Source organism: Ambystoma mexicanum, chromosome 2p (genome assembly GCF_040938575.1).
Source record: "Ambystoma mexicanum isolate Mex_15411 chromosome 2p, UKY_AmexF1_1, whole genome shotgun sequence".
NCBI classification, from domain to species: Eukaryota; Metazoa; Chordata; class Amphibia; order Caudata; family Ambystomatidae; genus Ambystoma; species Ambystoma mexicanum.
This window is the reverse complement of record NC_090923.1, coordinates 35222500-35366678: the sequence shown is the minus strand read 5'-3', so window position 1 is coordinate 35366678 and position 144179 is coordinate 35222500. Positions and strand designations below refer to the sequence as shown.

The 144179-nt window shown below is 48.8% G+C and overlaps 1 protein-coding gene across 1 annotated transcript; it reads left to right on the top strand.

The window, feature by feature from the left end:
- Nucleotides 1-49523: 49523 nt before the first annotated feature.
- On the top strand, nt 49524-97758 carry DUSP7 (dual specificity phosphatase 7). The gene is made up of 3 exons (XM_069643194.1): nt 49524-50812; nt 70930-71358; nt 95770-97758. The coding sequence occupies exons 1-3, from the start codon at nt 50398-50400 to the stop codon at nt 96075-96077; spliced, it is 1152 nt and encodes a 383-aa protein (XP_069499295.1). The 5' UTR covers nt 49524-50397; the 3' UTR covers nt 96078-97758.
- The last annotated feature ends 46421 nt before the right edge of the window (nt 97759-144179 follow it).

Below are 144179 nucleotides of genomic sequence, written 5' to 3'. Positions count from 1 at the left end.
GCGGTGGTGACGGGAACGCGGATGCGGCACGGCACCTGCGGCGGTGTCGGGAGCGGGTTTGAACAAAAAACAGTGTAAACGACTTTAACGTGCTTATTAAATGACCCTATACGCGTACATTTGACGTAGCTTTCAAAGGAGTATGCAAAAACACCTTTCAGTAATTCATCGCATGAAACCCGGGATGGGCTCTCTTTTCGTAAGCCATATGCGCTGTCCCACTGGCATGTTGTTGCTTCAGCAATTCGAAGCACAATATATTTGCAGAAGCGAAACAGTTGTGAAAATAAACAGCTCTCGTAGCCACGCATGCAACTTAAAGTGCGTCTCTGCCTTATAACGAGCGTAGGAGATGAAGGGGCTGACCTCCCTCACCCCTGCACGGACTCCCACGATGCCCTCGCCCCAGGGTCCCCGAAGTGTAGATCCATGGCCAGTACAAAGTACCCCGCGCGCGCTATCTAGTGTTCCACAACACAGCACCGCGGGTGGCATAGTCCAGTGCAGTCCACTACGTGGTGGCATGTATGCAAATGCGGGTTGCTTTCTGTTTATGCCACTCGATATTTTACCAAAGTAATTATACGAAGTATCAATACAAAGCACACAGGTACTGCTGAGGCAGAATGTATTTAGGCACATTAGGCTTATTAGGATCGCTACTTTCCCCAAACCTGCCACCCCTTCTGCGCCTCGAAACACTTGTGTAGAGGCGCATTATAAAAGACCAATAAATAAATAAAATGTTTAATGATAGGTTATAGATAGAACGCATCATCAGCTAGATACATACTTCATGTATTATTTCACACCTGCAAACGGTTGAAGTGCATCATACTCAAATGGAAAGAATAGTAATAATCATGCCAGACTCTCCCCCTACTGCCTGTTTACAAACTCAGTGTATACTACCTAGGAACAAAGAGGGGCTCTTCATTTTGTATTTGATCTTTTGGAATGTTCTTCTGTCTTTTTGGCAGGCCGTCCCACTTATACAATAGCCCATACACCTAACTCGACAGTGCAGGCGTCGTAGTCCAAAACCGAACTTATTTCCAAGGTGAATCCTGCATTTTACTCGACAGTAGTGATTCCTGTACAGTGTCCAAAAGACCACAAAGTGCATGTCATAGTAGGGATAGAAATAAGGACTTGTTCAGCAGGAGCTGATAGTAGCTAACTTCCACATGGAAGGCATACTACATGGCCATTATGGTATACATTTCGTGTAGATGTGTCCTAGTGCTCATTTGGACTCTGTGCCAAAGACCCAGGGTTAATGTGACATAGGTGTGGGGAGTCAAACGTGGCTTCTGGTAACTGTTGGTGTCAATCTAGCCAGGCTCTTCTTGGCTACAAGCAGCAGCGTAATAGCTTCCAGCAATTTCAAACCCTGCACAGACTTTCAATGTCACCAAGGGGCATGATTGGGTTGCAAATGGTATTAAGAGCCTCTCACTTTTCTGGATTCTTGCGATGTCAGGGCGTGCGCTCTACTCTCTGTGCTATCGGACCGGCATGAGTCTGAGGAGAAGGAACCAACGGCTTTTCTGCTTTCACGTGAGTCTGGCCGTCTTGCGGGGAGTTCGTGGGCCCGTGAGAAACTTAGACCAAACTCCCTGCTATCTTCCGGCTCTGCGGGCAATGGAGCGGGCATTGTTGAGGCAGATGGTGTTGGTGTGAGGTGCTTTGCGACAATGACGGAGTGTTTTCGGGCAGGTGTTTTTGGCTGGGGTAGTTTGTCTCTCATTGCCCTGTGCATTGGCGAGATGCACTGCAGGGACTGGTGGAGCGGAGTCTCGGGGCCCATGTTTCATGTTGTGGTGGTTTTTGGAGGGATGCATACATTTGTTCGTGGCCGCTGCGCGGCATGTTTGTTGCTGGGGTAGGAGAGAGGGGTTCGAGGGGTGTAGTTTGGTGCCTACAAATAGGTTAATTTAGTTCCATTTGGCTGCGGCGCGCAATGATGTTGAACACTGGGGTTTCTCGACTCGGCATAGGGCGTTCTGCCATGGGTGCCATGAGGGGCGCGATTGGTGGGTCGGCGCGATTTCCGCTGTTTGCGATGCTACGGTAGTGTTGGGTGTGCTTTTGTTGTACCTTGGTGTGCTTGGGGGGTGTTTCCTGCGGGGCGGTTGGACATGCGCAGTGCAGGGATGTTTTCACTCCGGCTTCCGGGGGGCTGCATTCTCTCGTGTCATGTTTGTTCACAGAATGGATGAAGCCGTGAGACGACTAATGTGTTTCTATTTGGGGTTGTCACTGCTTTGCCAGCTTGTCGGGTGCATATGTGGCGGGGGCAATTTCCACGCACTGTGGCAGCCTTTGGCAGGGCAACCGCCCCCGGGTCCCTGAAGGACAACCCGGTTTGTTGGTGCGTTGACATTCCTCATGCTCAAGGGGTTCTTTGGCCGTGGTGTGCCTGGGTTTTGCCACGTGCAGGGTGGTGGTGGTATTGCGGTTTGCGTTTCGCGTCCGTTGAGGGTAGTTTTTGCAAGCCCTGGGTTGCCCACGCCCAGGAAGGGGAGACGGTCGGGCACAAGGGCAGGGGGCCCGCGATGCCACAATGAGCTGCGTTTGACAGAGGTGCGGGGTGTTTCGTCGGGGACGGGGCAACGGGAAACGGTACAGACGTGCATGTTGGTTACCCTGGGATGGCCAGCGTGTCGCATGGGCCCACCATTGTGGCGTGGGTTGTGCAGGTAAAGCATGCACCTTGGGACAGTTCATGGCTCCCGTGCACCAACTTCCACCCGTATTATCTGGTTTGGGGGCAGTTGTTTCGACCCAGGATATGTTGTATTACTTACAATGCTCCTGTTACTATTGATTGCACGGGAAAGGGTGGCTTTGCATTGCTGAGGATACGTTTAACCCAGACGGCCGCGGGTGCCGAATTGTTTTCCAGCCGGGGTCATTTGTGGAAATGGAATTTAAACGTGTGGGAGGATGGCCAAGTGGGTTTCAATATTAAAAATCTAAAGGCATACGTTAGTGCTGTTAAAGGGTTTATAACGATGTGCGCTGTAGGTAACGTGTCCATTTAATACATAGGATGTGTGCAAGGAAATGTTTTCAAACCACGTGGCTGTACAACAGGCCGCTTGGAAGCACTAGCATGGGTGCCTGGTAGCGGCGCTGCCGCATGTCCGAAATGGGACGCAATTGGTGTAGCCCACGAAAACACTAGCCAGTACTAGGTGTATGGATCGTTCGACCACAGCGCGGGGCGAGAGAACGGGGTGCACCCGGCAGAGAAATGCCCAGGGACGGCGGGGGCCCTTTGTTACATAGCGAATTACTTGTCTCGAAGGGTGCAACGAGAGATGCACATTTTGGTACTGTTAGGAAATCACGGCGCAGGGATCGGGAGCAAGAGAGTAATTTTGCATAGGGTTTGGGCTTGTGAACAGTTTGAACAGCGGTGCGGGGACGATGTATATTAAATCAACGGGAGAAAAAATTAGAATGCATCGTATAGTTTTGCAGGGCGGTGCAGGATATGTTTCCAAATGAGGTAATTTAAACGCTACTTGTGTGTTTTGGGATGGTTGGGCATTGTACATCGGGCTGGAATAGGGGTTCTTTCCACGAGGATTGCACCCCCGGGTGACTACAAATACCAGAATGCAATAGGGCAAACTGGAAGCGGCCCTTAGTTAGGATGGGGGAAGTACATGGATAAGATTTACGTTACAGCTTTACAAGATGCTAACATGCTTCATGTTATGTATGGGGTAGCTGGCTACCTATACACAGGTGGGTTTCGGGCAAGCAGAGTAGTCCCAAAAGGGGACAGTAGAACACCCATGACCTGCCGGGTGGTTATTACAAACTGATGTATGTTCAAACACAGGTTCACGGATGCATAAGGGGGAAAGGATTGTTAGCCAAACCAGGCACGGTACAGGTAATGAGTTCAATCTGCCGCGTTTAAAAATGTTATGTATGGGGTAGCTGGCTACCTATCCACAGGTGGGTTTCGGGCAAGCAGAGTAGTCCCAAAAGGGGACAGTAGAACACCCATGACCTGCTGGGCGGTTATTACAAACTGATGTATGTTCAAACACAGGTTCACGGATGCATAAGTGGGAAAGGATCGTTAGCCAAACATAGATGAGCACAGTTGTAGCAACATTACTCATGGCGATTGGGTGAAACGGGCAATTTCGAGTGAGCATTCTGGGACGGGTAATAGTGGAGGTGAATAGCGACCAAGGACAGAGGCATGGCTTGGTGCCACATTTGTGTTATGGCAGACGAGACGTTTCTTGTAACATTTCCAGGGGACCGCTATGGGTTATGACATGGGCCGGTAAGTATCAGCAATTGATATAGCCCCCACTATATTGGATTATACGGATCCTCTCATCCAGGCAAGCAGTATGGATGTAACTGGGGGTGTGACAGTGAATTTTAAAATAAAGGGGCAGTCTGCTTGGGGCAACGATTAAACGGATGTTTGGATACTGCTTTTAAGAATCCCGGTGGGGCTAGTGTGGGAACGGAACCCCCACTGGAGCAGGGTAATTAAGTGCATGATTACTATGATGGCGGCAGGTAATTTTCGCTGCTGGGCGCCCCGCACACCTTAGTATGCCTCGTGGGTAATGGCGCCTGCCGGAAGGGGCCATTTATGGCAGGGTGCCCCGATTGGCCCTGCACAACTCGGCGATGGAAATGTTTAGGTAACATGTTCATAGTTATGGGGCCTTCGCGGGTAAAGGGGTAAAGCGCCCAAGCGAAAAAGACACGAGGTGCGCAGGCATAAATGATGAATAATGGAAACAGTCACAGCAGCATGCAGGTTGGTTAATGTCGTACCAATTGCAGTTGGGGGATATGGAACGTAATATGCGCTCTGTAAAGCACTGTTACTACTTCTTTTCGTACACTTTAACCACCGGAGGGGATATAAAAAGGGCAGCATCCACCCTCGTTAAAGGGGTCAAGCACCAGCGTGGGGCCAGTCAATGTTTCAGGTGGATATTACGTTGGAGTTTAAGGGTAAAAGCGCAATGCGGAGGAGGGATTTCAACAAGGGGATTGTCCACAAGGGGGGGTGGGGGGTTAAGGGGGGCCGATTCCTCACTTTGCGTCCCCCCTCCAACAAACAATGTCATGCTAGGGTATGTGTAACTTTCTCCTTCCTACTAATCGGTCTCCTCTATACATACTCAAACATGTCTGCATTCGGCGAGTACTGGCCACAATGGCACGGGTGAGGGTATGAGATGCAGGAAGGAGAAAAAAAAAAAAAAAAAAAAAAAAAAAAGGAAAAAAAAAAAAAAAAATGGGGGAACTCTCTGCCGCCGGCAGCCCGCAGAGAGTCTTGGAGGAGTTACATTGCGATCCCTGTAGCAAAGCGCTGTCAGGCCCATAGGGGAATGCACAGCCAACAGATTAGACCTTACGGTGCCCCAGGAGTACTAGACTCAGGGGAGGCCCTGGGAAAAGGGGAGGGAGATAGGGGTCTTGGAAACCATTCCAAACCCAAAAGAGAGGGCCGGGGGGGGATCAAAAGAACAAAGGTCAAAATACAACAAAGGTATACAAGGGGAAGCCCCCCGGGGGGGCGAAGGAATTGGGGGATGAGGGTCTCGAGTAGAGGCTGTGTTAGAGAAGAAGTTGGGACTGTGAGTCTAAGTAGTATGGGACACTAGTACATATGGACATCGCAGGACGATGACATTTTTAGGCAGGGAGAAAGTGGTGGTGGGTCGGCACCGGAGGTCGGGGCCGGCCCGGTGTATGTATGTGATGTTGGGACACTGTCGGTGGTGTCTGTATAGGAACTTGCCAGTCGCAAGGCGCCAAGGGGCGGCCTGCGTTAGATAGAAGGGGACCTGGGGGACCCAGAGAGGGGAGGGGGCGGGCAGAGCTGCATTTTGGGTCAATGGACCAAAGTTAAGAGGAGAACGAAACGATATGGATGGGGCAAGTGGCAATCAACGACAGATGAACGCGGGGTAGAGAGAAGATAGACAGGGCCGGGCTACCCCAGAGGCGTCCGCACGACGCCGACGGGGAGGGGGGGGGCGACCCTAGGTAACCTCACACGGAGTAGAAGAACCTGTGGTGTGGTGAATTACGGATCGTATGTAAGATAACTCCAAGACTTTATGCAAAATAAAGCTGCTGTGGCATTAACACTTCCAATCGTACAACTTGTCTCTGCCTATTATTGCATACACAGGGAATGTGGAGGAGGGAAGGCTGGCACGGGAGAGAGGGTGGGGGGGGGGAGCGGCTGGGGGGAGGTGCCGGCCTACACGATACCGGGGCTACAGGTTGGTTGGGTGGTGGGCGTGCAGTGGGGGGGGAGGTGAATGGCGTTAGGATGCCCCCGCTACGGCGGGCGAATGCGCCGCGGGACGTGGCATGGCAGGCGCCGCCCCTTAGTGGGGGCTGCCGGGCCAGAGACTCGCCCTCCCCTCCCCCTGAGCCTCAGCTTCCTGGCGGCACACGGGGGCACGGGGGGGAAGGGTCAACCCACGTCCGCGGGGAGGGGGGGGGCCAAGGGGGAGGGGGCCGCCCCGGAAGTGGCTGGGGGTACCTGGGATTGTTTGGGGGGGGACAGGAAGCCGGGGGGGGAAGACCCTACAAAAGGGTAGGATCGTCGCAGGAACGATCTCTTCCTCCGGCTTCCTGACCCCCTCCCACGTGTGGTGTGGCACAAGAAGAAGCATTTTCCCACCCGCCCTCCCTTTATGAAGAAATGTGTTGTAATGAATTTGCTTCCTTTTCAGGTCGCCCGGCGGAGTTACATTGCGATCCCTGTAGCAAAGCGCTGTCAGGCCCATAGGGGAATGCACAGCCAACAGATTAGACCTTACGGTGCCCCAGGAGTACTAGACTCAGGGGAGGCCCTGGGAAAAGGGGAGGGAGATAGGGGTCTTGGAAACCATTCCAAACCCAAAAGAGAGGGCCGGGGGGGGATCAAAAGAACAAAGGTCAAAATACAACAAAGGTATACAAGGGGAAGCCCCCCGGGGGGGCGAAGGAATTGGGGGATGAGGGTCTCGAGTAGAGGCTGTGTTAGAGAAGAAGTTGGGACTGTGAGTCTAAGTAGTATGGGACACTAGTACATATGGACATCGCAGGACAATGACATTTTTAGGCAGGGAGAAAGTGGTGGTGGGTCGGCACCGGAGGTCGGGGCCGGCCCGGTGTATGTATGTGATGTTGGGACACTGTCGGTGGTGTCTGTATAGGAACTTGCCAGTCGCAAGGCGCCAAGGGGCGGCCTGCGTTAGATAGAAGGGGACCTGGGGGACCCAGAGAGGGGAGGGGGCGGGCAGAGCTGCATTTTGGGTCAATGGACCAAAGTTAAGAGGAGAACGAAACGATATGGATGGGGGCAAGTGGCAATCAACGACAGATGAACGCGGGGTAGAGAGAAGATAGACAGGGCCGGGCTACCCCAGAGGCGTCCGCACGACGCCGACGGGGAGGGGGGGGGCGACCCTAGGTAACCTCACACGGAGTAGAAGAACCTGTGGTGTGGTGAATTACGGATCGTATGTAAGATAACTCCAAGACTTTATGCAAAATAAAGCTGCTGTGGCATTAACACTTCCAATCGTACAACTTGTCTCCGCCTATTATTGCATACACAGGGAATGTGGAGGAGGGAAGGCTGGCACGGGAGAGAGGGTGGGGGGGGGGGGAGCGGCTGGGGGGAGGTGCCGGCCTACACGATACCGGGGCTACAGGTTGGTTGGGTGGTGGGCGTGCAGTGGGGGGGAGGTGAATGGCGTTAGGATGCCCCCGCTAAGTGTATTCCAACCGTTCGAGCAGCTTCTGAGTCAGTGAGGAGATAATGGCTTCTGATGGGTCGAATCGGCATTCATAAGGGAGTGTTTGATGGCTTTCAGGAGGTCAAGCCAGCGCTTGCATCAGTTGCTCCATGAAGGTCGAGCATGCAATCAGGTTACTTGGGATTGTCTGCGGCAACGGGTCGAGCTGGCGTCTGGATGTCTCGAGATGCAGCAAGCAGCAATTTGGGTCCCACAGTGAACTAAAGGCGTTGAGTGCAATCAATCTGGCAAAACAGGATTCCCGCTGCTTCTCGGTTGTTGGAAGTCTCACTCCAAGGCTTCATGTCAAGGTGAGTGTTTCTGTTTTGAATTCCCATGCCAGGAATCTTACTTATGAAACTCCAGAGATGAATCAAAGGATTAGCGATGGCCCTCTCCTTTTAATAGCAAAATGTCACAGGGGATTCGCCCCAAAGCAGGGATCCAATCCAAGTGCTTGTAGTAAGTGCCCTTTGCCTTATGACATTACACCATGAATACCTTGCCTGCAGAACACTCTACCTCTCTGGCCACTTTAACGTTGCCAGATAACATGCTTGCTTACTTCAAAGGGACTCAAGTGGTCAGCACCCTTGTGTGAGAGTGACTATCTTATTTCAGTGCTGCCTAGAGAGCATCGGCTGCTAGGAGACCTCTTGGGAGAAGTAAGGTGTTGCTTCCATACATGTGGATTAAAGAGCAGCATCCTGGCCATTGACTTACATAGAAGCTGTGGCCACAGGCCAGACCTCAATATACGTGAGTCCCATCCCAGATGAGCGTTGCTCACAGAGCTGGCACTGGTGGAGTGTCAAGTTGTTGTGGCTCTATAGGTGTGTGCACTTAACAGTTACCATGCCACAATCAGACATGGCTCATAGTTACAGATTTTCATGCTACTAGACTGAATAAGGCATTCTATTATTATAATTTAGATCAGAGGTGCAGAAGATTAGAAAGCCAACTCTGCCCACAAGAATATTGTTTTCCAGCCACAATCAGGAATGCACATGTGATCTTTAAACCTGCTCTGTGCCAATGCAGAGCTGGGGCTCTAGATATCAGCAGACTGGTTACAGCAAAGGCACATGTGTGCTCTATAGTTTTGGCATGGAACACCTATGAAAGGGTGGTCTGATTAGCAGACTTCCATTTCAGAAACAGAATTACCTCCATAATTTAATGTTAATAAAAATCAGGTTGGGCTATCCCACTGTTGCAGGCAGCCATCTGTCACAGACTGGGCAGACTTGTTTTGGTTGACTAAGCTGTACGCACAATCTGCAACAGATCACACCCGCAAGCCCCTGGCCTAAAGAAATGACTGCTGCACTGCAGGATGGCAGGGATGAGTGTTGACTAAATTGACTATTCAGCCCCACACTACTACTAAACCGACAGAGATGCCAATCATAATTGTAAAGAAGGAGCAACGCGCCAGAATACCACCTCCACCTCTTTTGATTACATGGTCTGAGGGCAGGCTAGCAGTAGCAGGGCAAAAAGCATTAGTGCAATGAATACAAAATAAACAAATGTCAGAAAGATCTTTAAAAATAAGATCGTTAATCAAACTAAAAATGCAAACAACTAATTAACACCACCACACATATGCCCAGTTGGTGAAAGCCCAGAGAACACCCACGTTATAGTGAAAAGGGCACTCTAAGTCTTGTAGGCAGGGCCAGCATCAATATTTCAGCACCAATGTTATTAAAAAGAAAATGTCTTTGGAAAACGGTAGAGAGTCTGGTTCATGAGCTGGGCCACTGGGTCCAACACACAGTGCAGTTCACAAGCAGCAACAGCATGTGGCATGATGAAGCAGGGGGCATTCAGGCAATGCCCAGTGTCTTTTAGCTCACAAGTGGTTCAATGGAGGGATCAGGACCAAAAGCAGGTCCTTGACTTCTGGGTTTCTGAGAAGCAGTCTTTAGGCCATGTGAGCCTTTTCTTTCTGCATCTCCCGGCCAGGAGGGTATAGAGTGCACTTGCAGGGTTCTGCCACTTCCAGTGAGTAATTTCCTGGGTATCAGTGTCTCATTTGTTGGAGAAAGAAGTTAGGATGCCTACAGATTCATCACATACCCTTCCCATATGCAGGCTGGATCTGGATATTTCGAGAAAGGAAGTCGTAATTTAGCAATACGTTATTTTAGCAAGCTGATTAGGTGCTCTACCACACTGTTTGCCTGGAGATGATAGACACAGCACAATTTATGCTTTGTGCCCAATAAAGAGGTGATCTCTTTAAACAAATAATTTGCAAAGTGTTGCACATTATCCGACTGCAACACTTCACACACTCCCCACTGGAGGAATACCTTGAAGTGGGAGAATGGAAGACCAGGCTCCCGTCCTTCACCTCTCGCGCTTGGCCTAAAGGGTCACGACCCAGACACCCGCCACGAGAAGAGTTTGCCCATCTACCAGACGACCAAATACCCTGGTACAGGAACATACGGATGTGTCCATCTGCCTGCCCAGCAGCCCGCCCTGGCCATGCCGACACCTGCGGCGCGGATCAACTAGACTAAAACCTACACGTCGTTAGAGATGCCATGCCGACCTAGCCAACGGTCAGCACACCTGTACAAATATACACACTGGACACTCCCGCACCAATCTACACGAAGAATATACTCAGTGCTATGACGTAGGCGACAGACATACTCACGGACGTGCATCTTTATTATTTTCCACGTAGGCTTTCAAAATGCAGAAACGCAAGACGCATCATGAACTCATCTAAAAGAGCTTGCTTACGCTTTTCCTAAAAACCAGGTGCCACAATGAGAAATATAATGAAGACACGATACTGGTCATAAGACAATATGGTACTGTAACCTAAAGCGCCTGTGCACCAAACGGTTCCACCTACACACCAGGCCTAAGTAGGCCGCAAGCAAGAGCTTCCATGGACGTTAAAAGAACAAGAGTCAGGTTGCTGATCCTGCAGAATAAGTCAGGCGAAAGCAAACAGCCAAGGTCGCAATGTTGCAAACCCACATTCCGAAAGCAGACCATCAAGGGCACGATGTTGCAACCTCGCACGCCGCACACCAACGTTAAAGTCACACCTGCAAATTAAACCAGGCACACAGTGGAAAAACAATATTAATTGTGCAGAATTCTGCCTCAAACACGGTCCCACCTCACGTGACCAAGCCGAACCTGACAGGATGCCAAGCCCAGGAGGAAGAAGGCGTCTAGATCCCTCGTTACAAGACATAGGCAGATACAATTAAGAGGCTCAATGGACATCTGCGACAGTGGGAGTAGTCGGTCTTCCAGCTATGAATAAGTCCTCACATTGTCTGCACGTACCCATAGTGAAACATTGTTGCAAATGACAGGTACACCGAGAGCTGGGAACAGCGATGGTCCCAGGCTGGGAAGCTCGCGGGCGCACCAATCAGAACATGGGGCTCCTATCACTGACGCCATTAATATTAACCAATCATCAGGGGTCTTCATGTAACAATTCTCATGTATCTAATTGTAGGGACAACCCAGATATATCACCTGACTAACCCTTGTCCACTAATATTGTTCTCTATATGTATGCTATACTAACTCTACCACTCGAGTAACCAATTAAGAGTGGCGATAGGTTTTTTGCTAACTTTCCAAGGTGACGCAAGTAGCGCGTCATACTAAAGTAAAAAGGGCCTGCGAGCCCTACGATTGTGTGTGTGTCAGGACGGACGCGTACGCTCCTTGACCCATCCCTGCCGTTTTTGTCTAATAAACAGCAGAGTCACCTTGCTTCTTGCGTGTGTCTCATACTCTATCTCATCTGGGATATACGGGAGGAGTTGGGGCCTCCCTGCCCGGAGGTCTGCGGACAGCCCGGCCGACCCCGGCAGAATTTCCCCCCGACAAGTTGGAGGCACTGCTGAGATCTGTTTAAGATCCGCCTTTTTATTTTTACTTTTTCCAGGCACTCCCGCTGCGAGGAGGCCCGGTGGCGCGGCCCCCTCTGCCGTTGCCCCCTTCTGAGGACTACAGGACCATCGCGGAGCTGCGAGAAGACCGGACAGCGCAATCCGGATATTGGCCCTCGGGAGCCGGTTGAGAAGTATCCCGCCCGCGGTTGGCGAGTGTCCAGACGTGGTCCAGACGAGGGGAGGTGACGAGCCGCTTGGAGGGGTGCACGCAGTCGAGCGGCCCCGCATCAAGAGAACTTGGTGAGCATGACACGCACAACAAGCAATGCGAAATTGTGAGGGAGGGGGGAGGAATTAAATAAGGGAGGTGGGAGGTGTTGCGCAGGTGCGCGGCGGAGGTTTGGCAATTTAATATTGGCAATGGAATGAATGGTAGTCGAACGAGTGCGAGAGCAGTCGGCTACGTCACGCGAGAGAGGGGGGCGGAGCATGAAAACATCACGTGCGGCCGCTCGTAGACACTGATTGGCCTAGGTAGCGACTACGTGTAAGGGTGGGTGTGTGTGGTTTCCTACGATTTGGCATTTATTGATCAATGAGTAGATGAGGATCCCTATTGTTCGAGCAAGAAACTCGATAGGTAGATGACGTTTCCCTGTAGGCGGTAGCTAGTTAGTTGCCCAATACGGAAGATAATTGGCTGGTTAAGCCCTCCGGTTGAGGGGCGTATCACACGCGAGGCGACGCAGCGTGTGCAGTCCGATTATATTATTGATTTGATTACCTTGTTCCAGGAGTGATAGGAAGACAGCTGTAGGGTTAACGGGGGTAGATTGCAAGTGTATTTTGACCTTAAAGAATATATGAAGAACTTACCAGTAGCTCGAAGAGATCGGTGACGTCACCAGTAGGGCTTTCATAGGATATCGCGAGCACAAGGCATCTTCGTTTTGAGAGTGGTGGGGAAAAGAACTGTGGTAAGGGAGTGGAAATGGAGATAAACGGTAAATGAGTTGATCGGGAAAAGGAGAAAGGGGGACGTGGCTGCGCACGGAGAACGCCGGCCACGGCAAGTGTAAAAGGGGGAAGAGCACGTGAAAATAGGACGACTGTATAAGAGCGTCATAAGGGGTACGCAGCCGCAGGGGGCTACATGCGCCTCGGCCGCAGGGGGCCGTAAGGGTGTGTATAAAGAAAGAAAGACAGACAAAAATATACAAATGTAAAATACCATATTTTTTATAATTTTCCTTAGCGGACTATCGTAAGTCCCCAAACTTACGGGGCAAGGTAAACGATATAAGGTTGTATATTGTAAACTGCTAGTGAGATAAACTGCTACCAGATAGGGGAAGGGTAACAAGTGGAGTGCTACTATGTCATACGGGACAGGAACGGGAGGGTGGGGGAACACCCTCACTACCCCACTACAACACATATGCACAACACTGCCACCCCATAGGGAGAAACTGATTAAGTATAGCATAGAATGGACCCAGGGGACGGATAACAAAATGCTAACACCGTGGCCGCCTAATGGTAGCTTCGATCCATATGCCCAACATTCACTGCTAAACCATCTGCACAATACATACAAGGGGAAGAAGTTGGCAAACCATGTGGAGGTGTTTAACTTATGGAGGATGTTCCAAGGGTCCCGACCAGGACCAAATGGAATGTTCACTATGGGGGAAACACCGGAAGAGAAAGAGATTAAGGAGGAAGGAGAGGATGGGAAAAAGGGGAGTGAAGACCCAAAGAACACGGGGAATGGACGAGAGGGAGGAGAAAAGAATAATACATCGGATGACATAAAAAAGGAACCGAGCAACGAGATACCCATAGCAAAGGGAGTGAAAACAGAGGGAGGGGGGTTGTACCCTTTAAGAGAATTAGGAGAAATAGAAAGAGGACAGTTAAGGGCGGCTGAGGGATACTCGAACGCGGCATACAGCCCTCCACCATATGTGGCTCATAGGAAGATGCCAGCAGGGGAGGGGAGGACTGGAGAAGACCAGACTGTGGAAATAGGAAATGATGAGTGGGTAGCTGCACAGATATTATTAAAGTTACGAGGTTCATTAACAGGAGAAGAGAAGGAGGTAGTAAAGAAAACAGACGAGGATAATGCCAGGGAGAGTGAAATGAGGGGGGAAGAGCTATTGCGACAAAAGGAAGAGATTTTGGAGGAACGACTAGCAAAGCTAAGGGATGAGCAGAATGAATTGATCAAACAGCTCGAGAGGGAGGAGAGAGAGAGAGCGAGGAAAAGGAAAGAAGGCAAGAACGAATTGGAAAAATTAAGGGAACGGAATGAGGAGCAAAGGAGAGAAGCTGAAAGGGTAAAAGCAGCAGCAGAAAGGGTATCAAGAGTAGTGCTGCGAGAGAAAAAAAGGGAAGAAGAAGAAAAGGAAAAAGAAATGGCAATGTGGAAGAGGAGATTACTATCAGAAACAACTAAGAAATATGAAGAAAGGAGGGTGATAGAGAGTATAGTAGAAAGAGAAAGGGTGAAATGGGAAAGGAAGAAAGAGGATGAAAGAATATTGGAACAGATGAGCAGTGAAGTGATGGAGGAATTAAAAAGGAAAAGGGAGGAAAATAGTAGGGAGATGGAGGAGAGAAATGAAGGAGAAAGAGAAGATAGGAGAAGGGAGAGTGGAGCATGGGGGGATGTATATAGAAACACAGAAGTAGCAACAACATCAGCACCAAGGGGAGCGGTTGATAAAGGAGAAAAAGGAGAACTGGACCTGGTAGACTTACAAACAGTAACAATCAAGGGGAAAAAGACAGAGTGGGGGGTGCCGTTTATAGCTGACTTTTGTAGTGAGGAAGAAGAAGGAGTGGAGAAGGAAGGAAGAAACAGTGAAAGGGAAAGCCTAGATAAACTATACATCACCCGGACAAACATAGACTAACCATTGATCAGTAGATGAAAGGATGAGCTGGAGAGAAGTGAGGAGGGAGAGCAAGGAATAGCGGAAAGACAGACACATGAGGCCGCACCATCCCCATCCCCATCACGCCCTCCCCCATTGCACCCTACATGCTCAACCACCTCATGCTCGTTACGCAAGATAAAACTCGCGCCCTTCACAGACGAACTGACACCCTATGCATGTCGGCTTAGAGACCTCCCTAGTCGCAGGCAGGACAGACGAATACACATGCCCACATTAAATACAGGAAATGATGGAAGAAGGGGAAAAGATGGAGAAGAAAGAGTTACGAGCAGGGGTAATAAGGACGAAATTGAAGATGTAGAAGAAAGGGAAGAGGAGGAAGGGTGTGAGGACTCAATATTATGGAACACAAAGGGTGAAACGATACATAACTTAATGCCACTTTTGGAGAGAGGAGGGGTTAGACCACAGTATGTCCCTTGGAAGCATACAGATAAAGAAAATATAAAATGCAGGCTCCCATCATTAAGTGGAGGTGCGGGTAAGTGGATATATGAAATGGAAAAACACACCGCAGGACAGAAACTGGCAGTAGGAGATGTAAAGGGCCTTTTAATATCAATATTAGGGGATAGAGCGGATGACATTTGGAAGAGAGCGGGATTCCATGGGGTAACAATAACAAACACATCGCATGATGGGGCACCATTCGCAAACTGTAGACATGCACTATGGCAGGCCCTGAGGGTACAGTACCCAGACACATCAGACATAGGAGCAATTACCTCCCGCAAGATGCGTGAGAATGAAGATCCTGTTGATTATATCCAGGAGATCCAAGAGAAGTGGCGCATGGAAACTAGAGAGCAATGGGATAAAACACCAGCAATATTCTATCATATACTAGTACAAGGGCTCCCAGAAGGAGTTCAGAAACAACTAAAGAAAGTAGTGGGAATGGAAGCAAAACCATGGCCAGAAATACAACTGACTATAGTGCATCATTGCAGGACATGGCAAGGAAAAATGAAACAAAAGGAAGAGGACAGGAAAATGGAAGAGGCTAAACTAGTACAGAAAAAACTTACTAAATACACAATGGAAGGGGCACTAATAACTACGCCCACAACAATGACCCAAAGCCCCACACAAGTAGTGGCTGCACAAGATTCTGCCCAAATACCACCTTCACAGACTGTAACACAACAGGCGCCGCCACTGCAACCATACACAACCAACATGGGAGGAGGACACCCAATGCAAGGAGCTGGGTATTATAATTATAACAGGGGGAGAGGAGGATTTATGAGAGGGAGAGGATACGGATATAACACCCAACAGCAGGTGGGAGGACTTAGAAATTCCTACCCCACAGGGCAACCAGTACACCAGGACAACACAGGGAGCTTCCCATGGCAGAGTAGGGAACCACCGGTGTGTTGGAGTTGTGGACTTTTAGGGCACATGTCACGCACGTGTAGAGTTAGACCAGGGACACCATCATGGAGTGAACAGGGACAACCAAGGCCCTCACAGGAACAGCAGGGCCTACAGCAACAGCAGCCGTTGCAACAGGGAAATGAACAACAACAACAAATAACACAACAACAGCCACAGACATATTCACTGCCACAACAACAGGTGGCGATGACACAACAACCCCAAGCACAACAAACACAACTGGGTAGGGTGACGGTCTTGGGACACAACCCCTACACGGGAAATGGCCAATCATTATACCCTCAATAGGACAGCCCACAGACGGCCTTGGTGTGTCCCATCCTGTCAGTAACACCTAATAGTGCGGAGGAGCCACGCATAGAGGTAACGATAGGTGACAAAAAATTATCATTCCTTGTTGACACCGGGGCGACCCGGTCTTGCATAAGGGAAGGTAAATTTAAGATGTCAGGCGAAGCCATGAACACCCAAGGATTCTCTGGGGCTAGAGGGTTGGTTCCCTTTACTGATAACATTCCCTTATCTATTGGAGATTATGATCTGTCAGTTCCACTTCTATATTATAGTGCCTCACCAGTAAATATACTGGGGAGAGACATAATGAACAGGTTGAATATGACGATCTGCTTTACTGAGGACGGCATAATTTGCTCTACTCCAGGGATTAACATGCTCACAGCACGACAGATTATGCAAGCATACTGCGGACAGACAGCGATTAGGGCGGAGCCAGTAGATGGCGAACTATTCCAGTATGGAACAGATATGGCATTTGCATGGATGCCAGGGATAGAAGGGAAAATATGGAGGAGGCCAGCAGCCTATCTGTTCAGACCAGAAACACCTGTTAATGAACCAGAAGGAAAGGTGGTTCTAATGGACATTGAGAGCATTATTGCAACAGCTGATTACATTGCTGTACATGCCCAGGACAGAGAAGGAAGAGCATGGAGGGCCGTGATAGCATTAGCAGAAGGATGTAGGCTCACCCAGGTGTCAGATGAGGAGCTGTTCTCAGATGAAAAGGAGGAAGGTGAAATGGTGTTCATGATGAGTGTAGAAATATGGCTAAGAGTGGCTTACAAACAAGTAGCACAGAAAATTGCAATGGCACTTGAGGCACCCGCATGCACCCCAGTCCCCTTCTTTAAGGAGGATATGTCAAAGGTACCCAAATCATTGTGGACTACTAGCCCCTATGACGTGGGGTGCATAAAAAGCATAGGGGGAGTAAGGATAAAATTGAAAAAAGGTGCAATACTCCCCAGAGTAAAGCAGTACCCACTATCAAAAGAGGCAGATGAGGGCATATATGAAACCATAACGGCCCTTATAAATAATGGCATATTGGTCCCCTCAGAATCACCATGCAACACGGCTGTGTACCCAGTGCGCAAGGCTAAAGGGGGGTCTTGGCGCTTCATAAAGGATCTCAGGCCCTTGAACAACATAGTAGAAGCAGAATATCCCGTAGCAGCAAACCCGGCCACAATATTGTGTGGCATTCCAGCAGAAGCATCACGATTTACAGTGATCGACCTTAAAAATGCTTTTTTCTCAGTACCATTGCACCCAGACTCACAAGATCTGACGAGCTTCACTTACAGAAACACAAAGTGGAAGCATACCAGATTGCCACAAGGGTATTGCGAATCACCCTCAATTTTCAATAGAGTAATACAGATGGATTTGGGTAACATTGAAGTGGAAAGCACAGTGTTGCAGTATGTGGATGACATAATAATTTGCAGTACAAACGAAAGAAAATGCAGAGAGGACTCCTTAAAGATGTTGACAATATTGGCTGAAAAAGGTTACAAGGTAGACATGGAAAAGATACAGTACTGTCAAGAACAGGTACTTTACATTGGTCAACTTATATCCCAACATGGAAGAAAGATTGCACCACAAAGAGCACAGGCCATTTCAAGCACTCCAATGCCACAAACTGTGAGGGAACTGCAGCAATTCCTGGGGCTGTGCAACTACTGTAGAGCATGGGTATTTGATTACAGTTCATACATACGACCCCTGCTTGAGGCGTTAAGGGAAGCTAATAAAGGGGAGAAAAAGCTGGGGTGGACGATGGAAATGAAAGAGGCTTTTGATGAATTGAAAGATGCGATATCAACTGCTCCAGTACTGGCATCCCCAGACTATGAGCGACAATTTTTTATATTTTCACATTGTGACTCAGCAGTAATGAAAGCAGTGTTGGCTCAAAAAACAAGCATGGGCTACAAACCAGTAGCATTTTACAGCGGTCACTTAGATCCTGTGATGTTAGGTCACTTCCCTTGCGAACAAGGTCTCGCTGCAGCTGCTTTTGCGGTGGAAAAAGCATCAGCAATCACCATGGGGTGCCCAACTACACTGTTTGTGGAACATGCACTATTTGCCATATTGAATAAACCTAAGTCCACCCTAACAACGCAGAGGGCATCAGGTTATGAGATCATTTTATCAAGAGCTGAACTATCAATTGTTAGATGTAGCACGGTCAACCCTGCAAGGTTCCTAGCAGAAGTAATTGAGGAGGGAGATTATGCCCATGACTGTACGCAAATAACTGAAATGTACGCATGTACTAGAAAGGTTGAAGAAAATGCACTAGAGGGAGGTGAGCTTTTGTTTATTGATGGGTCATCAACTATCGATCAAAGGGATGGGATAAGGAGAACTGGGGCAGCAGTGGTAAAAATGATGGAGGTACCGGTGTGTGTGGCTTTGAAATGTGTACAATTACCACAGCATTACTCCGCTCAAGCAGCGGAATTAGTTGCACTGATCTTGGCGTTGAAGGAAAGCTTTGACAAACGAGTGACCATATACTCTGACAGCGCATATGTTACATCCACTGTCCACTCAGGGCTGTCGAAATGGAGAAGAAGAGGGTTTAGGAGAGCTGATGGCACTACAGTGCAACATGCCCTCTTATTGGCTGAACTAATTGAAGTAATAAATGACCCCCAGGAATTAGCCCTAGTAAAATGCACCGCACACACCAATGGTGAAGACCACGTCTCAAAGGGGAATGCAGCAGCAGACGCACATGATATGGAACCCCCCAGAGTCACAGAGAGGGAGAGGGAGAGGAATGGCTAAGGAGATGTTGATAAGAGAAGGGTACACCCATCTCCCAGCCACGCAGATTATGGAGCTACAAGCGGCTGCACCAATGGCCGAAAAAGAAATATGGGTAAAAAGAGGATGCACAATGTCACCAACCGACGCACTATGGCGCCAGGGTGGCACTGGAAAGGTTGTAATACCATTGGCACTTTTGAATACCGCCCTGAGCCAACTACATCATCCAGCCCACACAGGCAAGGAAGTAATTGCAGCACGAATTAGAGAAGATTAATTCTGCCCCGAGTTAAATTCTCATGTGTCAAATTTTATCAGCAATTGTCTCACATGTCAACAGTTTACGGCCGGCCATACCCTAAAAGTGATAAGAGGTACTATACCCCGGCCAGAGGGACCTTTCCGGCATCTCCATATTGACTATGTTGATATGATCAACATATGTCAAGGAAATAGGTATATGATTGTAGTAGTATGCCCATTCTCTAGGTAGATTGAAGCAGGGCCCTGTTCGCACCCAGATGCATTTAGAGCAGCTAAATTCCTAGTGAGGGAGGTCTTCCCCAGGTGGGGAGTGTGCGAGGTGTTAAGGTCAGACAATGGCCCACATTTCGCAAACGAAATGTTCCAGCACATCACATCCTTGCTGAACATAAAGCATAAATTTGCATGTGCATACCACCCACAGGCCAACGGTGTATGTGAACGCCTGAATGGCCTATTAAAGGAGGCAATTGCAAAGATACAGCAAACAACAAAGAAGAGTTGGTTATATTGCCTTCCATTAGCCCTATTTGAGCTAAGAAATAGACCAGGGTCCGACCACCACCTCACCCCACACGAGGTGGTTACCGGACGTCAAATGCGCCTTCCCCTAACGCCAACATCAAGAGCATTTACCGACCACGAAAGCACAGCGAGTGTTCTTGGTGATGAAATGTACCAATATGTGTCTTCTTTGATTACTAGTGTAGTGTTTGTGTCTCAACAGCTCGAGCGCACACGGGGCGGGTCTAACAGCAATCAACAAGAAGACGCGGATAAAGAATTGGAAAAGGAAAGACTGTGTAAAATCGCTAAAGGTGACCACGTACTACTTCGCAATTTCAACAGGAAATGGAATAGTCCACGATTTACTGGCCCCCATCTGGTAGAGGAAGTATCAACAAGAGCAGTAAAGCTACAGGACAAGCGTGCCTGGAACCACCTACACGATGTAAAGATCTACAAACTCCAGACCCGCCCCAGCGCCACCGACAGGTCCATTGGGAGAACAGCAACAACATCACCAACGGAAGAAGAGAGTTCTCCCACAGCCAACGACCCAAGTGTTCCCATACCCTGTCACTCCCCAGATTCCCCAGAGACAATAACTGAAGAAGAAAGGGGTGATCCCCATACTGCCCACCCCATGGTCACACGCTCAAAGAGTAAAAATACTTCCGCCAGTTGAGCCCAAACCCCCTGCCCATTGGCCCCTACCCCCACAGCAATAATAACTGAACTGAAGGACATTGCCTTGCACACGTACACATGTAAACACGTGAATGTTTTCTTTTCTTTTCTCTCGCACATGCAGGAACTGCGTATTATTGTATTGCTAAGAAAATAGATGACTAACAAATTCACTGCCCAGGAGTAGATGGTACCCTCAGACGATAACTACCCGGAAGAATTGTCACACCAATTTGTATATGAAATAAAAAGGCCAACGTACCTGAAAAGGAGAAGGGTACGTGTCTACTACACAGCATTTCTCTTGGCCATAGAATATTCAATGCCCCACCTCCACCCATACTTGCCTGTCCTAAGAGATAGATCGCTTAGAGTAGCGTGGGAACAGCTCTTCGCCTGGGCACTGAATGACTATTTGATAGGGAGAGCTTAAAGAAAAAACAACAACTAACATTTAATAACCAGCATTTTGAGAATTTTCAGGCGGGAAACTTTAACGTCGCAAGAATACGCTGCCAGGACTGCAGCAAGGTAAGAGCAAAATGTCGGTGAAATTAGCATATGTAATAAAAATAATAGGGATTTTGATGGTCGTCGGGTTCTTGGCTGCCTCTGTATGGCAGTACAGATATGCTATTCATCTTATTGCTGCACCCAAACCTAATACACCCCCATCCCCAGCTGCAAAAGGTGTTATGTCAGGTGATACTAGTAAAATTGCACAAAAGCAAAATAGAATTAAACGCAGCACATACTCAGATAATAAAGGTATTGATAATTATATACAAGATTCAGCACACGTCTCAAACAACATATGGTACCAACACATGACCCGCATTGGTGAGCAGACAACAGAGGACAGCTGCTACGTTTGCTCATTAATACCATACGCCATGAGCGCTTCTCGAACATTTGTTGCCACAGAAATAGATGAAAAGACAGCACGATGCATAATATACTTGCCACTGTTCCAAACGAAGGGAAGGTTCCAAGGGACAGTGGTGCATATGGTGTGGAAAACACGAGACTCATACCCATATGAAAACAACTTCCTCAAGACTTATTTGAGTTACCACAAGAGCAGTCTACATGCTGAAGCATTCAAATACATAACAAGTGGTCCTGCAAAATGGGAAACAAAGAAAGTAACACTGCAGTATTTACCATGTGATTGGTACGCCACTGAAGTTCCTGGTAAACCAGGATGTTGGGAGAGGCCACTGGTGACGATAACAGGGAAGGTGTACCTGGACAACAATTGGGAGATAGGAGTGATTGGCAGCAACATGGTAACAAAAGAAACTATCTCAACTATCGAGGCACACAACCACAGATGTTGGACGACTTGGATCAAGTACGTACCCATGCTCACGTGGATAGAAACGGATGAAGACCCAATAACGATACTGCCGCTGACTGCGCCTAAGGTATGCTACCAACATAAAGGAGTGGTGGACGTAGGATACAACACCAACTGTGCAAGCGTGATGGAGTTACCTGAGGGGGGAGCAGGAACAGCAGTAATAATGGACCATTATTGGGCCTGTGGAGAAAAGGCATACCATACACTGCCTCCCCTGTGGAATGGTGTGTGCACAATGGTGCACGTCAATGTACCATCACTAGTGGTACCCAAGAAGCATGTGAATGTGGCGAACTTTCCCAAAATGGATGAAGGAGACAAGAGAAAGAAGAGATCTGCACCACCTCAGGAGGAGCAAGGGAACAGGACCAACGGCAATGATACTGTCCTAAATAGAAGGAAAAGACAAGGAGAACCTCTGACAGGAAATTACCTATGGGGAAGGTCGGAAACGGCACTCACTTCAATTCCGCCAGAACACAGACTATTCAGCAGAGCAGCAATGTTCTTCTCCTCAATAATCCATCCGGGACTGCAGGCTTACGCAAACGCAAAATGGCTCCAGATAACTAGATGGGAACTAATGATGACCATCAATTCTACAGTAAATGGATTCAACGCAATAAAAGAGGAGCTGCGAGCTGTAAGGATGGTAGCACTCCAGAACAGATATGTATTGGACCTCCTCACTGCCATGGAAGGAGGAGTTTGCGCAAAGATAGGACAATCATGCTGCACGTTCATTCCTGCCAACGATGCTGACAATGGTACACTGACAGAAGCAGTTTCACAATTGGCCCAGATGCACTCCAAAATGATGGATGAAAGTAACGGTGTGAACAAGGATGAGAGCTGGTTTTCACTATTATGGTCATGGATGCCATCTTGGCTGTCAGATGGACTGAAAGTTATAGTTGGTTGTACTATTTTGGCTGGAGCTACACTGATCATAATAAGATTTTGGAAGGCCCGGAAGGCACACACCACTGACGAGTTGCTTGAAATGGTCGGTATGCACCCCTTGATGCCAGCAGACGACGGCCAACACACAGGCATAATCATACAAGAGAGAGAGAAGTTGCGCAACCAGATCATCACCAACCATCTGGACCCACCATCGGTGAAGATCGAGAACCCAAGAAACCCCAGGAGCTACATAGGGAAATGGGTATACTGTACTCCTGGAGGAACCTGTGAATATATGTATTGGTCATTTGAAGATCATGTGAACCACTATGGACATTTAGGAGGAATAACTAAGATATGGCGAGTAAGAGGAGATAATGAAAAGGATATGTTTGTGGTCGACAAGTCGACCAGAGGGGGGACTGAAGTGGGAGAATGGAAGACCAGGCTCCCGTCCTTCACCTCTCGCGCTTGGCCTAAAGGGTCACGACCCAGACACCCGCCACGAGAAGAGTTTGCCCATCTACCAGACGACCAAATACCCTGGTACAGGAACATACGGATGTGTCCATCTGCCTGCCCAGCAGCCCGCCCTGGCCATGCCGACACCTGCGGCGCGGATCAACTAGACTAAAACCTACACGTCGTTAGAGATGCCATGACGACCTAGCCAACGGTCAGCACACCTGTACAAATATACACACTGGACACTCCCGCACCAATCTACACGAAGAATATACTCAGTGCTATGACGTAGGCGACAGACATACTCACGGACGTGCATCTTTATTATTTTCCACGTAGGCTTTCAAAATGCAGAAACGCAAGACGCATCATGAACTCATCTAAAAGAGCTTGCTTACGCTTTTCCTAAAAACCAGGTGCCACAATGAGAAATATAATGAAGACACGATACTGGTCATAAGACAATATGGTACTGTAACCTAAAGCGCCTGTGCACCAAACGGTTCCACCTACACACCAGGCCTAAGTAGGCCGCAAGCAAGAGCTTCCATGGACGTTAAAAGAACAAGAGTCAGGTTGCTGATCCTGCAGAATAAGTCAGGCGAAAGCAAACAGCCAAGGTCGCAATGTTGCAAACCCACATTCCGAAAGCAGACCATCAAGGGCACGATGTTGCAACCTTGCACGCCGCACACCAACGTTAAAGTCACACCTGCAAATTAAACCAGGCACACAGTGGAAAAACAATATTAATTGTGCAGAATTCTGCCTCAAACACGGTCCCACCTCACGTGACCAAGCCGAACCTGACAGGATGCCAAGCCCAGGAGGAAGAAGGCGTCTAGATCCCTCGTTACAAGACATAGGCAGATACAATTAAGAGGCTCAATGGACATCTGCGACAGTGGGAGTAGTCGGTCTTCCAGCTATGAATAAGTCCTCACATTGTCTGCACGTACCCATAGTGAAACATTGTTGCAAATGACAGGTACACCGAGAGCTGGGAACAGCGATGGTCCCAGGCTGGGAAGCTCGCGGGCGCACCAATCAGAACATGGGGCTCCTATCACTGACGCCATTAATATTAACCAATCATCAGGGGTCTTCATGTAACAATTCTCATGTATCTAATTGTAGGGACAACCCAGATATATCACCTGACTAACCCTTGTCCACTAATATTGTTCTCTATACGTATGCTATACTAACTCTACCACTCAAGCAACCAATTAAGAGTGGCGATAGGTTTTTTGCTAACTTTCCAAGGTGACGCAAGTAGCGCGTCATACTAAAGTAAAAAGGGCCTGCGAGCCCTACGATTGTGTGTGTGTCAGGACGGACGCGTACGCTCCTTGACCCATCCCTGCCGTTTTTGTCTAATAAACAGCAGAGTCACCTTGCTTTTTGGGTGTGTCTCATACTCTATCTCATCTGGGATATACGGGAGGAGTTGGGGCCTCCCTGCCCGGAGGTCTGCGGACGGCCCGGCCGACCCCGGCAGAATTTCCCCCCGACAACCTCCTGTATGAGGAATTTGGCTGGTGATTTTGCATCTGGATGAGCACAAGGGCCTGCCTGTATCCAGCATGAACAGGGACAGACCATGACGATTATAAAATGATTGCCATCACAAGTTTGTATCATATCAACATAATCAATATGAAGATGCCGAAAATGGCCCAGAAGGGTGGGGTAATATTGCTTTCACAGTCCCCAATGTATGACCCGCAGTAAATTGCTGGAACACTGCACAATTCACAATAGAATTTTGAACATGCTCATGCAAATTAGGGAGGAACAATTTCTTATTCAACTCTGCTGCAACATACTCTCTAGACGCATGTACAGGATAATGTAGCTGATCTAATGCTATTGTCAACAATTCTAAAGGAATGACAGGCTTTCCTGTCATGTTAGGCCTCCATACTAAGTTGATGGGGGACAATGAGCAGCCCCTCCTTGTCCAATGTTCCTGCTCTTGCTGTGTTATGTGTCCCTGTAACTCTATTATCTGTGTTAGGGGCAATGCATTATAGAGGTCAGTTATTAGTGTCTCTTTTACCCTTTCATCACTCGATAATGCTTCTACCTCTAGTGTGTTTATCAAACATGACACTTCTTTTGCTGTGGCCAAATCAGTGCCATTTGAGTGGGCAGTGTATTTCACAATTGCCACTGTAGTAGCAGAGACAGCGCATCTATCAGTATTGACAACAATTTGGCATGCTCCACTAGTATGCTGTCAGATTTCTGAAACCCTCTCTGTTTCCAGTGAGACAGTCCTGAATGTACTGCTGCTATTACATACACTAAATCAGAGCAGATCATCACCTCTCTGCCAACATAAATTTCTAATGCAGATATCAATGCTTGCACAGAGTAATGCTGAGGTAATCTTTTTCTTGCCCCTACCTCACGGTCTCCACCTTCACTGTGTACAGCTGATGCTCCCGTGTGTCTTCATCCAGTACGCTGATTGATCGTCGAGGAACTGTCCATTAACTCAATTTTCCCCCTTTAAGTTTATTCTCCTTAACTTGGGGGTATGTCATCATATATGTCTGTATATGTGGAGCAGTCATGAACATAATCACCTTATTCTACTGCTTCAACAATGAAGGTTGCCGGATTGACTGTGCAGCACCTTACAACCTTAATTGCGGGGTTGGATATTATCACTTTGTATCCAAACACTTTCTGTGTCGTGCGTGTGGATTTCGGCTTTTGCAAAATTGCAAATAGTATGTGCTCTACGTACAATATCACAGCAGAACCCATCGTTATCGTTGCTGATTTCTCCATAGCAAAGGATGCCGCAGCCAATGCATGTTCACAGAGAAAATGTCCCATCATTGCTGGATATAAAGGACCACTGTAATATGCTAGGGGTTTTTATCCCAATTAAGTTTTCTATGTGAGGACAGCCGTCATCACATACCCAGTTGAATGTGAAAATAAAAATAACTCTTCTTCATAATTTGGTATTGCTAAAACTGGGGCAGCACGGATCACATCATTTTTCAACTCATGAAATGCTTCTATCATTTTGCATGCCTACTTAAGGGTACCTTCCTCTTTCTGTGCTTCTTTTAGTGCTTACAACAGGGCTCTGATGTATGTGGTATAATTGAAGACCCATGATTGGTAATAATTGCACAATCCCAAAAACGGTTGCATTTCATTTACTGTGGTTGGTCGGGGCGTGTTGTGAATTGCTTGTGCTCCTTCTAGTGTCACCTTCCTCCCTTCTGACGATATTATTTGTCCCAAATAAATTACTTCTTTCTGGCAATACTGCACTTTCTCCTTTTCCACTTTGTATCCCTTTTCTTTTTCTGCAGATAATGTTAGAGGTAATACTGTATCTTGCGTGCACTGCTCCTCTGTGGTACTGCACAAAAATAGGTCATCAACATACTGTATGACCGTGCTTTGTATCTGTATGTGTGCCAAATCCATGTTTAATACTCTGTTAAACACACTGGATGATTCAACCTAGCCCTGAAATGAACTTTTGTGGTGGAATCTTTGCCTGCGATACATAAGCGCTGTGAGATATTGTGAGTATGCATGCAATGCAATAGAAAATAAAGCATTCTTAAAATCAATCATTGTCAAATATGTGGTGGTAGTGGTTATGCTACACAAAGTCATTGCTGGCTTAGGAACCAATGGAATCTCTGCTTGCACAATATTATTCACAGGACATACATCTTGAATTAATCTCCACGATCCCCCCCTTTGATTTTTTCACTGGTTACACAGCCGTGTTACAAGGGGATTCTGATGGTACTATGATACCCTACTGCAATAGCCCGGCAATGGTTTCATATACTCCTTTGTCTGCTTCTCTTGACATTGGGTATCGTCTCACTTGGGGTAATATCACCCCTTTCTTCAGTGTAATTTTGACCGCTCCTATACTTTTTATGAGCCCTACCTCATGGAGATTGCTAGTGCATAGCTCTTTGATACTTTCTGAAAATCTTGCTGAAAAAACGGTGACAATTTCTTTGTCCAATAATATCCTCTGAGGGACCGCTCTGTGTTCTTCTTTTTATTGACATGAAATACATATTTAAAACACTAATTCATCGCTTTCATCCTCATCCTGAAATAGTTGTTTGTCAGTCATGTCTGTCAATGGCAGTGCTGGATCAATGGCTAAAATTGCACGCCAGTCAATTCCATCTTCAGCTGTCCCATGCAGTATTACTCTACCCTCCCTTACCACTACTGCTTAATCACTGTCCCATTTACAATGTATGTTGGTACTTTGGGCCTAAACAAAAACTCTGTTAGCAATCGTAAATGTGTGTGTTGTTTTCCTAATAACACCTGTACTCCATAGGAAAACAAATCTGCATTGAGCGACACTCTACTAAAAAGTATTTGGCCACCAAATGCCTGTATGAGTGTATTGGCATGCATATAGTTAATACAAGTGTGGAAAACACTATACTCTTTTCCATGAACAAAATGGTCATGTTCAATTTGCTCATCAAATCTCTGCCTAATATGTTCACTGGTGTATTTCGTGAATATAACAAGAGTGCGAGTATTGTGTGTGTTCTTACTGTGACAGGTAATCCTTCTGTGAAAAGATCCGCTCTCATAGCCCCAGAAAATCCCTCTGTCTCCATGATCATGTCTGAGAATGGAACCCTCCGACACAAGATCGATTCGTCTCTGTCTCTACTAAGGAAGACAATGCCCTGTTTCCTATTCTCACTCGGGTCCTCTTCCGAGTCTGTAGTTACTGATAGTGTGGGACATGTCAGAGCCTTGTGTGGGCAACCCTATTGTGGGTATATACTTGTACCTGTAGATAGAAAGTGGTTCCCTTCAGTAACGGTAACCCCATCATAATGCGGTATGAAGCCCATTGGTATTAAATTCTTGTCCCATTGTTGTGCTGTTTGCTATGCTTGTATCTACAAGACATTTGGTTGATGTGGCTGAATTTAGGACTGCATTTGGAAATGTCTGTCTCTGTGTACAATCAGTAGTATTTGTCAGGCATATAGTGTCTGCTGTGTGAGGCTACTGTGTCTGATATTGCGGAGGACACATGGGTGCAGAATGTGCTACCCTACCTCTGTGGCCATGAGGTGCTAATCCATATGGTATCATTCCTCTATTCCTACATCCTCTCGCATAATGTCCTGTCTTTTCACGTGTCCAACATTGTTCTCCAAAATTCCCAAAACTAGTCTGCCTCTGTCAAAACCTCCTCTAAATCCCCTTCCCCTATGTGAGTTCCCCCTTCCTCTCGGGTAATACAGTTGTTCTCCCCTTCCTACATTAGATCCCATTGGTCTTGTTAGCTAGTAACTTTGCTTGCATTGTTTTTTCTTCCACATTTGTAATCACTGCCCCTTCTACCACAATTTTTGCCAATTTCTTTTGCACCAATTTAGCTTCTTCTCTCTCCCTCTCCTCTACTTTCTTCCTTTACTTATCTTGTTTCAACCGACAAGAATTGACAATGTGCGATTGTATTTTGGGGCTCTGTTTCATCTCAATCCCTGCCACATTTCATAATTGTGCCTCTACGTCTTCGGGAAGACCCTGGCATATAATATGGTAAAACAATGTGATATTCTTGTATCATGCTTCTCTTATTTCTAAACGCCACTATTCCTTCATCTCCTGAATGTATTGTGCGGGTCCTCATCTATTTGTATTTTCTGCGTCATAATGGTGCTCATGTTTGATGTGTCTGGGTACATCGCCCTTAAAGCCTTCCACATATTCGCCCTACAGTTGTTAAATGGTGATCTATCATGATGGTTCCGATTTGCTGTTACTCCTGCTCTCCTCCAAAGATAATCTGCCTACTCTCTCAATTTTGAAGCAAATAGACGTTCCATGTCACCTACAGCTAAAGTAATCCCTGCAGTTCTTGGCTTCTAATTCATGAACCCACTTGCCCATGCCTGCTGTGAGGGGAGGTAATTTATATATTAAAATAGCATTATTGGTCTGGGGCCACGGGATGTAGTGAGAAAATCCCATACCTTTCTGTAATAAGGGAAACTGCGTAGCCTGCTTTATGCTAATGGACACATTCCCTGTTCTTTTTCCCATTACCACGGCCTACGGCTTGGTAGCCACCGAAGTCCATCTCTATATAATGATTCACTCTTCGCATTTGCTGGGGGCGTTGGGAAAGGGGGCCCTGGTAACTCCTCCTCGTGCATTTGCAGTTTACGTTCCTCAGGGTCATCAAATTCCTCCTGCCATTCATTTTGGTCATCCCTATGTACTGAATCATGAGCAATGCTGGTAGGCCATCCCACACTCGGGACATCCTCCCTCCTCTCAGTTTGTTGCCTCTGGTAATATAACTTGAGGGTCCTCGACAGCTCTCTTGTCTATTTTAAACATAATTTGTCAGGCTCTCCATTTATCTGGAGCTTACTCTGTGCCTTGTCTGTTTCCCCTCCTCATTCTCGCTCTCCTTGCATCTCTCACAATTGCGCATCTAAACTTTGCTGCACCTCGCTCTTTTGCTGTAGCGCGAGTGCACTTTTTGTGTCTTCCTTTACCTGTCCTGTTATTCTGTCATTGTCTTCGTGAGAGGGTATAAACTGGGGATTGGTATATCCTGCAGCTGGCAATAAAGGGTTCTGTCCTGGTTGCGGTCTATACGGTATACGGAAGAGAACTGTGGAGGGGGTGAGGCCGTAGCGGCACACACATTTCATTGCATGTCTTTTCACTGCTATCACACTTGCTTTCCTCCTCTTACTCAAACATTTCCTGCGTTCGAGAATGCTTCACATATTTTTCAATGTTTTCCCTTTACATGTGGTGGTCAAATGCATATACATGTGCTGTATCACCTCCTTTGTGTGTGTTCCCTTTATGGGCCATGGCCTACACATCTTACCCGCTGTCTCACCTACCCATTCTGTGTTGTATTTTACTATTTTCTCCCTATATTGGGGGAGTGACTTACACATGTCTTCTAGTGGCGAGTCCATAATGTAACACAATATTTTTGCTTACCAATTATAATGGACACTGTTCCGGCAGCGTCTTCCAACATATCCCTTTTTCCCCTAAATCAAATCACCCCTCCCACTTTTTATTATATACCCAAAACACTCATACAACAAATTAAACTCTCACCCTTCCATACTCATCATCACACCCTCACAAAACCTCAATCACCTTCTTAATCACAACACAAAGTCCTACCCTACCATACTCCAAAATATTCTTCTAACACTACTACATCTCACTACTCAACTACCTTAGGATTATAACACTATTTCTAAAACCACTAAGCACTATTATTCACAGCAACAACCGTGCACCAGCCCTTACACTGGACCAACACAATATCAACACAATCAATAAAATAATACCTCTTAAAACCAAAAACCAGGTCCTTTTCTGGCCCCTATTGTACACAGAATGCCTTCCCAATGTGGGGAGTATCCTTGTTTTGAAATTATGTATTTACATTTTATACAAGAATACACATATCAAATGCAAAATCATAGAATAAGACAAAAAATTCATAAGAGCAATAAATCCTTCTAAGGTACAGCACAAAACTATATACAAATGCGTTAGAATATATACATTGTCAAGAACCACCCACCCCCCTAACCACCCACCAAATGTCATAACAATGCATAGTACAAATCCCAAAACTTCCCCCAGATTTTATCAAAAAGAATCACTTTCTTTCCCTCGTGTAGATTATCCTTTCCATGTCCGCATGTTTATTCATTTCGTCAACTCAGTCATCTATAGACGGAGAGAACTTGCATTCCCACCCACATAAGATAATTTGCATACCAATTATAGCAACTTTAAGAAGCCATTTCTTTTGAGAAATTGTCAAATCTTCCAGCAACTCATCCCCACCTATGATCATCATTTTAAAATCAAAATCAATACCCTCACCAAGCACCTCCACACATATTGTACGAACTTGCAGCCAAAAATCATGTACTCTTATGCAGTTCCACAGCATATGATCCAGAGTACCAACTTGGTGCACGCAGCCCCAAAATTCACCACATTCAGAAAGCGCTCTCTTCTGCAAACGTTCAGGATTTAGTAAACCCTGTTTAAAAATGTTTATTTGCCTGGATCTTTAACCCAGATTAATTGAGCAAAGATTGACATTCTTACACACTCTCTGCCAGAGTTCAGTAGTAATATCACAGCCCAATCTCTTACACCACTCTACCCGTAAATGGTCATTCTCTTTGTATCTTGCAACAATCAGTTTGTAAACCCTGCTGGCCAAACCTCCTTCTCCTTGTTTGGATTTGGCAGTAAAAAGATCCAGACCAAGGTCATTTGCCCAATCCACCTTTCCAACAGACTTTTTCAACCGTCTGTAAACTGTGTTCGAAAAACCTTGGACGTACCATTTCACCTTTACTTCCTTAGCTGAGAGCCATTTTCCTTCTTTATCAAAGGTCCCCAATCCAACTCACCTCTGCAAGGAACTATTCTGACCAAAACAGTGTTCTCCTGTTTTCTTTAATCCCAGCATTGAACCAAATAGCGGCATCCAGCGATTTCAAGGCATCAACTCCCAGTAGGCCAGGTACATTTTTTTAAGTATCTCACAAAAATTCAGTAGTAGGAACTTATTTACCTCCCGGAATTGTCGTCATAGATAAGATCGATCTAGGGGGCAGTGGACCAGCAAGGCCCTTCTCTGTGATTGTCCAATCATCTGGATTGTTTTTGAGAAATGGAACAAGGAACTGAGCTGAAAACACCAGATGATATACATGAAAATTAGGGACCCCAAACCCACCTTTATCTAGAGGTAATTGAAGCTTCCAAAGTTTAAGTCTAGGAGGTTTGCAATCCCAGATAAAGTTCTGTATCAATCTATCTAGTTCCTTCCAGTAATGTAGGCTGATCCTCAGTGGTAACATACCAAGTATATAATTCACTTTTGGAGCTGAGGTCATCTTAAGGGCATTTACTTTCTCCCATAGTGTCAAGTTTAGTAACACCCACCTCTGCAAAGCCATTTTTAAATCCCTGCAATGCTCCTTTAGGCTTTCATCCACCATGTCATCAATCATAGGGGTTAACCAAATGCCAAGGTATCGTCATTTTTTCTCACACCACCTAAAACCCAAAGCCGAAGATTTATTACACATGTAAGTTAAAGGCATAACTTGAGATTTTGCCCAATTAATTTTATATCCAGATACTTCATTGAATTCGGACAAAAGATCCATCATGATGGGCAATGATTTCCCTAGATCCTGCAGGACTAACATCAGATCATCTGCATAAAACCAGATCCTCTGTTCAACTCCCCAACACTTTCTCTGCTCAATCTGGCTCATATCTGAGAGCGATGGCCAAAGTTTCTATTGCAATGATGAACAACAGCGGCGAAAGAGGGCAACCCTGTCTGGTACCCCTCTCCAATTTGAAAGACTCCAATCTTAATCCATTGCTTTTAACATCTGCTGTTGGATTATCATATAAGAAAGTGATCCACGAGATATGAATCTCACTCAGGCTCATTTTGCGCAAAACAGAGTATGGGTATTCCCAATTTACACGGTCAAAAGTCTTTTCGGCATCTAGGGATAACACTGCAATATCATAATCAGATTCCATGGCCTGAGATATTGTTTGGAATAGCTTACGTATATTGCTTGAGGTTCATCTGTTTTTTTATAAATCCGGACTGGTTTAAATGGATTAGTGTCAGAAGTAATTTTTCAAGTCTCATGGCCAGGACCTTGGACAAAACTTTGTTGTCAGTGTTAATTAGACTAATAGGGCGGTAGCTTGAGGGCAGGTTTCCATCATTCCCTTTCTTAAGAAACACCGAAATCATCTCTTTGCGAAGTCACAAACATATCTTTCATTAACTCGAGGGCAGACTCCGGGAGTATTTTATAGAATCCCGGAGACCTACCCGTGTTCAATTTATTTATTGCTCTCCTTCAGTCGTCAACTGTCAATTCTTTGTCAAGCGATATTCGGTCTGTATTAGAAATTTTATGAATTTCTAGGTCCTGAAAGAAATCTTCCCCATGCCGGTTATTCCAGTTTCGTTGCAGTACACATTCATGTAATAATTTCTAAAAATCTCATTAATCTCTTTCAAATTGAATGTGGTCGAATCATTTGGGTCTATGATCAAGGTTATGGCCCCGTCAGAGTTCATTTTCCTCAGCCATTGCGCTAACCACCGGTCACACTTTTCTCCTTTTTTTTAAAATAAGAGCACCGCAGTGGATATAGATTCCTTTCAACCCTCTCAGTAAGGATAGTATCCATTTCTTTTTCAATCCTCGTAATTCCTTTATTTTTTCAGGATTTGTTTGATCTACCATCAATTCTCTTGAAAGAGCTCGGATTTTTAAATCCAGGTATTGTCTTGTCCTCTCATTCCTTTTTTCCCTCTGGATACGCCTAGTATTATACAACGCATGGTACACTTAAAAGCCTCCCATATGGTCTTTGCATTTAGCTCTCCAGAACGATTTTCTTCCACAAAGTGGTTAGCTTCTGAAACAATTCTTTCAAGAAATTTCTCATCATATAGAATTGATGTGTTCGTCTCAAAGTAAATTCTGTAACTTAGATCAAAATCTAGCTTCAGGTGCATGGTCACTGGTGCATGATCTGTTATTAATATGTTACCAATTCTGCACAATCGGTAGTTCTCGGTCATTTTCCCACGAGTGAGCAACATATCAAGTCTAGAGTAAGTATCATGGGAACCTGAATAGAAGCTATATTCTCTCACATAAGGATGTTCTTGCCTCCAATTAACCTTCGAATTATGTTCCTCAATGAGAGCCTGGAGCAATAAGTGATGATTGTCAATGTTCCTATTCATTCTATACCTACTCCTATCCAAAGGAAGGTACAAAACCAAATTAAGATCAGCTCCCAGTAGAATGTTCGGTGTATTCAAATCTTGAATTATCTGAGTCACCTGTCTGAAGAACGATCTGTCATCTATGGATGCCGCATAAATATTGCAAAGAATCATAACTTCCCCTTGAATTTTCACCATTAATGCAATTACCCTTCCATCTTTGTCTGAGCATTCTTTCAAAACCTTTAAAGGCGCATTCTTGCAAATTAGGATTGGAACACCTCTAGATCTTGAGTTAAACAATGAACCATAAGCTTTCCCAATCCATTCTTTTTCCAGGCTTGTAATTTCGTCTTTCAATAAGTGAGTCTCTTGCAGGAAGAAAATGTTGATTTCCATGTAATCTAAATAATTAAAGATCTTTTTTTCTTGACCTGATTGTTAATCCCATTTACATTCCAAGTCACCACACACAACTCCTTTTCAGATTTTCCCTTACCCATTCTCACACACTCTTGAAGATGCACTAGTCTTGGTATCAAGCAAATTATACAAAAAACCACACCCACCCTCTTATGAAAATGCTGGAGCCCAGCACCGCCTTCAACCTGAAATAAAAAAGAAACATTCAACAAACCCTGTGCCCTAGCACCCCTCTTAATCACTATAGAACTAAAAAATAATAAGAAGTCAACCAAATCTGAAAGTGCTCTCCTTAAACACTCCTAGCTATACTCGGACTACAACTACAACCTAGATCAAATCTAAAAATCAGAACTAAATACAATGGCCAAAGACTGCCCAAATTTTCATACACTAAACAAAGTATATTTGATTCAAAACTCATTTGACACCTGTATAAATCAATAGGTTCCATCAAAACTTTACTAATTTAAAAGTCAATATGAGCTATAGGGCTAATAAATAGGAAGGTTAAAAAGAAGCCAAATATTGGCTGCCAGCCCTGTTACCAGGACAATTAAACAGTCTGCATATTAAAAGAAGGGGTCAAAAAGGGTGCAATCATCAGGATAAAAACCCAAACATTGTCAGTCTTAATATTGGAATATGATTTACAGAAACAGTTGTACATACACACTGAGAGTTGCCATGGTAATAATCTGAAAGTCCACAATCAGTAGCAGTAGATGAAAAGTGGATAATACAGTCATAAACATATTAGACCAACTGAGCATTTGCCACCCTGTCAACCCACATAAACCCCTTAAAACATTTTAGAAGGAGTCAGGAATAGAATCTCGAAATCCCCAACCTGTTTAACACAATAGAATGCGGTAAGGTACTATATAATATACTTTGGAAACAGATATGGCATTAATAAGCGAGCACCAAAGGCCATAACCCTTTAACCCTTCAAGCAGAATCATAAAAGAACATCGGTTATTCGTAAACAATAACAATAAATTTAATTATAACCCGGTGATGATCTTGTCAGCAGATGATCTCATACTTCAAGTTTATTAAATTCAAATAGGGATTAATGAATACCGAACATAACAAAATTTAGAATTAATGTTAGAATAATGAAGGGTAAATATTGAGGTATGAAAAACCACAGATCGTTCAGATTGATTTAAAAATGCCAGATAAGCCAATTTGTGAAGCAAAAGAAGAGGTTGAGGTTAAGGTGAAGCCTGTAGGTGCATGAATCGATGATTGTATAATGACAACATGTTTAAGTACCATATCATGTGTTGTGACGTTAGGTAAACAAATGATCAAAAGGTCAAAAAGGAAATACAAAATGGTCGTCGCATAAACAGCAAGGCAGTCTAAAACCAAAAAGGTTAAATAAAATTAAATAAAGCATATCTCCCCATATTTATTGAGCATAATAAAAACCGTCAGCTGTAGAACCCTAAAATGGACAAGACAAGTAAAAGAATAATACGAGTTATCATAGACCTAGAAGCCACATCCTGCTTGTCCTATGCCTGGATGGCCCTTAAATGGCCAGCTTTCTATTGTGTGTTCTACGAGGTCCTAATAGAATGTGAGGACCGGTAGATCCAGAGTGCAGAATAACACTCTAACAACAGTGCTCAACACTCCACAAAATATGAGGGTCACTCTAAATCAAATTGCTTAAAATAAATATACTGTACTGATCTGTAAGCTACCACGACATAGCCCTACTTGCAGGTGTATATATGGGTATTGTGTGAGGCATTAAGAGATATGAAAGGGTAAACCAAATAGAATACAGAAAAGAAAAGAACAGAGGAATTTGCAGATTGTACATTTTCTTCCAGAGAACACAGTAAAGCGAGGCAAATATCAGGAGACTGCAGTCAGACAAATGAAACAAAGCATAATAACACAATTTGAAAGGTGGGATAACACCAATCTGTATAGTAGGGTGTACTCAGTACAGTAATTTGTGCAATGCAGTGGTAGTCATGGATCTTCCATGTTAATTATGGCCCCCTTTTCACAAAAAACAGTCAAAGCCTTAGAATGACATGTTAAAGAGAACATGATTTGCAAGGAAATCTGCGGGGAATCATTTCAGTGCACGTTACGTGTAGCACGATCAACCTTACAAATAAGTCATAGAACTCCTACAATTTCCAACATGTGTCAGTGATTCATTTTGAAGAAGTAAAAGACTTCTGCGGCCATTAAAATCAGCGGTTCGATGAGCTGCGGATCAGAAAAGGGTAAACTGCTCCCTGTTTGCTTTGCCAGTGGTTCTGCATGCACGGAGCAGGCAACCTATGCAGAGGAGCCACACATCATGGCGCCACCTCTGAATGAGATAGTGATCTCCCATTCAGGAGTATTTGTGCTACATAATCGCAGATGGAACAAAACAGGACACAGGAGGGAAACATCTTAAAGACCAGGCTGATTGGACCGGTGATATGAAGGGTCACAATTGTAGGAATAGCACACTTTAAGGCCAGTACCTGTTTTATATCTGGTCATCCTGCAATCGGAGCACAGCGGACACGTTTCAATGTGTTCCAAATACAACGAGTGGCGGAAACATGCAGCCCATTGAAGCCACTCCACGACCCGTATGTAGGAGCGCCGAATCAGCTGGTCCCTCGATGTGCCCGGGTCCTTTACCCTCATTTCTTATTTTGAAGTATATGAACAAAAACAATGGAGCAGGCTCAATCCGTAAATAATTTCTTACGTTCGAAGAAAAAACGTTACACCGACCAATTATAAGGTTCCATTTTAAAAGGCAATTAATTTGAATCAAGGCCAAAAACATACAAATTTAAAATAACAAAAAAGAAGGAAAAAATATTAAACACCAGCTAGGAGTAAGGAAAACCAAAGCCGATTATGAAGAAGGCAGAGTCACCCTTTAGCATTTCCAACCATTGTGTAACTTATTTGGGCTCATAAGTCGTTTTTTCCCCATCTGGTAGACCCAGTGTCAGCACATTGTTTTTGTTTAGCCAGATCTTTAGCGCCTTTAAAAGATCTTCTCATCAGCAGAGTCTCCTTGAGATAGTCTGGAAATAGACATACTGGATTTCCCTTATAGCTGGCACAGCCTTCGATTCTAGCTGCTTTCATCAAACTTTTGTCCTGAAGTTCACAAACGCAAACCAAAATGTGTCTTGCTCTGGGACCCAAGTTTTTCCCCCACTCTGAAAGCATGAACAATATCATTCACAGAGATAGAGCCACAATTAAAGCAGTCCTTATAAACGTGTATCACAAAGGGAATCCCATTTTCACTGTTGGATTCAACCATTTCTTCTATCCCAACCAGTCTCAGGTTTTTACCTCTCAGCTTTAAGTCCAATTCAAGGTGTTTGTCCTTCTCCTTCTGAAGTTCAGCCTTAAGGTTGTTATAGGCTCTGAAGCTTCCAGCTATTTCTGTGCCTATGGTAATTGAGTTTTTTTCCAGGTCCGTGACTCTGTTGTCCAGCTGAGACATCTTTAATTTGAGTTCAGCCATAGAGTCCTTGACATCACCAACATCTTTGCGACCTGTAGCAGAAGAGTCTAAATGTCCTGAGCGTTGGGGGTATCACTCATCTCCAAAATCTGCTTAGGCTTCTCAGGGAATGGGATCTCTGCCTCTTCAATTTTTTTTCTTTGTGTTCATTATCTTCAATAATATATCATCAAGGAGAGGGCCCAGGAGCTGCAGGATTAGGCTGCTGCTTCAGAGGCCAGCATCCTGGAATCCATGCAGGGGAGTGTCCTCTTTACATACACATTCTAAACTATGCAATGCTGTCTTCCCTCGTTATACGAGGTGTATCCTCTTCTTCAATATCCCGTTATAAAACCTCTACTCTACAGACATGTGGCCTCCTTAGATCACTGAGATATTGCTCCCTAGTTCACCAAAGATATCATCTTTTCTCTTCTCCTTCTTATCTCAACATTTAGACAAACAGCAAATACAACATATATACGATTCTGTTATTCTTCATGCACGAATCTCCTCACATTCCTGGATTTCCGCAGTCCTCCAATATCGAACCTCCCACAACTGCCAGCACTCCCCTTGGCCCATTATCCGACTGTGTAATCTGGCAGGACTCTCGCAGAACTCGTCACATGCCATTCTCCTTGGTTGTGCACACAGATGCTGGTCTTGACAGGCCAACACCACCGTCCAATAGGTGCGGCTAGGAGCCTTCGACCCTCTGAGGACTCTGGAAATCTCTCTGGGGCCTCCGAGTGAGTTCACGCTCTCACTCACATATCCATAAATAATGGAGTAAGACCAAAGTGCATGCACAATCAGCGATATTTACTTTATTCATAAAGTAAATTGGCCGGCAGAAGGTACAAGACATTCTCAAAAGACGTGCATTACATCAGGGGTTATTAACCAAACACAATACAAATGTCATATTTCTAAACAACAATACTAGAGTTTGCTGATTGGATATTAGGAAGCAACTACCTATATTATTCTATTCATTATAAATGTTCATTAGTCCGTCCCTAATCTCTAGATCCGCCCATGGTTCTTCCCTCTAAATGAGACGTCACTTCATAAACGTCATTGGGACAAGTTTTGATTGGCTGGCCCTACAATGTGCTGACACTATTAAAAAAATTATGCTCCTTTGCTCAGTTATTCCTCATACGGACTTGGATGTTGCAGTTGTCCACAACAACCCAATTATATTTTAATGTGCAGGGTGAGATCGAAATGCTGCCGTGGGCACAAATAACAAACGTACTCCAATCTCGCATTCTCACACCGGGCCCCAATCTCCCAGACAGGTTGCTAACCTTAGACAGTTCATTTTATTTTTATTTTATTTGAATTTATAAAGCGCCCAACGGCCCGGAGGCATCGTGGCACTGTTACAGCAAGTTAATTAGTACAGTAGAGCAGGTAATACATAGGTAGTGAAGAGGTTGGTATATGTTCAGTGACAGTGTAGAGAAAGAGTTCATCATGTCCTCCCTCGCAGCACACACTGTTGATTGAAGATGCATGATATAATTGAATCAGAATTGTCACTTTATCGTGGTGTGGGGCCAATTTGCAAGGCCTAGTTATACCGAAGAACTTGGTTGTTAAACGTAACATTAACTATGAGAAGGTAAACCATATTTTAATGAATTGTTGGAATAATCTTACTGAAGAGGAGAACAATTTGTACTACTCTCCTTCAGAGTTCCCAGTCCTATCTAAATTAGGTAGACCATCTAATGACAACTTTAATTGCTCCCAACGGGTCCTCACCCAACGCCCCAGAAACCAGTTTGATAGGGAAATAATACTTCAAAAGAACAGTCAAATATTCTTCAATTTTTCTCTCAATCTCTTTATTTTGTCAAATTTCCAAATTGATATTTGTTTCCAAATTTCACATTCAGTTATTGTTTATTGTGATTCCATTTCCCATATTGGTTCATCTCATTTTGTCTCCCTTTGTTTTGTTTTTAATTTGCTGATCGCAAATTTTGTTTAGAAGGATTCCTTCTATGGTTACATTTATAAGAAACTTATTGTGGTCATGAATTTACATACACAGTTTATATTCAGTGCCTAGTTCTGCGTTACTTTATCATTTATTAATTATAAACCATTCAATTTTTAACATAAGTCTATAGATGGCGGGCAACTTTATTTGTTATACTTATTTCACTTTTGGGTGTTTACTATCAATCTGGCTCTTTCATTGTGGTTTATTTGGGAAGATTCTGTTTTTCAAATTATTTGTATGTATCCTTCTATCTCATTTTAAACAAATGATGTGTTCATTTATTAGTTTAACTAATTAATCACCCGCAGCAGCGATCGACAATCAGCTGCCTTTTCGCTTCTACAGCTGTGCACAAACACGTGCGCTGCACAGAAGATAGCCGCCGCTCATTTTTGTTTAGCCATTGCATAGCAACGCCCTCCGCAGAGCTGCAGATCCTGATAGGCTACAGAGCCTTACTTGTTTGTTCCAGCTTCACCGGAAGGCGTTAGCTGGCCTCGACTACAGAAGGCCCGATACAAAAGGCTCTCGCCTGTCTGTGCCTCTCCGGGTCGATACGGCCGTAGTGCACATAACGCTGTGCAGCAGCCCAAGTTAGACCTACGAGCCATCCTCTGATCATTATATTTCTGACAGTCTCCCGCGGACACTCTTCCCCGATGTTCTACCCACAAAGCGCAATTCTAACGAGGATCAGGAAAGACAACCACCTCCCAGACTGTTTCTTGCGGTAAACGTACCAAATGCCGCACCCAAACGCTTGATATCACTTCCTACCACATTGTACAAATTGTATTCCCACAAATGCCACTATCTTTACTTGTGTCGCGCCACCCTAGCTTGGTAGAGCTCGTATATGAGCTACAGCCACTACTCCATATTTAACCTTCAGTGAATGTTGCCTTCCAGTGCTATCACGACCCTTACAGTGATACCCCATCTTCTCATTTCATAGCCTGCCGGATGAGGTAAAATCACCCTCAAGTGGTCACCAATCCGAGTTATTGCACGCTTCCACGCAGATCACCCGATTTCAATAATATTCAACATGTACCCTGGGATCTATGTTCTGCATGTTTTAACCATTGATAAACTCCTGTGCTTATGTACTAGTCCAACCACCTATGTGTATAACCGGTACATGCCCCATGCACCCCAGAGTACTATTGCCCATATTGCGGCGACACCTCATTGCATCTTGTATCTTGTTGCATCCTATGCTGCCAGATGTAATGTATTTAGACATACTGCTGTCATCTGCTCTCAAGTACCACCAGGGGTTTTGTATCTAATTGCGCCCTATGCTGCCATATGCATTATATTTATATAAACATAACAACAAAAAAATAAAAAAGGCTACACAGCCATATCGTAAATCTCTTGCATCACATAATACCTCCTCATGCTTACAACATAACCTTCCCCCAACCACCTCCTTTTTCCCGATCCCACCAGCGTTCAACATTGAGTCACATTTGATACACTTCCTGGTTGTCTTTATGCAGATCCTCCTAGTCCAGTTCCATTACAGGTCTGAGTCCTCTCATTAGCCTCACCTGGGGCCTTCCTCCCCCTCCAATCACCTTTCTCCTTGTATACATCCATCACCATCTATAATGTCCACAGAATGGGAGGGTGACGTTGAATGTACTTGGTTCTCGGCAGCTGTTGGTTGTGTACACACATCCGTTCCTCCAGGAGCTTTGGATTATATAATGAACCAAATGGTTGAGATTCATTTGTATCCTAAAATGAATGTTGATTGTTTAATGTTTATTGTATGAACCAAAATATATGTTCATTGTATTTCTTCTATATAATTTCTAATCGGAAATATCAGTGAATTGTATTCCTGAAATCTCTATGAAAGTGTATAAACTATTGAAATGTTGATGAATTTCAGCTAAATCAATAAAACAAAAAAACATCCATCACCTCATTGTATATGTAACGAGCTAAAGTCAGAATAATCTGCTTCCATTGACCCGCGGTCCCCATGAATTGCCGCTCTTATCCGTTCCATCACATAAATATTTCGGTATACATTGACCCACTCCCTCTTTCCTGGGAGCTGAACTCCCTTCCAAAGTGTCGCCAAGCACACCCTTCCCACCAGGAGAAGCCTGTGTACAAACCGTGGCACCCAAATGTATTCCCCTTCTCGTTCCACCAACCCAAACAGGACCAGCATGTGATTCTTCACTCTATGAACCCCTTCCAGATCTCTGATTCAGCTCAGAACTTCATCTCAATAGGCCTGGACCTCGGAGCATCCCCACCCCATATGCCAATAGTCAGCTCTCAAACCACATTCATCCCAGCACATTGGGCTCACATCCTGACACATCCAGGACAGCTTCACCGGGTCATACTGACATCTGTGTAATAGTTTTACTGTATGTAGCTTATAGTGGCAGGAGACAGATGTTTTGAAGGCCCCTCTGCACATTTGAGCCATGTTTGAGGATCCAGCTCCACCCCCATGTCACTTTCCCACTTCCTCCTCAGCCCATCCACCTGCCTCGTACCATGCCTGGAATCTAGAGGGGTCTTAAGAAGGATTTATGAACTCTGACCTGGAGGGGCAGAGGTTCAGAAGGCCAACCTAGTTTCTTGGAACAGGGTAACCTCTAGACAAGCCAGACCAATCAGGGTAGCTATGGCAGGCGGTCAAGACTAAGTCTCAAGAGAGGTGAGGCTGACTGAAAGACCTCAATGAGCACACAAAGCAAGGACACTTACAAATTACTGCAGACAGGTATTATATTAAAAACATAGACACATTTATTACAAGGCCTTTGTAACATAGACCATAGCAAAGAATCATAGTAACACTAGATTAAACCAACACATCACAATCAATACAATATATATACAAGACCAATGGGGTTTAAGGGGTTAAAAGCACGAAATATGTAGACCACATAGATGGGGAGGAAAACAGGCAGTGCAAGTAATCTTTAGACCCAGTTCAACATCAAAATTACACCTAACTAAGAGGCAGTCCAAGCCCTACGGAGAAAGGAGCCTTATGCTCAGTACATACACACACGTGTGCCAATGGACAAAATAGGGTCTCTTCAAGGGTCTCTAGCAGCTCAGGAAGGTGGATAAGGCGATGAAGAACAAGTTCCCACTATTCAAGCAGCACCTCCACTTGAGGGCAGAGGCAGTTGAAAGTGCGGGATGGAGTCGCTATTCCGCAATAGCTGTGGAAAGGCAAGGGGCCCTCAAGGGCCACTTTGTGCATAAAAGTGGGCTCCTGCACTAGGGGCCACCAGTTGGGGTAAGGACTACTCACCGGTCCCCGAAGCAGGCAGACCCAAACTTTGCAAGTACAGTCCACTTCGCTTGCAGGTTTGAATGTGACAATCAGGACGGCTTGACACCGTGTAGTTCCCGAGATGCAGTGAGGATTCCCAAACGGGACAGTGGTGATTTCTCTGCTACGGGTGGAGGAATCAGCCCAATTCCTCTGCAGCAGGCTTCAGGGTCAAGGGGGTCACAAATACAGCAAACTTGTACAGGTCGTTGCCACAGCAGGGCAACACGGTAACCGCGTTTACTCCAGTCCGGGCGCATTCGTCTCACTTCAGACCTGGGAACGTCCACTGTACAAAATTTGGTGTGAGGGTGCCGTGGACACAGAGCTAGCAGTATACCAAGTTTCGAGGGCCTCCTCGAAACAGCGGCGGTAACAGAGCAAACGTCCTGTGTAAGCTGGTCAGCCCACTGGCTGGCCCAGGGACACTTCTGAAGAGGCTTACTTTTAGGGTTTGTTGAAGGTGCCGAGAATAGTTGATCCCACTATTCCAATGGGTCGAAGCGTCTTCACAGACCTTCTAAGACGATCAGATGCAGATGGGTCCCACAGGACGACAGCGGGCTCAGGGTGCCAAACCCTCCAGCGGGTCACCAGCGGTTTCTCGACTTGGCTTCTTGTTGCAGGATACTTGGCTCCTTATCCTTTGTTTGTGTGAACTCAGGAGATCGACATGGTAGTGGTGTTTTCAGCCTCCTCTTATCCAAATTTCCCTTCGCGCCAAAACGGAGAGGACACAATGGGAGATCTGCTCACATACACTCACTCCATACGTGGACCAATCACGGACCCCAGTGGTCCCAGGCATTCAGGACACTGCAGATTATCTGGCACCCAGGATGTGTATTGGGAACGGACATCCCAGCCCACATCCTGGAGGCACACACCCAAGACATGCAGAAGTCTGTGAAAGCATTGGGTTTCGCGGGAAAGTGCATGACCAAATAAGGACTGACCCGGGTCGACTCGACCTGGGGAAGGTGAAGGAGCAAGACGGCCAAAGGACAGGACAAAGAACCTCGTGGCATGGCCATTTTGTAGCCAGGCCACCTATTCGTGCCAAACGCGGTATGCGCGGTTAACATGGCAAGAAATGGTTAAAAATATAAGAAAACGATAGCTGCCACCAGTCCTGTCCATGACACATCTGCAAAGTTCATAAAAGTCCAGCGGGAGTATCTAGGGCCTTGGGAAATGATTATAGACCCAAGTGTGCTGTAAGGTAAGTTACATTGCACACTTGTTACATGTTGCAGAAATGTTGCAACATTGGAAAAGTACTAAGGGAAACAAAGTCTCCCAGTACTGACTGTCTTAAGGGCATGTCAGTTTCCCCATAAAAAGTGAGCAAAAGCCCAGAGGAGTACAGCTGAAGGCTGTGCTTCTCTGGCAAAGTTTAGTTCAGGGTGTTTACACAGCAGCATAAAGTCAATTCATCCCTAACTCCCAGCACCCACAGATGTCCTTAGGGCGAGGGCCACGTTGTCATACCACACATTCCTTTACCCAGTCTCCAGATGTCCCATATAGTGCCCAGGATTGGGTCTCACGTATCCTACGCAGTAGGTTCGCCCGGGGCACTGTCCCACAATTTTAATAAAAAATTAACAAAACCGCTAAGTTAAAAACAAAAAACAACATGCCGGGCAGAACTTCACTACATTGCACTCATGTAAAAGGCACCCAGCGCACCACTTCTTCTTTGAATGCTCTGCGGCTGCAGCTAACGCTTGTGTGCACGTTATTCTGTGATAACCTCCCCCCACACTGCGGTAACTCAGTGCTAAAGAGTACAAGATAGACCTAACACCAATGGTCAAACAGAAGGCAAGACCCCAGAGGTCAGCTGTGTGTTATTATAGTGCTCTGTACAATTCCCTCGCCTTCAATATGTGAAACTTGCTGGAAACTGTGTTAATACAATTTAAAGTATTTTTAAAACTCATGTCAAGGTAATGTGCTTTTGGTTCTTTGATACAGTAGTCTGCTTTGGAGAGTTAAGTAAAATGGTTTTCATATGTTATCAAGGGCCCTGATATGACATTTCTATTGCTTTGAGGGGGTGTGTTGTAGGGGGCCCGCTATGGACATCCTGCGGGCCCCCCTGATTGTGACGATCATGAGCATTCTACAGGCACAGTGCCTGTGGGGGGTGGGGCCTGTCCTGGACATGCGGCAGGCCCCATGGTACTACACGAAACCAGCACCAATGGGGGTGGGCGCACAGCTGGCCATGCCCCTGACCATGCAGACCTCTGCCATTGTCCAGGCACGAGGGTCCCATGGCATCAGGGTATGCAGGCCTGTGCCTCCACGTGTAGGCCTGCAGTCTACATGAAATGAGACACAGACTCAGTCATTCCTCTTCTGGAGTCTTCAGCTGTTTTGTCCACGTGTCTGAAGAGCCCCCTTTTATTAACTTGGACCATGACCCGGTCATGGCCCATGTTAAAAGGGCACTACACAAGGGAAGGGATACATTCCTTTTCAGTGGGCTTCATAATTTGCCCTTTTGGGTGGTGGGCGTAGATATGCAATGCTCCCAAATATGCACGTTTTTAGTGGGTGCACTGCAGCTGCATAGCTGTCAACCATTTGAGTGGCAAAGGCGGGTGAATCCCCCCGATTTTGTTTTTGGCGGGTGAGACGCCCATTGGAATGAATGGGCGTGCAAGAGTCTTGGCGGGTGAGAGAGCTGTTTACAAGGCGGGTGACACCCGCCAAAAGCGTGTGAGTTGAGAGCTATGCAGCTGTGCTTGGGTTGGAAAGAGGGGGGAAGTGACCCTGGGGCCCGCCTATGCATGGCCTCCAGTGCACCACTTGCTGGCCAGTTCAGGGAGGCGGGTACTGGGAGTTCTCCTCTCCCCGACTCCCAAGTGCAGTAATACAGCCAATGTCTGCATTCTCATTCTCAGTCCCTCCGGGGGAGCTTGTCCTCGAGCCCCCACCAGGGCAGGGGGGCGCTCTCCCAGTCCTCGCCTTCCCCCCCCTCCCCCTCTGCGCGCTTCCCGCGCTTCCCCTGGAGCAGCAGGCGTCACTCAGGACCCGAGGACGCCCATTGGCGGGATGCACCCCCAGGCCCCGCCCTCCCTCTCCGCACAGTGAATGGGCCGCGGTCCCCGCTCGGCGCGCGGGGTCACGTGTCACAACAAGCGCCGTCAGCGGGAGGGCCTTCTCGCAGAGGCCGCGCGGCCTGTGAATGGAGCAAACGTCTGTCAATGGGGCTCGCGGACGGCGCCATTCATGGCCCGCGCGCGTGCGCACTGGCGTCGCGGGCTGAGCCGAGCGCGCGCTGCGGCCCGGCTGAGCACGCGCCTGCAGCTCCCGTGCCTGCCGCAGCACGCAGTAGGGGACGCACTTAGAGCAATTGTGTCATTTGGGTTTATTCCTTGGGTTTCTTGTCTGAAGATTCAGGCCACCACTTGATTCCCTTTGTGTGTCGAAAATGACATATGCTCCTCTCTGAGCCACCAAGGAGTCCCTCCCTGAGACATGTGCGCGTGTCCCCCACATGGTGCATACATGGTGACATGCACACAGCGTAGCAGCTCGTGTTTACGCTTAGTTGTGTGTGTGGTGAGCAAGTCTAGAAGTGGCTGCTAAGGGGCATAGGCTGGAAGTTGCTTTACAGTTGCCCTGCCTGTGCCTACAGCGGCCTGCGGGATCATGCAGGCACACAGCACCTTACACCAAGGCATCTGCTTCTTCACAGCTCTCCAGGCCAAGGTGGAGCGCCACTGGCTGTCTGCTCCACCGTAGGGCTCAACGTGTCTGCAGAGAACCCAAACTTGGTGTGGATGAGTGCAGGCCACTGGCACCGCCACAAAAAGCCGCCACTGCAGTGCTACTTGGTTGGTGTGACCTACATAGAGTGCAAAAGGCAGACCTTCTTGTACACGCTCTGAGGAGGTGTTGTCATTTAGCCTGCTTTTGTGTAGAGCTATACTTGTTTCATCTTCGAGTTGGAGTGGTCCAAGTGCAGCACACACAAGTCTCCGTTGCACACTGCCGACTCACTGTTACCACTGGCATCCTCTTACAGTATATCTGCCCTGGGGTACATGCATCCCATGACCTTATGGGGTTTGAGATTGGAGGTTATGTCAGCATTCCACTTTTTAAAGTATGTGGCGTTCATGTGCTGTTTTTTACATCAACTTCTATTTGTGTAGAAACAAAAAACAGTTTAAGATAAGCCAGTAAGATAGCTCAGTGGATTGAGCACTTGCTGTTGTGATCTGTGGGTCGCAGGTTCGAATCCCGGCAAGGCCAACTCTGACTGTCACACTTCTGTGGTCAATAAATGAGTACCAACTCTGGTTGGGTGATATTGTATGTATAGATGGGCGTAAGCACTGTATAAATAACACATTATCATTAGGACAGGCCGCTCGCTATTGGTGGATTTTGGACTTGGCAACACTGGGTATCATTCATTGTCGCAATCCCTTCGTCCGTTTGTATGGGCAGTGATTGCAAATACCTTGACCTGGTATATCGTTGGCAGTAAGGTCATGAGCACACGCATGTTGTCCTACATGGCCCTTATCGCGGAGCAACCCTCTGGTTCTTATCTGACTTGATGAATGCACGCTTTAGGTGAGTCCTGCAAGTCAAAATGTCATGCACACGCCCCTACTGATATAGGGCGGGATTTATAGGCTGTAGGCATCCACTCCTTACAACCTTGACTCGTGTTTGTGAGTTGGATGTTGGTCACCAGTGTGTGGGTGACCCCCCACCCTGAGGAAAAAGGTGGAGAAACTGCGCTTTTCCGAACGATGCAACTCCCCCCGTCCTTTATAGTTCAGTGGCGGCAGGGGTGGACAAAGGGGCGGGGCTCCCCTCTATACTTTGCGTGAGCATTTTCTTGCACGTTTATTTTTTATTTAGTATTTAATGTGGCTTAGTCAATGGATTCGACTTTTCACACGCAGCATCATTACAAAAACCTTAAAGGAAAAAGAAGAACGAAAAGAAGGCTGACAATCTACAATTATTTTCAGAACAAACTTGCTATTTACACATCACGTATCACCGTAAATCAAAACTCTGCATCGTGTATTGGTGCAAAAGCGTACGACCCTGGCTGCAGCGACCGTCCCGTGACGTCTGCCTAATATGTTAAAAGGTGTGTCAGTACTCGGGTAGGTGGTTAAGGTGCACAACGATCCGGACTAGTGGTAACAGGCCCTGCCGCCTTTCAGCTGCCGCTTCAGAGACGCTAGCAGTGGCCAGCGTCCTTGGGTGGTCTTCACTCCGAAACGAAGCTTGGTTCTCTTGGCTCCGCACAGCTGTTGGGTGAGATTGTATCTGAAAGCTCGGTCTATGGCTGCGGGGGTTGTGTGATCCGATTCCGAGTTAGGGTGAGATGCTGGCCTCGCACGGAGGCGTGGAGGGGAGGTGCGACCCTCACTCAGACCTGGGCGGGCAGAGGTATGAGTCTTGGAGCCTGCCCCGAGTGTTCAAGCCTGCTCCAAGCTTGGGCGGGATGTCCTGGCCTCCCGGGGGGTTGGGGTAGCAAGGCTGTCACTGAAGGGTAGAGGGGGGAGGGGTGCTTCTACCCTGGGATGAAATGCCAGGCTCTTACTGAGGGCTGGAGGGGGGTGCGCTGCCCTGCTCTGTGGTGACAGTCCGGAGGGAGGAGGGGGTGTCAGCCTGCTCGTGGCTGCTGTGCTAGGCTGAGGGTATCCTGCTCTGGGGTGACGTGAGGAGGCTGGGGGATTTGTGTCATCCTGCTTTGGGGTGACGTGAGGAGGCTGGGGGATTTGTGTCATCCTGCTTTGGGGTGAGGGTGGGTTTAGGGCTTGCAGAGATGGAAAGATGCTGGGCACTGACTGGGTTTCAGGGGTGATGTTCTAGGCTGAGGGTACTCTGTTCTGGGTGGGGGGCTCCAGCAACATCCTGCTCTGAGGAGGTAAAGTGCTGGGCTGGGCGCTGAGGGGTGTGCGATCCGGTCAAGAAATTAGGCATGGGGGGAAGGAGGGGAAGCTGCATTCTTGAATGAGTAGGGGCGAGAGCTGTGGGGGGCTGGAAGGGCAGGGCACCCTGTAAAGTGCTGGGGCGAGAGCTGCGGGGTCGAGTGCATGGGGCGCCCCACCCTCCCTTGTTATGGTGCCCTAGTCCTCACCGTGAATTCGAAGGAGGCTGCGTTGTTCTGCGCACGCTGCCGGGCTCCTTTAAGTCGGGCGCCGCCCCCTCCGGACGAGGCTTGGGCTCTGCCTTTAATTGAGACTGTATCCAAGCCTCAGCAGACAGAAGCTGGAGGAGCAGCCAGCGGAGGCTCCGGAGCACAGGGCAGCACCCCCAACCCCTGGGTAGATACAAGGACAGTGTGCACAGAACACCCCCTGGAGAGGACTCCCCGGACCCAGCACCACGCACCCCCGCCAGCGATCCGCTTCACGGGGCTTCCGTCCCGCCTGAAATCTGAACTCGGACCTTGAATTCGGACTCTGCTCCGGGAGTTCGTCGAGGGGTCCCTGCGCGAGTCCGCGGACCGGATTGCGCTTCCCAGAGGTCCCTGTGGAGTTGGCGCAGCAGGAGTTTGCATCGTGATTTCGGAGGTGGGATCCGCCCCCTCGGATCATGGGGCTGTGACTTCGGAGCTGGAGCCCTGCGATCTGCGCCTTGGACCAAGCTTTCGGAGTTCGGACCGCTGCCGCCAGAAGGTGCCCCGCAGCGCCTTGTGTGGTTATTTCAGAGGAGGCGCTGTGGATTTGCTGAACACACCCTTGCATTGCTGTATACTGCACATTTTAACGTTCCCCCGCGGGGTATGTCGGTGCCTGAGGTCTCTGCACCCCCACCCATGGTGACATTTGTAGGGCCCAGTGCCTGAACTTACCCCTGCTCCCCACCTCTGTTCAGTTGCGCCTGACCTCCACCCCTCCAGGGTGGTCGCCGCCAGGAGACCGTGCCTCAGTCGGCCCCCCCTCGGATCCCCTCTCGGGGGGTGCCCATGAAGACCCACCTGTGGGCCGGCCGCCCGCCGCCCCCGGTCATGGCGGCCCACGCCCCGGCCAAGACCCCCGAGTGGCTGTCGGAGGAGCTGGTGTCGGGCGGGGGGGCCTCGCTGCTGCTGCTGGACTGCCGCCCCCACGAACTCTACGAGGCGGCGCACATCGAGGCGGCCGTGCACTTGGCCCTGCCCGGCCTGCTGCTGCGCAGGTTGCGCCGGGGCCGGCTCCCCTTGCGCGCCCTGCTGCCCGGCTCCGAGGACCAGGAGCGCCTGGCGCAGCGCTGCCGGGCGCACACCGTGCTGCTCTACGACCAGGCCTCGGAGCACTGCCCCGAGGGGGGCACGCAGGGCTCCGTGCTGGGCCTGCTGCTGCACCGGCTGCGGGAGGACGGCTGCGCGGCCTACTACCTCAAGGGTAAGGGGGCCCGAGTGTGGCGCGCTCCTGCTGCCCCGGGGTAAGAGGGAGGAAGGGGGCATAATATTGAGTGGGGCTCCCTCGATGCTAAGGGAATGCCTTTAGGGCAAGACAACTAGGTAGGGAGGGGTTCTACCGTGAGGGTAACTGAAGGCGAGGTGTGGGGGGAAAGCTACCTCGAGGGTAAGGGGCAGTATGGAGTGGCAGCTACCTCAGGAGAAAGGAAAGGCGGGCAGTGTGGAGGAGGGATACCATGCTGCGAGGAGGGATATGTGGGGAGTTACGAGGGTAAGGTGGCAAAGAGTGAGGGGCTGGAACCTCAGGGTAAAGAGGCGAAGTGTGGAGAGTTTGCTACCTCAGGAATGAGGCGAGGTAAGGGCACAGTATGGAGGGCAGGCGCTACCTCGGGAATGAGTGGAGGCGAGGTAAGGGCACAGTAGGGAGTGCAGGCGCTACCTCGAGGATGAGTGGAGGCGAGGTAAGGGCACAGTAGGGAGTGCAGGCGCTACCTCGAGGATGAGTGGAGGCGAGGTAAGGGCACAGTAGGGAGTGCAGGCGCTACCTCGAGGATGAGTGGAGGCGAGGTAAGGGCACAGTATGGAGGGCAGGCGCTACCTCGAGGATGAGTAGAGGCGAGGTAAGGGCACAGTGGAGGGCAGGCGCTACCTCGAGGATGAGTGGAGGCGAGGTAAGGGCACAGTAGGGAGGGCAGGCGCTACCTCGAGGATGAGTGGAGGCGAGGTAAGGGCACAGTATGGAGGGCAGGCGCTACCTCGAGGATGAGTGGAGGCGAGGTAAGGGCACAGTATGCAGGGCAGGCGCTACCTCGAGGATGAGTAGAGGCGAGGTAAGGGCACAGTATGGAGGGCAGGCGCTACCTCGAGGATGAGTAGAGGCGAGGTAAGGGCACAGTGGAGGGCAGGCGCTACCTCGAGGATGAGTGGAGGCGAGGTAAGGGCACAGTAGGGAGGGCAGGCGCTACCTCGAGGATGAGTGGAGGCGAGGTAAGGGCACAGTAGGGAGTGCAGGCGCTACCTCGAGGATGAGTGGAGGCGAGGTAAGGGCACAGTGGAGGGCAGGCGCTACCTCGAGGATGAGTGCCTGTGCCATGATGGTGAGTGGGTATGAGGGTTCCTTCCCGAATGTACTAAAGGAAGGTGTGCTATGATGGGGTTCGAGGGCAAAGTATGAGGGGGGCGGCTGCTACCTGAAGGATAAGGGAGCAAAGTATGACAAGGATGCTACCTGTAGGATCAAGGAGGGTGAGGAATGGGGTTACTTCTCAAGTTGGGTGGGGGGGTATGAGGTGCTAATACTGGGGGGGGGCTGATGTATGATGCGGCTTAAGACCTGATTAATAACGGGTGGGTGAGGTGTAACTTAACCTCGGTAAGGGCTGAGGGGGGGCGGGGACATCTCCATTTGGGGTCAGGAGCTGGACGGGGCACCCACTCCATCTCTTCAAGCCTGCAGCCCACCCCCAAATCAGGGTGCCCTCAACCCGAGCGCCTCACCACAGAGCACAGGGCCCTCCCACTGAACATTGGCACCTCACCTCAGAGCAGAATGCCCTCAACCTGAGCCCTCATCTATAAGCAGGGAGGCACATTTTCAATAGTGGGGGGTTCAAACTGTGGTGCAGGCTTATGGAGGGGGGGGCGGGTACTAACTCCAGAGCAAGCAGAGTCCGAACTGTCGTTTATTGGATGGAGGGGCTCCACAATAGTCGGGTCCGCTAGCTCAAGAATGAGTGATCTGAACTTTCGGTGGGGGTTTACCCCCTCCGCCCCCCATGTAAGGGTTGGCTATGAGGCCAAGCTATTAAAGGGAAGCGGCTCAATCCTGAGCAGGCCCTGCTGCCACCAAGCTTAGGGTGGGGAGAGTAAACCGTAAGTCTAGATTGTGCAGGAGGGCAAACCCCTGTGTGTGGGGTGGGTGGGTCGACTATCTGAAGGCTAAGGGGGGGAAGGGGACAGTCTAGTTGGCCTACCTCAGTCTAAGGCAAGAGGGGGCTGATCCTGGATATTGCCTTTATCAAAAAAGGGGTGCAGGGGGAGGGTCCCACTCCACGTGAGGCTTGTGCAGGAGTTTTAGGGGAGGGCGAGAATGATAGCCGGGTTGCGGGTCAAGCACAGGGGACACTTTGCACTCTGGGGTGGCGGGGTTACTGCGGCCATTTCTGGGGGTAGGAAAGCTGTAGTGGCATGCCATGGGTGAGTGTCTGTGCAGTCTTTCCCATTATGGCCGCCAGTGGCCTTAGCCAAGGGAAAGGTTGGTGAAATCTGGAGCAGGGAGCAGGATTGGTGAAATCTGGGGCAGGGGCGCTGAAAGAAGGGACTGGGGGTGGCCGTGAGAGAGGGTACTTTTCTGTTGGACATAGTTGGAGGTTTGTTGAGTGCATGGGTTCCTCTTGGGCTGCCAGTGGGTGATCAGAGGGGGGGGGGGGGTGGTGACAGGAGGATTTGATGTGGCAAGATTATTCTCTGAAGGGGGCAACATGGGTAGCTAACACGGGGCAGGGGTACCGGTGGAAAGTAAAAGGCACTCTCCAGGGCCTGTACAAGTAGGCCCTGTGCAGGGAGCTGGATCTGGCAGTAGCAGGGTACGGAACCGTGAAGCTGGGGGTCGCTCCTTTACCACGGCTGCTGGCTGTTTCTTGCGGTGTGATGGGGGAGGGGGTACTGGGAGGTAGAGTCCGGTTGAAATGAAGGACCCCCCAATATTGATCACCTGCTCACTTTGCCACCTGAGAGACGGGGTGACGCCACGGGATAAGAAGGTGCCTGGTCACTGCACGGGTCATGCGTACCCTTTGGGGGGTGGGGGAGAGGGTACAGTTCATCTTGGGTCACAGTTAATACCCGTCTGGTATTCCACCCTCCGTGCCCCCCCCCCCCATAGTTTTGTTCTCCTAAACAGCCTTTCTGTGGCCTGACGTGTACAACAAAAATCTTTAAATGCATGTGGGTACAAGCAAAGTCGTGCCACCTGGCATGTGGTTAATACCCAGGTGACTGGACAGCAACTCGCCCTAGACCGCTGTAAGTCTGTACGTAGGGCTGACTTGTGGTTGCCCACCCCCCAGGATGGTTATTCTGTCCTCCGCAAACGGGTGCTTTGACGAAACCGATGTCGGTTTGTAAATAGTGCAGTGGTAGTGCTTGTTGGGCCCCAGCTCTGCTTCTACGCGCTGTTCATATAGCGCTGTTGCAGCAGCACGGGCTGTGTAGTGCCATGGTGTTCTGCAGCTTGTTGGTAAAGCGCCCAGAGCATTCGGAGACGCCTTTTTCTTTTTCATACCTTTAAATATGATTGAGCTGTCAATGGCCACCGCGACTAGGGGGACTTCACGTTAGGGGGCGGCGGGGGCCCTGGGAGCACGTAGGCGGCTGGGGGGGGGGGGGGCGGTCAGCAGCAGTGTCCGTGTGTATCACAGACGTCGACTACTGCAGTTTCGATGGTACCCGGGGCAGGAATAGTCCCGGCGGTGCTGCTGTGCTGTTCGCTGCCTTCGGACTGCTTGCTGGGTGTGTAAGAGACGGCTAAGCGAGCAGTCTCTACATTCGACTCGTGGGAGCCGTGTGTAGGTTCTCATGATGTTTACACCCGCCCTGCTAGCCGCTGGCACAGGGAGTTGGGGAGGGAGGGTAACGTGGGCCCGTTCCTACCCTTCACCCCCGGCGACGGGTTTGGGTCAATAGTGGGACTCGGAGTAGTGGGAATATAAGTGCGACTCGGAGCCTACACCAGTCCACCGGCTGTGTAAAGGATTGTACAGGTAGCAAGACCCCGCCCCTCGGGCCCCAGCTGGTAAGTGGCGAATGGGGGTCGCGAGTGTCAAACGTTGCCTTCACGCGCTCATTGCCAAGTCTGGGAACTGATAACATCGCTGGCAACTGTGCCCCTGGTCACTTCTCAAACCGCCCCCTCTCCGCTTCAAGAAATGTCATTTTTGTGTTTAAATTCCATGGCACCCGTTTTCTGAACCTCCTAAAGGTGAGTTGGCACGCTGGGATTTCCAACCTGCGACCTGCAAGTTACATACACACAGTCTGCAGTAGGCGCATTGGCCCACAGAGCCTTCTTTTTGGAGTGCAAATCGGCAATGAAGCAACAGTCGCCCTACCCACTGAGCTATCTGGCGGAGAAAGAAACGCCGTATCCCCTTCAGAAATGCTGAACGCACAGTATAGCGCCTTAACGGCGGCAGGGTTTATGTACAGTCAGTTGCCGCTATTGCTTGACACCTAATCCTACACTGCCCTGGGAGCTCCCAACACAGCACAGCTGCCTCTCACCTCAGTACTATAGACAACCTATGTTCCAGAGGCGAGGGGCTCGGCACAGGAGCGCCCGAGACAGCATGGCTGTCTCTCTGGGTGCTGGGGTCACCTTTGCCTTGCTCGAGGAGCTGCTGGCGAGTTCTAGAAGCCCTTCCACCCTGCTGGAAGCTTCTCCAACTACACTGCTACTTTACAGGAACTGTGGAAACGGGGGAGTGGGGGGAGGGGGGGGTACTCTTCTTGGCGGAAGTTTGTGCAGGGGGGGATACCGTTAAGTGTGTTGGGGGGGGGGGGGGTCCGCACTGCTGTAGTTATTCCCGTAGAGACTCTTGCGGCCGGCCGTTGTGCAGTGTTTGTGCCCCCCCCCCCCTGTAAGGGCCCCACGTCACCATTGGCCCGGCGCAGTGCTGCCAGGGAGTCTTCGGGCGGCAAGACTCGTGTGAGAGGCCCGGCCCTGTGCCAGCTTGGGGGCGGGATGCCCGCCGGCCCTAGACGCCCCCCCCCCCGCGTGTGTTGGAAGCGCTGGGACGTGTTAGTTCCTGCAGCCTCGGATTGCAGCAGTCTTCGCAGCATCGGGTTCCCTTCCGGAGCGCCCCCCCCCTTCCCCCGCCCGTTGGCTCTTTGCCAAGAATGCCTTATTTGCACCGAGTTCTGCAGTGCAGGGCCCTAATGTAGCACGAACGTCCGGTGCCGTTCGTGAGGTTGGTAGAGGGACACATGGACCCCTTATTTAAGGTAACCGGTGCAGTTCACCTTTTACCGGCACCCCCTCCCTCTGACTATGACGATGAATGCTCCGACTTTTACCCTCGGAACCCCCTTTTTTTTTTAGCCCCTTCTCTTTAGGGTCGTCCATCTACCCCGCTCCAAGGACCTCCTCTCCGATCCCACTTCTGGAACCATTCCCTCCAGTGAGTGCCTGCAGGGGAACCCATTCCACCCCCTCCCTCCCTCCCCCTGGAAGTGTTTGCAGAGGTTTAGCGCAGGCATGTGACTGCCCATCAGACTCCACTCTAGACACCTCCCCCACCCCTGCACACACATGCCATCAGAGGCCCGGAGGAAGCGTGCTCTCGGGTTACACCCGCCACACTGCACCGCCTCCTGGGGGCAGTCCGCTTCTTCAATGGAGGAAATGCGATCCCCAGTCTAGGGTGCAGGAGGGGGGACTGGGGGAGACTCAGCGCAAGCTCGGCCGGGCGCATCAGGCCGCTACTCTAGGCGCTAACGCGGGAACGTGCGTTTGTCAATAGCCACGAAAGTGTCACGCGCGCGCACACCATCGCATCTGCATTCAGGAGGCATCGGTTCGAATCCCGGCAAGGCCAACTCAGCCTTTCATCCTTCCGAGCTCGGTAAATGAGTACCAATTTTGGTTGGGTGATATTGTATGTAAATATGTGCTCTGTAAAGCGCTTTCGATTAAGGCGCTATATAAATAACTTTATCATTATCCATGGGTGGGGGAACGCCTGGCTTCTGCCTTCCCGGAAGTCCTCACACTAGAGAGTTCGCTTCAGTTCTCCTGGCCCAGTTGTGTACCTGCTCCTGAGATGGGCAGTCTCTGGCATAATAGAAGGTATTCCTCGCCCAATTACCCCAGGTTGCCACAGTGGTCGCCGATGTCCTGTACCCCCAAGGCTGCATCTAGAAATGGGGTACAGGGGCAGCACAGGACCGCTGCAGCGTGAACTCGTGCCACAGCTGAAGAAGTGGACTTGCTCCTCCCTCCCCCCACGACCTCTGCATTTGTTGCAGGAACAGGGATGTCCATTTCCATCAGAAATGACTTGCAGTAACACATTTACAGAGGGCGGAGGCATTCTCTGGAAGGGTTTCTGAGCGTGTGAAAACTTGGGACGTATACCTCACAAAACCTACAAAGCAAATGTATATGCAAACTGGTAACTTTCAAAAGTAACATTAACCGAGGAGGCACGTGCCCCCAACTAAAGGAGGAGTAGTGCTTCTTTACCTGTACACAATTAAGCGCCACTGGAGGCGGTGGAGGGATCGGGCAGGAGGGTGGGCCAGAGGGCACGCGAGTACAAGCCGAGCGTTGAATCCACCGTTTGGCTGGCTTTGATTTTAGGCCACGCTGTGTGTGAGAGTCGGACACCTCCCTCTCAGTCGTAGTAGAGCGTGTGCTTGGAGTGGGCCTTGTTCCTCTCGCTGGGAGCTTGAAGCGTGGGCCTTTATGGTTCTGTCCTATGCGGTGCAAGAAAACTGCGCCCGTCTCAGTCTAGCCCCATGGTAGACAAAGCCTTCACCAGGGTCCCGGTATCGTCTCAGTCTCCACCCATGGTGGACGAAGCCTTCACCAGGGTCCCGGTATCCTCTCAGTCTCCACCCATGGTGGACGAAGCCTTCACCAGGGTCCCGGTATCGTCTCAGTCGCCACCCATGGTGGACGTAGCCTTCACCAGGGTCCCGGTATCGTCTCAGTCTCCACCCATGGTGGACGAAGCCTTCACCAGGGTCCCGGTATCCTCTCAGTCTCCACCCATGGTGGACGAAGCCTTTACCAGTGTTCCGCTGCCGTCTCAGTCTGGCCCTGTGATGGACGAAGCCTTCACCAGGGTTCCGCTGCCGTCTCAGTCTGGCCCTGTGGTGGATGAAGCCTTCACCAGGGTTCCGCTGCCGTCTCAGTCTGGCCCTGTGATGGACGAAGCCTTCACCAGGGTTCCGCTAATCAAGGGACCGCCAGGGCTAAGGATCATGCCATGGCCAAGAAAAAGCCAAGACTTGCAAATTAGCTAAGTATGTGCTTTGCTTAACGCCTAGATGTGTGTAGGGGCGAAGCACTCCTCCTCACTGCTTGGGGAAGTGTTATTTCGACACAGCAGCCCTTTGAATGCCAAGCAGGTGTTTCTTTTTTGGAGGACCTGCTTTGTTCTCTCGGCTCCTGGGGGGAATGTGCTTGCTACAGGGGGGAATGTGGTTGCTAATCTCCATGCCGTGTGCACATTTCAGCCAGTGGTCGAAGTGTACGAAAAGAAGTAGTGGAACCAAGTTCCCTGCTGACCTGCACCCACTCCCCAAAAACCCCATCACCACGCCCCCTCCCACACACAATACAAACCCCCAAACACATGCACCTGCTTTTTAAGGGAATGATCAGTTGCTAAAAATGTCCAGGGTACTGATGGCACCTTAGGTGGGAGGGGGGCGCTGCTCTCATTTCATCCTGTTCTTGATATGCCTGCGCTTCACCACAGTCGGGGTGGGAGTGATATACAAGCAAGTGTATTCCTACTGCAGCCATGTTGCAGCAATTACCACATTGCCCCCTTTCATGAGAGCTTCAACTGAAGACCAAAGCTTCTATGATCAGTATGGGTGTAACTGACTGAGGGGGGGGCGCTCCCCACGTCTGGGATGGTCGTCTGGTAAAGCTTTCCTCACTTTCTTAAGAATGCAAGGACCGTGAGTCGAGGCCCCGTATTCCCGGGGCCCAGTCTAGACTGATGTCTAGCTCCTTAAAGGCTCAAGCGCCTGGAGGTGGCGCCTAATATGGTGCGGTACGGATCCTGCTTGTGGAAAATGGTGCTTTTTGAAGTTTAGAGGTTTGCCACTGTGAAATCTCCAATTTTGTTTTGTTGCATGTAGTCTTTATCTTTTGTTACTGGGCTGGAGCAGACACAAGTGTTATATGGAGAGTGCTAATGTCCCCTTCCCTGATAAGCCACTGGGGAAGTGCCATTTGCATTCCAAAGCCCCTCATTCTGTGTATACCCCACAGTAAATGCCTGCACCGCATAACCTCTAGCTAGTCTGTGAAGTTGACGTGCACACGTGCACGTTGTATCCAGAAGATGCTCGTGTGAAACTTCTGTGATGTGAACGTAAGTTGGGCAATGCACAGATGTCTGGTTTTCCTGTGCAGGTTAGACATTTTCAAGCATCAATGGCCCTCATTACGACCCTTGCGGAAAGTGACTGACCGGAGCGCCACAGCGTAAATAGCGTTTCCGCCATTGCACGAAGGAGCAAAGTGCGGCCCATTCCGACCCATCGGGCACGAGCACCACGCCACGGCGGAAGTGCAAAGTCCGCGATGGCGGAAATGGCCCAAAAACGGCCCACACAGCCGCCGTACGGCGCCCTAGGTGCAATACCGCCACCCCTCTTAGCGGTCACCGCAGTGTGCGCCTACCGGAAAGTACGGTGACCGGAAATATACGGAAACGGAAGTTAAAACATGGGCCCGGAACGGGAAACATCCCGGCGTACACCTATAAAAACACTAAAACCACACAACCACTAAAATCACTACCCTGAAACACACCCCAACCCGTCACCCACCCTAGCGAAACCAAGAAAAATGGGAAAAGTAGCGAAGAAAGCGTGCGACCGCAAGCGGCAGGTCCACTTCTCCCGTGAGGAACTCACCGTGCTAACAGAGACCCTCCAGGAGAATGCTGCCGTCGTCTTCTCCACGCAAATGACCAGAACGGCACTTGCAAACAAGAAGACCATATGGGCTCTGGTGGCACAGCGGGTAAGTGCGGTGGGGACCGCACCCCGCACCCCACAGCAATGCCGCAAGCGATGGGACGACCTGCGGATACGCGTCCGCAGCATACTCTCTGCCAACCGCAACATTGCCACAGCCACCGGGGGAGGTCCTGAATCACCCATCAAGTTGACCCCCTGGGAAGAAATCTGTGCCTCCACCATCGGAATGGAGAGCATAGAGGGAGTCGGAGGGATGGAGAAAGGAGTGCAGACATCCGAAGATTCAGGTAGGTGGGCCAGATAAAACAATGCCAAATCCACACAGTCCATCCATGTGAAGTACCATGCGTCCACATAGTGCAACAGAAACACATGTCCAGGAGAACGTCCACACACATCGGCCTGATAGCGCACGTTAAAACCCACAATAAATACATAAATAATTAAAAACCCCTAATACACGCACTACACGTGCAGCAGGCACACCCTAACTGCAGGCTGCCAAACAACTGCACCCTCACTCCACACACAAATCAAAGCACCTCCAAGGCCCCGACCCAAATCACCCTCAGGTACCACCCCAATGCATGTGATACAATGCCATTCCAATTCCCACAGACCCATCAGTAACCCTCGCCCTCCTTTACTCCACCACAGGGTCCGATCCAAACGACGAGCTACAGGACACCCCTACCAGCACACCTGCAAAGAGGGCCAAGACCAACGGCCAGAGACCCTCCACCTCAGCTGCACGCATCAAGACACGGCAGCAGCACAAATCAGGTGGCAGCACAGAGGAGGGAACATCAACAGGCACCCCAGCAGCCAGCATGCCCACAACACCACCACCACAGGTCCCCCCCAATGGATGCCACAGAAGGCACTGCCTCTGGTGGCAGCAGCACCATAGGTGACACCCCATTGATGGCAGCATGCTCGGACACAGAAAACGGGGATGCCGAAGTCAGATCCATCCATGACCTGTCCCAATCCCCCTGTCTGTCCCATCCCGTACAACATGAGGATACCACGCAGGGGCACCCACAAGACGACGACTGGCCATCCCCCACAAGCCCTGTGGCAAGGCAACATGAGGACAACAGCCCCTCTGTGACACCCCCGCAAATGGCCATGGCCCAGCAGAGGCAACAGTCCCTCGACCAGTTGATCGAACAACAGCAGCAACTGGCCACGCTCCTCAAGGACCATGCTGATGAATGTGGGGGCACTAAGGCAGACATAGAAACATCAACTGAGACACTTAGGGCACAAATCGAGAGTAGCACCGAGAGCCTGAGAGTCCAAATGGAGAGTAGCACAGAGAGCCTGAGAGTCCAAATGGAGAGAAGCACCGAGAGCCTCAGGGGGGAACTGCATGCGACGGCCAAGGACGTATGTGCCGAACTTGCCGCAGTGCGCCGTGTGCTCACTGAGCTCTCGCAAACCCTTAGGGACATGCATGGACGTGAGCAGGCAGACACATCATCCGTTGCAAGTTCCGTCCAGGGCAGCCCCCAACGTAGATCTGGAAGGAACCTGCGCTCCACAGGCAGGGGTGCCCCTGATACCCGCAGAGGGGGCATGCAATAGCGACAGCCCACTGACAATGAGCATCTTTGGACACTGGTGTTCGGGGGGGAGGTAGGAGGGTGGAGGGGGTGTGTTGGGCTCACTTGGGTGGCGGGTCGATAGGGTGTTCAACATAACATCACATATGCCATAAAAAGTGCACGATCAACCAATGAGATGTGTGGACATTGATCTTTGTGTACTAGGCCATCATAGGCGTACAGTCCATATTGTGCATGTCCCAGACACACGCAGTGCCACGAGTCCCGTGTCCATGTATCAGCCACCAGGCGTGAGTGCTAGAAGCATACATCAATGAGATGCTGACGAATGTCACGGGCCTCCGGTGCCTCGCAGACTCCATGAGGTGCTGCCACATCCCCACCCTCATCATGACCATCATCAGGTGCTTGCAGTTCTGCGTCAGGGGGCATGGGCACATTTCTACGTACGCACATGTTGTGGAGCATGACACATGCCATCACCATCTTTGCAACCTTCTCATGGCGGTACAGGAGTGCCCCGCCAGACCTGCTGAGGCAGCGGAAACGGCCCTTCAGTAGGCCGAATGCCTGTTCTATGACTACACGGGTACGTGAGTGGGCATGGTTGCAGTCCTCCTCATGCTGGTCCCGTGGGTTCCGGACTGGTGTGAGGAGCCATCTCTTCAGTGGATATCCAGCATCACCTGTATGTGGACGAGAAACGTATGATGTGGAATGCCATTGATACGTACGCACACCCCCCCCCCTTCCTGCCAGGTCATTGCCGCATCACATACCCCACATCATCATGCATGAAATGAGACTCACCGAGTAGCCAGGATCTGTTCCCTGCGTGTCGCTCCATGTAGCGTGGTATTGTAGAGTTCCTCAAGACCATAGAATCATGGGTTGATCCAGGGAATCGGGCACAACAATGTGTAATGATCCTGTTGGAGTCACACACCATTTGTACATTCAGGGAATGAAATTGTTTTCGGATGCGGTACTGGGCCTCCATGGCATGTGGGACGACCAATTCCACATGGGTGCAGTCGATGGCACCAATGCAACCCGGTATGCCGGCAAGTGCATGGAATCCCACTTTCGTGTTTGTAATTTCCTGCTCCGAGCGTGGTAGGGAGATGTAGTCGTCTGCGTGCTGCAGGAGGGCATCGAGCACTTGCAATAGTGTCCGTGAGAACAGTGGCTGAGAAATGCCATGCAACTGTCCGACTGTGTGCTGGTAGGTGCCTGTGGCCAGGAAGTGGAGTACAGACACCACCTTCAGTAGGGGTGGGATGGCGGTTGGGCTATCTATCATGCTGACAAGGTCAGCCTGTGTCATGTCCACAATGGCGGCTATGGTGTCCCGGTCCAGACGGTAGAGGGTGTGGATCTGCTCATCAGTGAGGTTGAACGGATGTGCTCGGAGGCGTGGTATTGCGGGCTGCCTGCGTGGTGGTAGTGGCTGTGCTGGTGGGCCTTGCTGGCCCTGCCTTGGCCTCCTCCTCCTCCTGCGTCTCCTCCGTGCGGCTGGTTGTAGTTGGTGTTCGTCTTCTTCTTGGAGTTGGAGCACTTGCAGTGCTATCAGGTCCCCCAGGGCCAACATCGCGAGTCCTGCCGGTAGCATTTCGGTGTGGTTGTGGGAGGAGACTGGCTGTGCAATTTATGTGTTTTCAGGCTGTATGGCCTCCACCTGTGGTGATTCATTCCACCTGTGCAAACTGCTCTCCCCTTTGGCCGAGCACGTCACGCGCACAACGCTGCAATTCGGGGAATGGTATCTTGCTATTGCTATCATGTATTTGTACCCGATGGCCGTGTTAGATTGGTTGATATGTTCATTCTGCTGTGGTCCCATTGTTTCCGATACTATCTGTGCAGTCGCGAACAGACTTGTGAAGGGTCAGTGGAACGTAGTACTCGAGTAACGGTGGGCCCTCATGCATCACTGTACCGAGTTGCAACGACGGGCGGGGCGTCCCATTCGTGGGTGAAGGCAGTTGCCATTTTCACACACAGCCGCACTCGATGGAATAATTAGTGATTTCAAACGGCCACAGATGCCTTTCCGACGTGATGTTGCAAATGAGGAATTCGAAGGGCGGCGCTTTCGGTTTCCAGCTAGCGGCGAGGAGATGCCCACAGGTCTGACTGCAAATATAACGTTCTATTGTTCAATGTCCTTGAGACAGGGCCCATGGCGAGGGAGCAATGATTGATATGAATAGTTTGGGATGCGCAAAAGCTACGTGGGCGATGAGGCCGGCCGTTCCCAAATACATGTTACTTCACAACACTGGAATTACGGGCTGGGGCACTGTGGATTTTGCAGGCTGCATAACGCACAGACTCAATGGATGTTTCTAATGTTATGTGAGTAATTATTCAGGCGTTTTGATCCCGGGATGAGGGAATGATGAATGGATGCATGGGCAGGTGATTTGATACAGAGTTTGCCATGTACAGGGCTTCTTGGGATCTATCCGCCTCCCCTACGCTATGTGATGCAGGGCTGCCATAGTGGGACCATCGTCTATCTGGCCTTGTTGAGCCCTCCCTGTCTCGAGGCGCCCTCAGACACTTAACATTCCCATCTGATGGATTCTGTTTTGACAGACGCATGCACAGGTACACTCGTTTGTGATGGTGTTTGCACCTCGATATAGATGGTTATGAGTCGCAAGTGGTTTTGGGGTGGTGATGATCCTTTTGAGTGGGCTAGCATGCATATGGCTGTGGATTTCGTGTGATCATTGAAGTGAGTTGTTCGAATGTAGTTCTGATGGCCATTCTGTTCTTTTTCTTTTCTTTTGGTTGACAGGTATCTCCTCCCCTTTTGCCACTGCCATCTGTATGCCACTCCTGCAGATGGATTTTACTCCCGACACCTGCTGCTTCGTGTTAATCAGTGGAGCAGCATTACGATCTTATGGGACGATCGCCAATGGCCCACATGCCCTTACGCAGTACTGGTGGCTCGGAGCAACATTTCGGCCTTTCAGCTGGACTAGTGCCTCCCCATTGGGACGGCCCTGCGGTTCTGTGCGCTTCCATGTTGCCTTTTCGTACGTGAATGTGGCTCTGTGTACCATGGGGGAACAGGGCGACACACAAGTAGTGGCTGGTCATTTCTTGCGGATGCAGCCCACAATGGTGATTAGTGTTTTGGAGTTCATGGCCTGATGGCTGTATGGGCTTGGTGACTTTGATGTGCATAAATTTCTATTCTGATTTGGCCCGTGTAGCGTTTTTCTTTGCAAGTGATGTGGCATATGCCTATTTGGGGGGCGATGTATTGTGAGGAGATCTGCATTGGGTTCCAGCTTCGGGGTTTAGTTGCGTGGTACTGTACTGGGCGCGTTTGCCTACTAAGCCCGTGAGGTCAGGGATGGGGGCTGCCTATATGACAGTTTGAATGTTGTCATGCTCAGGGGCGGGGGATTGGGTTTTGTGTAACAGATGCCGGTCAGCCAGGTGGACTGGTGGAATGATGTGATTTTCGGAATATTGCTGGTCACAGGTGCCTGTGTTTGCGTGCGTTTCTTGGTGGGGGACTGTGGTCATGTCCATTGGGATGGCTTCTGTATTCGTGCCATCTGTGCCCTGCAGCTCCCATTGGCCCCTCTTGTGTTTCTTTTGTTCGTTGGCATGCATGGGTGACTTGTACATTTCAATGGTTGCATTGTGACTTCATTGCACCTACGGGGAGTTGTACTTTGTGGGCAGGGAGCGGTGTACAGGCACTCAGTGGGGCCGTTTACGGTTGATTCGCGATGCCGTACTTCTCGCCATGGCGGAATGGTACATTACGCCATGCCTGATGGCGTTAGGTACATATCCGCTAGGGTCGGAATTGGCGTACCCTTGCGCCATGGTGGTGTTTGCGGTTTGGCATGGCGCGCGCGCGCGTGCTTGGTGCAGTTAGCGTTGGCGTTCACTACGGTGTCGCTAATGGCTTCGTACTTTGCGGTGACGGGTCATAGTCGCACCGAGCGCTATTCGATGGCGGTATTGCATTTCCGCCATCGTTTTCCGATTTCCGCCAGGGTCGTAATGAGGGCCAATGTGTTGTAATTTTTTTACACTCGGGAATAAGGGTGTTGAAAACAAGGAAACGGGTGTTGTAAAAAGAAAATGGAGAGGAGCGTGGGTACAACTTTTGACTGGGAGGGCCATCCTGGATCAAGCGCTTTGTTGGGCTCAGTTATCGGTCTGTAATCGGTGGCGAGGAATCCAGCGTAATCCTGTAGTAGACCTTTTTAAAATTACAGTGAAAGGGTTTTTATTGGTGTTTGTATATGAAAACCCGCTTGACACGTGCTTTGTACCCTAAAGGGATTTTTCAAGGCTATTCCGGTTAGATGGGGCAGGGGGTACAACGGAGTTCACGATAATTTAAAGGCAGACCGCTGTAGTAAGGGCCACATAACATCCCTTGCAAATTTGGAAAGAATTTGAGCACCGAGCTTGAGAGCCGTAATTTTGACGTAGTGCTCGCTGTAATCCTGTCCACAGTTTATCCACAGCAGCACCTGAACAAAAGTTCCACTTACTCCAATTCTTACACATATTGGCAGAGGAATCCAGAATACAAATTGTTGCCTATTTGAGGATTGCTGGAGTAGTAGCTTTGAGAACTCGGTTCCTGGCACGGAATGCATATACAATACCGACTGGGGAGGAAGGATAGCTCAGAGGGAATGCATTTGTCTTGGAAGCCAGACAACGCAGCGCAACAATAGCTCAGAGGGAATGCATTTGTCTTGGAAGCCAGACAACGCAGCGCAACAATAGCTCAGAGGGAATGCATTTGTCTTGGAAGCCAGACAACGCAGCGCAACACCGTTTTGAATCGCGATCCGCGCTTAGAAACCACTGCTGGTATTAAGCACGTTATGAATTATAATTGCACTCGTTGAGGGACTGCCACATGATGCTTAAAACTCTGAGTAGCTCTCTACTGAAGATAACTTGTTGACTGAGCCAATTGGAGCGCTTTAGCCACTAACGACCTATATCTAACTTGCCCTTTAGTTGAGATGTAGACCTAGACCCAGCGGATCAGAGGTCCTAGAATCCGGCCCTCTGTCCCAAGAATTTAAGCAATCCTGGCATTTGGGAAAGGGAAGGAGACATCTCACCTTAATCGGCAACTATTCTGAACTAAACCCAATACTTTGGCAGGCTGGGCTCGAACCCCCAACCTTTCAGACACCAGTCACAGGCATTAACTGATTTCTCCACAGGGACCACTTGGTAAACCTCCAACCAGCAAGGACTGTAATCTCAATATGGAGTGCTTACATCCAGCTAAACGCACACTGTTTATACCCAGGACCGGTGTTTGAAATACTGTGGGGGTCTCTGGGTTGGGGTCGACTGTGAGGTGTGATTCTCTGGGGTCATCTTTCTTTTATGTTTTCGGTCCTCCCGGGTTCACTATGGAGGCCTTTCCTGCAAAAAGGGATGGTAAACCTCACCCTACAAGGTGGGTAGCGTGATGCAGCGGTTCTGCCCCCCCCCTCTCTCCTGACTCCTCTCTCATTGGATTGGTTACTTTCAACAACTGGTTTTCATTTGTGGTGTCGGGAGCAAGAACGTGAACAGACTTGGTACAAATAAATGTAGGGAAACCTACAAATCAGTTGACGGTTTCAAAGAAGATCCAAGACGCGTATTTCTCGGGTGAGGAACACATTCTGTGATGGGTCAATGAGGAGCTGAAAGAAACGGAGGAAACACGTGTGATTTGGGGGAACATGGCATGCGTGAACGAGGAGGACTGCACTTGGAGGCTCTAACTGAAGACTGTACAACAAACGTCTGTTTTATTATAAAGCATTATTTGATCATAACTTCCTGTGTGTGACTGTCCGCCCTGCTTGGTTGCTGGTGGTAGTGGAATGCCGGATTGTAGACATCAACCTGAGGCAAGCCTATCCAAGCATACCGACAGTGAACTAAACACTAGCCCTGTGCAACATTCCCCACCTTACTGGGCTTCTGACCCTGCCAACTTTCTTCTGTTGCGGACTAATGGGAAAAACGTGTGCTACACAGCGGCATTACCTCCACGTCCATCTTCCTCGTCACAGTACTTACTTTCCACCAGCTGCACCTGAGCAGCAATGTCACTTTTCTGAGGCTTTGGTAGAATAGAATATAATAGTGGCTTCTCCCGCTGAGGAAGTCGTTGTGGTTCCTTCTTGATAGCAGCCAATGATTGAAGGAGCGCGACAGCCGTGTCACGCCACCCACCTTTGGAGCCTTTTAGCTGGGTGCGGTTGTTATACATTTACCCACTTATCTCAAGCCTCTGAGGTTAGTTTAGTGTTTTCGTGTTCAAGTACTCCACTACATGGATCTGAACTGTAATGATGTATGGTTATTTCCTGCTGCGCAGCTGGATTTTGCTGGAATGATAATCCATCGGTGCATGGCGTTGAAGCTGTAACGGCGCCATTTTAAGTAACGTCAATCTCTGTTCATGCTATTGTTTTTAAATCTGAATGCCACATTTAATAATTGAGCACTGCTAATTGATGAATGTTTGGCACTAGGGAGTGAATTAAGTGTGACATGTTCAGTTTTGACCACCAGTAGTAAATATTCAAATGTCTCGCTTTGTTTTTCTAGAACCCTGATTTTTCTTTCAGTTTCGTGTTAAATCGTTTAACCAAGCCATTTGTCTGTGGATGAAAACTTGTTGTTTTTATTACCCCACACTTATGATACATTGCATTCGCAGTAATGGCTTTATATGGGCAAACGTGAATTGTTTCACCTACCATGGAGTACTTCTATAAATTGCTAGATGGGAAATTAATTCTACATTGAGGGTGTGGCCACAACTGAAGGTTTCAGACTTCGGTGGCATGGGTACCATGTCACACAATGTAAATCACTAAGCAAAAAGCTAAACCGAAACGGTGTATGGGACCATATGACCCACTAATTCCAACATAGCTCCTGTCTCCAGCAGCACCTACATACCTGCATTCTATTCCTAGAAATATTTCTATTTTAAGAAATGCGACTAGATGCCTTGGGGCTTGCAGCGCTATACAAACTAAACAAAACTATTCCTAACCGCCTCACCAATGTTTCGGCAATAGTGAATATTGTGCTAATAAAACGTAGTGCTCCTGTTGTCATAATTTTCTTGTCAGATCACATATGCCAAACCAAGCAGAGGCTGTGCTACGGAAGAGCCGCCAGCCCCCATTGGGCTTATGGCTGCAGGTCCATAACACTAGTTCTCTGTCCTAGTAAAAAAATTAAAAACTCGGGTAGTGTCTCCCTATTCTTGTTTGGAGGGATTGTCTTCTTTTCTTCTACATTTTACTTTCTGGCTGTGTGTGAACATTTCCATCCTCACTTCTCGCTCAAATGCGCCCAAAACCTGAGCCGCCCCACATAATCTAAACGGTTCTTTTTAGGGATGTGGGGCAAACTTTAATGCTTGTGGTTTGTATTTCTGTTCCAAGGCAAGTTCTGGCCCACATTCTGAAACAAAGACGTGTGCATTTTTTTTTTTCTAACGGCTACTGCTCCAGTAACGTCCGCAGACTGTAATGAACGGTGTCCAGAAACCACAGCCCCCACCCCCCTTTTTGCTCAACCACCTCTTGTGGATGTTCCCTACCACTCGAGGGAATAATCGGATATTTGGACCCTCTGCCCCTAATATTTGATGCCCCTTTGTAGGCTCTGGGCTTGATCAGTCGCCTCTTTAGACTAGCGCCTGCACCAATTTCCGTTGGTGCAGTAATTTGGTGCCCATTTGGGGATTGTGGTCTCCAAGTATTTGCTTGTGTTATTGGGGAAAGAACCCAGTTCTACCATCCTACCTCCTCGAGTGTGACACACATGAAGGGGCTGGCTGTAAAAGTGCCATGAGGTCGTCCAAATGGCAGCAGTTACTATACGTTACTTCCCTTCTTTCCTTTTCCTGGGAGAATTCCCCATCTTATTGATTGTGGGGTTTGCTGTGTAGCAAGAATGATATTGGCGAGTACTGCATATGTTAACGTAAGCCATTTTGAGAGGAGGGAAGATCTCCTACTTGGGGAGCCATGTTTTCAGCTATTTTCTGCAATGAGATGTGATGGTTCATGACGCGAGAGTGAGAGGAAGGAAGAAATGCAACCATATTTCCCCCCGGACACTCCAGGAACTGCACTGGTCACCCCCTCAAAGTTCACCTCATACTCTAGATAGACCCCATCACTGACAAAGCTCTAATGTCCAAGACATCGTCTTAGCTGCAAAGATCACCTTTGCCGGAGTTATCAACTGAACACCAGACTCCAAGATATTTCAGACTGGAATTCAAGAAGTGCAAGGGCTCGCCAGCTTTGCTCCCATGTTCTGGAACCTCCTTCCTGGTAACATCTGGTTGGTTGTCTCTCTCTCATGCGATTTTGGCGAGATCTGATGCCTCTGCTCTTCAAGGAACACTACCAACGCATTAGGACTATAGACTGACAAGCTGACGCACTCCCCCACCCCCTTTCCCTTCTATTTTTCCCTTTATTTTAAAGCGCTCTGTTATCTTTGAGCTGGATGGATGCTTTATAAATCGCCTGCATGCAGACACGCCTTTTCTTGACATGGTGCAATGTCAGCACTTTACAGGAAATCTAGACCACATACTCTGCACTGCACCTGGAGCGGCAGCCACAATGCAGGCTGTGCTAATGGGACTTTTACTGCACACTGCAGCCATTTGCATGGTCTTGGGGCTTCTGGCTAGACCAGCCTTATTTATTTATTACATTTGGTTATATGCCCAAACCCTAGGGTATCACGGGTAGTTTACAAGATTACTTAGAAACGTAGTATTTACATGTTCTCAGCTTGGCATACATACAGTGTTATGTACGGTTACAAGGTGATGCAGGATTTCGAGTTGTAAGACTAATAATTGCAGTCGATTACATGGTGGTACAATGCTACAATACAGTCAAGTATTTACAGTCACAGTTGCGTGTTGTAATGGTGGTCTCGTGGTTATTTAGAATTTATAAGTGCAACTTCCATGTGGAAGTTGCTGTGGTGTAGCCCGCTTGGTATTAATGTGGTGTGTCTGGACCTGTATTTGGGCCCCCCGGTACAGGGTTGGTGGTCTGTTAGTACTGGTGGTGGTGGTGACTATGTGAGTTGGTTTTCATGAGGACACTTGCACAATTCCAGGCTCTCTTCTTAATTCGTGATTGGGGACTAATTCCACATTTTGAAGTGGCTGTTTTCTAATTTTTTGGGGTCTTCCTCAATCCTGCTGTAGGGGTGCTGGAGAGGGTGGTGTCCATTTACCCAATGAGTGCACCATCTTGATTGGAGGGACATACGTGTCCAGCTGATGGGGCTTGTGGTTTAATATTCCCTCCTTGGCAGGTCTGAGCCTGACAAAACAACCAAGTGGGAGGTGTTGAGAACATTTGATCAGCATTTGGCTGTGAATGTTTGCCTTGTGAAGAAGCTCAATAGGTTGAGCACCGAGAGTAGAGTTTGAAGAACATGGAAGGTCACAAGTTTGAAAGCAGGTTGCTGCTGGCTTTGATGTCAATGGAATGAGTACCACAATGTGCCGTAAAGTGAGTTCTATCGGTGCTATATACATTGCCAAGAAAATATTGGTGGGGTGATCGTAATGCCAAGTCTTTACAGGGTGTTTAAGGAGAATATATTTTTCTTTCTTAAAGTAGTAATAGTTGTAATACTGTTGGTGTGCAGTGCTATGACAGCAAGCGCTACGTGAACCCATTTTTGTATAGTCTCCTGCATATCTTAAATTGCACTTGTCTTCATATTTTCCCAGGTGGCTTCAACCAGTTCCAGCTGGACTACCCGGAGCATTGTGAAAGTAGCCTGGACGGCTCCTGCCCGAGCTCCTCCCCACCTGCCTCCGTCATGGGTCTCGGCGGTCTCCGGATCAGCTCCGACTGCTCTGATGGAGAGTCCGACCGGGAGCCCAGCAGTGCCACGGAGTCTGACGGCAGCCCAATCCCCAACAACCAGTCCGCGTTCCCCGTCCAGATCTTGCCCTACCTGTACCTGGGCAGCGCCAAAGATTCCTCCAACTTGGATGTCCTGGGCAAGTACGGCATCAAGTACATCCTGAACGTGACCCCCAACCTGCCCAACATGTTCGAGCACGACGGGGACTTCAAGTACAAGCAGATCCCCATCTCGGACCACTGGAGCCAGAACCTGTCACAGTTCTTCCCGGACGCCATCGCCTTCATCGGTGGGTATCAACGCCGCTGCCTTTGGAATCCACCTTTAATAGATTTCTAGCTTGTTGATCACTTTTAATTGCTTGTGATTGGCTTGTTGTGTATGTATATTTAAACTGTCCTCAAACCAGCAAATATCCACTTGCCCCTCACCTTGGCGAGTGGTTATTCATTACTGGTGAGAAAGAAACTGTGACTTGTGTGAATGTGTGCAGATCTGGCTTCCATGCCACGTGCCGACTGACTTTTGATGCTTGGCTAGTAATATTTTGAAAAGGAAAAACCATTTTCAACGGGTTCCTCGATGCCATGAACCAGGGTTGTAGATTTGTTTTTCGCCCCGATGCCACAGAGTAGAATATGGTGTGAGCTGTTGGCTGCGGCCTGTATCAAATTTGCACCAGTGCTTTAACTCACCCTATCGCTTGAGGGCCCTGCCTACCAGAGGCCGGCAGAGCTATGACCAGCCCTCTAGTCTGGGGTGTTGCTAGGTCCGGAGCTATGCTAATGCAGGGACTGTTGGGACTCGGGGCTAGCTAGCCTTTTGGTTGTAGCCCCTGAGATTCTATCTGGGGCTACAACCAAAAGACCAGGGGCTATAGCCCTCTCAATCCCCCCCCCCCAGGAACGCCTCTACCTCCAGTGGTTAATACTTCACACTGCCCGTGAAGCATGGCGGACTATGGGTCTCCCAAAATAATCCCTTCTGCATGTTTCGCCTGCCTGTGCAGGCTCCCTTAGGGTATCGCTTGTGGCAGTGGCAGCTTTGGGTTGTTTCTTCTAACCTTTTTGTGTGCGGTTCAGATCACCTCGTGTTTTAAAGCAAGTGACGAATAGCGTTGTATTTGCACCAGCGGAAGGGCGCTCAGCCACATGGGTGGCAGGAAATATAGTGCACCGCCTGTGTTTTCCAGCCGCCCAGGTGCTGCCATCTTGAATGTGTGGAGGCAACAGGGAGCCTCTTCCTGGGAGACTGGCGGGGGTAGCAGAGTGTGTACGAGGGTACACACGCAAAACAATGCAATCTTCTACCTCTAGTTGACTTACCACTTTAGTGACCTCCCTCGAACATGCAGGTTTCTAAGATGTGAGGCGTGAAAGTGATGAATGCACGTGTCTCCTGATAAAAGAATCTCTAGTGGGGGGCGGGGGTGCATCTGTGTATAAAAATTGAATGGAAGAGTCATTCTTTTCCTGTCTGAGGAAATGCCTTGTTCTAGGTCAGGGGTGACCAAGCAGTTCTGTCAAGAGAAGTGCATCTGATCAATTTCATTAATCCTGCGCTACTAATTAAAAGAGGAAGTCGGACACTGATTACCTTTCAAGATGGATGGCTTTTTATTCTTCTCCTCGCTGCCTTCCCTAGCTAAGAGCCATGCGTGTTTGACTTGTTTAGAGGCTCAGCTTGTTTGGGGTTACAGACGAGCAATGTTTTGCTTTACCCATTCGACCAAGTTTGGGATCTCCCTTCGTTTACAACTGACAATTTGTGACCGACCAGTAAAATGTTGCTTTATGACTAATGAACCCATAATATTGTCTATGTGATTTTTTTTTTGGCTGCCTAGGTTTTGAAAATCCTATTTAAACTCAGGCGAGCTCTAGCCTTGTTAAGTATCCTTCATTTCTTACATACATTTGTGTATTCCCTTCTTTTATATATCACTCTCTCGCATATCCTTATCCTTTCAAAGTACTCTTAGTAACCATTTTGAAAATCTCTAAGGTGTTGATTTTTTTTTTTCATTCTGAAATGAGCAGAAACCTCAACTTTAACCTGGGGTCACCATATCACCAAGGCGCCGCTGCTTGTATGCTGCGACTTTAACCTGGAGTCACTGCTACTTGTATACTGCAACTTAACCTGGGGGTCACTATCACCAAGGCACTGCTGCTTGTATCCTGCATGTCAGCAAGGCACTACTGCTTGTATGCTGCATATGAGCAAGGCGCTGCTGCTTGTATGCTGCAACTTTAACCTGGGGTCATAATATCACCAGGGCACTGCTGTTTGCATGCTGCAACTTTAACCTGGGGTCAACATATCACCAAGGCACTGCTGGTTGTATGCTACATATCAGCAAGGCGCTGCTGCTTGTATGCTACAACTTTAACCTGGGGTCACCATATCACCAAGGCACTGCTGCTTGTATGCTGCTTATCAGCAAGGTGCTGCTGCTTGTATGCTGCAACTTTAACCTGAGGTCACAATATCACCAGGGCACTGCTGCTTGCATGCTGCAACTTTAACCTGGAGTCACAATATCACCAGGACACTGCTGCTTGCATGCTGCAACTTTAACCTGGGGTCACCATATCACCAAGGCACTGCTGCTTGTATGCTGCTTATCAGCAAGGTGCTGCTGCTTGTATGCTGCAACTTTAACCTGAGGTCACAATATCACCAGGGCACTGCTGCTTGCATGCTGCAACTTTAACCTGGAGTCACCATATCACCAGGGCACTGCTGCTTGTATGATGCACTTTTAACCTTGGGTCACCATATTACCAAGGCACTGCTGCCTGCATGCTGCAACTTTAACCTGGGGCCACGATGTCAGCAAAGCACTGCTGCTTGCATGTGCGACTTTAACCTGGGGTCACCATATCACCAAGGCACTACTACTTGCATGCTGCAACTTTAACCTGGGGTGACCATATCACCAAGGCGCTGCTGCTGCTTGCATGCTGCAACTTTAACCTGGGGCCACGATGTCAGCAAAGCACTACTGCTTGCATGTGCGACTTTAACCTAGGGTCACCATATCACCAAGGCACTGCTGCATATCAGCAAGGTGCTGCTGCTTGTATGCTGCATATCAGCAAGGTGCTGCAGCTTGTATGCTGCAACTTGCTTCTTTTCCAGGCATGCCACCCTCACCCCCAACCTCGATGTGAAGTCCGTCCATCTGGAACATGGAGGACTCTTCGGGGGGCTCTGCGTGCGAGTACCCAGGACGAACCCAGCCCCCGTCAGACGGGTGTCGGGCTCCTCCCTTCCAGGCAGCAGATACTGGCTGGAGACCTCTGCTCCAGACTTTCTTTCTCCATGTCCGACTTCCAAGCTTGGCGGCCAGGGGACTTTTTGTGAATTTGTGTCGATGGTAATAAAGGAAGTCTGATTTCTCTGACGCTAGGAGTACTAAGCTAGTCTTTACATCCTTTGAAGCGATTTCCCCATTTTGATCCATTTTGCCTTTCACTCTCGGGCTTTCGCAGGTTCCTCTTGATTGCATAATCGTTCCGCATTGTGTGGCTGGAGAGCAGGTGTGGCCGTCTTTCGCATGGCAGCCACATAACCTCATCATGGCCTCATCTATGAGTTTCTCCCAAGAGTACTTCCTTTTGCCTCATGTAGTAGGCTTGCTTGTAGGGGTCTACTTCTATGGGTTGAAGGCTTTGGTTCAAGGAGCATTTTGGAAGCGGAGTGGAACATGGATGAGAGTGTACGGGAAGAAGGATGCTCTGCTGGTGGCATTTATGCCACTAGACTTGTATTATCAGTGAATATGTCTCGCATGTGAACAGCCTCAGCGCTTCAATGTGGTGACGAGCGCCCACAAGCCCGAATCCACGCGTCGGTATGAAGTGTGGCAGTAACGACACGACGCGTTGCGGCATCAGTTGAGGCTTGCTGCATGCCTCTGCCTGTGTTGTTGGAGCCCCACCGATCCCGCCTGGGTATGTGGCGCTTGATTAAGCCAATAAACGATTGTTTAGAGGATCCAATTGGCTCGTGCTTGTTTTTGGCGCCTGTGCCGTGCAACAGGCATTAAAGGAAAGGACCATGTCAAGTCCTATGCTCTTTCCACTGGCCTAGGGTTACCCAGCAACATATAGCATACAGTTGGGCCTAATACAGCGGTCTCTGGAACCATAAATACATGTACAGAAGTGATGCAAGGGCATTAAAATGAAAGCAAATAAAACAATAATAAATGACTCTCCTGGGACTAAAGGACATTAAAATTGACAGAGTAACAGATGCAAAAAAAAAGGTCCTGTTCTTTTGTGGATACGGCAAAACCCAAGAAGGTGAAACGTGCCACTGCCACAACTGGAGTATAAGAGGGCGCAATCCCGACTGAGACATGCATGCATCTGGGGACCACTGCAGAACAAAGCCCCTCCTCTCACTTTTCTCCACAGCCCCCTGGAAGCTTGGGGGTGGGGGGGCATCCTTTGAGCGCTATGCAGCAGACGTCTCTGGGGCCCACGCTAGTGTAGGAAGAAGGACTCCTCTACTAATGACCAGTCCAGGCACTCCAGGACAGGAGACCTTCAATGAGCTGCCTGAACGTCGGGATGAGGAGGAACTTCCTCTGAAGGAGTATGACAAGCGAGGGGCCATGGGTTTTAAACATTGACCAGAAAATGATCTCCAGAGGAGCGGTTGGACAGCATGGGACAGGATCATTTGCCGGGAAATGTAATGAATGAACTCATTAAGGGTCTTTGATGAATTTTGTATTTATTTTCTATTTATTTGTTATGCCAAGGCACTGTACAGAACCCATTTACAGTACAAATGAATTTGACACCTGATCAAAGAAATGCATAATAAATAAGAAAAGAAAGTAATAAGAAGGTATAACGCCCTTCCAGCAGGGGCAGAGGCCGGGCCAGGATTAATGCACAGTTGGGCCCAAGGGAGTGACGTGAACTGCTGTGAATGGCCATACAGGGCTACTGAGTGGGCATTGCGCCTTTCCCGCTCGTGCCCCACCATGTCTACACCTCGGTGGGGGCACAGGGGGCTCATTGTCCCCCCTCCTTCATCAGGTGATGCATAACCCAGATGCATCCTGTGCTTTTGATCATTCTTTAACTTTCCATTTGCTGTGAAGGGTGCTTTCACGTGATTGCTTGGAGACATGCACCAAAACAAGCCTTTCTTATGTATAATTGCTTGGACAGATGGTTAAAGCAAGTCCCCTCGGATGCTTGCAGATGGCGTTCATGAGTAAGTGCAAAGGGATGAGGCTTTTATAGAACGCCACATGGTGCCTCGAGGCCACTTTAGGACGCCCGTGGCTGTGCACAGCTCGAGAGCTTGGCGGAGAGTGCAGGCAAAGTGGGCACCTGTGCACGACCTGCCACGCTGGCCTCCAGGTGCTGCTGTGCAGCAAAGTAGCGAATTCAGGTGGGCATTCCTGAAATGCCCACATCATGAGTCACATTCGGGGCAGATCGCCCAGGGAGAGCATGTCACTTCTGGGTATTTGATGTCCACAGGCTTCTCTGTTTGCACCTGGCCAAAAGTTCACCCTTTATGCCCCATGTCTAACTACCCAGCAGATCCTATGGCAAATGCTGGGGCAATGATGCCCACTGTGGCACAGTGTGTGCTTTCAATATAGATCCACTTGCTAGTTGATGTTGTGGGAACAGAGGCACACGGTGGTCGGATGGCAAGCTGGGGGTTGAACCCGTGTCATGTGCCTCCACAGTTGGCCAACTGCACTGGTGTCTCCTCCGTTGTGCCACTTCTTCCCATGAGATGAGGGTCCTAGTTAGTCTCACATCTGTGAAGTTGTGTTGTACAACACCTGCATTGCGTTCTGCCCCGATGGACCCGCCCCTTTAAAGGCACACCATGTCCTTATATGAGGATAGTTGAATGCTGCTGGTGAGCGCAAGTGCAGCTGTTGGCATCCCTCGCCCGAGTTCAGACTGAGATACCAGTGTGTGGGCCTACCAGCCGGGATCACTACCGCAGTGTTAGTGTGCCACCACAGCTCGGCCAGCTGCTGGCATGCAAGAGTTAGGAACCCAACCATAGACCTCGGCTGTACCAAGCACCCGGACCTTTTGCTCCATCTGTGTGATGGCTAGGCCATTTGAAGTAACTACCGTGACCAAGCCCTCTATCCAGGATTACAAAGATCCAGAAAGATGGTATCTCTGTGATGCCAGCCCATGACTACTCCTGTGACCAGCCTTCTAGTATAGCAATGTTGGGGAGCCGTGTTCCGATAGGTACAAGTAGGTCAATGTCCTGTCCCCACATTCCCCGTCTATCTTGCTCTTCGTGTTTCGGTGTGCTGGTGTGGGCATCCCCAGGTCTAAGACTGCTGGCAAAATCTTGGTTCAGTAGGTGTTGACCCTATGATGGTCATCTGATTCAATGATCGTGGTACCTTTCACTCAGTAAGGTGGCTGCGGTCCCTTAGTCGTTTCTGATGCCTGAATGTGCGTGTACGTTTACTGTGGCATTGTGGGATGTTCACTGTTAAGTCTTGGGCTCCCTGTGACCAAGACATTGCTACAGCCTTGGGTTTAGGTTATCTGCCATCCTTGAGAGAAGACTGCCCGTGGTGAGACTGGCGACAGACATGCTATGCCCAGCTGATGCCGCGGCATGTGTTGCGTCTACTTCGGTTTCTGTGGGACCCCTGATGCATGAGGTAACCTATGGTGGGGGAGGTGTCCTTTCCAAGCAGGCACCCTCTGGTGGGTGACCGAGGCAGTTCCTCATGGGTGTTCTCTCAAGGCAGGAAACCTCTGGTGGGTTACCCGGGCAGGCAACCTCTGGTGGGTGACCCAGGCAGATCTTGATGGTTGTTCTCTCCAGACGGGCATCTAAGGAGCGCCACAATAATTCCTGAATAGCATACGCCACTGCCTGACAGTTGTAGATCCTGGCATCTCGATCGATTGGTGATGTCTGGAGTCCACTAAGCATTCGTGGTTCCTAGCTGGAGGTCTGGCTGGCAGCCTCTGGTGATCATGCATCTTATTGTGTCCACTAAGCATTCGTGGTTCCTAGCTGGAGGTCTGGCTGGCAGCCTCTGGTGATCATGCATCTTATTGTGTCCACTAAGCATTCGTGGCTCCTAGCTGGAAGTTTGGCTGGCAGCCACTGGTGGCCATGTATATGACGTCCACTAAGCATTCGTGGTTCCTAGCTGGAAGTCTGGCCGGCAGCCTCTGGTAGTCATGTATCTTATGGCGTCCACTAAGAATTTGTGGTTCCTAGCTGGCAGCCTCTGGTGGTCATGTATCTTCTGGCGTCCACTAAGGATTTGTGGTTACTTGCTGGAAGTCTGCCAAGCAGCCACTGTTGGCCATATATCTTATAACGTCCACTAAGCATTTATGGTTCCTTTTTGGAAGTCTGTCTGGCAGCCTTCTGGTCATGTATCCTATGGCGTCCACTAAGCCTTCGTGGTTCCTAGCTGGCAGCCTCTGGTGGTCATGTGTCTTATGGCGTCCGCTAAGCATTTGAGTTTCCTAGCTGGAAGTCCGGCTGGCAGACTCTGGTGGTCCTGTATCTTATGATGGCCACTAAGCATTCGTGGTTCCTTGTTGGAAGTCTGTCTGGCAGCCTTGTGGTTGTGTATCCTATGGTGTCCACTAAGCCTTTGTGGTTCCTGGCTGGACGTCTGGCTGGCAGTTCTGGCGGTCATGTATCTTATGATGTCCGCTATGCATTTGTGGTTCCTAGCTGGCAGTCTTGCTGGCAGCCTCTGGGGGTCATGTATCATATGGCTTCCACTAAGCATTTGTGGTTCCTTGCTGGAAGTCTGGATGGTAGTCTCTGGTGGTCCTGTATCTTATGGCATCCACATTTGTAGTTCCTAGCTGGAAGTCTGACAGGCAGCCTCTCGTGGTCATGTATCTTATGGTGTCCACTAAGCATTTGTGGTTCCTAGCTGGAAGTCTGACAGGCAGCCTCTCGTGGTCATGTATCTTATGGTGTCCACTAAGCATTTGTGGTTCCTAGCTGGAAGTCTGGCTGGCAGTCTCTGTTGGTCCTGTATTTTATGGCATCCACTAAGCGTTTGTAGTTCCTAGCTGGAAGTCTGGCCGGCAGCCTCTGGTGTAATGGGTCTGATGGCGTCCACTCAGCATTCGTGGTTCCTAGCTGGAAGTTTGGCCGGCAGCCTCTGGTGGTCATGTGTCTTATGGCGTCCACTAAGCATTTGATGTTCCTATCTGTAAGTCTGGCAGGCAGCCTCTGGTGGTCATGTATCTTATGGCGTCCGCTAAGCATTCGTGGTTCCTTGTTGGAAATCTGTCTGGCAGCCTTGAGGTCGTGTATCCTATGGTGTCCACTAAGCCTTCGTGGTTCCTGGCTGGCAGTTCTGGCGGTCATGTATCTTATGATGTCCGCTATGCATTTGTGGTTCCTAGCTGGCAGTCTTGCTGGCAGCCTCTGGGGGTCATGTATCATATGGCTTCCACTAAGCATTTGTGGTTCCTTGCTGGAAGTCTGGATGGTAGTCTCTGGTGGTCCTGTATTTTATGGCATCCACTAAGCGTTTGTAGTTCCTAGCTGGAAGTCTGGCTGGCAGCCTCTGGTGGTCATGTATCTTATGGCGTCCACTAAGCATTCGTGGTTCCTAGCTGGAAGTTTGGCCGGCAGCCTCTGGTGGTCATGTGTCTTATGGCGTCCACTAAGCATTCGTGGTTCCTTGTTGGAAATCTGTCTGGCAGCCTTGAGGTCGTGTATCCTATGGTGTCCACTAAGCCTTCGTGGTTCCTTGCTGGCAGTTCTGGCGGTCATGTATCTTATGATGTCCGCTATGCATTTGTGGTTCCTAGCTGGAAGTCTGGATGGCAGTCTCTGGTGGTCCTGTATCTTATGGCATCCACTAAGCATTCGTGGTTCCTAGCTGGAAGTCTCTCCGGCAGCCACTGGTGGCCATGTATCCTAGTCCACTAAGGATGTGTGGTTACTCACTGGAAGTCTGGCAAACTGCCTCTGGTGGTCCTGTATCTTGTGACGTCCACTAAGCAGTCGTGGTTCCTAGCTGGAAGTCCGACAGGCAGCCTCTGGTGGCCCTGGATCTTATGAGGGTTTACTCCCATGTAGGATTCTCCCTAAGGAGGGCATGGTTGGGTTTCTGAATCACGTAGTGAATTGTGGGTGTTTTCTTCACGGGGTGGGCCTGTGATTTGAGATCCGTCGGAACCTGTATGGGGCTACTGTAATGTTAGACATGCACATCTACTTGTTGGGCTTGACCCCGAGACACTAGTGCATCTTCTTACTATATTCACCTTGGTCTTTCTCTGTGTAGTGTTGATTCCTCTGGGCTCCTGTTTTCACCATCATAGGCTTTTTCAGGGCAGTGCATCCACAGCCCGTGGGAGCAGTTTGTTTCTCTAAATGGATAGTTCCGGAGGACTTAATTTCTGCAGGAGGCATGATGTGGATCCTCGCACCGCTGCATGCCCTCACACCGCTGCATGCCCTCACACCTCTGCATGCCCTCATCTAGTGCAGGGAGTTGTGATTCCAGCTTGGAAACTGCACCTGCCGCTATTCGGAGTGTGCGTTGGAGAGGGGCGGCATCACCACTTAATCGTTGTTTGTAGTCTACATGGCTCTTCCCCCACTCCTTTTATCAATAGTTCTTTTTCACTCTGGACAATCTCTGTAATGTCCCCAACCTTGCTCCTATGGTCCTCAGGGACTATCTTGCGAAGTGAGCAATTTCCCCCTCACATTGAGTGAGCAAATGGTTCTTGTGGCAGCACAAAGGTGGGTGGGAGTCTCCCAGAGAGTTGGTCGTTGTGTTGCAGCTTGGCAGGATTGATGCCTCCCACCCATTACAATTGTGTCCTCCATCCCTCGTCCAATAGTACACCTTCCCCATTGCCAACCTCTGGTTCTTTGTGTTAGGCTACTGGTGCGGGATGTTCATCTGGGCAACCAACTCTGGCTCCAGTGGGGCGTGCAGTATTTCTTCTGTGGGAAGCTGGGGCATGCAGTGCTTAAGAAATCGCCCACACTTCTGTGGGAAGCTGGGGCATGCAGTGCCTGAGAAATCGCCCACACTTCTGTGGGAAGCAAGGGCATGCCGTGCCTGAGAAATCGCCCACACTTCTGTGGGAAGCTGGGGCATGCAGTGCCTGAAAAAGCTGGGGCATCGCCCACACTTAGCTGGGGCATGCAGTGCGTAAGGATCACTCACACTTCTGTGGGAAGCTGGGGCAGTCACCCACACTTCTGTGGGACGCTGGGTTATTCTACGGGATAGCCACGAGGGGCTCTGGAAGCCACCTGCCATTGCCCGTTGTCGGGATCCACCCTTCAGTGTGGCTTCTTTTTGGGTGGCACTGCCAGTGAAGCACCACCTCATTGATAGGGATAACCAGTGCTCCAGATGAGATTTGTAAGTGGGAGTATTTTACTCCCTATTTATAAGTGGAGGAAGTAAAATCATTTTTTTAGGGAGTAAAAATCCCAATTAGAGTATTATAAGCCAGTAGAAATAAGTTTTAAATGAAAAACTGAAGTGTTTTTGTAATATTTATTTGCACCAAGTTATTCATGTACATATTTTTCATATTTTTTGTTGGCAGTATTTTTGCTCCCTATTTTTATTTTTGGGGAGTATTTGCCAATTGTTAGGGAGTAAAAGTGACCGATACAACCCTTATCTGTAGGGTTGGGGAAAATGTAAGCGGGTGGTTGGCCAGGACCAGAAGCGTGGAGTAAATATTAGACTAGAGGGCTCCGTCCCTGCGTGTTCCTATCCAGGCTGGGCTTCGGTGCCCCATAAGCTGGTACTGGGAGTGAGGCGGACTGTGCTATGAGAACATCTGGGCGTTCTAGAGCAGCCACAGCCTCGGAAAGAGCAGTAGGACCGGCTGTCTGATGTGTGCCTGGCTATTCGCTAGTCTCCCTGAACGGTGCACGGTCTCCCCAAAAGGACTGCCGGCACTGTGGCATTGCTCGATCAGCTGTGTGTTCCCAGAGTGGTGGCACCTGTGTGGATCCCCAGCCTGCTTAGTTCAGGCAGGGCATCTGGAAGGCTTATTGAACAGCCGCGTGGCTTGGCCTGTAGCTTTGCGTTAGTGTACCTTGCTACATGCTTGAGGGGGGATGTGGTCTTCTGGCAGGGTCATTAAGCAATATCGGAATGCCTGCATGCACATTCTTGAGGTAGTTGGTGTGTGCATGGTGGAGAGGTAGTTGGTGGGAGCATGCCAGAGGAGAGGTAGTTGGTGTGTGAATGGAGTAGGAGAGTTAGTTGGTGACTGCATGAAGAGGTAGTCGATGGGTGAAGGAAGATGGAGAGGTAGTTGGTGTTTGCATGGCAGAGGAGAGGTAGTTGGTGGGTGCATGTTGGAGGAGAGGTAGTTGGTGGGTGCAGGAAGATGGATAGGTAGTTGGTGGGTGCATGGCGGAGGAGAGGTAGTTGGTGGGTGCATGTTGGAGGAGAGGTAGTTGGGTGCAGGAAGATGGATAGGTAGTTGGTGGGTGCATGGCGGAGGAGAGGTAGTTGGTGTGTGCATGGCGGAGGAGAGGTAGTTGGTGGGTGCATGGCGGAGAGGTGGGTGGGTGCAGGAAGATGGATAGGTAGTTGTTGTGTGCATGGAGTAGGAGAGGCAGTTGGTGTGTGAATGGAGTAGGAGAGGCAGTTGGTGTGTGCATGGCGGAGGAGAGGCAGTTGGTGGGTGAATGGCAGAGGAGAGGTAGTTGGTGGGTGCATGGCAGAGGAGAGGTAGTTGGTGGGTGCAAGAAGATGGAGAGGTAGTTGGTGGGTGCATGGCAGAGGAGAGGTAGTTGGTGGCTGAAGGAAGATGGAGCGGTAGTTGGTGTGTGCAGGGCAGAGGAGAGGTAGTTGGTGTGTGCAGGGCAGAGGAGAGGTAGTTGGTGTGTGCAGGGCAGAGGAGAGTTGTCCTGTAGATTTGGCTTGGGGGTGGGTGGGTGGACTATGCTTTCGTGGGTGCCCCATGGGGGTTTACCAAATTGTAGCAATCTTCAGCTCAACAATTAACGGACTTTCTGTTTGGGGGCCATGCTGGCAATATGCCCCACCCACTAAAGATCACTAATGATCCAGTCCCCCTCTCCCCGATGGGTACGTGGAAGCCACATAGCCTTTAATTTTGGCTTCGACTGCTGCGTGCTGAAATCCCAGGGGAGGGGCTTTCCGATAAAATAGTTCTGCACACGCCTTTCTCGAATGTTCTATGATAACCGGAGTGCCGGCCCATTCTGCTTCCTGGCCCCCCACTCACTGTTGGGCTCGGATCGCCCAGTTGTTTGTTGTGTGCTGAGGCGTATGTTTGTTGTGTGGTCCTGCACACGCCTGCTGGGCCCTCCTGCCGGATGCTTGTTGCTATAGTGACGGGAAAGTGAGCATTACCTCACCCACTTACTGTAAAACCAAATTTAGTCTGTGCTGAGGTCAGATGAAAGCTTGCAAGCATCCGAGGCAATCCTTTTTCAAGAGCAGCAGCGAAATGCCTGTTTTGGTCAATTCTTTCTTTTTATAGTATTCGAATATATTTCCATTTTATCTGAGGAAGCCTACCTCGGAGTAGTCTACTTCTTCAAGATGTATTATATCGCGGTTGCCAGCGAACAGCCTTTGCTCAGAAGAAACGCTTTGTGGATAGCGAGCGTGGGGACCAAGGGCGATCGAGGGAGGGTGTAAGGCAGGAATCTGCAACCTGTGTCTTTCCAGATGTTCTGGACTACGACTCCCTTGATTCCTCACCATGTTGGGTAGGGCCAATGGAATATAGTCCAACTGATCTGGAAGGCCAAAGGTTGCAGACTCCTGGTGTGTAGGCGATTTGGGCCTCTACTCCTTGGTGGAGAAGGGGGTGGGGATTTGTGATTTTTGTGAGGATGTGGACTTTTGAGTCAGAGTGACCCCTGGTGGATGGGGGTGTGGGCACTTGGATATCATAAGAGTGTGTGCTGTGATTTAGGCCTGTGTGGGGACTGGGGAATTTGGTGCTCTGTGAGGGTATTGAGACTTGACCGTAGTGCTTCCTTGTGGAGAGGGAGAATGGGTATATGGGTGTCTGTGCACGTTGGTGAAGAGTGGGTAAGGGGAATTGGTTTGCATAGACTGTGTGGGATATTTTGGCCTTTGGGGGGGTGTGCATGATTTTGGGCATCAGTGCTCCGTGGTAGAAAGGGGCCTGGGAAATTGTTTCGCATGTGAGGATTTGGACCCAGTTGAGGGTGTGGGAATAAGGGCCTCTGTTAAGGTGTGGGGATTTGGGCCTGTGTGAGGGTGTTGACTTTTCAGCCTCCGTGCTTCCCAGTGGAGAGTGGGTGTGGGAACTTGATTCTCATAGTGTGTGGTGATTTGGGCCTGGGGGCCGAAGGAGTGGGCAGTGGGCTGGGGAATTTGGTCTTCCGTGAGGGTCTCGGGACTTGGAGCTTGGTGGTCTCTGGTGGAGAGAGTGTGTGGGGATTTGGGCATCTGTGCTGGTTGGTTGAGGGGGTATTGATTTGTTTTGCGTAGTCATTTAGGCTGCTTGTTTTGTGACTCAGTGCTCCCTGGTGGAGAGGGGGCATCGGAAGTTGGTGCACATGGAGTGTGTGGGGATTTGGACCGGTCTGAGGTGTGGATAGTATAAGAGCCTCTGTAAAGCTCTGGGTATTTGGGACTCTGTGTGTTCATTGTGGGAGAGGAGGTGTGGGAAATTGGTTTTCATCTAGTATGTGTAGGACGTTGTCCTGTGGGAGCGTGTGGGGGACTGAATATTTAGCTCTGTTTGAGGGTGTGGAGTGGATAAGGACCTTTGTTTAGGGGTGTCGATGTAGGTCTCTTTGCTCATTGGTGGAGAGGGAGTGTGGGGAGTTAGTTTGCATTGAGTGTGTGGGTGATTTGGGACTGTGTGGGGTGCCTGGGTTTTTGGCTCTGTTTGAGGGCGTGGATTGGATAAGGGCATCTGTTAAGGGGTGGGGATTTGGATCTCTGTGGTCATGGGATTTAGCAGTGCTGTAAGTGTGACGTACAGTTGAGTGGGCTCTAGCAAAGGGTAATGTCCTGAGGGGTTGCTGCCTCACCTGAACAATTTGTGATGTGGAGGCTCTTTAATGCATGATGACGCGGCACATCATCGTGAGTATAGAATAAAGATGGCGCTGCGTTGGCACAAAGGCAGTGCACGAGCAGGGACCGTTAGACAAACACCTCCATCTCCTTTATTTGCAGGCCCCGTCAGTCCCCAGAGGGTACAACACTTGTAAAGAGAGATAAGGAGACAGCCCAGGGTTCTGGGCAGCAAGGATCCTTCTTTTGGTCACCGCTGCCGGTAGGCAACAGTTGCAGCGGCTCCCGACTCGTGTGTAAAGACTGGAGGCGGGGTATTTGTACTCCTACCCTCTATATGGCAGAGTAGAAGCACAGAGCACCCACGCCAAGATTCTGTATTCAGTAGCAATGGGAGAGCAATCGTGGCCTAAGCTCTCGGGAGGTGCTATTGGCTAGTTCTTAAGTACAGTGTAGTCCCCAAGCCCCCACAAAGGAATGTCCACACACTGTTAGTGGTAACACAGTTCTTTATATAAATAAGGTTCGAGTTATATAAACGCACCATAACACACTTTGTGCTCAGGCAATACTATGAGACATGTACAATTTCTACGTGGTACCACAATTACTCTTAATGCACCAACTGCTGACAGTCTCACATGGCATACAAATCAAAAGCAAAAGGTATCACCAATAGACTTGGGAGGAAAACAAGTTGTTTAAACAATTGGCAGAATACTGGGCCCTTTCCACTAGGGACAGTTGTGACTATCCCCGCCACGTGGGGAACCTGTAAATAAGATATATTCACAATCCCAGTCCATATATTGTTTAGCAGAGTCTTAATTCCTTCCACAAAAATGTTCGACTACCCCAATGTACCTGGTTTAGCAGAGTTTGACGATGGGTTGTCGACAGATCCTTCTTGAGTTAACTTCCTTTAAGTCAGGAGCCACGGTTTGTCGAGATTCCTCGAAGAAAAGGGTGAAAAATGTTGTTGAGGCAGCAGCTTCGGTCCTTGCGGTGCTCGTTGACGATCGGTTGTGGACGTCCTACGAAGATGAGGCATGCGGTGAACCTCAGCGATGATAGTTACTTGCTGCAAAGAGTCAATGAATAACGTAGGCCCAGCAAGGGCGTCGGGTCGTCAGCGTTTGGCGTCGGCGATCAGGACTCGACCATGGCTGGCTTTCGGATCTTTGTCTGCATCTTTGTGGACTGCTGGTGGCGGGAAACCAACCGGCAGATTCTCCTTGGTTCGGCGGTGACCTTGACTTTCTCCGGTGGGATAAAGCGGTTGACAATGATGAGCAAGGGAATCCTTGATTCAAATGTCTTAGGCAATGGAGCATTGCGGCTTCGGTCGGTGATGATGCTCTGTGACGGCGATGGACTTCAATGTCCGGGCGATTCGCTTCAGATCCCTTGGCGGTCCCTGTCTCCGGTTGGCAGCCTTTCGAGGACGGACTTCCAGGGAGCCTTGGTGAAGGTTAGCTGGTGCACAATGTTCCCTCATAGCTCGGGACGAGGTCTCCTAGCCAGGTCCACCTCGGATCAGTTCTTGGAGACAAGACAGCTTTCGGGTTGCAGCAAAGGAAAGCAGCAGCAAAGCCGCCGTTTTCTAGCTGGCCTTCAAGGTAAGCATCAAGTTTTGACTTCAGCTTCTGAACGATTTCCTCAGTGAGAGGTCCCCAGATATACTGCTTGGCCTCTCATTCACTCTGTTGGGTCACACTCGGGCAACCAATCATTGAGAAGGCAGGCAGCCAATTGGGCTCACGGTGCAATCGGGTCATTCTTCTGCATCCAGACACTCGCAACAAGGAATGTGGAGTGGGACAAGCACCCAGCCATTCAGCACTCCACAATGCTTTCATCCTAGTTTCGGGCAGGGCTGTCTCATTCATTGTGTCACATACTAGAAACCAGACACCCATAACACGAAGTGTATATTGGTCCTACACTCCATTAACCCAGGTCCCAACCCATGGGCGTAGCCACAACATACAGTCATTGGGAAGGCTCCAGCCAGTATGGCCTGGACGTCCCCCCACAATACCATATATGGAACTTCCACCCAACAGCCAGTCAGGGGAAGGGATAGAGTCAGGGCTTCCCAGGACTTTGGGAAAACCTGGTAACAGGCAATAGGAAGCAAGAAGCCACAGGGGCCAGCTTGTCGCCTATCAGGAATCGACTGATTCCAATGGCAGGGCCTGGGTATCCTAAAATGGAGGATACTCTGAGCACCTGTCAAATTCAGCATGGAGCTGCATCAGCCCATATCCTGCTCTATCGGCCACACACAGGTGCCCAAAAACATACACTAGGGGTACAGGTTTGTACCCCCCACCCCTGGGTGCCAAAAGGGTATCCCAAGGGTCTGTTCACCACGACCAAAAAGAGGGAGAGCTGCACTGCCAGGAGTCCCACATGGACCCCTGTGCAGAAAATAACACAGAACATGCATGATAAAAGGAGTACAGGACAAGGACATGGAGGCCCTGTCCCTTCATTGCATTTCCAGCATCGCAACATGTATTCCTCGCTGTCTGTTAATGTGCGTTATCCCGCCAGTAAGATTGCGATCAAACTAGCCATCCTGATCAGTTCACATTATTGCCAGTACGCCACATTTTTAGGACCTTCCCTGTGCCACACCACCAGAGTATGTGAATTCCCCACAAGCTCTTCTCGCCCTACATGAGTTGGAAGATCAGTGCCAAGTACAGCCACGCATATCCAGGATTGCGGCTCTGATTGCACAGTGCAGGGGCGCCCTCTGGACAAAAACCAATTTGACTACTGTGTATATTGACAAAACAAAGGGTTGCAGTTCCTAGGTGAGTTCCTGTGTGCCCTCAACTGCAGTGCCGTCCATATGATGCCAGCTTCTAGACACATTTGGGGGACCCAGCCACGTCAACGGACGCACCATGTCTGGAGATGCGGGACCATAGCCCCCAAGGGAAAGATTCCCTCGACAACAAGGATCCTTGGCACCCACTCCTGAATTTATGTAGACCGCTCGCCTGCGACTTTAGGCCGTAGATGCAGCCTGTGGGTTGAGCGCCTCAAAATGTATTTTGACGCCACAGGCGAACTCTGAGACTAGGCTCGGAAGTCCACACATCTCCTCTGCGGGCCCTGCGGTCCATGGGGTATTTTAGACACTACGCCCCGCTGACGGCTCCTTTGCTCAGGATGTGTCAGTCATGAAGGAGTATTTCACACTTGTGGCAATTACAGATTATGAAAAATGTATCATGAGGTCAGTTACGCAGAAAGCTGGCAAAGTTTGGATGGTTTTCATGGGCACTTGCGCCATCTTGCATCCACGTATGCATGGACAGATGAGGATGAGGAGGTGTGATTTCAGCTCACCTACGGATGCCTGTCGGCGAAGTTGTAGAGATAAATCCTCTGTGAGTCAGGCATTACATTGCCTCGTATCTTGGAACTGAGACTCGCATCAGCTGGTGGATGTTCGGGCATCCCGAATGGAGTCGGCCCTCGAATCAGTAAATTTGGAGGATGTGTGTGCAGTGGGCAGACAGTCGACTGGCAGAGGTGGAAGGAAGACCACTTGGCAGAAGAAGGATCAGTCGCCAACGCAGCATACACCCAGTGTGACTATGTCATAACCCATCAGTGACTGCCCAGCCGAGGCCACACCTGTGGCAGATGTGGTGTTCCGAACCATTTTGTTCATGTGTGAAGAGCGCAAGCACCTGCAACCCGCTTGAGGGGGAGGGAACGCCCGAAAGTGCCATTTCAACATAGACCCTCACAGGTCGTGACCATGGAAGAGGTCCCACACGATGTAAACCAATTTCTGGAAGAGGATATTTTCTTCATTTTGTCAGTACTGACAGTCAGTGGCAAAGAGAAGCACCAGCCCAGGTCTGTAGTGAATGTGTGGTCATGGCTGACGCCCACTATCAGATGCTACACCCTACCCTGCCACTGTGGGAGATGAGGAGTGCGCATGTTCATGTTTGGGGGCAAATCCCCACTGCCACTAGAAGGTGTCTTCATGGCTCCCGTCCGATATGAAAATGTGTCCAGTAATGCACCTTTTTTTGTATACTGAGTAAGCAACCAGATCGTGCTCCGATGTGACGCTTCTGAAGCACTCCGACTGGTGCAGTTTGCATACCGAGGTTTTGCAGAAGACATGCAGACTGTGGTGGGGCGGTTCAAGGACGTTTTTCGCAGGGATTGGACAAATGTCAGGAGACCCAGCGTGGCTTCATATCGACAGAATGGTCCAGCCAGTGACATTGAAGCTCTGGATGGTACCATTTCACCGGCAGGAGCAAGTGGAACAGGAACTTGTTAATTTAGACATTGAGCCAGTGGATTTCCCCACCCCATGTGTCTGTTCCATTATCGCCTGAAAGCCCATGCGGCTTCACTTAGTTTGAATTTGCGTGGACATGCACCTTCCAAATAAGACCATAAAAAAGGGAGCATCACATTATGTCCACAATTGATGACATCTTCACCATCTTGCAAGCAGCCACATTCTTCTCCAAGTTAGACCTTGGAGCTGGCTACCATCACCCAGAGTCGAGGTATATTGCCACCTTCTCGACTCGTAAAGGACTCTTTTCATACAAGAGATTCAATATTCAGATATCCTCAGCCACAGAGGTCTTCCAGAATGCTATTCATCGTGCTCTGACTGGTCTGTCCGGAGCACTGAACATCAGTGATGATAGATATTTTTTTCTTTTTTTTGCTTGGTCCAAGTCTGAACACCTGGAGCGCCTGAGCATGGTGTTGGAACGTATCCAGGCACTTGGGTTGACATTGCATGAGGAAAAGTGTGAGTTCTTGATAAGACGGATCAATTATTTTTTTCTCAAACGGTGCGTCTCTGCCGAGTCCTCAAAAGTACATGACATTTGTATGGCCAAAGCTCCAGGGACGGTGTCCGGGGGAAGAGTTTTCCCAGTATGGTCACCTATTGTGGCCGTTTCATTAAGGACCTGGCATCAATCTCTGAACCACTGCGGAAGGAATCGGCATGGCAATGGACACCATTAGAACAAAGCGCGTTTGACGACATCAAGAAAGCCCTGTCGGAGGAATGCACGCTAGCATTCTTTGGCCCCTGTCTTGAGACTGAACTGGTAGTAGATGCCTGCCCTTTTGGCCTGGGCGCAGTTCTTAACTTAACCAACATGGTGATGTCCAGACGATTGCATATGCAAGCTACCATTTGTACATTTTTGGCAGGTCATTGCGGTTGGTGATTAATCACAAGCTGCGTCCTTTCCATTATGATCGGATTGTCGGCGAACCCCCAGCCAGGATCAAAAATGGCTTCTGACAATGCAGAAGTATAGTGTGACCCATGTGTACTGAACAGACACAGGAAACGCTGCTGACTTCCTGTCTCGACTCCCTGCCGAAAGTTCAACTGAGGAAACTGCGGAAACGGAAGACTTTGTACGTTTAACTGCAGGGAATATCCTGAACTCGATGGAGGTGGAGTAGCTAAGGAGCAAGTCTGAGCAGGATGACTGTTTCAACCTTCTGCGAGACGACATGACACAATGAGAAGACATCTTCATGATTACCTAATATCACTAGGAGGCAGCGTGCTGGTACGGTCATCATATCCCACTGGGAAGCTGTTCCTCACATATGAGCTATGTCTGCTCCAAGCTGTTGATGTCAAGGGGTCCATGGTGACCGCCTCGGCTGGTGTTGGAACCGTTACCTGAAATTCAGTTTGTTTCAGAAAATGTCAGGCTCCCCCAGCCCCTGAGAAGGGCCTGTTCCCACGAGAAGTAATGAGCAGGATATGAGAAGAGACCTGCAAGACAGTGGGCCTGATGACCATGACCAGCAGTGGCTGATGCAGAATGATGCCGAGAGAGGACAGTGACCATGAGAACCTGGTGGATGCATCTCAAGAAATGTCAGAGGAAAGAGATATCCGACTTGTGAGTCCAGGCGCCGGCATACCTAGAGGGCTGTGTAACAGATGAGTAATGTTATGCTGCAGTATGCTACCTATGCACAAAATTGTTGTTACGTGTTTGTTGCTCAATTATGAAAAAGGAGTGTGATATGGTGGCCCTTTTTATATGTGATGATGCGACAAGTCATTGCGCGTGTAGAATATAGTAGGCCCGCGTCGGCCAGAAAGCCGTGCACGAGCGGGGACCGTGAGACGCATGACTCTGTCTCCTTTATTTGCAGAGCCTGCGCCTTGGTACCGCCATTCCCTTGAGGACACAACGCTATACACCACAAGGCCCTGTAAACGTGTACTTGGGGTCACACCGCATGGTTTCGGATGGTATTCTTTGCATCCAGTGTACATTTTGTACATTAGCTTCTCTGGTATTGTGGATTGTATGTGCTGAGGGTCAGTAAATTGCACTAATTCTGTAAATGAATCGCCCCTAAGAAAGTGGAGGGGCGCAACGCTGTGTTTTCCAGGCAGCAAAGTGCATTTTGGAACACAAGTGACCACAGAATTTTATATTCGAACTATTGATAGCGACTCTAGCATGGAACTATTTTAAACCTGTAATGCAGACGGGACTCTCTGCTTGCTTCACGCACTCTAACAGTAATATGGCTAAAATCACAAGCCTTTTATACTCCTCCTTGTTGCATGTCACCCCGCCTGGGAGCGTGGTAGCTCCCAGGATGTTGTAATGGGTCCCAGGGCAGTAGCCACGTGACCAACCTAATAAAAGACACGAGCCGTTTCCGTCTCGTCAGTCCAACAAAGAGCTGACCCCCGTGTCTTTACTGCACCAACGCGTGCATCCGGGGGGGCGGGGCCTAGCACCAGGACGGTGCTCCTGCTGGGCAACACCGTCCCACATGAAGGTCCTTGGTGTGCGATCGCGGCTATCTGGGCAACCCCGGCCTGGTGCACCCAGAGCCGGGGCTGCAGTGAGCCGGGGCTGCAGTGAGCTGGGTGCCCCCAGCCCACATACTGTCTCCGGTGATCCGGATCCAGCAGGGAGGTCTACTGCATGGATGCAGTCTCAGGGGCTAGGTCGGGTGATCCCGACATCAGCGGAGGCCCGCCCCGGTGATGCGGTAGTGGGCCCCCGCCCCCAACACTCCTGGGCTTACTGGTGGAAATGGGGTGGGGAGTGAGAATTCAGGTCTCAACGGTGCCCTCCTGGAGAGTGTTTGTAATTTGCCCTGAGTCCTGGTGCAGGGGTTCCAGGACCTCCCATTCTGGCCACATAATGTGTGTTTGGTGACATGGGTCTGCCGACGGTCCCCTGTTGCCGGCACTTGGTTCATTCCGTTGCTGATTCCCGACCGCGCAGGAGAAATGATCACGTGCCTCTCAGAGCGGTTCATTCGATTGGGTGGGGGTCGTGTATAGCACCCCTGCAACCTGACCATCAGCCCGAGGGTTAGCCACACGTGTCTACTGGTATTCAAGCTGCTTCCCTTTTAAACGTAAGAAGACTGTGCTTATAGGAAGTACGACTAGATAAGGAAGAAAGTCCCAAAACCGGATCATTGCAGGTTTGCTCTTTTATGGGGCGGAAAGCGCAAGGTGCACGTTACCCGGAACAAGAGGCCTGTGTGAGAATACGGAGAATAGGGAGTGCAAGTCTCCCAGGATCATTGCCGAATGAATTCCCGAGACCCGGGACTTCGAGGGAAGTAACAAATACATGCATTGTTTTGATTGGCTTCCAAAATATTCCGAATTCTGTGTTTCTTCCTCCTTTTAAAATTCACTGAAAAACTGTAGGTGAAATCTGTAGACTCGTATGAAGTACGAGCAGGTGGCTCCAAGGGTGGGCCTGTGTTCCCTGAAGTCCGCCTTTTACACCCCACCCTCACTCTCTTCCCCCCCCCCCCGTGTTTCCATCACTCGAAAGGCATGTGTGAAATGTGCAGAGGCTTGTTTGAACACCAGCTTCTTAAACTGGAATACGAGCGCCTAGAGGCCCATGGGTGTAAAGCGCTATATTAAAATTGAATAGATAGAAACCGTTCTGTTGAAGAGTGAATCTGTTGATCACAATGTCAGCCTGGAAAAAAAGCGACCCTTTTTTCGGTGCGGCCTCACAGAGCCCAAGGGAGTCTTGCTTTTTTTTTCTTCTCTCAATCAAAAGACACTCCAGGCGGGTGGCATCCACCCGCCAAGCAAAGTTGGTCGACGCTATCCTCTTGCAATGTGCCCCTGTCCTGGGAACCTTTGAACCTGGCCTCTTCAGTTGGTCGACGCTATCCACTTGCAATGTGCCCCTGTCCTGGGAACTTTTGAACCTGACCTCTTCAGTTGGTCGACGCTATCCTCTTGCAATGTGCCCCTGTCCTGGGAACTTTTGAACCTGGCCTCTTCAGTTGGTCGACGCTATCCACTTGCAATGTGCCCCTGTCCTGGGAACTTTTGAACCTGGCCTCCTCAGTTGGTCGACGCTATCCACTTGCAATGTGCCCCTGTCCTGGGAACTTTTGAACCTGGCCTCCTCAGTTGGTCGACGCTATCCACTTGCAATGTGCCCATGTCCTGGGAACTTTTGAACCTGGCCTCTTCAGTTGGTCGACGCTATCCACTTGCAATGTGCCCCTGTCCTGGGAACTTTTGAACCTGGCCTCTTCAGTTGGTCGACGCTATCCACTTGCAATGTGCCCCTGTCCTGGGAACTTTTGAACCTGGCCTCCTCAGTTGGTCGACGCTATCCACTTGCAATGTGCCCTTGTCCTCGGAACTTTTGAACCTGGCCTCTTCTGCATGCGTTGACCACTCAGTGGGCCACGTGTTCCTCGGTTGGTCCTCCACTTCACACGCTGCTTTGTGACCACTCTGCAGGGGTCCCACCTTGAGGGGTGGTCCACAGACACCTTTATAGATTCGCTCTACTTCGTTGACGTGTTTCTTGGGCTCTCTTTAATCGTTGGATATTTTCCCATCCATGATGAGAATGGTCGCTGTCTTTACCATGGTCTCCATGTTCACATGGTGGTCATGGCAGAATGTCAGCCGTGCCGCGGGCACCGCGTAATGGCTGAACGTGCATTCCAGACACATGGGTGAACGTTTTGTGGAGGAGATCCCTTCCTAGAAGCCTCTTCCCCACCTGCCCCCTTTCCTAGCCCCCGGCTACGTCACTATACCCCACCTCTAGTTACCACCTAGGCTGGCACGAACGAATGTCCAATGCATCCGTGCAGTCATCCCCTAGACGGATAGGCTAAACCCTGCCCTTTACGCCCCCATGTCAACATTGTACTACCTGGCTAATTCCGAAGGGCCCTCTTCTGATCAGGTGGGAAGGTTCCTTGTACATCTGAGGTGCAATAAACGGGTATCCGCAGAAATAACCAAATGCAAAACTAACGGAGGAGAAATGACTGCATTTTTTCGAAATGTTTGTACTTTATTTGAAAAATAGGTGGGTGTGTGGTAAGGGTAATAGTTAACATAGGGTGGGGTGGGGTGCGGGGGTCTCCCCCCACATTATTAAAAGAACGAAAAAGTGCAAAAACTCTAAGTAACTTACGTTTTTCGACCAAAATAAATTCGGTCATTTCTCATTTGTTAATTTTATTTTCGATTTATTTCATGGACAACCCATGAAACACAGAAGTGCAGCTTCTGACGACGGTGGTTATGCAATCCCAGTCCTGTTTGAATCTTTTTAAATGCACAATGCTGCACACAGACATGTGTGGCTTTTGGTTGTTCCGGCACAGTCTTTATCATGATATCGGGGACGTGGTGTCCTCCAAAGGTCGGGGGAATATTTTCCCTGCAGTCTAGGCAGACTGACTTGACCTTGTCTCTATTCCTATTGAGATAAAAAAGAAACGTTGATATGATGGGTTATTTATAACGCGCTTAATAGCTAGAGATTTCTAAGCGCAGACCCGGGGATCGAGCCTGTGGTGCTCCTCCTCCCGAGACCAACTTTAGACCTGTGACTGAATAAATGCAAAAGAATATTTCAGTACCATCTCTTTTCTCAGTCTATGACGGAGTTAAAAACATTCCTCGATGTTTGGTACGCCTTCCTAGCAGAAGAGATGGAAACAATGTTCTGAGATTGAAATTCAATCTATCTTTAACTAATCAAGTCAAGAGTGCTAGCCGTAATATTCCGGGAACCCAAAGACACTGGTTGTTGCCCACTTAATTTCGAGACTTTAGAACATTGATACATTGAATGTCAATTTGTGTCGGCCAAAAGGTTGGTACATTGAATGTCAATTTCTGTCGGCCAAAAGGGATGACTATTTTAAATATGTTGTGCATTGTGAAAGGAGTTTACTAACCGAGCAGTTTTGGGGAAACAGTCTTAAACGTGAATCAAACATCCTTCATGCAGTGCTAAATTCGATTATGAATCTATGCAATGAAATTGTGTTAATGTTGGTGATGTTTAATCTTCTTATAATGATCATGTTTGTGAGTTTTTCTAATTATCGTGAAGATTTTATTATTAAACCAATCCACAAATATAAGAATAATAGCTTGACAGATTTCTTTATAAAGACAATTTGCCTTGTTTGGGCAGCACAGCACATGACCGGCGTTTTCTGGGTGCGTGCTGCAAGGATAAAGCTTTATTTGTGGAGAGCAGTCGCATGACCGGAATCTCTAGTCCTGTTCCTATTCTTGAACGCTAGGATGGTCCGTTGCTAGTTCCTAATGGCTCTCCTTTCCTTGTTTTGCAGATGAAGCTCGCTCCAATAAGTGTGGTGTCCTGGTTCACTGCCTGGCGGGAATCAGCCGCTCTGTCACGGTTACCGTCGCCTATCTGATGCAAAAACTCAACTTGTCTCTGAACGACGCTTATGATTTTGTGAAAAGGAAAAAGTCCAACATTTCCCCAAACTTCAATTTCATGGGGCAGCTCCTGGACTTTGAGAGGACCCTGGGGCTGAACAGCCCGTGTGATAATCGATCGCCCACCGAACAGCTCTACTTCACCACCCCAACAAATCATAACTTATTCCAACTCGATTCCCTGGAGTCAACCTGACGGCACCTCCTGGTTCTACGGGCGACCTGAGCCCTGAAAAGATTCCTATTTGAGCATTTCAGAAAATCACTCTCGTTGGAGAGCCTTGGAAGGGAGGGATGCTCCGGGCCAGGGAGTCCGATTTCTGCTTCGCAGGTGGAAGCTGGTGTCTTGACACAGGAAGGCCTATTGCCATGGATCAACGATGAGGGTTATTTAAAATGGCGATGGTGTGCGCGAAGCGCAGCCGATCCAGACCATAACGGTGCACTGCATGGAAACGCAAGCGACCTGTCTCTGACATGGTTGTGGAATGGATTGGAAACGTATGCACTTAACCTTTTTAGTAATGAACGGTGTGAGACTGTTAACCCATGTTTACTACCTGTGAATACTGTTACTCTACGGAGTACCGTGTTCATGCGCTTAAAAGTTCCATACTGTTAGTACAGTAACTTTTTAAAAACCTTGTCTTAATCTGATGTTCAAGTTGACCAAATGCACTTTGCACACTTGTTCTCCCGATGTGTTGTTGGTACTCCCGAACATTTGCTGGCGTGCATTGGGAAGATCTCTGGGGATCTCCTCCAGCTTGCCGCTAAACAGTTCCTTGCTCCGATCTGCACTGAATTGACCAATCCAATGTTTTACAGTTGTACATGGTCTTGGTGACCCGGTGGCACGGATTCCCAGTCCGCGAGGCCTACGGAGGGATGCCTGATGTTGGCCGCCAGTATGTGTGTACCGTATTGAGTGACAGCAGGAGTCATCCAGCCACCAGGAGGCAATTCCTGGAAGACAGTAGCATACTTGACGTGCAAGTAGCCATCTACCCCCTCTACGCGCAAAACCATAATGCTTAAAAGGAAGACGAGAGCCCTGTGAAGGGTCTGTGGCGAGCGGTGGGTGGATCGTGCCAATGGCCTGATCTCTAGCAGATTGTGGGCAGTGGATGGTCCCCTCTTAACGACGAAAAGGAGACCTGCAGCTTGGCACTTAAAACTTCTGTGTGTTCTGCCATGGGTTTTAAAGAAAAAAAAATGGTTATTTTTGGCAGTTGTGTAAAACATCCTGAAGGGGTATGTTTGTGTGGGAATAAGAGGCGCTTTACATATTGCTGGCTGCAGTGCAGCCCTACTCGAGCCCTGCTTTTCCGCCCTCCGTTCCATCAACTTGCACCCTATAAAATGCCACGAATTTTTCTAAAGTTTTTGGGGTAACTTTTCCAAGCGGAGGCATGACTGTGTGGCCTGGCAGTGCACTGATCTTTTTTATTTTCAGGCGAGGTTGGATTGAAAGCTTTTCTTATGCGGTTTGTGTGTGTGGGGCGCGCGGCGTCGGTGGAGATGAGTGAGTGCAGACCAGGCGCGCAATTGAAAATGTGATTGGACCGCATGTGACCTCACTGAGTATTTCCGGTTTCAGGGGTTTCGGACCGTGCATTGGTGCTGCTGTCACGGCTACGGCTGGGTGTGGCAGAGGTTTCCATGCCGCGTGGTCTCTAAACAGGTGCACCTCTTTCATTTGTACGAACAAATGCTTGGTGAGTTGGGGCAGGTTGCTTTGCTTTTTCTACTTTATGAAGGAAAAAATGGTGACTATATATGTATATATTAATATGAATGTATATATACATATGCAACCTGAACTAATTGTGGGTCCCTGTTTATATATTGCAAATAAATATTTTTTCTTTATACAACTTGTGATTGTTTTGCATGCTGTCCTGTTCCGCCTCTCTAAAATCTGGGACGATGCCGGTAAATGGGCTTTTAGCCATGAAATGAATAGCTGATCAGTGAACCCTCTCCGGGCTACCAGCATGATATGATCACTTAATACCGAGAGGTTTCTAAGCGTGGTCCCGGGGGTCGAACCTGTGGTGCTCCGTGTCGTCTTGCTTCCAAGAGCAAATACGTTGCCCCTGAGCTATCCTCCCGAGTCTCCCGAACCAGTACTTCTTCATGCTCCCCTACTCCAACATTACACATGATGCAGGCATTAGTAGATACGCCGGGAATTCTAAGAGCTGAGACCAAGATCTAGTATCCCAGCGATATCCAAAAACGATCCTCCCTCGTTCCCTGAGATGTCCAAAGCAAGCCGGCCCGCCCGCCCACCCTCACTCTCCTAAAAGAGACCAGACGCGTAATCATTCCTGCGAACATGACTCTCCATTTTGATGGCAACCACGAGATATTGACTAACCAAAGATAAGCGTACCGTGGTGGCAGAGGAATTGCTACCTGTATACCCAGTTACGGACGGGTAAACCCTGCTGCTAAGTACCCCGTGCACCACCGCATGAAAGTATGAAGTAAGCCGCTCTGTATACATGAATGCAGGGCTCTGCACCACTTGGCTCTCCAGGTGTGTTGGACTACAATTCACATCATCCCTAACCAGCTGAGTCAACAGCCCGATATCATGGGATTAGTAGCCTGAAACATCTGGCGAGCCCCAGGCTGCAGACACCTGCTTTAAGGGTACAATAAGATGAAGACAAGGAGGCTAAGAAATTGTACCACCTTTACTATATGTCCTGGATCCAACGTCTTATCGCAGCCCTACTAAGCTCTACGCCCCAAGTGGCCAAGTCTGAGCATCTGGGGTTAGGGGCCCAGGCCTGCAGGATGAATCCTGAAGCCACTGACGAAATACCCTCCTGGGTCCATCTCTTGAGGCATCCCACCATCGTGGTCAAGAGCCCCCGATATAAGCCGTGGATGACTGGATCCCTTCTCGATCAGGCGGTACCAGAAATCTGGAAGTTCAGAGCTAATTCTAGGGCTAGCGAGAGCCAAGGCTGACCAGAACCATGTCCGCCCTCAATTTCAAAATGAGCGTAGGGGTTCTGGTAAAGGACAGAAAGCAGAATAGGTCCCAGTGCCCCAAACCTAAAAGAACGCTTCTGGGGTAAGTACAAGATATTCTGGGCACCAGCTAACATACAGTGGAAGCAGATTGCTGAGACGGGCAATACACTGGTCCACTTGAATTTGTCTCCATCTCTTCAATAGTATTAATACGACTGCTCGGAATAGTCTCCAGCTGCTGGAATCTTCCAGGTACCTGGAACAGAAATTTGCTACCTGGTTTGCGGAACCTGGAAGTAATTCCACCAGAAGTTTGTGATCTGAGGCCGAACTCCGAAAAAGGATGTGGCCAGATCAGAAAGCCTATGTGCCATGTATACTCCTGTCTGGGCTCTAACGCCGCCAGGAGTGCATCCATCGTGCACCGCTGACCAGGGTTCCAGAGGTGTCTTGTTACAAGTAAGCAGTGCTGGGATGTCATGTTATTTCAGAGCGTCAATTTCAGGCTAACATGGCTGCCACAGACGTTCCCATTGTTACAAGGGACCTGGAGTGTAAAATCCTGCTTCCTCAATCTGGGCGGGTTGGTCGGGGTAATGTTTATTTCCTTTTGTCATCATAGAGAAGCCAGGCAAAGCCGGCTGCCTTTTAATGGCCATGTATACTCCTGTCTTGGCATGTCCGGGCCAGGATGGGCCTCAGAATGACGAACGACCACGGCATGCTTCCAGCTGTATAATTCAGTGTAAGGTTAACCTCATGCTACCTGATTAGTCCCACTGGTTGTCATCAAACATCTGACTGTAATGGCCTTCACCCAGGAGCTAGCCAAAGTAACGGCCACCCATGGCCTACAGTCAGTTCTCTCAACAAGTCAGCCATGTTGTTATCACCTTGATCACTAAGCCACAGTTTAACCAACTCTTGAATGAGCACTGCCGGCATAGCCCTGTTGGGCGCAGCTTTTCCGGTTTCTGCTCTTCAACCCTTTGTTGTTACCGTTACACTCCCAACATTTGCCTGCTGTGATCTGTACTCCTACTGTACTGCTACATGGGCATAATAGGCTGGGCAATTTCTGGGCTCCTGAAGATTTAACAGGAATGTTGCGTACGCACTGGTACTGATTGTGCACCTCCCTTGTATCGCTACCTTGTAACGTGTAACCATGTAACTGTTGTTTCTAATACCTACCTGCATATCCGACGTAACCCCCTGCACCATGGGGTGGGGCTTTCCCGGGAATGTATGCCCACACTAGTGTTTTTTATGCCTACTTGTATATCTGACGTAGCTCCTCCAGGCTTCTCTGGATATGGCCTTTACGACCAATCCCTGATTCTGTATCTTCATGTCTTGCCCTAAAGAGTATGACTGGGATACTGCACTTGCAACTGTAACTAGTGCCTAGATGTCTCAGGGTTTTGTGTGCTGCTATACATGTATAAATAAGTCTTTTTACGAAGCACCGAGCCGCAAAGGGCCCTGCTAGCATCTCCTGAACCCTTTATGTGCAAGCTGGAATCCATCAAGCTTTGATCCAGCCCGAGCTTCACCTTCCTCCCCACTCCTCATCAGACTTGCATCTGTGTGGAATTGTAGACTTTGTGTAGAAGGGAGCACGGCACGCTCGTTCCCTGCTGTTAAATCCCATCTCGACTATTACTACTTTTGAAAGAGGAGCCCAAACGAGCTCTGTCTGCCTTATACTGGATAGCTTCTTTTTGATGTAAAGTCTCTGAAGGGCCCTGCGCTGAAGGGCAGCCAGTTGACCATGGACAATGATCCTGGCCTGAAACTGCGCTGGGGAGTCCCAGCATCCTTGGTGTCTGCTTTAGTTCCCACACTAGCCGTCGGATACCGTTTTGTGGAATGCGGAGAGTAGAATTGCCGCAATCGACCAGAAACCCTTGGAGCGGTGTAACCTATGAAGGAACCCTGTCTGTCTTCTTCCAGTTCACTGCAAGTACCACATGGTACAGAAGAGAGTTCACCAGCACAGCTGGGAGCAAGCTTTTCCAGCTGACCTGGCTGTGATCGGAAAAGTGTCCTGAAAAATCATTATGCACACCCCTCTTCTCCGAGGATAAGCCGCTACCTGAACCCGTTTTGTAAAACACAAGGGAGCTGGAGCGAATGAAAGAACTTTAAAGTGGTAGTGCTACCCCTCCTAGGAGAATTTAAGGTATTTTCTCTGCTCCTGAAAAATGTGAACAGTTAAGTAAGTGACTTCCAGGTCCAGGCAGCCCAACCATCCCCACATCCCTTTGTTAAGCGATGGTCTCCACTTTGAAATAAATGATTGAGAGCTCTTAGATTTATCACTGGGTAAAAACCTGTGTCCTTCTACTGGACCAGAAACCAGTTGCTCAACACCCCTCCAGGAATAAAACTGGATTTCTCTGTTGCCCCCACCTACAAAAGCTCTGGTACATCTTGAGGATCAAGGAACGACCTTCCTGATGCCACATCTCTCTCCTGGGCAGCGTAGCCCATGGAGGGGGAAAAGGGGTGGGGGATTCTAACTGCAGCCTCTGCATTGTCTGTAAAATCCATGGACCTTGGGAAACGGTCAAACGGTGTGGCCCCCCGCCCCATCTGAGGTAGCCCCCGTAAAGATACCGACGGCTTCCCTTGGAGAAATTAAGGCCATGTTAGCCCCTACTTTCGTGGCTCCCGAAAGACTGTACTCCTTGAGGAAAGTCCCAAGAGGATGAAACTCCAGCCCGCCACCATGCTGACTACAGATGAGGACTGAGGGTCGTGGCCACTGTAACGCCCGGCTTTTCGAGAGGCTCTGCAGAGGGGATCTTTTCCTTATGTAGGCTTGAACCTCATCAATTGCCAAAATCTATTTACACAAAGTCCTCCCCAAAAGGTTTGGATGTGTTACTCCCGAGTCCAAAGAGGCTGTCATTTCACCTAAGCAGGTATCCCCTTCCTCCTCTCCTGCGCCATGGACTTGTTGGCCCTCTGGGTAAAACTACTCATAGGTACTTGATCAAGCACTGTTGGGCCACATTTTGGCCTCCTCTGCAAAGACCGGGGTCTTCACAATGGGGCCTGAGGTGTTGAGTAATCTCTCCAGACAGGTGATCAATGCACTGTGCCCGCCCACCCCCCAACCCCTTGTTGGATTGATCCCAGTCATATTTCCAAAAGAACAGCATTTATCCCTGGGGGGCTCAGTTGCGTGCTGCCCTCTCATCCCCGTTTTCTTCCCTTGCTTGCAAGCCCCCTAACGTGTCCCCAAAAATGATTCTACACATATTGGCACCTCTTTGAGTTGGCTCGCTGCAACAAGAATTAGGCTTCCGAATAATTTACCATCAGGCTTCACCCAGGATATACCTGCAAGCCTGCATGCACAGGACATGTAACCCCCTACATTGGCCTAGGGTCAGGAGGATAGCTGGGGGCAACACGTTTGCCTTGGAAGCAAGAAAACGCGGAGCAACACATGTTCGAATCCTGGCCCAGCGCTTGGAGGCTAGTATCTGGTATTAGTTAATTGTGGAAGCAAAATACCCCATTACAGTTAAACCCTTGTTTCTGAACTCTGATGTGCACGCAATACTCCCTGGGAGGTATTGATGCATGTGCTGCAGCGAGGCAGTTATTAACATGTGTGAGGTCCCCTGTCGGTGGGTGGTATACACCCTCCTTTTCTCCAAACTAAAATGTCTATCCATCGTGCCCAGATAATCGCCTGTCCTGGTGAAAGGGTGCCACTCACTATTTAGCTTGACTGGCATGAAATGTGTTGACACCAGTTTGGTCTTTTAACGGGTTTGCTTGCTTCCATTGTATTGAAACATGTATCCTATTGTCTCCTGGGGATAGCACAGGGGCAACGTGCTTTCCTTGGAAGCAAGACTACACAGAGCACCACAGGTTCGATCTCTGAGTCTGCGCTTAGAAACCTCTGGGTATTAATATCAACCAAGCAGCAAACATCCTCACCTCACGGGCCTCTGATACCATTTGCCTTTTATGCTCTCAATTGCGGTCCCATATCTGGGTGTGGGTCATTTAACTGTTCTGCATCAACGGTGAACTTATGACCCATTTTTTTTATAAATGTTCAGTAAAAAACATTTCGGACAGAATGAGGACCCCCTTGCTATATTTTTGCGATCCTCTTTCAACACTGCCAAAACAAGGACCCCCTCCCTTGACCTCCCCGAACTCGTGCATCCACATCTGATTGCACCGTCCCTCTAAATATGCTTTCTTTTCGGAAGCCATTTTGGATGTACCCGTTTCCCCCACTCTGGTGTAGATGCCTGTGGTGCCATCCACCACTGTACTAATGCCTAGGTGGTCGCTCTGATTTGCCACTCGGCTGTAATTGCCTTGTTGGGTGAACCTTGAGGAGTTCTGGAATGGCACGACGTGGCAGCGCAGCAGCCGCCGGGGAGTTGGTACCTGTATGTGGCTTTGAACCCGTGCGTGCCCAAGAGTTATACCATGCCTGGCCCTGTGACCTGCTGAACCGGAAACGGAACTTTGTCAGTAAGTGCAGTCATTGGGAATGGCTGTTTAGTGACGCACACTCCTGCATGTGCAGCAATACTGATTGTACAGCTGCTGGTAACTGCGTTGCAGTGGTAGGGGCCTGTGACAGAAATACTCGAGCCTGCGCTGGTATCCCACCCACCGCTACTGGAGTCGTTACTTGGGCGCAGTCGACAGAAGTCGCAGCCGGCACTTCCTTGGGCAGGTGAAGTAACTATGCCAATAACTGCTGTAATGGTCCCTTAATGTGTACCCCTCCTGGTGCCATTGACTGCGCTGGCAGCGTACTCCGTACAAAGACTGGCATACTGGGTACCTGTATTGGGGCAACTGGTAGATTCCTCTGCTTTTCCCTACTACAGTTTGCTGCTCGTTCTCTCACTGCTACTGCAAACCTATTTTTGAAGAACACTTGTGTTCCTTCTAAAATGCCGAAACCCAGGTTTGGTGTGATAGCCACTTGGCCCGAGAACATTTTTAATGCTGTTTCCTGCAGACGCTTATACTCTTTTTTTATTGTTTAAAAACGATGTCTTCTGTGAAAAGCCATGTACGTGCCGTTCCTTTTCTCTCCCCCCTGCTCCACCGTGTCTCCTTGCTCTCAACACCTCTGACCCATCACGATCCACATGCTACCAGAGAACCAGTACCCCTCTCTTTCCCCCTGCCACGCTCCAGTGGGAAAGGGGTTCCAGAAAGCACACCTTACCTCTGTTCTAAACTACAAGCAAGACAACAGCAAGTCCTGTGAAGCTGGTTTATCAAACCAATTAATGTGTGGGGGGACCCCCGGTGGGCAGGGTTATTGACGGTGCATGGGGTTTTGTGGCAGGCCATTTTAAAAATGTTTGGGGTCCCCTTTGCCTATAGCTGGGGAATCCCTTCTGAGGCAGTTGTGTTGGCTTTGCCAATGCTTGTTATTGTAGATTTGCCATAGAAGATAATTCTCAATGTTTCCATTTCATAATGTCTGACAGATTGCCCAGCTCCTTGTTTGCCCTGCGGCCTTGTTCCTGTTTTCTGAACAATGCCAATCATGCGGACTCTAGAAGTTGCCCATGCCTTGTGTGCATACTGCTATGTAGCCAAGTGGACGCCACTCAGCTCTAGAAGTTGCCCATGCCTTCTTTGCATACTGTCATGAAGCCAAGTGGCCGCCACTCGGCTCTAGAAGCTGGCCATGCCTTCTTTGCATACTGTCATGAAGCCAAGTGGCCGCCACTCGGCTCTAGAAGTTTGCCATGTCTTGCTTGCATACTGTCATGAAGACAAGTGGATGCCACTCGGCTCTAGAAGTTGGCCATGCCTTGTTTGCATACTGTCATGAAGCCAAGTGGCCGCCACTCGGCTCTAGAAGCTGGCCATGTCTTGCTTGCATACTGTCATGAAGCCAAGTGGACGCCACTCGGATCTAGAAGTTGCCCATGCCTTCTTTGCATACTGTCATGAAGACAAGTGGACGCCACTCGGCTCTAGAAGTTGCCCATGCAGCTCTAGAAGTTGCCCATGCCTTGTTTGCATACTGTCATGAAGACAAGTGGATGCCACTCGGCTCTAGAAGTTGGCCATGCCTTGTTTGCATACTGTCATGAAGCCAAGTGGACGCCACTCGGATCTAGAAGTTGCCCATGCCTTGCTTGCATACTGTCATGAAGCCAAGTGGCCGCCACTCAGCTCTAGAAGTTGCCCATGCCTTCTTTGCATACTGTCATGAAGACAAGTGGACGCCACTCGGCTCTAGAAGTTGCCCATGCAGCTCTAGAAGTTGGCCATGCCTTGTTTGCATACTGTCATGAAGCCAAGTGGATGCCACTCGGCTCTAGAAGTTGGCCATGCCTTGTTTGCATACTGTCATGAAGCCAAGTGGACGCCACTCGGATCTAGAAGTTGCCCATGCCTTGTTTGCATACTGCCATGAAGCCAAGTGGCCGCCACTCGGCTCTAGAAGTTGGGCATGCCTTGTTTGTATACTGTCATGAAGCCAAGTGGACACCACTCAGCTCTAGAAGTTGCCCATGCAGCTCTAGAAGTTGCCCATGTCTTGTTTGCATACTGTCATGTAGCCAAGTGGACGCCACTCAGCTCTAGAAATTGCCCATGCTTTGTTTGCATACTGTCATGAAGCCAAGTGGAAGCCACTCAGCTCTAGAAGTTGCCCATGCAGCTCTAGAAGTTGCCCATGTCTTGTTTGCATACATGGAGCCAGGTTGACGCCACTCAGCTCTAGAAGTTGGCCATGCCTTAAACTCATTTGACATGGATATATTGGGAATTATGTATATGATTGGCCAATTTAAAATGGGGTCACAATAGCACTATGTGTCCTTTTATTTCATGATTAGTTACTCCATGTCTCACCCCATCGCCGCTCCCAGCTGCTGATAATAGGTCTCTGTGTCAGGCCACTGATGGGGAGTGCCATGGGGCTGTGGCAGGCCACTGATGGAGAGTGCCATGGAGGTGTGGCAGGCCACTGATAGGGAGTGCCATGGGGGTGTGGCAGGCCACTGATGGGGAGTGCCATGGAGGTGTAGTAGGTCACTGATGGGGAGTGCCATGGAGGTGTGGCAGGCCACTGATGGGGGTGCCATGGAGTTGTGGCGGGCCACTGATGGGGGTGCCATGGAGTTGTGGCGGGCCACTGATGGGGACTGCCATGGAGGTGATTCAGCTACTCGTGTTGTATGTAGTTCAAGGCTCTCTCCACAGCTTCTCCCAGTGGTGAGGAAGGTCTGAAAGGGGTGGTGTCTTGGCTCAAGTTCACTGCCTTGTCTCTGAGTGCTGAGTCAATCGCCAGCCCACCCGATCTGCCGTGCCTCCTTTTCCATATGACGCTGGCTGGAGCCTGACCGCCATCAGTGAGCCTGGCATCTGGCACTTGAGCTATCTTTCCCGTGCCCCCCTCCATGTTCTGCCATATGCATGTTCGTCCTCCCCCTGTGTAGTAGTACATCCTGTGTACAGAAGTACAAGGATGTGTAAAGTCCAAAATGCACACTCAGCCCTCACAGTGCTATAAAACAAGAGCCAAAACAACCATGAAGGTAAAACGGGCACAGATATGTACTTCCTTCACCCTTTGTGTTAACCTGGACCGAGGGAAGGCTACACTCTCCAGAGGGGTGTGAATGTGATCCAGCAGTGAACCAAACGACAGTCCAAAATTAAGAGAATTCCCAATCAGGGTTTAATTAAGAATATAAGCACTTTCATAAAACACACCATCTTCAAATAGAACGAAAAGAGATCACTTTACAAACCCCCTCCCAAAGAAATGAACAGAGAAGATGCAACAGACTGGAGAAAGCAGCACTCTGAGTGTAATTCCAGGGGTGGTAGGTAAGGTACTACTAAAAAACATACCCTTGTGAATAACGGGATGATCGGCACCCACCCATTCTCTAGGACTCAGCTGGACTGGGGGGGGGAGGGGGTCACAGTAGCTGAATTCGGTTCTTGGTGGCTGACACATCAGACACCCTCGTTGCATGTTGATGTGAGAGCTGATCAGGCTTAATTGGGCACATAGGATCGCAGAGGCTCTTGCAGCAAGTGGGCATCGAGCAGGGGCGAATTCTGGTGCTTGGTACAGTTAAACGATGGTGGTTTAAGTGCTGCAGGTCGGGCGGCCCCAAAAATGCTTCAACATTGACCTGGTAGTGTCAGGCTTTAGCTGCTGGCAGAGGTCAGTATGTGACGCTCCAGAGGTCGTGTTGGCAGGCGGTGGTTGTGAACTGCTTTCTCAACAATGAGGGTGTTCCAGGGTTAAAGCTGGGAGGGCAGGCAATAGTGAAAGATAGCAGCTGCAGGGATGGAGACTGAGTGTCCTTAGCCCAGCATCACCCAACATCACCAATCAGTAACAAAAACAAAGTTTGAACCCTTTATGCCTGTGCTCAATCTAATTTGTGCTCCATGCACTGTTTGCGTATAATATTGATCTAAACTGCCAGCGTCCTTCATAACCAAGGTAGAACACTTGCGAGAGCCCATCTCTTCAAAAACCAAGCGGAAGCAGAATTATCAGATGTGAAGACCAAATCGTCCTTCGAGGAGCTTACACAAAAATATAAAATCTTCCAACACACAATAGCATCCATGTTCTGTAGATCTCCATCTTGTTGACCCTCCGGTCACCGCACTTATATCCTTACACAACCCATGTCAGTAGCATTCTTCCCTTTCCTGAAGTAGGAAACCATCACCTCCAAAAGATACAAGAGTGTGCCCTGGACCTTTCTATCTATAGACCTATATCCACCCTTCAATGTGAGGCAACATTAATCAAAACGATGATCACTAGACAACTATAGGCTGAGAGGGAAGAGCTCTTCAAGGATCGGCACTATGGTTTCCCTCCAGGTAGGATCACGGAATCTACGTTGCTAGATGCCACAGAAGAAAGACTCCTCGATCTAGACGCCTAGAAATCATAGTGTTGGGTCTGTCCAGCACATACCACGCGGAAGATCACATGATCTTAGTCACAAGAGTGGAATCTTACATGGGGTTAATGGTCAACCTTGAAATTGACCAAGTCCTTGCGTGAAGAACATTCAGCATGAGTACGTTCTTGCCTAAACCATTTACAACATTATGCATAACACCCCACAGCTCTCCTCTATTTCTCCATCTGTTTAATGTCTACACAAGCCCTCGTCTGATCTGCTGGATCATTGGGAGTTGCCCTTCAACATCTATGCAGATGTTATCCAAACATTTCAGCAGATACTCTCCAAGCTGCTATATCGGAATAACCAAAACCAACTTTGCCTCATACCAGGAGCGACGGAGATCCTGCTGTACGGTCATATGCAAGCAGCTGATCTCCCTATGGCCTGTCAAACTTAGCCGGGCACCTAACCCAGTGACCACAGCAAAAAGCCTGGTACTAATGCTCAACCAGCCCCTCTTCTTCAAAAAGCCTCCTTCCTCTATGATCAGCAGCTCCTGCACTGTGTTCTCCCCCCTATGATTGTAAAGTGCCTCGTTGCTTCCCAAGGCTTAGTTCACGCTCAATCAATACCCTCATAATGATGATACCCTATTCATTGAGGCCAGTATTCTCTGCACACCCATAAGAAAAGCATGCAACGTTTGTCCAAAGTCTTGAACACCCTCAATAAATAAACACCCTGGTGTACTTTAATATTCATTTTGCTGAACATGATGTCCCGGGTGCCCGTCAGACAGAAACGTTTTGGGAAGAAACTATTGGCAGTACCGGGGCCTGTCTAAACCTTTTACAACATTATGGAATGGAACAATCTGGGGACAGAACCAGATCCCCTCAAGTTTAGGAAAGCTCTAAAAATCCTACTGTTTAGGAAGAACTTCAACGGGATGGGTTAAGAGTATGATGAAGCCCCAGCCTAGAGGTAGCGCTGCTTAAGGGGACCCTCAGGTGGCCGAGTGCCACTCCGGGCCAGTGGATGCTGGGCCCAGGGGAGTTTAGGGGAGGACCTCTTTGTCACACGCCTTTTGGGTCCCATCACAAGGTAAACAGACAATCACAGTATTCCATTGCAGGGTAGCCCTGGCAGCCTCGGCCCTCCCCACTGTACCAGAAAGTTAGGGCAAGACTCACTGTTAGTCTTGACTCTCCCCAGACCATTAGTAAGGCCTTCCAGGGCAATGTTAGGGAGCCCACGCCCCAACCGAGTGAACTGGAGGTTCCTCCAGCTTTTCCCAAAGTTCCAAGAAGGTAAACAAATACTTCATTTTAGCCCTAGTGAATTTCATGAATACAGTTTTAATAATGTTTGTTCTGATAATGTTGCAACTTCATCTGCATTATCAGAGAAGTCATTTCAAGGTCCTGTAAACTCTGGAGACCGTGGCATCATACAAAGTCAAATGACAAAACGACTTGGTCCCCAGCAGAGCAGTTACTCACGGGTGATGCGGTGATGAAAACACGCTCTGTCCATTCAGAGAATTTAGAAAGATACCTTCACCACATAATTCACAACCTTGGTAACAGGAAATCTGTTGACGTAGTTGCACGTTGGCCGCGTTGATGTCACGCCATGGGTGTGATACGGCAGAAGTGGAATTTGGAACATCAGAGGGAGGTGGTGCGCAGATGGAGGATTTGGAGAAGCGAGCACATTAGTGTTGGGGACATCAGGTGGCAAAGGTGTAAAGAGGAGGGCTTTGTGGTAGCCAGAAGGTGGCATTGTCAGTAGGCGAAGGTAGTGTTGGAAGTAGGAACATCAGGAAGTGAAGGCGGGTTTGAGAGGACATAGATCAGTTTGGTAGAGAGGGAAGGTAGGGCCCGGCAGGCCAGGCCGAAGGTGGGAGGAGCAAAGTGAGTGGGACTGGGAAGCTATGATCAATTCAGAGAGTCAGGAAGGGAAGAAGTAAGAATGATCCAGGCTAAGGGAGCCCCTGAGAGATGCCCCTGACTGTGGCAGTAGATTAGTCTTGGGGTACACGACCCAGAAGAGTCCTCCACTAGAGCATCTGAAGAATGTTCCGGACCTGAGAACATAACATCACTGGTGTAATTGTAGAGCGCACGTTCACCCCCAGAGGGGCATCTCTGTGCTCTTGACGGATAAATGATGTTTTATTGTTACACAACTTAATGTTGATAGCTAAATGGCTGATGGTTCCTTCAATACCATGGAACTGGGAGGGGGTGCAAGAAACCCCTTTGTATGGTAAGGACAAGATGGCACATTCAAGGGACCTCCGAGGCTGGCTGGCTGACTGGGCTGGGCTTTGTGGGATTTTTCCCTGGACGGAGAGGCCTGTTCACTTATAGGAGAAGCTATCCCAATACATTCTGCCTTATGTCAAGATTCTGTTTACATTTAAGATAGCCCCCTGTTACAATTCCCCAAACAATGGTCTTAAATGTGATGGGGCCAAGTGGAGCGGAACATGGCCTATGTGCTTCCGTTTCCCACTGCAGCTCATGTTGAGGCCTTTCCGAGGCGTAGGAGGGTCGCAGAGTGGCATCCGAATCCCTGCTGTGCCATCCTCCTCCGCCATCTTGGGAGAGCCATCCCTGCTGTGCCTTCCTCCTCCGCCATCTTGGGAGAGCACTTGGGTTTACGCCTGAATGAGAATTTCATGGAAGAGTGCAAGCAAAGGATTCCAATGGAATGTGCCTTGATTCAGGGCCTGCGCAGACCAAGCAAATTCCACTAGAATCCCCCATAAAACGCCACCTGCAAAACGTAATGTGCCGGCAGCGTTTCCGCTCTTGCCTTCGCCTTCATTTACTCCTCGCAGTTGCACTCCGCGCGTGCAATTAGCATATCTGGCAAAATGACCCCCAATATTTGGACTTGGCCTACCTCTTGCTCCCAGACACCCTCCAGCAGAACTCGAGCGCACCGTACCTGTTCAATATGTACATTTATAATGAAGAATCTTACCCTAGCCAAGAAGAGACACCTAGACTCTGGCCTGCAGATGTGGCGGTCGCAAATGACTATTTGTGGGTTTGCCGAGTGGAAGAATTTAAAAGATAAGCCCAGGTCAGACAGAGACCGTAATTCTGGTCATTGCATCGAACCCAAAGCTTCCACAGACCATACCATTGAAAAAAATGCATCGAAAAAAAATCCATCGAATGCATTTTTTAAATGTTAAAGGATTTAGTTTAATAAAATGTGTTTTAATGTTTTAAAAAAGGGGGGCTGGGGAGTATCCCCCCATTTAAAAAATGCATTCGATGAGTATTTTTTAGATGATTTTTCTGTCAATATTATGGTTGTCGATGGTTTGGCTGTCGATGGAATCACTAGGAACCACAGAGACCACAATGTGACTGGGCTGCTGGAACACTTTGCAAGATCATCACAAAGCTAAACACGGTGAGCGACTAACTACCGATTGCCCCTCTAAACTGCACACCCTCATTGCAGGTTTAATCTCCCCAGGAGACCGATATAGCTCCAAGGTCAGGGTCTACATTTTAGAATGTATTCACACTCCCTGAATTGTGACCTCTCACTCCCCTGGTGGCTGCTTCTCACATCTGGCAACAAAACAGCTGGCAAATCGCGGCGTGACTCTGAGGCTTTGCCTACCCCTCTTCCAGAACTCTGTAAATACCCTTTCCCTTTGACACCTGGTCCTGGAAAAGCCTCCTAAGCTCTTAGAGAGTAAAACAACAGATAATAATGAAGAATTGCTTTCTTCAGATACCACCAGGTCCACTGTTCTGCATTTATATCACTGGAACATAGGCAGTCTGCAAGCTGGAGCCTGCACGCCCTTTTCCAAATACCACTGATATAGGCCACTCTAAACGAAGGCGTTGCCTCATACGTCCAGCGAGAAGAACAAGGAGCATACACATGGCTCACCTTTACATCTAGGGGTCCGGGATAATCCCAGAATGTGTGCACGCTCCCCTATCTAATCTCGGACTAGGGCACATTCTATAGTCAGCTTGGCAGTCTGAGAGTTATATTCATGTACATACCTGCAGTACCATAAATACACATTGCCGTTATCTTAAGCCTGCATATCTGCCAAGATTGCCCAAGCACGCTCTCGCGCCCTTCACACTCCCAACACTACTCACCCCGTCACCTATAATTCATCCAAAACTGCCTTGGCATCCCGATGTGTATATTAACCCAAGACATACATTTTTGAGTTCTGTTTCTCTAGAGGAAAGTCTATTTGAGCCAAGTTACACATTCCACAATGCCACGTAGTACCTATCGCTGGAAGTTCACCTCCAGTTCTGAGCCGCAACAGCAAGGGATTGTGGGTATGCAAGTGAGCTGAAATGCAAACCTTTTTCTCCAGGAAATTGTCTTTGTCTAAGAGAGCAGTGCTCAACCAGCTCTGCCGGCCACACCCTTGATTCCCTTAACTCTGGCGACATCCATATCTCTAATCTGGTCACCAACCCCCTTTCCTGGTCTGACCACTCTCTCCTTTCCTCCCACCTGGAGCCCCCTGGCCCTTTATCTGAGCCACCCCCTGCACAGCGGTCATTCAACTGATGAAGCAACTGTCCGTTGTTGCTTTTGCCTCCTCCTTCATCCTTCGCTCCACCTCCACTCCTGACACTCTCTGACCTTGCTAATCTACCTCTTGCCATCTCTAACCCCCTTGACAACCTTGCCCCTGCCATGAGGATGCCTAAAATATGCCACCAAGAACAGCTGGTATGACTCCAATCTATCATCTCTGAAACGCAAGTGCAGAGTTGCTGAACGGAAGTGGCAGACCTTCGGCTCATCCTCTGACAAACTGGCCTGCCGCCTGCTCCAAAGGTACTATCGCTTCTCTATCCACTCCAAGAAGTGGGCCCACATCCAAGCATGCATCTCTGGAGCCACTAACAACATGGCCAAACCTTTCAAAATCTGCAAGGAACTCGCCAATCCACTCACAGTCTCCACCTCTCTCCTTCCTTCCCAGGCTCTCTGCACTGCCTTGGCCTCCCACTTCACATCCAAAATCCAGAAAATCCTGTCTTCAGTCACCTCCACCCCATCGCCTCTCCCATGCCTGCTCCCCTGCCTCCCTTGGCCCCCAACCTCCCACCCCCCCCACTCTCTTCCCTCCTGCCCATAGCATTGGATGAGGTCTCTAGAGTGGTCTGCTCTAGGAAGGTCTCCTCCAAATTGGTGCTCCCTGCTCCTCCAGAACCATTAAGGACAACATCTCCTCTCTTGCCCCGGCTCTTGCTGACTTCTGTTACCACTCCTTTGCCTCTGGCTCTTTTCCTCTATCCCTCAAGCACTCCCTTGTGCACCCTCTCCTACAAAAGCCACCTGCTGACCCCTCCTGTCTGGCTAATTATCACCCTATCTCCATTACCCTCTTCCTGGGTAAACTCTTGGAAAAGTTGGTCCTCCCCCAACTGACACTCCACACTGATCTTGTTAGTTGCCTTCATGACCATCAATCTGGATTCTGGGCATCCAGAGGCACAGGAACTGCCCTCCTGAACACCTGTGAAACCATGCTTGCAAATCCCGACACCAACTCTCATGCTGTCCTCATTCTCCTCGATCTCCCATATGACTTTGACACGGTCAACTATTCCATCCTCATAAAACAACTCCATGACACCCTCGGCATCACGGACTGGGCACTGGATTGGCTGACCTATTTCCTCACTAACTGCCCTTCCCAGCTGCAATTGGGCCCTTTCTGCTCCACCACCACCGTCTCTACCTGTGGTGTCCCCATGGCTCTTCAATATCTATCTCGCCCCTCTTGCTCACCTGATCTCCTCCTTCTCTCGTCAATTCCAGTGTATTGCCAACAGCTTTCCTTCAAACTTCCCTCTACTTCCCCCTCTACAACCTCTCTCATCGCCGACTGTCCGCTATTCGGGCATGGTGTGCATTGAATGATCTCTGTCTCAATGCCAGTAAAACAGGGACCCTCCTCATCGGGACACCTGTGCCTTCATTTCCTCCCATCCTCTGGCCACCCCCTTTTGGCCCTCTACCCCCACACTCTTGTGAGGCCAAAAACCTTGGGGACATCTTCGACTCCTCTCTCTCCTTCACCCCTCACATCATGGATCTCACCAAAAAGTCCCACTTCTAGCTCCACCTCCTCAGAGGCATTCTTCCTTTTCTCACCTTCCCCCAGGTGCTCAATGTCTCCAGAGCTCTGCTCCTTTCCAGTCTGGACTATTGCAATGGCCTCTTTCTCAATCCCCCTCTCTCCTTCCTTCGCCCCCTCCAGCTAATCCAGAATAGGGGTGCAAGATTTATCCTTGGCCTCAAGCCCAGTGATTGTATCTCTCCAGCCCTAAAATCTCTCCACTGGCTTCCGGTGGCTGCAAGGATCAAATAAAAAACCCTCTGCATCACCCACGAGGCCTTTTGGGGCCTGAGTTCATGCTATCTCTAACTTTCCCTCCCTAAATACTCCCCTCCTAGAGCCCTGCGCCCCTCTTACTCCAATTCTCTGTCAAACGCTTTGCCAAGTAGAACATGGGGTCAGGTCTCTCTCCTTGGCTGGTGCCTCCTTTTGGAACAGCCTCCCTGCCCCGTTCAGACTTGAGCTGGACCTCCTTAAGTTCCGGAAACTGCTCAAAACTCTGCTCTTCTTTAACTCTTTTCCTCTTTCCATACCCTGCTAACCACCCCAATGCCGCTGTGGCCGGTGGCCTGATCCTCATAAAAACCTTACAGGATGTCAGGCCTTTCCTCCCAGTCGATACCAGCACCTCCCCCATCCCACTGCCCTGCCTTTGCGGGCCCCTGCTTGCGGCTCTGCATCCCACCCTTGGGAGTCGCCTGCACTAGCACTGAGCCTGAGGTTCTCCTCCTTGGCTCCCCTTAGCACTTCCCTCCCGGACCCTCCTCCAGCACTTGTGCACTCCTCTGATCCGCCCCTCCCACCCTAGCTCCTGCACTTCTCCCCACTGCACTTGCACGCCCGAATGCCACAAGGCCTAGTAGGACCATGACTGTATTTTACTATTTTTGCTATTGTTATTTTCCCCGGTTCCCTTCCCATTTAGCCTTGTGGCGCTTTGAAAGACAATTCTATTGTATAAAGCGCTTAAAAGAAATACTCAATAACATAAAATAAATGAAATTAATTTACACCTTACATCCAGACCACATCTTTGCATGGTCATAGTTAGTCTTTGTACAACTGATTGCATCATCAGTTACATTTGATTTTCCTAACCTTGCCCATCCACCTCGTGCAATATTCCGTCAGCCGACACTGGAAATCTGAAATGCATTTGCTGGGCATTAGACAAGATATTATAAAGCATCAATTGGCCCAATCTGATGACGATTGGGCCGCAACACAGACGACAAGGCTTCAACCTGACCAAAAGGTGGGGCGGGAGGAGGAAGGCCAATTATTCACAATATTTAAGAGAAAGTCCATACAGTTGGCAAAGGCCAAAAGCACGCAGATCTGTATTTTTCTAAGGCACCTCCTGTCCTGTTGGCTCTGCGGGAGTAAGAGCCCGAAATTAAAGCTTGCAAGAGGTGGAGGTATTTAACTCCCAAATATATGCCATTTACTTGGGCGATTTTGAATCTGTCATACTTTGGGGTTTTAAAATGCTGCTTGCATATGGTGGCCGCATGCGAGAATGTAGTATTTTACAAAACCGAATGCTCACGAGGCTTGTCTTTATTTTAAGCAAATGGCATTTCTTTAAATACCTCCCTCTTGCAAGACTTTTCTTCGTTGCTTCCTGGTTCCGAGTCACCCAAAGCCACCACGACGGCGAGCGCCTTGGGCACATAGAGAGATGTCTTCCTGGGCTGTTTTACAAATATATTGGCTCCCTTTAAATATTCCTTCAGATCACACCCCCACCGTGTTCTCTGCAGCTCAGATGGAAGCCTTGCCCCCCCCGAATCATACATTTGTGCCAATTGAACCTGCATGGTATCCGCCTCTTCAATGTCCCCCCTTGCCAAGAACCCCAGTCCTTTTACATAAATAACACACATTTAATATCCAGCTGTAGGGTCTTCTTTGCCACCCATTAGCAACGCCCCTACAGGTCCATCTGGACCGCCCTCGTAGTTTGGCCCAGTTGCCCCCGCAAGCGCTGCGGCTCTCCCACGCCTGCTTCATTTTTGAGAGTATAGTTGAAAAGGCTATTTTTAGTAGAGAAGAAAGGATTGAGTCAGACACTGCGAACAAAGAGAATAAAGAATTCTGCAGTGGGTGCTCCTGAAACATGAGGGGGCCAGGAGGCACGCTTGAAGGCCATTATTAACACTGTGTGACTCACGCGGCGGCCATCTTTGCCTGAAAGTGACACCGCTCAGATCTTCCCCTTCACGCACTCTTTTTGAAAGGGGGGGAATGTATATGATTCACTGTTATATTTGAAGGTGTATTTCCCCATCCTTTCGAGTCACCCTCTCCGCTGCTCTACCTGGCCAGCTATCCCACCCCTTACTTGTACACACTGGTGTGTCCCCCTTGTACAGTGCTGTGTTGCTTCATAGCTAGGTTGGCACTTTATAAATTCCCCCCCACACACACATACACCCCTCCAGAGCGCTAATAATGCACTGTTACCATGTGGGCATTGGTGGAAGCGGCCCTCTGCACCGTTGACCAAAGAAGGTACACCACAATCGGTGACAAATGTGGCATGAACTAGGCAGATTCGCAACACCGCTGGTGGTAAATTCGATTCTGCCTTACCTGATAAAAGACCTGACTTTGATGACACAACAGCCAAACCGTAAAACACCTCTGCCCTTCCTCCAAGACTGAAAGTAGGCCCCACACCCCCACATGTTATGTTCTTGCTCTAGTTCTTGGGGTCAGATTTCGCCCCCTCTCCCTGCCATCATGAACTCCGTTTCCTGGGGCTTCCGTCATTTGGGATATCGGGTCTAGCACCATGAAGAGGGTTTAGGGGGGGGGCTACACCACTTCTGTACCCAGGGTCGCAACCAGGTCACGTGTCCAGGATCCCGAACACGAATATTCATGAGATAAATGTGCATACAATGGATCAGAACAGGAAACCATTTGCATAGTTAATAATCCATAAAACCAGTAGTCCTGTGGGCTCGCGGGCCAGAGGTGTGCCCCACTGCTTTATAGGATGTGGGTCTGGGGTGGGGCACGGGGGTAAGGTGATATACCGCAAGCAACACCACCTGGAAACCATGTTACCAGGCTCTCAGTGGGTGGTCCTCAACAATCCCTCATCGTTCCACATGCAAGTTGCTGCATGAATAACTCCAGACGTCTAGGAACAGCAAGGTACTATTCCTTTCACTTACACAAAGTTGTGGTGGCAGACCTTCAGCAGAGCATGTATGGGTTTGATATTCTGGACCATTTGCCAGCCTGAAGAAACATTCCATCCTACACATCCATTCCTGGTGGCAAGCGTTATGCCAGGCGCACCTTTAAGATGATGGGAGCATACTTAAGTCTGGAGGAACCAGGAGGATATATGTCCAGTTGCTTCGTGAAGAGATCAGCCACGAGGGGCTCCCCAGCCAAGCAAACCCCCAGCAACAAGGCAAAGGGGGGAGAATGGACGTGCAACCAAAGTGAATGGGCTCGAATGCGCACTCACGAGAACGTGTGATCTGAGCCGCTTCTGCACCTGGGAACCCTTCTAATGAAAGCCGTCAGGAGCGTATGTATGTCCAAAATGGGAAGTAGCCATGTTCGCAACTCCCTGAAAAACTAGGAGCATGTTCCATGTGATGCAATTAAAGTTACAATTAAGAAACATTGCTGAAATGCATAGACTCTCACAGCACAACATCCAACCCCTTATCCCAACAATTTTATAACTTCTGGAATCATCTCATCAACTTTAATGCAACTACAATTTAAAGAAAAAGAACTTCTGTTACGCCTGAACACATGCAGTGGCTGTTCTTGAAAGGAAAGCCAATCAGCGTGCAAGGTTTGCATTGGGCTGTGCTTGATATGATATGATATGATAATTTATTTATATAGCGCCTATACACAATGTGTTTCAAAGCGCTTCAAGGCAAGGGAGGGAACAGGGGAAAATACAATGACATTCTTACAGGCCGTGAACAGGAAGGATGTGAAATTAACTATCGTACTCGGCCTGACGTCATTTCTGGTAGAGCCGGAGAAAAACAAAAGTTGAGGGAGAGGGGTGCAGAAAGGGAGGGGAGGAACAAAACAAGCGACTATCATACTAGGCCTGACAACGTTTCAGATAGTGCTGGAGGGAGAGGGGGGGGCAGTAAGGGGATGGGGGAGCAACAGATGAGGTTGCTATCATACTAGGTCCAGGGACAATTCTGATAGCGTAAGTGCACAGATAAAGTAAGGGGAGGAGGGGAGGAGATAGGAAAAGGGAGAGGGGGGTATAGAACAGAGAGTAAGCAGTCAAAAACATTGGAGAAGCAAGAGGGGAGAGCAAATACAATTGCAGAAGTCAGTAGTAACACATAATGTTGCAAGATGAAGACGGGAACAGCATGATTCAGGGCCACCATGAGTACAAGATGCAAAGGAAGTCCAGCGTGAGAGTTGAGAAAGGGTGACGCACTGCGAATCAATGAAGTCCATAAAAGTCAAATCCAGCATTGCCCACAAGACGGTGATGGTGAAACCAAAATGTAGCAAGACAGACTCCTGTGTGCAGGAAGCGGGGAGGGCACAAGGGAACAACATGGGGGGACCATATAAGGTAGGGATGGCCTGTGGGGATAGAGGGTGAAAACACATGTTGGTGCATGCTTACCTGCTGTTTTAGCACAGGTTCGGGTCCTGGGTCCTCCTGGTCCGAACAGGTCCAGACAGGAATTGCCCTTTTCTTTGACTGCCCTTCACTTTGAACGCCCGGGCGAGAGACGCCCTTGATCTAAGAGTTAAGAGCAGGAAGGAAGAGGCAGGGCTAAGAAGGTGGATGGTGCTTAAGCCAGGTGACCTAGATCCACTTGCCCCTGCTCCCCAGCTGCAAAGGAAAAGAGGTTAGAGGGCTCCTTAAGTAGGGAAAAGAGCGGCAACTAGGTGGGCCGGGCTTGCTAAGTGGTGAAAAGGAGCGGCAACCTGGAAGGCACCAAGTGGCCGGGGCTTAGGCCAGGTGACCTGGATCCACTCACACCTTCTCCCCAGCAGCAAAGGAAAAGAGGCTGGAGGGCTCCTTAAGTAGGGAAACAGAGTGGCATGCAGGAAGGCACCAGGTGGGCAGGGCTTGCTAAGTGGTGAAAAAGAGCGGCAAGCAGGAAGGCACCAGGTGGGCAGGGCTTGCTAAGTGGCGAAAAGGAGAGGCAACCAGGAAGGCACTAGGTGGGCGGGGCTTGCTAAGTGGTGAAAAGGAGCAGCAACCAGGAAGGCACCAGGTGGGCGGGGCTTGCTAAGTGGTGAAAAAGAAGAAGAATGGACGTGCATCCAAGTGAATGGGCTTGAAAGGAAAGCCAATCAGCGTGCAAGGTTTGCATTGGGCTGTGCCTGAAAGGAACACCAATCCGCGTGCAAGGTTTGGCTGTTCCTGAGAGGGAAAGCCAATCAGCGTGCAAGGTTCAGTCTGGAGGTACCTACACAAGACACAGTTTTACAAAAAACATTTGGTGAGTGGCGAGGGTGAGAGGGGGAAGCAGCAGTGCCCGATTTATGTGTTGTTGGCATTATTGACCCAGAAGCCGGTCAATATACTGTTGACCATCTGCGCTGACGTCGAGGGTACACGCAGGTTTACGGCGTTAGCCCACTTTTTTTTCTCCAGACGGTGGCACTTTCTCCCATTTATTTTAGAGGATGTCGGTGAAATGGAAAACATTGACTGTCTTTTCTGAATTAATATTGGCCTCTGAACCGCGTTCACAAGTTTCGCAGGCCGGCCACTTCACCACTGCACCGTAAGAAAGAGCTGACTACTAAAATTGAAATGTCACATTTCAGGACTTCATGATCCAGGGCAAACATTGGTATCGATTCTTGAGTTTAAAACATGCACACCTTTAATTGTTTTAAAAACACTATTAGAAGAAAATATCCTCTCTTGGTTTTTTGTGTGTGTTGACTTCCTGAAAGGCAAATGCCGTTTGTCCTCTGCAATTGGAATGCTTATGCAAAGCCAATTGAATACATTTTCCATATTTCGCCTTGATATGCTAATTTGTGGTAACGTTGCATCACATTTCGTATGTTAATGATTCTCCCCACTTTTTTTATTTAGGACTTGACCCCTGTTCACTTCCTTATGAAAGCCTGTCTGCTCGTGGTGCAAATACATCACAAAAGCACCAGAGTTATTGGCGGTTCCGGGTAAACTAATGCTGAACGAAATTAGGTGACAAAATAATAAGTGCGAAAAATCATCAGCATGGCACATATGCATTTAGGGGCCTTTCACAAAAGTCAGTAAATTACTACTGGACATGAAATGTCCAATGTCCAATATTAACTTACATACATGCACCATACAAGATTCTCCATGTTTCTTCAGACAACAATGCTAATAACCAACCCTACTAAAACATTTTCCCTCTACATATATCTCTCAAACCCTAACTAAACACAACCATACCTCTTAAACCACAGCAACCCGCACGCACTTCACCACACCGCAACAACAAACACACCACACAGACCATCACACAACAGCACACGACGGACTCCAACCGAATACCACACCAAAAAGCTTAGCGAACAGTTTTAACCGAACTGAAGCTGCCAACAGCACATCACAGCGCCCTTGCTCTTTCTTCAAATGTTGTACTACTAACGTGCCCTAACCTACCCCCCTTTTCTTTCAGATCTGCCAGAGCGCGAGGGGATCACTCCGGTGGTGATAGTGTGCAGTATAAATATTGTTTAATATTAACATGTAGACAGAGAATGAACTACAGAAAAGTACGGCCAACATTTCCCAAGCCAGAAATCAACCCTAGGCAGAAAAAGTGACCAAAATGCAGTGGTCGAAGTGGGTGGGAGTGGTTGGGAGTGGTGCTACAGTAATTTTTTTTATTAAGTTGTATTGTTCCTGTTAGGCAGAATCCTGTGCAGTGCCCCCCTTAGGGACCACTACACCTGATTAAGACCACAGGTGGCAATGCAAGTTTTACCTTTGGTACAAGCCTGTACTACTATGTTAAGTGGTAGCAGTAGCGGAGCAGCCAGGCCTATCTCAAGAGTATATGAGCAGTAGCAGAGATTACACAAAGGGACCACAATTACTTTGACTCAAGCAAACACTGACTCAAGGTTTCAGGTAAAAAAAATATAAGTCCATTTATTTTTAAACCATCAGTTATAAACACAACACCTCTATTAAACTTTAAACAAAACCACATGTTAAATATACTACAACTAACCAATTCACTTTGTACAGTAAGTCTCAAGGTAAGTACCCTGTGTTTGAATGAACCTGTGTTATGAACAAAACACGATACCGCGGATACGGTTGCAATCACTTTTTGACAGTTCGATCTACTAAATAAACATGTATCCGTGACATGAAATGCTACCGGGGTAAAAACACATTTAGCACCTGAGATACCCAGAGGGAGTTGGGGGCAAAAATCGCAGGCAATATTTAGGTTAGGCAGACAGTATCGAGAAACACTCAGAAACAGGAGTTCAAAAGTCAAAGGGTCGGAGCCAGGTTTAGGTGACACCGGAGGCCTGTGTCGAAGATCACACCGTTAGACAGTTCACGATTTCGTGTAGCCAAAAAGTACTTGAATATTGTCAATGTTCGGAAGCAAAGTTATAAGAAGGAGGGAAGACCAGGACGAGCCTTGAGGATGAAGAAAAGGGATTTGCCCAGTTTCCTCGAGTAGAACACAGTACCTTATTCCCACGATGCAGCTGGTGCCCTGGCAGTTGTTCCTGTTGGTTTCCCACAGATCCACGATTCCTGGAGCTTCGTTGTGAAGGAGGACATCTGAAAGGGGTCTGCACCACACAGGGATGAAGCCGACAGCAACAACAATGCAAAGGTGTGCTCCTTAAAAACAGGAGAGGCTCAGCAGGTGGCTATCCGGACCACTACAGCAGTGTGCAGCGATTTCGACCACGGCGGAGATCTCTGGCTGAAGAAGATGAGCTGGTTATCCCCACCAGGCTCAAGGGAAGAAGACTCCGGGCTGGATCTTCTCTTAGTCGTCGAAGGGAAGATAGCTCAGGACTGCAGCAGGGATTCACCGGGACGGGGTAGTTGCAGCAGCCGTCGTTCTCTCCACTTCTCTTCGGTTCCTTGTAGTTCCAGAGGCGCCTCTGACTTCTAGCCCAAGAGACCTGCCTTTTATGCGCAAAAACCCCCATTCACACAGCCTGGATGTCAATCACGCAGCAGGGGGGTTGTCCAGCTGGGACAACCACCTCAGCCAATCATGGCAAAGTGCAACTTGGGTTTCCTAGGATACCCTGTGCAGGGGGTGACTACACCCCCTCCCCACATTCAGACTACCTAGACAACCAGGCGCCAAGAGGAGGGCTTCTCTGCAGAAGCCCGCTAAAAGACGGTGAAAAAAGAAGGCGAACCTAGTTTGCCACACAAAGTAAAACACAAGAAGGACTTTAACAAAAAGAAATGGCGAATAAACCCAACCGGAGCCAAAAGAAAGATGATTTGGTCAAGCGGGTTTATGTTCGAGGCTAATATAATAGCCAAGAACAGTACCACTTTTATTAATATAATCGCGGTAGAAAAGTTAGGGTAGATACCACTGCCACCAGACAAGTCTAAATGTTAAAAGAGCAAAACAATGCTCAGGGATGTACAGACAGTAAAAGGTTACAGATTAGCCCTTTCCAGTACTCCATGTAAGATGGGGTGTACTGTGTCTGTGGCTATGACTATGTAAAGTAAATGGCAACTTTACCTTTCTCTGGGGGACAGTAGTCAGCCCCAGCGAAATGGAGTCAGACGGAAGTCTGGAGGACAACCCTAGGTTACTGCACTGAAGGTGCTGTGTAACCCATACAAGAATAGGGGAACCTGGAGTGGTGTGCTCCAGTGCCCAAGATCACACAATGAGTAAAAACACATAGGCCAAAACACATGTAAGAGTGGAAAAAGGATGTACACTCTTACCAGGTGGAAAAAATAAACTCCAGAAATCCAGCAAAGCTGCTGGGTGACTCACTAGGTGAGGGAAATTAGCCCTAGAAGGAGAATTCTCCCTAACACTCGCCCCCCCCCAGACTAAGGGACAGGAGGATTTAATCCACACCTGGATGGATCTCATACCTCTAGTCGGTTGCAAACATCCTAGAGAGACCATCCGCATTTTGGTGGTGACTTCCTGCTCTGCGCTCAATGGAAAAATCAAATCCTTGCAGGCAGATTGACCATCTGATTAATTTTGGGGTTTCCCCTTTCATTTGCATCAGCCATCTCAAGGGTTGGTGGTCAGTCTGAATGATGAAGGTAGATCCATACAAGTATGGTCTAAACCTCTTCAGTGACCACACAATAGCAAAGCATTCTCTTTCTATTGTTGCCCACCTTGTCTCAGGATCTTTTAACTTCCTGCTGATGAAACAAATCGGGTGTTCCCTACCTTTCTCATCCAGTTGACTAAGGACTGTACCTATACCTACATTAGAAGCATCAGTTTGTACAATAAAGGGTTGGCGATAGTCAGGAGCTCTTATGACTGAAGCTTGACAAAGGGCTTTCTTTATACCTTCAAAGGCTTGATTGCCCTCCTCATTCCACCTGACCTTTTTAGGAAATCTGGGAGAGGAGATGACATTCAAGGGAGAAGCTATGGTCCCATAGTTCTCTATGAAGTTCCTATAGTACCCAGTAAGACATAGGAAGGCTCTTACTTGGGTCTGAGTAGTAGGGGTGGCCCAGTTTTGTACAGCTTGTACTTTGCTAGGCAATGGCCTTATTTTACCTCCTCCTACCTCATGCCCAAGGTAGACCACTGATCTCTGACCAATTTGACATCTGCTTGCCTTTATGGTCAAATGGGCCTGTTCCAGAGCCTGCAATACATAACCTAGGTGTTCAACATGTTCTTTCCATGTAGGGCTGAACACGGCAATGTCATCCAAGTATGGCATGCAGAAGTCCTCCATCCCATTCAGAACTTGATTGACCATCCTCTGAAATGTAGCAGGTGCATTCTTTAATCCAAAAGGCATCACCTTGAATTGGTAGAGGACAGCTGGAGTGGAGAATGCAGTTTTCTCCTTGGCATGGTCTGTTAGGTTATTTGCCAATAGCCTGAAGTTAGGTCAAATGTGCTGAGGTACTTGGCTGCACTAAGTTTGTCCACCAGCTCATCTGTCCTAGGCAAAGGATGGGCATCAGTCGTGGTGATAGCATTTAGAGCTCTATAGTCCACGCAGAATCTCAATTCTTTGGATCCTGCCTTTGGTACAAGCACAACTGGGCTAGACCATGGGCTAGTAGAGAGCTCTATAACCCAGAGTTCAAGCCTTTTGTTGACCTCATTCCTTATGTGGGATCTGATATTGCCTGACATTTTGTACCCCCTGCTTTTGACAGGCAAACAGTCACCAGTGTGTATGTCATGCTGGCCCAAGGGGTCAAGCCTGGTGAAAGTGAGCACAGGGAGGCAAACTGATTTAACAGTAACCTGCACTCATCCTGCTGGTCAGATGTGAGACTGGAAGAGAGAGTAACTCCTTCCACTTGCTCATCTAAAGGTAAGCCTCTGAGGAGGTCAGGCAGAGGTACACTCTGCTCCTCTTCCCGAGCTGAAGCTAGAAGCAGAGCTCCTATGTCAGGTCTAGAGACATAAGCCTTCACACGGTTGGTGTGAAAGACTCTGGGAGCCTCCTAAGGTTGCCTAAGTCCACCAGATAGTTCACCTCTCCAAGTTTACCCACAACCTTGAAGGGTCCTATCCATTTGTCCTGCAAGGTCCTCTGCCTTGTGGGGACCATAACAAGAACAAGCTGGTCTTGAGTAAACTCAACCATGTTAGCCTTCTGGTCATGCCAATGCTTGACCAGAGCTTGACCAGCCCTCAAGTTATCACTTGCCTCTGCCATCATGTGTAACATTCTCCTCCGGAGACCTATCACATAGTCAGTCACTCTGACTGGCTTGGGGGAAGGAGCACTCTCCAACCCCTCCTTAATCAGGGCCAATGGACCTCTGACTGAATGGCCATAGAGAAGTTCAAAGGGACTAAATCCTACTCCCTCCTGAGGGACTTCTCTATTCGCAAATAGAAGGCATGGCAGTGGAAGGTCCCACTTTCTTCTAAGGGGTTCTTCTAAAGCACCTATAATGCTCTTCATAGTTCTGTTAAACATCTCTACCAGACCATTGGTTTGGGGGTGGTAGGCAGTTGAGAACTTGTAGGTAACTCCACAGGTTTTCCACATGGTTTGCATGTAGTGGGACATAAAATCTGATCCCCTGTCAAATATCACCTCCTTAGGAAAACCTACTCCGGTACAAATACCAAGTAGGTCCTTAGCCACAGCCCGAGCCGTAACAGTCCTCATAGGTATGTCTTCAGGAAATCTAGTGGCATGGTCCACTACAACCAGGATAAACCTGTTGCCTGAAGATGTGAGAGGGTCAAGAAGACCAACAATGTCAATCCCCACTCTCTCAAAAGGAATTGCCACCACTGGGAGAGGCACTAAGGGGGCCACATTCTTGGTCCCACTCTTGCCAGAGGTTTGGCAAGTGTGGCAGCTTCTGCAGAATTTGTCTACTTCTGTACCCTTCTTAGGCCAGTAGAAGTGCAGAGATAGCCTTTTGTTGGTCTTCTTAAAAATTAAGTGACCAGCCAACGGTACCTCATGGGCTAACTGCAGAAACTGGAGTCGGTTCACTAGAGGTACTACACGTCTTTTGTAGTCTCCAGGGGTTGACTCAGTTGGTTCACTGTAGAAGAGGCCATCTTCCCAGTGCAACCTATACTTTCCAGGCTCAGTCCCATTGAGCTGAGAAGTGGCCTGTTCCTGTTGGAGAAGACCTTCCAATGTAGGACACTCTCTTTGTCCCTTGCTGATATCTTCCTTGTTGGGTCCACCTTCTGCCAGTAAAGACTGCAGCTCAGGATGGTCAACAGGGTCAAGATCTCCCACCAAGGTAAGATCTTCTTCTAGATCTGATTCCTCACTATCTAGCCTGGCCATACAGGGTTGAACCTCACACTCAGCCTCAGCTGGTGTGGGAGTCACAGGTGTGACTTTGGACAGTCTTGGAGATGTCCTTCTGGGCACAGGAGTGCTTGCTGGTTTTTTGCTGGCAGACTTAGGTTTCCCTTTTGTCTTTTCTTGCCCTTTAATGGCAGTAAGTAAGTCCTGTGGACTTGGGGTGATAGTTTCCTCTATCATGTCCCCAGGAGAGCCTCTTAAGGTTCTCTCCCTTGCAGACCTTGCGAGCTCCTGCTTCCTTCTGCTGGGCGTCCTGGGGGTACTAGACACAACTCCAAGAGTTTTAAGGTCATTACCCAACAGGACCCTCCCAGGTATGTTATTTTGCAAACTTACAGGTATTCTGACAGTCATGTCATTACACTGGATGAGAGCTGGTAACTGGGGCACCATTTGCACAGGGCCTCCAGCTAACTTGGTTAGGTGTTTGGGTGCCTTAGCAACATCTTCCACCTTGAAAAAACATTCATCAACCACAGTTATGCTGGTTCCAGTGTCTCTGATGGCAGGGGTTTCCTGGCCATTCACAAGAACACTATCTTTATAATACTCTTTAGTATTAACCGGGATGAAATTATACATCTAAGTTCTGTTGTTCCCACAAGCCCAGGGACACTAAAGAAACACTAGCTGAGACTCTCATGGGTTCATCAGCCAGTAGGTGAAATTTTCCACTTGCCATAGGTACTTCATCCACCTGGGAGAAGGCCAAGGAGACAGTGGTGACCCCTGAAGGTTTACCCTTACACTTGGGATCTCCTTTCCCATGGCCAGGCAATTCACAAACAAAGCATTTCCCAAATGCTCTCTGGAATGGGGGCTTGCTCAGACCTCCATCTGGTGTGGAACCAGGTGGTACACTAGCCCGGTTCGGTTTACCTTGTGGCTTACCCTGGTTATGTTTGTGGCCCTCTTTTGGATGGGAATTATTGGAATTCTCCTTGTTGTATTTCTTGGACTGCTTTCCCTCTTCATTCTTCTGAATTACCCCAAAATCCTTGTGAGTAGCCCTGTTGGCAACCCACAAGTCAGCAGCCTTAGCTAACTTCTTAGGATCTATCTCCTTTGAATCAGCCAAGTGCTGTCTAAGCTCAGGAGAGCAGGCATCAAAAATAGACTCCAACATTACAAGATTCCTCAAACCTTCATAAGTGTTCACTTTGTAACCCTTACCCCAACTAAGTTTTTCAAACAGTCACACACCCAGGTAGCCCAAGGGGTACCGTCATGCTTTTTGAGGGTTCTAATCCTCTTAAGATACTGGGAAGGGGCCTTCCCAAACCTAGTTTCAAACATTCATAATCCCGCTTATCCTCCTCCCCCAACTCCATTACAGCATCACTTGTAACAGGGGGAAGCCTAGAGAAAAGCCAAGTAATCAACTGATTCCCTGAGATACCTTGAATCCCATGATTGTACTCAAACATTGCTAACCAATCCAAAACATCAAGTTTAGTCTCATACATACCAATCATTTCCTTTGGCAGACAGGGTCTCTTAGGGCTTGAAGACCTAGAAGACTCTGGGAGAGAAGCATTTTCTAGAGACAGTTTCTTCATTTCTAGTTCATGATTCAGCTCCATTTCTCTGAGCCTTAATTCTTGATGTTTCATGGCAGTTTGTGCATCAATACGTTTCACTTCTAATTCAAGTCTCATTTTCTACAATGCAATACATTCAGGAGTAAGTGTAGGACCTGTGGGGGTCCCTGTGGACAGAAGTTGTGCATTCTGAGCAGGCAAAGGAGTTGTAGGGCTTCCTAGCAAGGACTCATCTACTTCTTCTAAATTAACACTCTCAGAATCAGAAACATCACAATCCACATTGGCTGGATTGGTAGGTCCTTCTGACCCACTCTCCAGACTTTTCCCCTTAACTTTGCAACCAGTTCAGATTTCTTTCCTTTACCAGAGAGTTTCTTATCTTTACACATGGTTCTAAGAACCTCAGCTGTATAGAGTAAAAGACTCTCTTCAGTGTAGTTTTCCATACTTGACATGAGTTCTCAGTTAAATAGATTAGATAGGTTAGTTGAACCCAAGCAACAGCAGTACTCTAAGTGTAATCACTCTACTTCCAAATCCTCACCGCTGTTCACCAGTGTTAGGCAGAATCCTGTGCAGTGCCCTTAGGGACCACTACACCTGATTAAGACCACAGGTGGCAATGCAAGTTTTACCTTTGGTACAAGCCTGTACTACTATGTTAAGTGGTAGCAGTAGCGGAGCAGCCAGGCCTATCTCAAGAGTATATGAGCAGTAGCAGAGATTACACAAAGGGACCACAATTACTTTGACTCAAGCAAACACTGACTCAAGGTTTCAGGTAAAAAAAATATAAGTCCATTTATTTTTAAACCATCAGTTATAAACACAACACCTCTATTAAACTTTAAACAAAACCAAACGTTAAATATACTACAACTAACCAATTCACTTTGTACAGTAAGTCTCAAGGTAAGTACCCTGTGTTTGAATGAACCTGTGTTATGAACAAAACACGATACCGCGGATACGGTTGCGATCACTTTTTGACAGTTCGATCTACTAAATAAACATGTATCCGTGACATGAAATGCTACCGGGGTAAAAACACATTTAGCACCTGAGATACCCAGAGGGAGTTGGGGGCAAAAATCGCAGGCAATATTTAGGTTAGGCAGACAGTATCGAGAAACACTCAGAAACAGGAGTTCAAAAGTCAAAGGGTCGGAGCCAGGTTTAGATGACGCCGGAGGCCTGTGCCGAAGATCACACCGTTAGACAATTCACGATTCCATGTAGCCAAAAAGTACTTGAATATTGTCAATGTTCGGAAGCAAAAGTTATAAGAAGGAGGGAAGACAAGGACGAGCCTTGAGGATGAAGAAAAGGGATTCACCCAGTTTCCTCGAGTAGAACACAGTACCTTATTCCCACGATGCAGCTGGTGCCCTGGCAGTTGTTCCTGTTGGTTTTCCGCAGACCCACGATTCCTGGAGCTTCGTTGTGAAGGAGGACGTCTGAAGAGGGTCTGCATCACACAGGGATGAAGCTGACAGCAGCGAAAACGCAAAGGTGTGCTCCTTAAAAACAGGAGAGGCTCAGCAGGTGGCTATCCGGACCACTACAGCAGTGTGCAGCGATTTCGACCACGGCGGAAATCTCTGGCTGAAGAAGATGAGCTGGTTATCCCCACCAGGCACAAGGGAAGAAGACTCCGGGCTGGATCTCCTCTTAGTCGTCGAAGGGTAGATAGCTCAGGGCTGCAGCAGGGCTTCACCGGGATGGGGTAGTTGCAGCAGCTGTTGTTCTCTCTGCTTCTCTTCAGTTATTTGTAGTTCCAGAGGTGACTCTGACTTCTAGCCCAAGAGACCTGCCTTTTATGCGCAAAAACCCCCATTCACACAGCCTGGCTGTCAATCACGCAGCAGGGGTATTGTACAGGGCGGGACAACCACCTCAGCCAATCATGGCAAAGTGCGACTTGGATTTCCTAGGATACCCTGTGCAGGGGGTGACTACACCCCTTCCCCACATTCAGTCTACCTAGACACCCAGGCGCCAAGAGGAGGGCTTCTCTGCAGAAGCCCGCCAAAAGACTGTGAACAAAGAAGGCAAACCTAGTTTGCAGCGCAAAGTAAAACACAAAAAGGACTTTAACAAAAAGAAATGGCGAATAAACCCAACCGGAGCCAAATTGAAAGGCGATTTGGTCAAGCGGGTTTATGTTCGAGGCTAATATAATAGCCAAGAACAGTACCACGTTTATCTAATATAATCGCGGTAGAAAAGTTAGGGTAGATACCACTGCCACTAGCCAAGTCTAAATGTTAAAAGAACAAAACAATGCTCAGGGAGGTACAGACAGAAAAGGGGTACAGATTAGCCCTTTCCAGTACTCCATGTAAGATGGGGTGTACTGGGTCTGTGGTAAAAATGACTATGTAAAGTAAATGGCAACTTTACCTTTCTCTGGGGGACAGTAGTCAGCCCCAGCAAAATGGAGTCAGAGGGAAGTCTAAAAGACAACCCTGGGTTACTACACTAAAGGTGCTGTGTAACCCATACAAGAATAGGGGCACCTGGAGTGGTGTGCTCCAGTGCCCAAGATCACACAATGAGTAAAAACACATAGGTCAAAACACATGTAAGAGTGGAAAAAGGATGTACACTCTCACCAGGTGGAAAAAATAAACTCCAGAAATCCAGCAAAGCTGCTAGGGGGCTCACTAGGTGAGGGAAATTAGCCCTAGATGAGAATTCTCCCTAACAGTTCCTATACTTTATTTTTTTTAAACGTTCCAGAATGGTTTCGTTTTAAAGTAAATGTGTAGGAAGCAGTTGAAACCTGCACTTCAGTGCACTGCACTGAGCGTTCCCTTAAACAGCAGGCACATGTGTTTGGGGGTTTGTATTGTGCGTGAGAGGGAGCATGGCGATGGGGTTTGAGATGTGTGGGGGTAGGCCAGTAGGGAACATAGTTCCGCTACTTCTTTTCGTACACTTCAACCGCTGCCGAAATGTGTTTTATCAACTGGCCTGTAAGGAGGCTGGAATCCAACCAATCCCCTGGACTACAGGAAGGTGCCTAATGCCTCACTGCAAGGCAAGCTGGACAGTGCTCCTACACACCTGCCAGCAAATGATACTTGCCTGCTATTTATTTTACTTATTTATTTTATTGTTTTTTAACGCACCTAATACCATAGCTGAGTTCGGTTTCTAAGCGCGGATCTGGAATTCGAACCTCTGTTGCTCTGCGCGGTCTCGCTTCCAAGACCAGCGCGTTGCCCCTGTGCTATCCTCCATTCATAAAGGACGATAGCACGGGGGCAGCACGCCAGGATTGGATTGGACAAAGTCTGGCCCCTGGCCTGCTAAGGGTGGGTGAACGGACTGCTCTCCCTGCCTGTCTCTAAGCGACTGCGTGCAGTACCCCTAGAAGACCACAGATGGCATGAACCAAACTAAATAGGAGCGCAGGCAGTGCTTTAAGTGGGGTGGTAAATTGAGGGGGGTCACTCGTTAGGGGATGTGGCCTGAGTATGAGTGCTTAGGCCATGGCCCCCAACAAGAGCCCACCTCTCAACCCTTGCATTCAAGGAGCAATGGTTAAAGAAATACATGCGGGCATTGCTGACCCTACCAGGCAACCCTTTAACCACATGGCGCTTTGAATGCAATGGTCTGCCTGCTGCATTATGTCTCTTTATTTTAAAGCAGGAGGAGGGCTGGGTTGGCCAGCATCTCCTTTTGTCTCTGAGTAAAGATCTAACACGCAGTGGAAGCCATTTGACCAGGCACGGTTAATGGGCTTCCTGCTGCATGTTAGGTCTTTACTCAGAAATAAAAGGAGAGGCTGGCGAACCTAGCAATCCACCTGTTTTGGAATAAAGAGACATCATGTAGCAGGTGTAGCCGAAGCGCTGTTTGGTTACACGGCTGACTTCAGGTGTCAGCATTTTGCGTTAGAAAAAAGAAAAGCAATGCCTTATCTTTTTTCTAATCCGAAATGCTGACACCTGCAGGCAGCCGTGTATCTGTGCAGCACTCGGCTAAGTGGCTGCCTGAGAGGTCGGCTTGGCTGGGGCAAGTCTGGGTGAGGCCCAGCAAGGCTCCGGCTCAGGAGCCCATCTCAGAGACTGCCAGTCCCGGCCCACTTCAAGTCCTGTTGAGCGTGGGCATACAGACCCTCCAACCAGCATGGAGATGCGAGCCCTTCACTCTACATTTGGTTATACAGGAAGACTATTGAAAACCCATTCGGTAACAATTACCTCAACAGGAAGGGTGGATTACATTTCAGGTCTCCACAAGTAGACATGTGGGTAAAGAAACATATACTTATCTGTGCTCCAGGGACTTGCAAGGGCATCAGGACGGCAAGAGACACGTCATCTCGCAGCCACTGAATTGAGAGCCAGTAGGTAAATGGCTTGACTTCGCCCCAGCCCATCTGACCTGCGCAGTGAAGCCCTCTAGTGGAGACTTCGAAGTGGTACAGCCTTTATCTGATGACCCTTTCTCAAAACAACAGCAATGGACTTTTATGAACAATGGCTGTTGCGGTGCCCTTGAAGTACACACAGTTTACTCGCTTTTCAGAATTACACATTTGTGTAGTTCTCTTACTCAGGACGTGGCGTTCTTTAAATCTGACTGTATTGGTTTTTAAACTGGCCATACCCACACTGCTTGAGCCCCAGCGTCCCTGCACTGGTCTAGTTAACATTGTTGGCTGTTGATGAAGTTACTGGGAACCCAATGGTGTGTAAGGGTGGCCTAGTCTCTTGCCTTTACCTGCAATAAGATGGCTTGCACAGTACTGCACAGTTCCAATTTCACTGCAGCCTTGATAATTAAATGATTTTGCTAGATATTCCACTAAACCTCAGGCCGGTGTTGGGAAGCAGATGAACCTATCCCAGCCCCGTAGGCACTTTAGAGTAAGGCGAATCCCATAAATACAGGGAGGGAGGAGGGGGGTGTGCTAAGAGACCCTGCACGGACACAATACTATGCGAAATGTAGATGCTAAGACTTAGTGCATCATATAAACAGGTGCCATTTTGTAACTATGGAAGAAACATTCGGGCCTGCTTGACTGCACGGTAGACAGAGACCACTAACCTAATGAAGAAACCTAAATAGGCCCAAGCGCGGATGAGAGAGCGACCCACGCTGTTAGCTCCCACAGACACTCTCCTTTGTTCCAAAACTGTTTGCCAATACATATATTCCCGAGAAGGAATGTACCCTGCAAGGCCACGAGACAGCACCATGCCCCTCACAGTGCACGTTCATCAATGCCAGGCCAAAGCAGGCCCCCGACCGCCACTGCGCCAACCGTGAGTCATGGAACCCACAACTGTCCCAGTCCCGAGACCCCTGCATTCCACCATAGTATGTGACCCCGGACCACCGACCATAAAATACTTAGCCGGTAAAGATCTGAGGATATGACTGTATCATCTTAACCCCACTATGAGAAGATTTGTAATGCGAGGTACAGGGAGGAAGAAAGGATAGTCCAACGCAAGGGTGGAAGCCTTGGGTGCGGATGGTGTGATACAGAATATGTGAAGAATGTGTGGGTCAGCCTGACCTCAAGACTCCCACTGTGTCAGTCCCTGAGCCTCCCAGGTGCCCGACATAATGAAAGAGTAGCATTGTCTCACATAGTAACTAATTGCTTCCCCGACCTTGGTTCCCTGGAGATGATGAGCCCAGCACACCCCACGTGATGGAAGATGGACGAAAGGGGCTGTGGCCAGTGGCCTGGCATCTCCTATAGAGCAGGCTGACCATGTATAAGGTCTCACCAACCAGCCATGCAGGTTTTTACTGTATAAGTTTATGTCATTGATGACAATTTGTTTCCTTATAACATTCTGATTGTACCATTTTTTTTTTGCTGGCCTACATATTTTTTTTTGTAATTAAAACTTGTTATCCTTGCAAGAATCTCTTAGCCGTTAATTTTCCCTATTGGGTTGTAATTTTTCTGTCACAAGCGTTTGTGGGCGTGCCTTCACTGGGCTAAACTGTCTGTAGTAGTTGGTCGGCCGCTTTAGTATCTTTGAGATATAGTCAGAGAGAGACTCACCTTGAGGTGTCTGCGGACACCCCATATTTATGGTCCGTTACTCCCTCAAGCGGTAATGAATAGAAACTTATTAAAGCTTCATAGACAGAGGGAGGGGTCATTATCCCAAGATAATGCCTGCCCCAAGCTACACTGCCTTCTCCTCCATCTCTGGAAATAAATTGGGGAGCGGTATTGTCCTATGTAATAATGACCCATTCTTCATTCTATGGTTGGGGCAAGTTTGTAGTAAAGTTTTCGAGTTCTTACACCTGCGGGAAGCAAACAAGATAACAGAACTTCAAACAAAACATTTTTAAAAAACCTTGAAATATGTCTGCATTTGTAAACGAACTGCACCTGCACTTTGCACACAGGACGGCCAGTCCACTTCTTTAGTCACAGTCCTGCACCACACCATTCCACTATACACCCCCAGCATCCAGCTCTGCATTCCCATCACCCATGAGAAAAAGGATTTCAGATCCATCTGATTCATCCCCACTCTTGTCCCACTCCCCATCCTCCATTCCTCTTCACCCTGCCACCACTTCTCATCCCCTGTCATCTCTGCTCTATCCTCCCACGAGTCCCCCTTCTCAGCTCCACTCATCTCTATTGTATCACCACATGAGTCCCCCTTCTCAACCCCACCCATCTCTACTGTATCCTCCCATGAGTCCCCCTTTTCAACCCCACTCCTCTCTACTCTATCCACCCATGAGTCCTCCTTCTCAACCCCACTCCTCTCTACTCTATCCACCCATGAGTCCTCCTTCTCAACCCCACTCCTCTCTACTCTATCCACCCATGAGTCCTCCTTATCAACCCCACTCATCTCTAGTTCATCCTCCAAGGATTCCACTTTCTCAGCCCCACTCATCTCTACTCTATCCTCCCATGAGTCCTCCTTCTCAACCCCACTCCTCTGTACTCTATCCACCCATGAGTCCTCCTTCTCAACCCCACTCCTCTGTACTCTATCCACCCATGAGTCCTCCTTCTCAACCCCACTCCTCTCTACTCTATCCACCCATGAGTCCTCCTTCTCAACCCCACTCCTCTCTACTCTATCCACCCATGAGTCCTCCTTCTCAACCCCACTCCTCTCTACTCTATCCACCCATGAGTCCTCCTTCTCAACCCCACTCCTCTCTACTCTATCCACCCATGAGTCCTCCTTCTCAACCCCACTCATCTCTAGTTCATCCTCCTAGGATTCCACTTTCTCAGCCCCACTCATCTCTACTCTATCCTCCCATGAGTCCACAGTATTAAAAACTCCCCCAAGTAGACCAGGGAGTCGTTCTCCGGGTCCAAGTGCCTTTGAGTGAAACAGACCCTTTCACAAGAGACTGCTGTTAAGCCAGCCAAGACTGGATGAGTTCACCAGGGGAAAGGAATCATTCTCCTGGTAATTTTGTTAAGAAGATCCTGGAACACTGGGTGGTTTAATTCTTTTAAATTTTTGCAAGTCACATCGCAATCGCTTCAACTTCCCAATAGTACAGGATATACATAACAAAAATAACGGTTTTCTCCCACCCATTCCCATTTTGTAAAACGACATTGCAGTTTTAACAATAGTACAATGTTAACACGTTAAGCATTCTTGGTAAGAGTTTCCGCATGTGGTTCAATCGCTATCTGATTCTTCTGGGTCTGATGAGGTAGTTTCAAGGTAAGATCTGAATGGCGCCCACATGTCTCTGGGTCTACATAGTGAGGGGACCAGCCCTATGTCATTTTCTTCACATTCGTTGGCATCTGACAATGTTGTAAGGAATTGCTCCGTACACGGGGTATGGTTACTTTCCCACTTCTGCAAAATACATTTCTTATGCACTATACATGCTATATTGAACAGTCTCCTGGTTTTTTTTGGGACTTTTCCTATGTCGCCAAATAAGTATTTTTGGGGGTTGAGTTGTGCAGGAATGTGTGTAATGGCTTCCAAAATATTCGCTACTTCACGCCAGATTCTAGTTATCATAGGGCAGGCCCAATACATATGGTATGCGTCCGCTTGCGGGTTCTTACATTTGGGACAGTTTGTAGTTATGGACTCATGGAATTTTGCCATTTTAACTGGGGTGTAGTGAAGCTTATTCAGTATTTTAAACTGTATGAGTCTGAGCCCTGCATTCAAAGAAACCTTCTTTGTGAGGAGACAATATCTGTCCCATGTCCCCTCCTCTACTGTTGTGCCCATGTCCTCTTCCCAAGAGGCCTTTATGTTGTTGGATGATTTCATGTGGGCTTGGACTATGTTATATAAAGTGGAGATGCCCATACCTGTTTGCGCATGTAGGGCTTGATAACAGGAGTGCTCGGGCGGTTATGTTGGGAATATTGCGAGTCATAGGGAGTTTCGATGTGGAGTCACTTACTGATTGCAGTCCATGCTGCAATTGTACAGGATGCTGGATCATATTTGCAGTCATCTTTATAAGATTTCGCAAAGATTATGGATCTTAATTCCGTTGGGCGGACTGAGTGTCGTTCTATGGGGACATGTGGTGTTTCTTCTGTCGGGTTCTGCCAGTATTTGGCGTATTGTGCCTGTGGCACTTGGTAATATAGCTCGAAGTCAGGTGCTGCGAAGCCCCCCATTTCGTAGGGTTCCACCAGTTTTTCCCATTTAAGCCTGTTGGCCCCCCCGTACATTTTCAAAGAAAGGCTTGCCTGGCCAGATGGGGACGTTATTGAAAATGTATAGGAGCTTGGGAAGGACTACCATTTTGAGTACCGCTATACGACCGGCAAGTGATATAGGAAGTCTAGTCCAGATTTGGAGTTTAGTATGGATCGTCTGCAGAGTGGATTCATAGTTGTCTATCTATAGTAATGGTTTGTCCCTAGATACCAGGATCCCCAAATATCTGATGTGGTCTGGGCACCATCTCAGACCTTGAGTGTGTGAAGGGAAGGTGGTGGCCTGTGTCAACGGGAAAATATCAGATTTGGCGGTGTTGATTTTATAGCCTGAATGTAGAGTGAAGTCTTTTATCACTGCCAGTATAGGCTCTAGGTTCTTCTCTGGCTGTCGAACGTACAATAGTGCATCGTCTGCGTACAGTGAGATGGATTGATAAATGCCGGCCATCTTTATGCCCCTCATTTGTTGTTCCTTTCTGCTTGCGGCAGCCATTGGTTCAATAGTGAGGGTGAAAAGGATGGGGGGGAAGGGACAGCCCTGTCTGGTGCCTCTTTGTAAAGTGAGATGAGTAGAGAGGGTACGATTTGTCAGGACCCTAGCTTTGGGAGAGGTGTAATCTGACGCACTGTGTAAAGTATGGGCCAAAGCCAAATTTATTGAGGACCTCAAACATGTATCTCCATGAGACGGAATCAAACGCTTTCTAGCGTCCTATGAGATGGCCACCGCCTGTGCGTCCGGCTTGATCTGCGCCATGATACTAAACAGTCTATGCAAGTTTAAGGCCGTGGACCTCGTTGGGATAAAGCCACATTGGTCAGGGTGTATTAGAGTGGTCATTTTAGGGAGTAATCTATTAGCGAGTACTTTTGCATATATCTTTGCGTCTGTGTTTATTAGAGACAGAGGGCGATACGATAAGTGCTCATGGGCGGGGCGTCTAGGCTTCAGTAAGACTGTTATGACTGCGTCTGTAATTGAATCTGGAAGGGAGCCGGAGCTCAAGGCTCCTCCCATACATGTGTAAGTACTGGGGATAGTATTGCAGAGTACGTCTTGTACAGGTCAGAGCTTAGACCATCTGGGCCTGGGGTTTTACCAGCTGCCAGTGACTTAATCGCTTCAGCGATCTCTTCCTTGGTTATTTCCTGTTCAAGGGCACAATTGTCTTCTTGTGAAAGGCTAGGGAGCTCAATCTCGCTCAAATATGTCTTGATGTTGTCCTGTGTACGTGTATCATGGTTTGCGTATGGGTTACTGTAGTATTTAGCAAATTCAGCGTTAATTTCTTCCTCTGTGTACGGGTTCACCCTTGTCAGTCAGGATGCTAGTGATGGGGGCATGGTTGCCTTCACTCCGTAATATATGTGCCAGGTGGTTTCCTGCTCTATTTCCTTCGCCATATCTATGCGCCCTGATTGGAGTGGACATATATTGTAGTTCTTGGGTTGCTAGATCATTGAATATTTGAAGGTATGCATTAATGTCAGCCAATGTGTTTTTGTCGTGTGTCATACAATAATCATTCTCAAGTGTTTTCAGGTGTGTTTCGGTTTTGTCCAAGTTCGATCTGACTTTCTTAAGGAGACCAGTGGTTTTGGACATTAGATTGCCCCTCACCCATACTTTGAACGTTTCCCACACTGTGGCCCACTTGCCCACTGACCCTGTATTTAACTGAAAGAATTCCTCCATTTCAATATGCAGTGATTCGACAACGTTAGGATGCTTAAGGATGTTTGGGGAAATTCTCCAGCGCTGAGTTGGTCATTTTATGTTCTGGAAGGATATTCCGAGTGTGACCAGAGCATGGTCCGAGAGTGTGCGGGCGAGTATTTCACAGCGCACTACAGAACTCAGCAGGGCAAAGGATATGAACCAGTAGTCTATTTGTGTACTGATGAGTAAAAAGTATATTGTCGGTCTGTGGGGTATGTCCCTCTCCAGGCGTCGGTGAGGGCCAATTCCCGCAGGGCTTGATGTATAGTGGTGGCCGATTTAGTAAGGGTCCTTTGTCTACTAGAGGACCTGTCTAGTAGCACATCCAGGATAGTGTTAAAGTCTCCACCCCATAGAACCCATGTATCAGATGTTGGGCCTATTTCATCAAGGAGGTGAGTGTAAAATACGGGCTCATCTGTATTCGGACCGTAGGAGTTGATCAGCACCAATTTTTCACCTGCCGCTATGCCCCATACCACTACGTATCTACCCAACGGATCAGTTTTGCTTTTTTCAGGGGAAAACCCTAAAGAGGGATGAATCAACGTTAGGACGCCCCTGTTCTGTGTTGAATATTCAGTGTAGTATCTGGTGTTGCCCCATTGTTTCAAGACACTTTCATTAGTCCCCCCGCAAAGCATTACTATGTGCGGGCAATGCCTATTAATATATGCCCACACTTTGCTGGATTTTGCTCTGCTGTTCAGACCCCGGATATTCCAGGTTAACATTTTAAGTGTCAACCCGCTGGATGTGTGTGCCCTCTGTGCCATTTCAGCAATCTACGGTCATTCTTGGAAGGGGAGAGTGTCACCATGGGGGGGTCAGCGCCTGATACTGTGGCTGCATTTTTTACAATAAACATAACTGCTAACTTCTTCTTAAGGTGCCCAACTGGGGCTCTCAACATGAATGACTTTATAACTGACCAACAAAACAATTCCAAGTTCCCTGTACCCAACCCCCGCCCACACCATTGGGCCCAACTTGATGATGAATCCCATTTAGAACCCTGTGGTTTCACTCGTGGAGGGGGACGAGCGCATCTCATCCGGCTTTCTTTAATAATTGAGAAACTGTGTTATCCCCTTCTGCTATTGCCAAAGTGTGAATCCAGCGAGAGCAGAGAGGAGATTAGGTGCTGTGGTCGGTCAATGTGCTGGGGCGAGATCTGTTCTGGCTGCTGTAGGAGGTTTTGATCGAGTTCGTTTCTTCCAGGTGGAAGGGGGATAGCGGATTCCACATAAGCTAATGCAGCTGCCGGAGAATCAAAGAAGTGCGCATGTCTTCCATGTTGTATGCGTAGCTATGCTTGAAACAAAAGGGCGTTTGTTTGTTTGTTTGTTTTATTCACTTATAATGCGCACCAGACCCGCAGGTATCCGGGCGCAGCAGTACAGAAAATGCGAAGCTTAAGTTGCAGGGTGGGGTCATGGGATATATACACTGTACAAATACAAAATACAAAATATAGACTGCAAAATATCACAGGAAGGCAGCAGTTGCGATTTACATGCAGAATAAATACAAAATATGATCAAGACAGTCTATGTACAGGTACTGTATGGGCGAAAGCTCAATGGTCAGGTGGGCAAAGTGAGTGGGACCATAGGATCATAATGAAGTGTATATTCTAGGGTGGGGTGGGGGATAAGTGGGCGCCGATAGGCTATTCATTGGTAGTCCTTAGCAGATTGATGTAGTTAATTCTGAATTTAGGGAAGGGCTGTGCCTCGCGTAGAGGATTAGGCAATGAGTTCCATAATTGAGCTGCTTGCACCGAGAAGCTACTGCCCCCCGCCTTAGATAACCTGAATCTGGGAATGTTGAGGCTGTTGGCATTAGCAGTTCTGGCAGGGCGTAAATGATTTCTTTTAGTGAGTTTATTGCAGAGATAGCTTGGTGCTGCATTGTTCAGGGCTTTATGAACCAGGGATGCTACTTTAAGGTGGATTTTGTTTTGGGAGGACAACCAATTGTTTTGGCGCCTGATGTTTGAGATATGTGATCTTTTGGGTACACCAAGGGCAGCTCGTAGGGCATTGTTTTGAAGAATTTGGAGTCGGTGGGTGATGGATTTGTTTGCTCCAATGTAGAGGGCATTACAATATTCAAGCCTCGAAAGGATTAATGCTCTCGCTAAGATAAGGCAGTTGTTATCGGAGAGAAAATGCTTGCCTGCTCTAATGAGCTTGCATGTGTGGGCGGTGGCAGATGCCAATGACTTCACCTGCTTGTCAAAAGAGAGGGTGGCATCCAGATAGAAGCCAAGTGTCTTCACATCTTTGGAAACCTTGATAATGTTCCCGTCAATTTCAAATGAAGTATAGTCCTGACTGAGTTTCTTCATATTAGAATGTGTCCCTAGGATGAGCAACTCTGTTTTGTCATCGTTCAGGCATAGTCCGTGGGTTGCCATCCATGCCTGGACGATGATGTACACCCTATTCACCAAGGCCAAATCCTTGTTGTAGTCCCCGGAAAGTGGGAGGAGAATCTGGGTATCATCTGCATAGTTAGTGTAGGTGATACCAAGATGGTCCAGATCATCAAAAAGGGGCTTAGTGAATATGTTGTAGAGAGTCGGGGAGACGCATGAGCCCTGAGGGACTCCACATCGGATGGGGATTGGGTCCGCCGCTGCTGAAGGGGAGAACACCCTCATGGTCCTGTCACTAAGGAAGGATTCAATCCAAGATATGGCCTCCTTGGAGAAATGTGCGGCTGAGTCTAAATGGCTGCAAAGTACCCCATGGTCTACAAGGTCGAATGCCGCCGAGAGGTCCAGCAGCAAGAGGAGAGCCATTTTGCCTTTGTCTCTTATTTCATCTATTTGTGCCTTTAGGTCGATAAGGGCAGTCTCAGTACCATGTTGTGGGCGGAATCCTGATTGGCGCTCTCCTAAGAGTTTGTGTTGTTCCAGGAAACTTTGGATTTGATTGTAGGCGATCTTATCCAGAATTTTGAGCAGGAAGGGGACTGTTGTAATGGGGCGGTAGTTAGTGGGTATAAGGGGGTCTAATGTTTGCTTTTTGAGCAAAGGTAGTACCCAGGATTGTTTTAAATTGGTGGGTACTGTGCCGGACGAGAATGAGGAGTTGACGAGTTTGGCAATAAACGGGGAGAGACGGCAGTTGTCTCACTCGCAGCTGGCGCTTGATGGATTCATAGGAACGTCTCTGGGTATGGACTCCCGCTGAGAAGTCAGGATAAATGTGTATATTGTTGTTGCCGTGTCTCAGAGGACCTTTTTCTCTCACCAGTTTCTGAACAGCGTCTCTATCTCTGTAATTCAATAGCTTTACAATGATCGTGCAGGGAGGAGCCCCTGGTTTGGGTGGTGGGGCAAGTGAGCGATGTGCCCGTTCAACCAAGAATTGAGGGGAGAATGATTCAGCACCCAGGAGTGTCTTCAAGAGGGTTTCAATTTGGGTTTCCATTGGACCTTTGCAAAAGGACTCTGATAGGCCGACACTGCGTACATTATTCCTTCTAGACCATGACTCCAAATCATCACACTTTTCACAGAGTTTGTTCATTTCGCCATTCATGAGGGTGATGTCATGAGTGTTTTGATGGGTCGAGTCTTCATTTGAACTCATTCTGTTCTCGGCATCAGTGATTCTGGCGCTTTCTTTGTCCACTCAGGCTTTGAGGGAGCCTATTGTAGAGACAATGTCGTCTAATTTCACATTAATTGCCAAGATCCCGTTTTGGACCGTTGTTAGGAGTTGGTCAAACTTGGAGTCCTCTGCAGTCGGGGGCCCAGCAGCCAACGCTGGGTCCGAGTTCTCAGAGGTTGTTTGTGAGTTTGTGAAGAAATCCATCAGTCCCTTCTTCCTGCTTTTAACCACGTTCTTTCCAGGCATCGTACGGGTGTCCACTTGATTATATCGATTATGGTGAGGAACGGGGGTGTCTGCTGGAATTAGGGTTCACTGTGGCCCGTAAACAGGTTTGCGCTCGCGCTGTCCGCTAGGTAGACTGATCTCAGCGGCAGCCACTGCAGGACACTGGTTCTAGTATATCACCCGTCTCACCACTGTGGCAAAAAAGACGATTAGAAAGATTTGGGCAGCAGGGTTGGGTGCACCGGGGGGTAGTTGCAGACATGTGCTAGCCAGCATTGGACATGCGAATCATCGGTTTCACCAATGTTCTCCGAAGTGGACTGTGTCCTCCCACGTGCCCGCATATTATCAGGGTTGCGTTGACTTGGGTGCAGGAGTAATATTTTCGCTACCCGGGTCTAACAGCAAGTTACCATATGCTTGCGAGGACTGTCGTGGAGGGACGGGTGGACAGGATCCGGATAACCAACCCCCATTGGCTTCAGCCAATGAAAGGGATCTTAGCCCCCGCACAGGTATTAGCCAAGTGGGTGGGTGGACATAGGACGGATTCACAAGGTGCCTCTTTGATATTGCTGCTTCAGGTAGTAATGACTCTGGTCAGGCCCAGGGGAAAGCCGTGTGGTCTTCTGTCCGCACCCGCACAGGTGGATCAATGGAGTGGATTGACCATGGACGGTGTTGCTACGTTAGGTGTATTTACGGCCAGTTTAACCAATGTTCTCCTGGATGGACTGTGTCCTCCCACGTGGCCGTTTATTATAAGGGTTTTGTTGGTGGGAGAAAAGGAGCTCTACTTCTGCTGCTTAGGCTTGAGGGTGTGTTGCCCTCTGCACATGTTGAATATGAAGATAGGGTGGATCAATTGTACCCTAGGATGGCTGATTCCGGGGGCCTCAGCAAAGTTAGTTAGTTTTTGCCCCTATGCAGGTGTTGATCAGGTGGAGTAGCTTGTCCCAGAGCAAATGCACAGGGCAGCTTCTTGGAGTTTCTGCTGCAGGTTACGCTGAGTCTAATTGTTCCAAGGGGGAGATTGTGCAGGCCTCTCTCCACCTCTCCCAACGAGGGATGAAGGAGTAGTTTGTCCCTGAGCAGTGTTGTGCCCCCAAAGGTTCTGCCGGCACGGGCCCTGAGGTGGGTTCCACACGTGAGGAGATTGTTTAGTTACAGTTTAATGTGGGTACTCTTCAGAACAACAGGGATTTTTCTCTGTAACTCCCTGTACAAATGTCCGGGAAGAAACGCGCACTGCGTTCAAACAACAGTGTCTGTTTCACTCGCTCGCCTCTAGGCGCCCGTCAACGACGGGCCGCGTGTACTACACGCGCCAGTGTTGATGCCTCGGCGACCCCACCCGCAGCCGACCCGCAGGAGAAGAGTCAGGCCGCAGTGTGTTGTTTACATAAGTTGCCGGCTGCCTCATGGTGTTCGCAGCCAGCGTCGGGGACCCCGCACGTCCAGCGCCGCTCCGAGCATGACAAGGGGCGTGGGAAGACTCCAGCGCCAGATGGGGGGATCAAAGTTGGGCGCGTGCGGTGTCGTATTTATGAGGGGGGGCAGGCGGCGTAATCCTACCAGAGAGGACCTGCACTGCCCGTGAGGCTGGTGCCGCCCACAGCAGGGCCTGCACACAACCAGGAGCCGGGGCTCCCGCGTTTGTCACTCCGGAGCTGTAGAGCGGCCGGGGCCTCCTATCCATGACCACGTCCGTATAAAGGCACGCAGGGTCCGATTTCACCCGTTTTTATCCCAGAGGGTGCAGGATAACTGCTACGATCAGTGCCGCTGGTCTTGTAGCTCAGGGGAAGTCAGTTTTAGTCAGTTTTAGGATTTATTTTCAAAAGGATTAAACGCCGAGTGGAGCTCCACTCTTAGGCGGCCATCTTGTTGCGCAACAGCGCCCCCTCTCCGGGTGGTTTAATTCTTAATGACAGGGATAGAGTAGCTGGCTTGGACAGAGGATGGTACTTTTTGGTTTTGATGGACACCCTGACGAGGACCCGAGTATTATATGTTGAGGTAGTGAGAACCCCTCTAGAGATAGGGAGAGGCAGGTTTACTTTCTTTAGCTTATTAATAAAAGGCTTTAGCCAAAATGAGAACACCTTGTCAGTGTCCTTACTCACGCCGCAGTGGGGTAGGTGCTAAGTTCTGTGAGTTCATAGGGCTTGAGCGGAGTGAGGATTGTCTTATATCTATGCTGTGTGTGCGTAAACAGTTTGGGGTGGAACTGGGAATGCGCAGTAGAATGGTGGGGCAGCATTAGTGATGCATCAAGGGTCTTCGGATCAGTTGGAAGGTGGAACTGGAAGAGCTGGATGGCTGGGGCTTCTTCCCGTGGAGCTTTCTGAAGGAACATAAAGATAATAAAGGAAATTGTTCTCACCAATCGTCCCTGTATACTTTATAACATTGGCGACAAGGATGGGATGGGGTTGTTGTCTCACTT

What these genes read in the sequence shown, in the direction of transcription:
- DUSP7 (XM_069643194.1), top strand. Translation starts at nt 50,398, where the DNA reads ATGAAGACCCACCTGTGGGCCGGCCGCCCGCCGCCCCCGGTCATGGCG. An exon ending in CGCGGCCTACTACCTCAAGG is followed by an intron (nt 50,813 to 70,929) that starts GTAAGGGGGCCC and finishes ATATTTTCCCAG; the next exon opens with GTGGCTTCAACCAGTTCCAG. An exon ending in GGACGCCATCGCCTTCATCG is followed by an intron (nt 71,359 to 95,769) that starts GTGGGTATCAAC and finishes CTTGTTTTGCAG; the next exon opens with ATGAAGCTCGCTCCAATAAG.